The sequence below is a fragment of the Uloborus diversus genome, chromosome 6 (genome assembly GCF_026930045.1).
Source record: "Uloborus diversus isolate 005 chromosome 6, Udiv.v.3.1, whole genome shotgun sequence".
Lineage (NCBI taxonomy): Eukaryota > Metazoa > Arthropoda > Arachnida > Araneae > Uloboridae > Uloborus > Uloborus diversus.
The window spans coordinates 65,881,405-66,025,583 of NC_072736.1; the positions used below are offsets into that span (position 1 = coordinate 65,881,405).

At 32.4% G+C, this 144,179-nt stretch overlaps 2 protein-coding genes across 7 annotated transcripts; one reads left to right on the forward strand and one right to left on the reverse strand.

The window, feature by feature from the left end:
* The first annotated feature begins 22,247 nt into the window (after positions 1-22,247).
* LOC129224387 (retinaldehyde-binding protein 1-like) lies at positions 22,248-73,991 on the forward strand. 6 transcript variants are annotated; one of them, XM_054858831.1, is made up of 7 exons: positions 22,280-22,322; positions 25,131-25,236; positions 50,914-51,125; positions 54,707-54,943; positions 63,499-63,695; positions 66,775-66,885; positions 73,694-73,991. In XM_054858831.1, the coding sequence occupies exons 3-7, from the start codon at positions 50,966-50,968 to the stop codon at positions 73,892-73,894; spliced, it is 906 nt and encodes a 301-aa protein (XP_054714806.1). In that variant the 5' UTR covers positions 22,280-22,322; positions 25,131-25,236; positions 50,914-50,965; the 3' UTR covers positions 73,895-73,991. The 6 variants fall into 6 exon arrangements, with proteins under 6 accessions (XP_054714808.1, XP_054714806.1, XP_054714807.1 ...); XM_054858833.1 differs by lacking the exon at positions 25,131-25,236 and having other exon boundaries at positions 22,248-22,322; XM_054858832.1 differs by lacking the exons at positions 22,280-22,322; positions 25,131-25,236 and adding an exon at positions 39,218-39,353.
* Positions 73,992-87,646: 13,655 nt separating this feature from the next.
* On the reverse strand, positions 87,647-134,964 carry LOC129224488 (sorting nexin-17-like). The gene is made up of 12 exons (XM_054858947.1): positions 134,804-134,964; positions 127,802-127,994; positions 119,593-119,768; positions 113,050-113,137; positions 111,905-111,989; positions 101,997-102,159; positions 101,111-101,251; positions 100,825-100,887; positions 98,616-98,732; positions 93,612-93,815; positions 89,671-89,727; positions 87,647-88,801 (listed from the first exon to the last, which is right to left on the reverse strand). The coding sequence occupies exons 1-12, from the start codon at positions 134,861-134,863 to the stop codon at positions 88,700-88,702; spliced, it is 1,449 nt and encodes a 482-aa protein (XP_054714922.1). The 5' UTR covers positions 134,864-134,964; the 3' UTR covers positions 87,647-88,699.
* Positions 134,965-144,179: the final 9,215 nt, after the last annotated feature.

The window sequence follows — 144,179 nt, forward strand, 5'->3', positions numbered from 1 at the left end:
TATTGTATTTTCTTAAATGGCCTATATAATATATTATACTGAAAAAACGTATTTTAAGTATAAAAAAAAAACTATTTTAATTTGATAACTTAGAAATATTTGGACATGAATGAGTAGTTCATACTTGATTGACAGCTTAAGTAGTTAATTTATAGACTATCTATACACACAAATTTTCAATACACACAAACATGTGCTTTGTACATTAACATATGATCTAAATTGCCTTAAACATATGCAAAAACATTATATATACAAAATTTAAATTTTAAAAAGTGCGTTTCTTATTTCTTGTTTGAGTGTAGTTTTGAAAAAATGAACTCACCTAGTAGTCCTATAGCTGTAATAGTGACTCAAGTATATGGCGTTTTGGAATGCTTTACCAAGGCACATTCATAATTTGATACTTTGAAAATGTACTAGGAGCAAAACAATGACAGGGGTTCTAAATTTAGTGATTAACACAAGCTATGTAATAACTTTTGACAATAATGGTCACATTTTCTTTTAATAGTCTTTTTAGTAACACACTATTCTTCATACCTATTGCTAGGGGTCAATAATTTTACAGTCATAATATTTAAATACGGTGGCAAAAAGCAGTGATTAAATGTTTCATTGGGAATTTATTTGCAGAGTTAAACCTTTAAGCTGTCAATCATGTATGAACTACTCATTTATGTCCAAATCTTTCTAAGTTAACAAATTAAAATAATTGTTTTTATACTTAAAATATCTTTTTCCAGTATAATATACAGCCTGAGTAAAAACTTTAAGGCCAGTAAAACAAAATTGAGAATACGGGAAAAGGAATTTAAAAGGATTTTAATATTGTTGAGCTAGTAATCATTAATGTTCATTTGAAAGAAATAACGCAATACTTAAGTTTTTTAAAGTATGCTTTTACCAGAAAAGTAGTAGTATATTCAAAGTTAGTATTTCAGCATGAGTAACAACTTTAAGGCCACCAGTATTTCTTGAATACTAAATGTAGATATACTGGAACAAATATCACAGCAGTTAATGAGATTGAGGAAACCCTTCAACTTGTAGTTTTTTCAGTAATTTCTTCGAAGTTTAGGTGCTCTTTGTAAAGATGTCGATAGGTAAGAAGTTAACTGATCGTGAAAGAGGGCAGATTGAAGCTTTTTCTCCAACGGGGATGAGTAGCCGTACTATTGCGAAAAAAATGGGAAGATCAAAGACTGTGGTCAATAATTAATTGAGATTGAAAGACAATTAAGGGGAAAAAATCCTGGTGGACGACCTAGAGCTTTGTCCTCTTGTGATGAAAGAAGTGTTTGCAAACTTACATCAACTGGGAAGTACTCAACCAGGAAACTTATTCAGGCGAGAGGCTTAAATGTTTGTCAAAAAACGATATATAACACATTTAGAAGGTGTGAAAGTTTTGTTTACGTGGCGAAATTGGCTAAGCCACATTTACTGAATAAGCACAAAATAGAGCGTTTGAACTTCAGCCAAAAAGTCATGACCTGGGATAATCAATGGATACAATTATTTTTTTCTGATGAAAAGAAGTGGAACTTGGATGGACCAGACGGATGGAAGTACGATTGGCATGATTTACGAAGGGGAAAAGAAATATTCTCCAAGCGCCAATTGGGTGGAGGCTCTGTCATGACTTGGGGGGTGCTTTTCTTACAATGATATGGGCTCAATTGCGTTTGTTTCGGATAAAATGAATTCACAAGCATATTAAAATGTCCTCCAAGGTAAACTTTTACCAAATGCTTAATTTATTGCTGGAGAAAATTGGAAGTATCAGCAAGACAATGCACCTACCCATTCGAGTAACAGTACACACAATTGGTTAAAAGTCAACAATGTTGAAACATTGAAATGGCCAGCTAAGTCTCCAGATCTGAACCCAATCGAGTACTTATTTGGCGACTTGCAAAAAGAGTTTATACAATTGGGAGACCTTTTACTTCATCAATAGAGCTGAAATCTACTATCGAAGATGAATGATATAAAACAGATCCTGAACTTTGTCAAAAACTAGTTTCATTTATGCAAGCAAGAATATTTGAAGTAATTCGAAGAAATGGCTTCTGCACAAGATTCTAAATGCTTGTATTTCTTTCTTCCTATGCGTTTTCCTATGTTGGCCTTAAAGATTTTACTCAGCTCCTTCAGGCTCAAATAGTGATCTGTAGTATTTTCTGTCGATAAAATAATTACAAATGATTGTTTTGTCGTTTTCTGCTTGTATTTAAGGCTAATAATTATCACTCAAATTATGTTTTGATCCTCAGTTAAAGACATGTCCAATTTCTCAAAGAAATTTACTGGCCTTAAAGTTTTTACTCAGACTGTATTACACTAGCTTTCACCCGCGGCTTCGCTCACGTTGATGTAGTTTTTTTCAATCAATTCAAGTTAATGGTCACCACAGGGAGAGGTCAGTTACCAAAAAATGGTTTCTCCCCAGTTTCCCCAACATTTAAAATGCCTTCCCCCTTTTAATATATCAAAAGATATTATAAAAACTGAAAATAGGGGGGGGGATAAATGAAATGTTGGCGAAACTGGGAAGATACCCAAAAAGTCACACAGCATAAATCAGGAAAACGTTCAGGAGTTGTAAAGAAGTTAGTTATGTTAATTCTCAAAAATTCCAATTTGAGTGAGGTCAACAATTCTTAAATAAATCCTCCTTAAATGGTGTCCAGCGCTACACCTGCAATCTTAATTATTGTATAGCTTCTTACCGGAGAAATCGTCTCCAAAATAGTCAGTCACTACAAATCCAGATTCTAATAATGTCCCTTTAGAGTGAGAACATCAAACTTTTAAAATCCCCCACATGAAGGAAATCAACTGTTTCTTAACAACGTAAACAGTCATGATTAAAATACCAAAAAAGTTCAGAGTAAAAATACCATTAAAATCAGAGTAAGCACAACAGTTTTTTTTTTTTTTTTTTAAGTTCCCATTTAAATGCGGACAATAGTACAAAACAATAGTACAAAAAACTTCTCATCTCTACATAGTATAAAATGAAGTCGCCAAAATGCGTCTGTGTGTTTGAACTCGCAAAACTCGAAAAAACTACCCGGCCGATTGCGCTTAAATTTTCACAGTTTGTTCCTTTAAGTATTGAGAAGGTTTGCAGACGAGTTCTAAAAAAAAAATCCATGACTAGTTCTTTTTTTATTCCAATTTACGTCAATTTTTCACATAAATTCTCAAATATGGGGGTGAAAAATTACTTGCACATATTAATATTACATATCGTTAGAAAAAGTAGAATTTTCCGCGTTCTACGCAATTTGTTTCAATGTTCTAACTTTATTGCGGCGGGAGTTATTTGTGTTTTTAGCTCGAATTTTTTTAGGCTTAGCTGAAATTTAGGCACTACTTTCATTAAATAAATCAATAAAAAGTGAAGGAATTGTCCCAAAGCTTTCTTTTTGACGCCAATGGAAAAAGTGACCTTTTTTACTCCAGATCTAACTCGACCTATGGTCGAAAAAATAAGTTTTTATCTTGAAAGGAAAAAAAGTTACAAGCCTTTTTAAATCAAGTTTAAGAAATCTCGATTCCATTCAAATTGTGAACCATTTTCTTTCACATTTTAATACCTTAAACTTATTTTATTTTGTGTTTCCATGGTTACGCATTTTAAATCCATCGTTCTGGATTTAATTTCTTAAAAGTATTTTATTATGTATCTGTCGTCATTGTTTGGAAGGAAAATCATGATGTTTATTTTATTTATTTTTTACGTCTGATTGTTGAATATATACGTCACTTGACACAATTTTTATTTTCAAGGTAGACCGGGCAAAGCCGGGCAACGCAGCTAGTTTCATATAAATTAAAAAAAAAAAAAATGCCTCAAAGTTGCGTAAAACTGGAAAATAATCAGCCAAATCCATGTATTATTTGCTTATCGTGTGCAAAAAATCTCACTTTAAAATTTAACTTGAGAAAAGCCTTGAACAGTCAGACGAAAAGCAAAAATAGTCAACAATACAACAATTGTCGCTATCGGCAGAGAGTTGAGATGATACCCTAAATACTATATTGTGTTGAGGAAAACCTTCGAACAAGGAACTAAAAAGCTCATAAGTTGTTTTTTATTCAACTTAGAAATTTGGAACAGGTGCCATCTTCAGCAGAAAAATCAAAGCTTTCGATGGACATATAATGTAAATGTGTGCAAGTATTTTTTCATCCCCATATTAGAGAATTTATACCAAAATTGTGTTATATTGCCCCCCTAAGGGGGTTTTGCCCCCCATAACGGGACGAAATCTACCCTATGTGTTATTCTGATGCATAAGCTATATTATTGTAAAGTTTGATCAAAATCCAGTCAGTAGTTTTTGTTTGAAAGAGTAACAAACATCCATACATCCATACAGACAAACTTTTGCATATATAATAGTAGTAAGATATTGTTAGCTCAACTGCGCTTTACGCTTTGGAAAATGGAGAAGATACAGAGGGATGCTATTATTCTGCTTCTTGGTTCAATATTAACTTCTTGTATGCTGTTGGACTCGTTATTGAATTGATATAACTAGAGATATGGATAAGTAATCTGACAATAGGACGCATTGATTGCTGAATAAATTCATAGGAGTAAATTCTATTAACTAATTATTGTAAAGTTTCATCAAAATCCATTCAGTAGTTTTTGCGTGAAAGAGTAACAAACACCCATACATCCATACAGACAAACTTCCGCATACATAATAGTAGTAAGATAGAGCACATTATACGTAATTTAAGAAAGTGCAATGAAGTTTTCACACTTTTTATTTCTGTTTTAGTGCGTGAATTAACTAGCAAAATTGCTCAATTTCAAAGACCTGTATCTTTTTTAAAAACCAAATACACAAAACAATATATATAGCATGTATAGTACTTGAATGGAATATTCAATTGGCCTAGAAATTTGATTTTTAATTCCATCCCCTATTGGTTTACAGGGGTCTAAAAATGTCATTTTTCTCAATTTTCTGATCTTTGAGGAGCTGCAATTTATAAAGGGTAAACAAACACACAATTACAGCTATATTTTCTCATTAGTGTGACTTCAGTGATTAGTTTTTGCCATATTTCAATTTGTGTTTTTATCCCCTAAGTGACTTATGAGCCTTTGAAATGAGTAAAAATTTTACATTTGACCTTGAACTTTGGCCTGCTGCCATTATTTTAATTATTAAGTTACAGCTACATAACTCAGTGTGTGAGACTATTATCTAATTTACTTCAACATCAAAATGTAAAATGTTCTGCAATGGTTGTAATTCAATTAGATTTTGGCCAAAATGCAAAGGTCTAACAGTCCCATTTTTGACTACGAAAATGACTTTTGATGACCTCTAAAAAAATCAACGGTTAAGGTTAGAGAAAAAATAAAAGTGATTTTAAACATCATTCATATGCATCTTTTTGGGATATGAGTTTCAAAAAAATTAAAAATGGTCGAGCGCACTCATCCGTTGAATTCCCCAGACTTATTGCTGATTATAAGCAAAATTTCTTAGTGTAGTTGAATTTCAAAAATATTCTTTAAAAATCAACCAAGAAAATTTTTAGAACTGCAACATTAAATTCAACTTCAAAAGTGAAATAAACCAAGTGAAGAGATTTTTAAAATGGTGTTTATTTTGAGTTGAATCTGACAACATGACTATGGATTTGCATTGAAAACGTCAGTTTGGAGTGGTATGTCCCTCCTAATAAAAATTATGAAAAATTTATTATGTGAGCACACTCGCGGACACGGGGGAAAAAAAACGCGTACACATATAGATAAAATGTCGATCAAAAGTCTTTTGGTGATTCTGACCCATATAGAACAAGATGAGAAATCAAAAAGTATTACAAAAGTAAAAAATTAACGCAAAACACACAGTAAGTTGTTCTGAAGCAGCCATTTTCACGATGTTGAGTTCGATATTCATAAATTTCTGGTTCCCTTCGAACAACATTTTGTACTGTTTTTTTCTAAACATTAGTACTTATTATGTCCAGTTTCATGACATTTCTGGCATTTGTTGACATTTTTGTCACATAGTGCACATACGTGACAGACTCTCAAGAGTAACATTTAATACTAGATAATTTATTTCTATGACTAGTATATGATTGGATATCAAAATAAGATGATAAATATATTTCATTCTTTTATTTAGCTGGCGCAAATTGTTTTATTTATGTAGTTGAGTTATTTCTTCGAATCCGTTTTCAATTCTCGCTGTTTCATATGTTTCTATTTCTCAATCAAATGATAAAATTCTGCCATGCTTTGGTGCGTGAATCATCTATAAAATGCTCACGGATATGTGTTCGAAAAAAAAAGGTCTTGCAGGTTAAAACGGGACACCCTGTACATAACGATTTTATTTAAGTCGATGCATACGCTACTGCGAAAGCCCGAAATCTGGTAAATGTCGACAGTAATCGGTGAATATCAATATCGACATACCATAGATATCGGCCAAAGACCGAATATTTCCAAAGAATTATCGGTGAAAGCCGATATTCTAAAATTTTGGTCCTCTACGGCAGCGGTTCCCAACCTTTTTTGCCTTGTAAACCCCTTCAAAATCTGTCCGAGTTTAGCGAACCCCTTGTGCACCAAGTACTAAATGACAAGCCCCAAATACAGTAAAATTTGGGAGATTTTTTTTTTTAGAAACACAAAATAACAATTGCAAAATACAAACATTGCAAGTAGAAACATTGCCACAAGCTAAAATGATAGTTAGAAAGATATTACAAAACAAATTTAATGGATCAAACTTAGTGATAATTCTTCGAGTTTCTGGCCATTTTGAAAAAAAAAATTCTTAATGGAATGGTTGTGGAACAAAGAATATTGAAGTTTGGCTCAAATGTCTTGTCTGACAGTTTCACTGTTTGTTAGATTAGGTTCAACATTAAAAAAGTTAAATTGTCTTTTTCTGTCACAACAGTACATCAATTCGTAACGCTAAATAAGTCAATGAAAAAATGATCTTTAAAAATATCTTTTAGAGAAAATGTCTCAGATTAATTATTAATGATGTTTTTTCTTCCAGTACAATCTAGTTGTTTGATAAGAACACACTGTGTACATTAATCATTTGAGTGCTGAAGAATTTTCTTTTCCTTATTCTAAACTGTGGAATAAAGTGCGTAGTTATTTTTTATTTTATTTTATTTTTTGAAAAATAATAGAATCGTCTGCAATTAACTCTTAATTATTACATAAACGGTAAATTTTACCAACAAAAATATTTTTAAGGTCATGTATTACAAGAGAATTTTTCTGCGCGAATTTCATGAGTTCCTTTTTTACAGAGCGCGAACAAATTATCATAACGTGGGCGAGTAAATTACCAAATTTTCACAACGTGTAACCGTAACATGGACGAGCATATGAACATAGCAAATTGGCGAGAAATTCATCATCCATTATTTGTAGATATACAAGCGAACCAAAAGACCTTTCAATTTTCTACCGCGGGCAAAACCGCGCGGGTATCACTAGTAGAAAATAAAGTAAAGATGTTTCAAACGCTCTCATACGCTCCATACAATGCTTGGGCCGTGTTTGCCTGATTGGTAAGGCATTGGACTTGGGTCCGGAGGGTCTCGGGTTCGATTCTCACTGGTCGAAGATCCACCGTCGTCATTAATGGTGACTGGGCGACGTTAAATATGCTCGTGGTCACAATGTCCTCCAAGTGAAACGATACCTCTGGGGGTGCCAGACCAGAAAGTTATTCGGCTCCTGGCCTGGTTCTAAATTCTCGAACTGTCCGTAGATGGCATCACTATCTATTGTGTTATCTTCTGGGGGCAAGGCACCTGGCACGCAGTCCTTCATAGTTTGAGGGTCAGAGGTCTCTTTGATAGTTAATAGTTGATATAATGTTTCCATCAAGTTCAATCGAATTTTCCAATCAAACGGGGAAAACTGAAGCATTCACATGCTTTCATCAAAATGTATTGCGTTCAAACGTAGAATTTTTTCGGTATGGGCTCAATTCCATCATGGGGTAGAAGCCCATGTCTTGTAATGACGCATTTAATTATTTAAATTTACAAAATGGAATGTCAGAAAGTGTTCTAACATTTGTATCCAAAACGTATTGAATGTGCAAGAGATAAACGAATAAATGATGAACAAGAAACGCCTCAACTTCAAACTTCATCTCAAACAAACAAGTTACATTTCCGCCATTACAATATTACTTTCGCGAACCCTTTTTGTACCTCTCTCGATCTCCCAGGGATTCGCGAACCACCGGTTGGGAAACGCTGCTCTACGGTAACATGTACAATAGTGCATCTGTATGAACTATCTCGCCCGTTGATGCTTTACAATTTCAAATAGATACAAATGTGACGACCAGCAACATGCTCTGGGCCCAACTGGGCTGGTCCTAATTAGTTTATTAATCCCCAATGAAGATCAATGGCCTTCTTAAAGCTATGCACTCCCTTACTTATTACGGTCTCTTCCAGTAAGTTGTTCAAAGTGCCAAGACCCTAATAAAATAGTAATATTTCCTAATATCCAGATTAGCCTGAGATTTGAGTAGCTTAAAGCAGTGACCCCTCCTTCTGCTTTCTGTGCAAAAATTTGACCCATTAACATCTTGCATTTTGATAAATTTAAACAACTGAATTATGTCCCCTCTGACTCTCCTTTGCTCCAGGCTATACATATTAAGATTACTAAGTCTAGTATAATACTTTAAATTTGAAAGTCCCCTTACTAGTCTAGTAACCCTTCTTTGAACCTGTTCCAAAACAGAAAGACCTTTCCTGAGATAAGGAGACCAAAACTGAACAGTACTTCAGAGAATTTACTCATATGAATTTATTCAGCAACAATGCGTCATATGTTCAGATTATTTATCCATATCTCTAGTCATATCAATGCAGTAACGAGTCCAACAGCATACAAGAAGTTAATATTGAACCAAGAATCAGAATAATAGCATTCCTCTGTATCTTCCCTATTTTGCAAAGCGTAAAGCGCAGTTGAGCTAACAATATTAGTAATATTTATGAAAGGCGTAGGAGTTGAAACGCATGTTGAAGATCAGGAATAAGAACAAACGAAAAGTAGATAGAAGAAGAGTTGATTAAAATTGCAACAAAATATGAAAAAAAAGAAGCCTTTTCGCCAACAAATATTTTTGTTTTTGACATATCATTAATATGGGCACATTTTGAAAGTTTAAGTGAAGAAATTCGTCAAAAGTTTGATTTTATTATTAAGAACAAAATTGGTATTTTTTCATCATTGGTAATTTTTTTTTTCCATGGGAAATATCTTATTTAATTCACAATGATAACTTTAAAGCAATGAGAAAAAAAGAAAAAAAAAAGGAAAAAAGTATGAGATAATATGAAAGAAAAAACTTGTGGTAATTGTGTCAAAAAGTTTCACGTTATTTCGTGGAAAAGAAAATTCAAAATGGTAGACAATCTTCTTGTTGTTAATGAAGAAAATTTTCCATTAAACGTTCACTGATGATGGTGAAATCGCTAAATTCTTTCTCCAGCGAAACCCCGATTTTATAATATCTATATTTTACGAACAGAACATTATTATACATACCAACCATTTTAAATGATTTTAACACATTCAGTTGTGAGTCCGAAAAATAGTTCGTAATAGTGGAGTCCGTAATCTAAACGGATCTAGAAGTAACATTTCTGTTTTCATAGATTTACTTTCAATAGCACGGATTAACTTTAAAAAAAAAAAACCACACAAACAAAACAAAAAAAAAAAAAAAAAAAATTCGCTTATCTTAAAACATTATTATTTTTATTTTACTTCCCATGAAATGCGCAAAAAGCGGGAAATTCATAAATAGAAAACTTCAGGTTACAATTCACGTTATTAATACGGAAAAACTGGGACCAGATAAAAAACGTGAAATGTGGGGAAAACGTAGATTCGGGGGACGTAAAATCGGGTTTCACTGTATTTCCGTTTGATCTAAAGGCATCGAGATTCATCTAACTAATTCATTTTAAAAACCCACCTTTCAGGATTTCGGCGTGGAACAAGCAACTCAATATTTATCAGATTTTCATCCCTGTTTACAACTTCTTAGGTTAAACAATGAAATTCGTCCATTTAATCTGTCTAGCAATTCGCTGAAAAGGTCTCTGAATCTATTTTAAAAGATCTCAGTACTTTCCCTCTGTTGTTCTGACAACCCACTATTTTCAATTTCATCCAACTCACGAAATCCGACACGTGATTGAAATGTCAAAAGGCTTCCTTTTTCCCTAAATAAATAATGACTTTTTAAGTTTACTCACACATGGACACACACATCCGACAACTGTTAGTTCCAATTTAAAAACTATAAACATCTTCACATCTTCCTTGATTGTCGCTGAAAAAAAAAAATAAAAATAAATAAATAGATATTCTCTTGACCTTATTGACTGCTTTTCGTACCAAGAAACTAATAATCTTAGAAAGAAATTTCAAATTGGTGAAAACCACAAAGAAATAACAGATTAATTTTACTTCTAAGACAACAATTTCAGATAAGTACGTTAACTTTTTGTTCATTTCTTTCACGTTAAGAAATAAAAGGTCAGAAACAAATAAAACTTCAAAAGGTTGAGGGCTTAAACGCTTGTAAAAAAAGGAAATAACAACATTTAATTGCAAAAATTGCAGATTACTGCAGACACATGTTTCAGCGTTACAAGGAATGTCTTTTTCATAGCAAAAGAATTGAGCTTATGGATGAAACCTTTTCACTTACAAGCTCAATTCTTTTGCATTGAAAAAGGCGTTCCTTGTAACAACAAAGCAGGTCAACTCTCACTTAAACGATTATTTGAAATACATGTAATGTGAAGTTAAAATCTCAAAAAGTTATTTTTTCGTTTAATGAATTTCACATATACCATCACTGGAAACGTTTATTTACTTTAGGATAAAGACCTATCACAAATGCTTCTAACCTGCCCTATTTTGTGTTATTATTCTACATCTTGTTTGTAAAAACTTGATATTTTACAACTCGTATCTTTATTTATCATTTACACCTTCAGAAGTGTACTTTCTCAATGTTCTACACATCAGAATTGTTGCTAAAAACGTAACTGTAAAAAAGTATTCGGCATTTAAAAATATTATTATTATTCCAGGACTGTATATAAGGGGTGGGTTTTTAAGGTTTTAAACACCCTCCAACATTTTTCAAAATTATTCCAGAAGCAACTTTTTCATCATGCTTTTTTTCGCTGAGAAAAATATTACTACTTCTTTTCGTCGTCCGATGTTACAAATTGTCTGCTGTTTGCATTTGTTCAAGGCTTAAAGCAAGCAGATTTTACATTATAAATGTTTTTTTTTTTTTGTAAGTAAAATCACGTTTTTTTTTCCTTTTTTTTTGGTTCGGAAAAACCCATATATAGATGGAACTTGAATAGTAAAAATTTGTCTAAATACAAAATTTTCTGATTACTAATTCCCATCATTTAGAATTGATAAGAAATCAAATAACCATACCGGTATACTATGTAAATGCAATCCTAATGATAAGTTTACGAGTGCAAATTGGTTATAATAACTACACTTTTGATACCGTATCCTAATTACCATTTCCTTTTTTACTCATATGCCTCCTATTACCTAATCTAGAAAATTACAGTCATAATATGACGAATGCCAATTTCTTCTCCATTTCTATTTCATTTCTGTTTGCAGAAACAAGAAACTCAACGAGTAGGGTCCTATCGCAATTCGAATTGCAAAAAACCTAACTTGAATTCAATACGTCAAAATTCAACCTGATGAGGTTGATACTGGATTTTTTTTTCTATGATACCTACCGAACACTGTTAAAACTACAGGTTGCATTTGGCACTTTTCGAGGGTGAAAAGCTTGTTCACCAGCGGCACTCTTTACGGTGCCGAAATTGCACCCTTAACACGGGCGAAAAACTGGCACCCTTCACCCAGCGTGCACCGCGGTGAAAAACGGAACCCTATGGCAGAACATTGGCACCCTCTGTTTTCTGTTGCTGAGCACCCCCCCCCCCCTCGGTTTTGTGTGCATTTCCGTAAACAATTGTATACATTATTATTTATTGTTTTGAGTTATAAAAAGCTAAGTCTTGGTACATTTTCCACATTGAATAGTTCTGAAAATGATTAAAACTTGTACTTTAAGGCATTTGATCACATTTCAACTTTCGAACATAGTTTAGAAGTGTTCATGACTTAAATTTGTCTGCCGTGCACTAATTTTCGTACATCCACTTGGATTGCTCAGTAATTTTAATATGTTATTGACATTTACTGTAGCACGATCGTACCGAAAATGAAGAACGTAGGTACTATTTGTAAATCATTTACACGAACAATAAATATTCAATTATGTTGCAATCATGGAAAAATAAAACCTTTCATCACGTTCGAAATTTTAATCAAAGAGCACCATATTAGTACGTACGTATATATGATTCGACATTTGAATATCCGTAAAGAATATAAAAGAACAAAAGTCTTTCGATAAATTAAAAGCCAAAACAAATTCTAACTAGTTATTCATTCTTACTATTACTAGAGTGACGAAAAAAGTTCAGTCATTCGCTTTAAGCAATAACGCCGAGGAAAGCTAGTCAACTTAGACACGAGATAATAAATAAAAAAAAAAAAATCGAGACGGAGAAGAAATTTTTTTCTCAATCCGCTTTCCTTTTTTTTCGTACTTTTATGTTTTTGCTATTTGCATCATCGTAATTAGAGTTTCCGTTCACTTGCTGAGTGCATCACATTGCTAACAATGAATCTCTTAGTTAAAAATCCACAAGATTGTTGATAATACAAGCAAGTAAAACCACATAGTCAAAATTAATAGTTGAAATAACTTTTCAAATATCATCTAATTTAAGCGTTTTGATTATTAAATGTTACTTATCCGGTGCTGACAGCTATTTTTAGGTAAAATTTATGCATGATAGGAATAGCAAATGTATATAACGGCTAACTGAAGAATCAACGTACCTTTGAAACAATTTTAAATATGTTCGAAAGCCTTAAAAGCTACACTATGATCAAATGCATGTACTTACGCGAAACTTTGAAGAGTAAATCGCAGAAACTTATAAGTTTTAATCCAATTTCGTACTTCATTCAATGGGAAAGTGCATGTGCGTAGTTATTCTTGCGTCCGCCATTGATTGTGGTTGAATGATGTCAGAGCGGAGAGCGCATGCGCCAGCGCTTCACCCATACATTTAGGAGGTCCGTTTTCACATTTATTAGCGTCATTCACCTTAATCACACTTCCTAGCCTCTACTGCACCCTGAGGCCCGGTGTTTTCACCCCAGGGAGCCAAATAGTTAGTCAAAGGCACCCGTAGTTTTGACAGTGAATGCAATTTTGTTTTCTAATTTGCTTCAGACAATGTATTTTAAGCTACTTATAAAGTTTCTGATTGTAAAAATGTGTTTTTAAGTTGTTTCATGGTTCCATCGTCTTTCGTCTACACACACACACAAAAGAGTTTGAACGTAGCACTTTCACCCTAAAAAGTTTCTTAAGATTTTATATTTATAGTAGACTTAGGAGTGTCCCGCCCCCTCCCCAATAGCAAGAACGCAACCCCCCTAAAAAGTGAAAAATACCCCTCAAAACAACTCTCCCTAAAAATTTCAAAGGCACAGTCCCCTGAGTACACTTAAAGAGCAACAAGATGAGTATTCAACATGTGAATACAAGTCACGTGTAAATATTTCTGCCAAAACGTCAGATCCGTCATTGCGACGGCTGCCTAAGGGTTAATCTGAAAGTCCAATACACTCACTACCTGTGACATCTTTGAGTGAAAGGTCAACTGATTTTCAAAGAGAAATTACCTTAGTAGGCAAATCAGCGGTAGGTCCTACACTAAAAAAATATATATACTTGTCGGTCCGCCCATTGACGTCACCACCACAGGCCAAAGAACTTCCAAAATAGTAAATGAGCTGATCAGTGACCACTCCGCACGAGATGATCATCCAAGCATCCCTTTGCTTTCACCGTCACTGTTCATCAACTTTGTTTTTAAAATGAAAGAGATTTTGAGCTGAGACAAACGGATAAATGTTTGAAGACAATTATGCTGCTACCAAACAGGATGTCTTACCCTGAGTTAGATTTTGAGTAATTGGAAAAGGCAGCAATATATTCTTTTATACTCATACATACTGTCGATTATGTTTGATCGCATAATGAATAAAACCAGGGGCGGATATTGACTGATATTTTAGGGGGGGGAGCATACTCAAGAACATACGACTTTGGGTACGAACATTTTCTGGAGGTGCTTGAGTGGCGATAATAGGCAAAAAATCCAGGGGTGCCCACCTAGGGGGGTGTCATGGCCCAGACTGTGCCCATTGAAATTTTTAGGAGGGGGCTGTTTTGAAGGGGTATTTTTTTCATTTGGGGAGCTCTTGAGTTGGGGGGAGCTTTGCTACATTTAGGGGTGCGCACTAGTTCTTAGGGGGCTGGGCACCCCTGATAAATCAGTCAGGAAAAAGGTGCCCAATAGGAAATTAACTTTATCAACTAATTTCACGGGATGTAAAAAAAAAAGAATTATTGCAAATGGGTACTTTAAAAAATAATTTAAACGGTAAGAAAAAATCACCTACATTTTATTAAAGCATTTTACATAACTCCTTCCAAGACCCCTCCATACTACCAAGAATTTTCTTAATTCAGCGCTCAGTGGTAGTTTTTCAGAATTTCTGGGGAAAGTTTTTTTTTTTAATGATTAAAAAGAAATGTATAATCATATTAAGAATTCGTCCCCCCCCCCTGCTTGTGAGCTTCCCGTGGGACGTAGGTTGCAGACTTCTGCCTTAGAACTACTGATATCTTCAAATAATATTTAGACACTGACAATTGTTTGATCTCTGAATTTGACAAATACGTTTTTTTTTTCTTTTCTTTTTTTGTCTTCATTTCAATTATAATATTCCACGCCTCCATTTATATTTCTGCAACTTCATGAAATAGACCTTCTGCTGTATTAAGTTTTAAATATTTTTTAAGGTTTAATAAGATTATTTTATTCACGTACTTAATGCTGCTCTGAATTTTATTATTTCTGCTTCTTTGTCACACACATCCCTTGCTGCACGTACACACTTTACTTTCACTTTAATGCCCTTGAATCGTACTTATTTTTTTTAAATTTCATTTTACATTCAGTACTTTAGTATACACATTCCGAAGCAGATTTTTTATTGATGCTTCGGGATATTATTCAAATATTTTGCAACTTCGTGGTTTTTCCATGATATTGAAGGTTTATGACCTATGCAAGGTACAGAAAAAAAAAGTTTAGTGCTTTCGCTGAATACCAAGTGTCGCGTGACCCGAGAAGTAATTGACTTTTTCTTCGAGAGCTTTGCATTAAAACCGCGATCCATAGTCTTGCCACCGCTTCAAGAAACGGTAAAACAAACACAAATAAATTGTTTGTGTCTATATATACGGATGGCAAGAAATAAGCAAATACGTATTAAACATATAGAGTCCATAAACTAATTACAGGGCGTAAGGAGTTAACCGTATAGTAAACACTAAATTTTTTTACCACCCTTGTAAGTTGACCGCTTTTGTTATTTACAGAATTAGACCTTTATCGCACATATTTACCTCAATTGAGGCAGTAAGAAGCAAAGGGATGTAAGTAGAATTTATAAAGTCTTGAGAAAAACGCATTTGAAGATAAGGTCCTAGGTAGGCTTTCATAAAAATTTTTTTCTAAATCATGGTACATAGCAGCACCAACTAGGGCTACTAGTATAATCTGTTGCCCCAAGACAGAGGAGAGTTTCACCTAACCATTTGTACTGGTTATCTCCAAAGTTTTGATTTTGTAATGGGGTCGTTTCCAAAATTTTGAAAGTATTTTTTTTTTCTGAAAGAGCATGCTTAGAAACATAGGATTTGACCATTTTTTTTAAATAATTTGTTTAAGTTTAATATTTTTTAAAAATTACTTAAATCGGTGCGCTTTCATTGTTTACATTTCTTGCAGATGAAATCACAAATGATGAAATGCCATTCTGTGTTGCCATTCACAGAGCAAAATATTTAATTCGCATCTTTACTCACGTGTATTGGCAACGACATGGTTGATAGCAAGCGTAGAGCGCAATTTTAATTCGCTTCTTGATTTTCATAACGTGGAAACGCGGTACAAAGATGCGCCAAAGAGCATCATTTGTGACGTCATCAAAACCACGCCTTGTTTGAAAAATCGGACATTTTCAAAAATTAATTAAGACATAACTGTTGGGAAAAGGAAAGAATTTTCTGGGTCCATGCTATTTTTTTGCTCATTCTATCAATTTCAGTGACTAAAAGTGCAACTTTTGACTGAACGAAACAACCCCATTGCTAACCACTTGTCTAAGTTAATTACTTAAGTGCTACACCGCAAGCGGTTCACTTACAAATGTTACTCTGTATGAGTAAGCTCAGATGCGTGCTCGGAAATTTTGGGGCCTCCTTACAAATGACTTTTATGGGCCCCTTCCATGTTGTTTACCCTTGCGTCCTACATAGATTTCAACCATCTTTTTGAAAATCTTGGGCCCCCTTCAGATTTGGGCAGGGACCAACAATTGTCCCTTCTGCCCCCCTCCCCTGTGCTCACCCCTCAGGTCAGTTACTTGTGAAGAATTCAGTAGCTGATCAAATTTCATGCACACCAGTTGCAGTTTGTTTTTTCAACATTTGACAGAGGAGAAACATTGGATACTCGATTCGACATCAAGTGGATTGGAAAGCAAGGTCTTATTTGTCATCCTCTAAGAAGCCCTTATTTGACTAAAGGAATTTTTTTTTCTGGTTATACGTCAAAAATAATGATTGTGATGAGAAAATTCAAGACATAAATCATCTCAGGCAAATTATAATTACTTGTGTGGCAAAAAAAACACTCCAAACATGCTGACCTGGACTTTGTAAGGAACGGATTACCATTTAGGTTTGTGCCGAGCTGCAAACGGTTATCACAATTTAGTTCTACATGATATTTAAAATCCTGATAACTTATCCTCCAATTACATATGTATAACAGTAACCTAATTTCATGGTTGTTTGAAAAAAAAAAAAAATGCTTCAGAACTCCGTAGTGTTTTTTTTTTTTTTTTTTTCAACTTGCAGTTTTCCTGCTATTTTTGTTTTGAAAAATGCAGAGAGATTCTATGCTTTAAAATCTCAAAGCATGAGAAATTGGTTAACTAAATGAATTTTTGAATTCCATATTTTTTCATTTGAAGTACCGTTAATTGTTTGAGAAATTATTAAGCACTGCTAACTTTAATGTACTGTGCATAAAAAACGGCTTTTGCAGAGGCTATAGTTTTAATTTTAGCTTTCGTTCTATGGGAATTTCGCTAAAAACCACCAGTATCGCTAGACTGAACCTTACACTCGAATGCGCTTTTAAAATCTACCTTATACAGTATCATCAATTCATAAACTCAAAGTACAGTAGAACCATGTTTATCCGGTTCCCGTTTATCTGGATCTCCGGATAAAATTTGTAGAGTAAGAAAAAATTATATTTACTTAAAGGTTTTAAATTGTGATTGCAAGAACAGAACTACGAATGCGCAAATATTCGGTGCTTGTTTTGATTAAACTTAAAACTCTTGTATAGAATTTACAAGAATGTATATTATACCAACTAAACAAACAATATGGCATGCTTTGGAGCGTCACACAGTGGGGCGAAAGCGCCAAAAAGCGTTTAAAAGTGTTTTTTAACCTCTCTCGCTTGTTTGTTTACACAGTCATGTCATAATGGATTTTTCTCGATTTGCTTGGGTTCAGGATTCAAAGATCGCAGCTTTGAGCAGCTAATTCTTTTTCAGGGTCTTTCTACAGACCATTTATGACAAATTAATATTAATTTCTAAGAGGACATTTTTTTTGTAGAGTGTTTTGAAAAAATAAACTTGTAATTCCGAAGTTTTTGGTGCTGATCAAAACCGATTTTTGGTTTCAGAATTCGATTACTCATTTTTTTTCGTCCTATTACTATCGTTGGACATGAGAGAAATTAAATATACCCGCCTTTAATAGGAAAAAAAATTATAGACTGCTTAAAAGCAATGTTTGTTAATTCCCGTTCTCATGGTTCTCCAACTTTCTAAAGGCTCCCTTCAGCTTTGTAGTGGACGGAGGGCTCTAAAATTCCAGTTCTGATAGGCTAAGAGGTAGGCCTGTGCAAATTTATTAATCCTCAATTGGTTTAGGGAAAAAACCCCATTTATAAGCACTTTTTGGTGTTTTCGCACCACTGTGCGTCAGTTTGACACCACTGCAGTTGAATTATAAATGATAAAGTATTTGTGAGAAAAGGTACTAATTTTCAGGGCCGTAACCAGAGTTTTTTTTCGGGGAGGGTTTTACCAAGCACAATTGCTGAGAACTCTTGATTGTGAACAAAAAGCATCATTTAGAATAGTTTTGAAAAATTTCGGAGGGGGTTTGAACCCTATAAACCTCCCCCTTGTATGCGGCCCTGCTAGTTTTGTTACAAAGCGTTGCCTTTTTCTGTAATGAAAGATAAGGTTGCTTATTTAAGATTGTGTTTTGCTTATTACCCGGATAGTGAAAATTTTCGATTATCCGGATTGCCTTTGGTCCCAGTCAATCCGGAAAAATGAGTTTGTGCTGTAGATGCTGAATTGATTACACAGATGTTGAGAATTTGTCATTATGCATTAGATTTTTAGTACGAAGTTCGAAATATGGTAAGTTGTATAAGTGCACGAGCCTAAGTCCACCCTTATTATTTATTATTATTTTCAATTATATGATCTTATAACTCTCGCTCTTGTCAATCTAGATCATGGACAACCTATCTCTTCTGCCCCCAAAAATAAATCAAAATATTTTTTTTTCGAATATCTTACAATTGTGTCTGTCTCGCACAATCACATGTTATTTTATCAAAAAACACGTTTTCCTCCTTCATTGAAGGCTAATAAAATGTGCCGCAAAAGCAAAGAGAACAAGAATAGCTTACCAAACAAAAAACACTGATAAGATCATAATGTCAAACCCTTATAAAAATCGTAGAAATATGAAAAACTGAAATAGGCTAAAACTCTCTGCTTAATGTCTGGAGATAAGATAACAATTCATTTAAGATATTGATCAATAGTCCCGTAGGCAGGTAAATGGCAGAATCTGAAGAAATGAATTTTCGAGATATTTGAAGAAACGTGTGTCAGATTCATTACTAACAATAGGGAAAAGTTGGAATCTGAAGTTTTCTTGGAGCTTTTTATTCAGAGGAAATCAAATAAGCAAGCTTGTACAATAAAGTTAACGTACACCAGATGAAAAAAATGCAAGAAATTAAAAGTGAAAAAAGTGTAGTAACTACTCTTTACCTGCCCACGGCATTTTAGCAATTGAGCCCTGGTAGCTGTTGTTATAGCATAATTTAGAAAACTTTTGAAATGAAAGAATCTGAACTTTGAGTTTTACTCGAAACTCAAAAAAAAAAAAGTGCAATGGGGTGTCAATTCAGTCAAAAGTACTACTTTTAGTCATTGAAATGGATAGAATGAGCAAAAAAAATTACATGGACACAGAAAATACTTTGATTTTCCCAACAGTTTTTTTAAAATTAATTTTTTAAAATGTCCGATTTTTCAAACAAGGTGTGGTCTTTATGAGGTCACAAGTGATGCAATTTGGCTCATCTTTCTAATTCGTTTCCACGTTATGATAATCAAGCAACGAATTAAAATTGCGTTCCACGCTTGCTATCAACCATATCGTTGCCAATACACGGGAGTAAAGATGCGAATTAAATATTTTGTTCTGTGAATGGCAACATTGAATGGCATTTCATCATTTGTGATGTCACACGACAGAAGTGTAAACAATGAAAGCGCAACGATTTAAGTAATTTTTTAAAAATATTAAACTCAAATAAATAATTTAAAAAATGGTCAGATCCTGTGTTTTGAAGCATGCTCTTTCAGAAAAAAAAAAACTTTTAAAATTTTGGAAACTACCCCATTACATCACTTTGCTTCTCACTGCCTCATTTAAAGCTTGACATCCTTTTATTTTTCCGCACTTTTTAATTTTTTAAAGAAATAATACCCACATAGAGTTTAAACTTATATAGCGATTTTCTATAAACTCAAAAAAATAAATAAATAAATAAATAAATAAATAAATAAATAAATAAATAAAAATAAAAAAAAATAAAAATAAAAAATTAACTTGAATTCTGAAATTTTGAATTCAAATTATGTTTTTCCCAATCACGAGTTGCGAGAGGGCCCTACTCATTGGAGGCTATTGATTCTAGAAACAGCGCCTGTCCCCCCAAGCCTACCCCTTCTCCTGAGCGGTTACGTGTGTATAGTTGTGTGTGTGTGTGCAGGCGTGTGTGTATGTGTAGGAGCGCTTGCGTGCATGTGTAGGCTTGTGTGTGTGCGTAGACCTGTGTGTATGCACGTTGGCGTGTGTGTATGTGTGTAAAGACCTGTGTGTGTATGTGTGTGTGTGTGCGCGCGTATGTGTAGGACATGGACGCTCCCGAACAGGAAAAACGGATTCCAGGAGAAATGTGCTCGGAGCCGCGCCTGCAGAGGCCGGTGGGAGAGTGGTGCTGGCGTCCCTGGTCCAAGCTGAAAAAGGCACGGACGCCAAAAATGGTCAAATGAGAACAATAAGCAAGCGTGATTGCTCAAAAAAAAACACAGATCCATTTTCACCGATTTCCTTCTAACAACTTCACTGCCTCAATCATAAAATAATAATAATAAGGTAAAAAATTCATAAAATTTGAATTCTAACTTTGAAATATTGTGATGTCACTCTGTTTTTCCTATGCAAATGGTAACTGGAAAGACAACTTCATGAAGATTTGTTTTAATGCTGAAATAAAGGATAGAAATCTTTATTGTAGTTGTGTATATTGATTTTATACCAAGTTAAAACAGAAAATGTTTGTCTATATGTTTTGGTTCTCTTGAAATTGTAAATGCATTTTCAATGCCTTTTGTTGCAATGCATTGGAAATGTATTGCATCAAATGGCACAATTATTAATTTAAAATGAATGAAAATAAAGCCAATCATTCCAAAAGAAAAAGCTGTCAATAGGCCGCAACATGAAAATGTTCCAGCATCAAAATTTACCATTATTAAGCTAAAAACAATGATAAATTTAACTAATTTGTTTTTGATTGATATTTAATGTTTTCTAATGGTTTTAAACTTTGGAATATTTAATTTCCAACAAGTGTTTCCTTAAAATATTATTTATCGCCTTCTTGATGATTTATGAGTTGATTTTTTTTTCAGCAGCAAAAAAAAAAAAAAAAAAAAAAAAAAAAAATGAATTATTAAAACGTGTTTTTTTTTTTTTTTTTTTTTTTTTTTTTTTTTTTTTTCATGTTAGACTTTATTCTCTTGTTAACCTCCTCCTGACTTACATTTTTTTCAATAACTTTGGAAGTTTTTGTACTATTGTCAAAACCTTTGTGTCAAAATGTGCAGAACAAAACACTGCATCACATTTCTATTATTATTATTATTATTATTATTATTATTGCTATTATTATTATTATTATTATTATTATTATTATTATTATTATTGCTATTATTATTATTATTATTATTATTATTATTATTATTATTATTATTATTGCTATTATTATTATTATTATTATTATTATTATTATTATTATTATTATTATTATTATTATTATTATTATTATTATTATTATTATTATTATTATTATTATTATTTTGAAAAAAAAATTGAAGTTGGCTCCTTAGACTCCTTAAATCTTTAAAGGGAAACTAAAGCCTCCTGTAATTTGCCTTTCTCACAACAGGGTCCAGCCAAACGGTAAATATCATTAGGTAGAGGGTAGAACACCATCAAACTCATAACATCCGACGCCGATGGTCGTTTAATGGTTTTCCAGAACGAAATCATAAACCGGTTGAACGTAATATTTTTCTTCTCGTCTTTCGTTCCTCCATCATCGAAACCCCTCTTCATAAGGGGTGGGAAAGGGTATAGAAAACAAAATCAAAATTGGCGTGCGGTTAGAGAGTTTTCTAGAGTTCAACAATCACGTTGATCGGATTGACAAGGCACGTGAAAAATATACTCAGCGGTTTGGTTTTTCAAGGGCAAGGCAGTGGGATCTTTTTCTGGTCAGTGGAGGATTCTAAACACACGAAAGGAAGCATCCGGTGGAGAGACTGAACTTCTTTCTTCAGGGCTGCACATCAGTAGTAGGTGAGTAGAAAAACCAATTTGTTTTCTGCAGGAATATAAATATACATTTTTGTGTTTTGAAGCTGCCGAAGTCCTGCATTAACAGTAGAACAATGCTGTTATATTATTTGTTTTGATTTATTTATTCCTTACTTGTTCACGTATTGATTAATTTATTTATTTTTTAATTTCGAAGCTACATTTTTATTCAAAAAAAAATTTGAGAAAAACTGCAGTTAAAAGATTTTTTAGCATTATTTTGAGTGAAGCAGAAATATAGCATTTTATATTATTTTAAAGAAAAAAATCTTTCTTTATATTTTGGGAAAAACAAACTCACAATGAAAAAAAAAAAAAAAAAAAACTGCAAAACTCCTTTTATTTCATTTTTATTTTGCTTCTACATTTATTTTTGTTCGTCGTTTGTTTATTTTTTTAATGAGTTTATTTGTGTCTTTGTTAAATTTATTTATTTATTTTTATTCATTCTACTTTTTTTTTAATTTCATTTGTGTATTATAGAAACGGAATTTTAAGATAATGGTTGCCGGCCACCTTGTCTAGTGGTCAGAGCAGTTTAACTGCGATCGGGAGGTCTTGAGTTCGAATCTCGGGTACGGATATACTTTCTCTCTGCTGTCCTTATCCTTTCTTTGAGTGAATGTGTTGTTGTGCTGTGAATGGTTGCCCACACTATTAACGGGTCCCTGTGGCATGTGTGTACTGTGGAAATCGGACTTTCCACCAAATTACAGTACAGTGTTAAAAGTGAAGCAGCGCACCTCAAATTGCCATCCTGGCAGGCACACAATTTTTTGAACCTATTTTGAAAACATAAACAATTTTTTTTTTAATCATCCAGCATTCATTTAAATTTTGAAGCCTTGAATTCAAATTATGTTTTCAGCAATCACGAATTGCAATAGGACCCTACTCGTTGATTTCCTGTTTCTACAAATGGAATGAAATGGAAATGGCTAAGAAAATTGCACCTGTCATGTTATGACTGTTGATTTTCTAGAATAGGTAATACGAGGTGTATCCATAAATAAAGAAACGGTGATTCGGATGCTGTAATAAAGATAAAGGTTCTATGGCCGACCTCCACCAATGCAACTTATCAAAAATACTATTTACAGCGTGTAACGTTATGTATTTCTATTTCTTATCAATCTTAAATGATGTAAATTAGTAATCTGGAAATTTTGTATTAGGATGAAGTTTTACTTTTTAAGTTCATTAATATCGGTGTTTTTTCCTTAAAAAAAGCGTAATTATACACAAAAAAAAACCTTTTTCCAAAGGTAAAGTCTGCTTGAGTCAGGCCCTGTAAAAAATATGAACACTATCAAACCACAGACGATTTGTAACTATGACGACAAAAATTTCACTCTCCTAACAAATATCAAAAACAACCGTCGTCATGGTAACCTGAAAAATTTGAGCAACATCAACTTTTGTCAGGTGAGGAAAATAAGCAATTCGCTCAACAAAAATTCACCTTATGTGTGTTTGAGAAATTATTCTTTAACATTCTGCGGATATATTTTTTTCTGTAGGAAGTAACAATTTGGGTTCAGTAAAGGGTTCACATAAATAAAGATTATAGTAGATACCAGGTGGAAGAAAGACCCAACGTTTCAATAAAATTGTCCTACTAATGTGATACAAATTATCTCTCCCTCCTGCATAAAACATCTAGAGCAGAAAACGGTTTATTAATGAGGGAGAATCCGTGACTGAAACTCAAATGAGGCAAGATTTCTCTCAAGGCTAGACGAATCTTTTCTTGAGGCATTAATTTCAGTCACTCTCGAATCTTCTCTCATGCATAATAAAAGTTATCTAAGAATCCGGAACATGTATACGAACTTTCGACTGTTTTCTTTGTGTCAAATAATTATATAGGAAAAATGATTGATCTTAGTTTTGATGCAAAAACCAAACATTATAACAAAAACTAGCTTAAAAAACAAAAATTTCTTACGTTATTGAAAAAAAAAATTAGTTTTTACACGTAACCGACACGAGAAAAATCGATACTGCATTTCACCATATATAATTAAAACCTGAGCGTATGTATCTATGTATGTACCTATGTATCTATTTAGTCATCTATGTATCTAAGTCCAAGTTTCTTCTCCTAAACGACAGTGAACTAACTGACCATCGAACTAGGTATCGATGGATTCGTAATCTTTCTGTCTTTATATTTGGCTATTTAACAAAATCCTTCGATAATAATTAGCGGAGATATCTGTTAAAAACTATTAATTGCGACACTTAAATTTCAACACGAAATCCCTATTTGAAGGCTTTCCTCCATTCAAATTATTATTCAGTGCTTCATCTCAAATTTCCGCAACAATGCTTTTATTAAAATCTATAGCGTGAAGAAAATCATTGAGATAAAAGATCTGTTGTCATTTATTTCTCGAATATGAACAAGTAAAATTCTTGTTTTTGTTTTAAAGGCTTTTCCTATAATCGGGGGATTTAAAATGTTTACTTTTTGGTTATTTCTCCGCAATCTGCCGCAAAATTTTACTGATTTTTTTTTGTTCAAGTCTGATTGTTGAACACGTGTCACTTGACATAACTTTTATTTTTGAGGTGGACCGTGCAAAGTCGGGCGACGTAGCTAGTTGTTTTCATAAATTTTGCTCTTATTCAGTTGAATACTCAAATGTAAGTGGCAAAATAGGTCATGTCTTTAAATAAATATTTTTGGGCCTTTTATGCATTGTTTGGTGCAAAATTTTTTGATTAAATTCACTTTTCCATGAATGTGTAAAAATGATTCATTCGAGATTTTTATTTTTCTTGTAGCATTTTAATAGCTTTTAAAAGCATAAATGACGTGAGAAAATAAGCGTAGATAAGTTGATCGACACTTCTTATCATTACTGGCCAACTGCCGTAGATAATTTTGCTGGTATGTATTTATTTATTAGTTTCATTATATTATCATTTTTAAAAGTATTAATCCCTTTATCATTAACTATTATTTATTATTATTGTTGCCGTTGCCGTTATTGATTTTGTTATTCACATTTAAGTGTAGATTTCATGATTTTTTAAAACAATTTTCTACGGTAAATAACTTAAGAAAAAATAATTCTTCATGCTGTATGTAGAGGTTGTTCAATTTTAAGAAACATATAACGTGTTTCGCTGAGTTTTGTAACTCGTGAATTCGTGAAATTTCAGGAAAACTGTGCCTTTGATGAAATTGCAAAACAGTTATCATTTATCAGCTTAAAAGTTCCATTTTTTCTACCATTTGGAACAAACAAGATATTTTTGGATGCATTTTAATGTTTCTAATGATTGTTCTTTAAAACAAAATCTGATGCAGACCCTGCATCCTACTATTTGTTAAAATTTAAAAAATTATAAAATAAACATAATTGCTTTAAAATTTCACTTCAGTAGTCTTTTAGATATCTCTTGAAAACAGTGAAGATTATAATTTTCTATTATTGAAACTTTAGAGAAGGATAAGAAAAAGATACATAGCCATTTATCATTATGCGTATAAAGGGTACCAATTCCATTAAATGTATAGCGTTTTGGACAGATTCTTTCTCTTATAAAAGTCTGATGACCATAGGGAACGGCACTTTCAAATAGGAATCAGATGTTTTTTGTTAGCGTATCAAATCGAAAAACATTGAAAAACTACCAGGACGTGTATAAAGAAAAGAAAACAAATATTTCCCCCAGTTTGTTGCGAACCAATTCAGAAAAGTCTTTTTCAGGGATTCATTTTTCAAAAATCGTCAATTTTAACGTTGATTCAATGGGTATTTCAGTAAATATCGCCAACAGCTCCAAACTAACAACAGATTCGAAATATCATTTATGTTGCCAAATTTGGCGATTCTTCCTTACTGTACAAAACTTAAAAAGTTAGCGAAATATGACGTTGAGCTTTACGGGTACTTTATGGCAAGAGACAAAAACCTATTGTAACGGAGACCTTAAAAAAATCAAAAAGTCGAAATTAAATACTTTTTATTAAACTTGATGATAACATTTTTTAATACTTAAGAACTTCTGCAGTGTATAACTGTATAATTGAGAAATTCTTCCTCTCAAAAGCACCATAATGTCTTGGCATAGTTTGACAGGTACATATTTATATTTCAAATCAAATTTTTCCACTTCCTTCAATTAAGCTGTCTAACGCCGATGGGGAAAGAACTCTTCTGCTGCTAAAATGCGATTGCCTGCTGACACATTTTTCATAGTATGATGCTACTTTACAAGACAAAAGGTCAACATTAATTATCAGTATCATCTTTTAGAATGTAACTGAGTTCCAAGTTTCTATCGTAGAATCATCAAGTCATTTCAGCTTGTATACTTTTACTTTCATTGAAATGTCAATGTCTTAATAGGAAACTTCTTCGTTAAATCAGGTCTCATCATTGAAATTTTCCTTTAATTTTTCTTCCGTATCTTTATTCGCAGAAAAGAAAGTTAAAACAGTGTACCTGTAGTTTTTTAATTTCCGTAATAGGATACGGACCTAAATCTTCAAAGCACCCGTCATATTAAGGATTTTAAGTCTCAAATGTAAAATCATTTTTACTTTGTAAGACAATAGCTCATTGGTGCCCACCTAGGGACGGTCAAGGCGCAGACTGCGCCATTGAAATTTTTAGGGGGGGGGGGGCGTGTGTTGAGGGCTATTTTTCACTTTGGGGCGGGGGCTCCTGCTTTAGAGCGGTCTTCACGGTTTTAGGGGGGTGCGACCTTGCACTTAGGGGGGCACCCCTGAATATCTTATGTTTATATGCTTATTTCTCTTTTCAATGTCAATAATTCATTGCGAATTTCAATTTTCTGATTCGCATTATTCCTCTTTTATGGTCTTCCTTTAAAAAAATATGTAAATAAATAATTAAGAAGACGAAAAAGAAGAAAAATACAGGACTTTAACAAAAACACACGCTTGTAATAAATAAATAAACTTTTATGTATTTTTTCTGAGCATGTTTCTTTACGATTGCCATGACTAGTGTTTTTTCTCACTTCTTCAAAAAAAAAAAAAAAATCCGATTATTCGTCTTTTAACGATTACAAAAGAACTGTTGAGCCTATAGACTTCCTTTTGCGTTTAAAGAAAAGCTAATTAAATATATTCTATTAGCATTATGATTAATTTTCTTGTAAAATAGTATATTGTGTCGATATTTGGCCGGAGGAGAGATCAAAGGATAAAATTTTTCTTTTTCGAAACAATGGCCAAATTTTTAAGGACGATATCTCAAAAAGTATTAGCTGTACAGTATGTCAATTTTAACTTGAATTGTTGAAAATTTAATTTACTTCAAAATCGCAAAACAGGTAGCATCAAAAATGCATAGCTTAGGGGTTATAAGTTGAGAACTAAAAAACATCCAAAAAGTTTGTTGTGTTTCATGCGAGCACAGGTTCTCCGAAACTGCAAACTTGGATTCCCACTACTCTAACTGTACCAACATTTTCTAACTGTATATACATTAGAAAATACGAACTACTTCGCGTTTTGCTATTTTAATATCTAATTTAACTGGTTAATAAGTTATTTAGATTTAAGTATCTTAATATACGAAGTTTTTGAAAGAATGTAAGATGACCTTTTATATAAACAAGAAGACCCTGAAAACGTTGTTACCGGAGCTACGACAGAATTGTGAGCAAGAACAAAACAGCTCGTTACGGCATCCAGTGCCAAGGACGGATACAAGGGAAAGGCGATGGGGGCGATCGCCTCTCCCTTGAAGGACCTTGCAACGGTATTTTTTCCGAATTGAGGCCTTAAGACAAAAGTGTAGGTATCTAGGATATGACGATAAGGAAAAAAATTGGGTTCGAATCTAACTCCCGGAAACTTTTTGACTTTGAAGTTTTAAAAAGTTAACTTTAGACGGTCTTTGGTGATATTAGTAGAAAGAGTTTGGACGGAATGGGTTCAGTGACCTTCATCCGGTAATTTTTAAAATTGAAGTTCCAATAAGATCAATTTTAGACGACTTTCGATGATGTTAGAGGGAAAAGGTTTTGAAACATCCCTCCGGAAATATTCCGAAATTAAATTTCTAAAATGCAACTTTAGAATGCCTCTATCAACGGGGAAAAAAAAAGAAATATGTTCGGGGATCGCCTTTGCTAAATGTCTATATTTCTAAATTTAAATGATGTGGCAATCCTTTTATACCTACGCTGAAAAGGTATAAATCAGATACTCTTAAAGTAAGAGGTAAGGTGAAAAAAAAATCGCCCCCACCTTGAAAAGTTTTTGGATCCGTCCTTGTACCAGTGCTGTAACAAGTTCTAGGTATTTTGCTTATAAATTAGGTGTAACATTTAAAAAATGAACACTGCAAAAAGATATATTCAGTAAATTAACAGCCCATTAGCCAGGGCTAAAGCAAAAATACGTGAAATACACCGCTAGCTCAGTCATTTCCAGCCGAGGACTGATTTCCAGCCGATTTCCAGCTGATTTCCAGCCGAGGTAATTTACTGAATATACCTTGCCTCGCGTTCAATCTTCGAGTTGAACCGAACCATTGCTTCGGTCACTCGTCTGGTCTGCTAATTCTATATTAGCTACCAGTTTGTTTCGCACTCTTGGCTTCCTTAAGAGGTTTTCCATCTCCAGCTCAGTCACTTTCCTATGCCGGGCTGATGAGTGCTAATAAGCACGAAACTGCAGTCCTCGGCTGGAAATGACTGAGCTGGCGGTGTATTTCACGTACTGCAAAAAGAGTATGAACTGACTTTCCCGGCATCAGTATAATCTTCTGTGATTCAATTATGATTCTACACATTTGAGAACAAAGGTTATCTTTCCAAAAGTCCCTATCAAAGATTTCATCTATCACTGCAAATGGAAAAGGAAACTATTGTCTCATTTTTGTACGAGTTAATAACCTTCAGAATACGAACCTTTATCCCTGAATCCATTTCGAAAGGAAATTGGAACAAAATGGCGTCAACCAGCTTTATGAGATGAGTCAGAAATGAACTCAGCACTCAAATGTCCGTATTAAAGGAAGAAATTATACTTTTCTTTTTCTTCCTTTAATACGAAGACCATTGTGCTCTTTATGCTTGTATTCAAACAAAAGTTGTGTGTTTGAGAAAGCTATTAGTGTCAATTTTCAGAAAAACATAAATATGTAAGACACAGATAAAATGTTGTTTGGATTTCCGGCCAATTGTACAAGCTTTGAAGTAAAAACGCTAGATTTTTGCCAATGTTAAGAAAGTCCGGGACATATTTTGAAAAAAAAATAATAAAATAAAATAAATAAAATAAACAGTTTAGAGTTCTGAAATTTTTTGTACTGATTCACCATCTATTTAAAAGCAAAATCATAACATAAATATTTAAAACAAATATATTTAAATTTGAATCGCTAAAACTCAAAATATTCTTGATCAATTTTCAAAATTGTTTCAATTAAATATGCACAAATATGTAAGCTTTAATTTTATTCGGCGATTTAGTTTTATGAATTCAATAAAATTCGAAAATATTTGAAGAAAAATTTCGAAAAATTCAAAGATACTTTTTTTTTTAAATCGTATTTTTTGCAATAAAAGTTTTTTTTTTTTTCAAATTTTCCAAATTCAAATTAAATTGTTTGAAAAAGACATATTCCAAATTTCAGTAGTTTATCTTTATCAGTTCTTGACTCATGAGAGTTAGAATACAATAAATCGGGAAAACTTGCATCATGGAGAAAAAACGCGTTTAAAGTAAGTTAAGTATAATATTAATTAAATGCATGCAACAAAAATAATTATTTCTTTCGTTCTAATTAAGATAGAAACAAGATTCAAACGTCCTTTTAAACAGAAAAAAACGGAGCAATTTTTCAAATAATAAAAAAACATTGCAAATTTCACAATTTTTGTGTCTTGGATCCCTTTAAAATAAATATATACTTAACTAATACTGATGTATAACATAATGTATGAACTATTATAATACTTTCACTAATACAACCATTCGGACAAAGCTATTTTTTGCAGTTTTCTTCCTAATTGGGGAATCAGGGACAAAGTGAAACAGTATGGAAAAGTGGAATAATAAACTATTGTCACAGTTCGAGGGCCACCCATCGAACAATTATTTTAATTTCTTGAACAAAATTTTTTATTAGAACCAAAAAAGAAATAGCTCTAAAGATTAAGGAAAATAATAATGTAACTCATTTTTAAAATTTGATATACGTATTGTAGTTATATTTTGTGGTTTATCAAAAATATTTTTTATTATTAGAAAATGATAAAGGTTATGCAATTAACATTTAAGTTTTAATTGAGATCTACTGATGTCCATTGCAGTACTTATGTAGTTAATGTTAGGCAAGTTTTGATCTTAAATGTTCAATACAATTTGTCAAGTGCACGCGGGACAAAGTGAAAAAGTTCATTTCGTTTACTTTATTCATTCATTTATTAAATCACTAACTCATTTATTCAATTATCAATTTATTTACATTCCCTCATTCATTTATTCATTTACATATTCATACATTCACTAATTTTCTGATTCATTTGATATTTTATTTGCTTATTTATTGCTCATCTATTTATTTGTTTGTTTATCATGTCATCATTTACTCATTTATTGGTTAACTAATTTATTTACTTGAGGAAAGCACATTTTAACTTTTAATTTAAAAGCACTTCAGTAGAGAATTATTTTGTTTTCTTTTTGACCCATGAAAAAAGAAAAAGTAAAAAATTTCTACGTTTTATTTATGAGTTTATTTATTTATTGAAAGTATTTACTACCGAAAAGGAAAAATATTTCAATACAAATTTTATCATAGAATGCATTGCTGTTTCGATATGTACTGATTTTTTTTTTTTTTTTTTGAAAAAATCCAATTTATTCAGTTTGAAAAAAAAGGAAAGGTGTCTCATTTCACTTTGACCCGTATTCCCCCACTTTATCAAAGATCTACTTAAACATACAAACACTAGCGACATCTGCACGGCTTTGCCCGTAGTAGAAAATCAAAAGGTCATTTGGTTCGCCTGTATATTTAAACTAAAATGGAAGATGAATTTCTCGCCAATTTGCTAAGTTAATTTGCTCGTCTACGTTATGGTAATTTGCTCTTTCACGTTGTGTTAATTTACTCGTCCATGTTGTGATAATTTGCTCTGTAAAATGTTCTTAAAATTGGAATATTAAAAGAAAAAAAATTGAATTTTCAAAAAATCGCTTCAAGGTACTCACTCCTATGCAAAGAACTAATTCTGTGCCAAATTTCATGAAAATCGATCGAACGGTCTAGGCACTATGCGCGTAACAGACCTCCAGACAAAGAGAGACACAGATATCCAAAGACGACTTACAGCTTTATTATTAGTAAAGATCACAAAAAAGACAGAAAGTAATTCAAATATGAATCTCTAACAATCCGCAAGACGTTGAAATAAAGAGCAGGATTGCGAAATTTTGCAATTACGTCTAATGCAAATTTCAAAATTAATGAAACTGGCATATTTTAATATTTCCGTTTGAATGAATCGGTCTGCATTTTACAAGTCCTTTGTTCTCTCTCTCTCTGATCCCGTATTCAAATTCTAGATCTACGCATTGTTTATATCGTTTGAAGTGTGTGAGAATCTTGAGTTTTCTTTGTTTAAAGCCATTAAATGTTACGAAGACAATGCTATGGAAAACAAAATTGATGTCACGTAGAGATTTATTACAGCATATCACATTTCTGACGATATAAGAATGTTGTCGTTCTACTATGCTTGACGCTCTTCTCTACACTGTAACAAATTTCGGAAACGTTTCTAGATATATCGGAAACGTTTCCGAAATAGTAGGAATCCTTAATCTAATAGCGAACTCCTCAATATTCAGAAAGCTTTTTGTTATTTCAAGATGTCTAGAAGCGGAAGTGATGACGCAACGCTTCGAAACCTATTTCATCCTTCCAACATAGGCGCCAATGAGTCGGAAATAACGAGAACTTCTTTTTTTTCTTATCTATGGTTGCTATTGTCAGCAACTGTTTAGCATTGGATTGCTTGTTATTTCATGTCTAGAGAGCAGTAAAATGTGTCGAAACTAATTTTACGCCTTTGCATTTTGGACTGCCCTTGATTTTTTAGACGATGTACGCAGCTATTAAGTTAGTTAATAACCATTTGCTTCTTTACAATTTCCAATGCGACCATAATTAGATATATATTGTGTGTTCAAGCGTGAATAGTTTCAACACCCGTGTTTATACTTAATGAAACGAAACCCTTTGGATTACTTATTCAGTTGTAATGGAGGTACTTAGATTTTCTTCCGCTCATGTTCACTAGTAAGTATTAATGAATATTTTAAAACATGTTGTTATATACATTTATATTTTTGTTGATTTGCATTTGATGAGGCTCCAATTGTAACTGTTTTCGGGTTTATCGCATTAATTTAAAGTTATCCTACATATCTATGTGCGCGGTGTACTATTTGTTGTAACTAACTGAAACTGATTAATTACGCAAAAGAAGTAAGATTTATATTTGAGAAGCAATCACAGAAAAGTTATTTCGAAATACTTGGATGTACATGCATTTTGGTTCAAAAAGAAAAAAAAATCAATTGTTTAATTCATTAGAAATATGGTAATGCAAATATTTTTTAGTATTGTAATATGCTTCACAAAAAATGTGCCGGTATAATTTATTTTTTTTATTATAATTTATTCATTCATTTAAAAATATTTATACCATTAGAAAATGACCATGTTATCTATTAGTAAGAACATAGTTATGAAATTAATTCATCTGCTTATTCATTTTGTTAAATGTGGTTAACAATAAAAAAATTCCTTGACATTAGTTCCGAAAATAACATTTCCTTCGTGGATATACTAGTTTAATGTAGGACAGTCAGGAGGAATGAGTCAGTGGCAAAAATGGAACAGCTGCATTTACATGCTGAAATAAAAAGTAATATTATTTCATGTCATCGTTTTAAAAGTGATCAGTTTTTAAATACTATGTTACTAATATGCAATGCACATATGGTGAGAAGACGAGGGTCGTTCACCACGCAGACTGTGCCATTGACATTTTCAAGGGGTTGCTTTTTTTAAGGTGGGGGGCGCTTTATATCATTTTATGGGTGCACCATCACTCTTACGGTGTGGGGGGGGGAACTCTCGTATATATGAAATGGAATAATCATGTAATAGAGTTCAATGTTTTAATAAATAAAATATATAATGCATTTTGCGCACACTCTAAATCAGTAACCTATTTTGATTAAGTATCTATATTTGTGATAAACTGGAAAAGGGCAAGAACAGAGGAATAAACCCGAATGGTTCCAGCAGGGGGACTTTGGTGTCATATTTAAATTCATCAATTTCTCTGTTGGTACTTTTCGGTACACTTTGTTCGTCAAAGAAATTGACTTGACGTGAACGAATTTCGGAACGCAAAGTGTAGGTAAGTTCTGTCAAATTTTATCCGAAAATAAAAGCTATCAAGTTTGATACAAGATATGTTTTTAAGTTCTGCATTAAAAATACAATATGTTGATAATTTTGTCTTGAAAAAATTGAGAGAAAAACTAAAGTTTAATATTGTTTAACAAACAATCCCACTTTTGAGAAAGTACTCCCCTTCCCTCCCCCGATGATTTTGTGATTATGAATGAAACTACTATATTATTTCATAAATTTTCAAAAATTTATAACTGTGCATATGTTATGCTGTTAACCGTGCTATTTGTCATTAGAAATTCAGAAAAAAAATCCACGAATGATTCTAAAATTGCTTGTTTCATTGCTCTTAGATATGAAAGAATTGAAACTGATATGGCATGCAATACTATTAAAAAAGAATTATTTTTTAGAAAAAATCACGGAAAAAGGATTCCGAAATTCTCAGAAACGTTTTTGAAAATTGTTTGGAGAATTCCGAAATACTCGGAAACGTTTTCGAAACTTTCATGAACCACAGCTGCACAGAATACTCAGAAACATTTCTAGAAATTACGGAAAGAGGATTACGAAATACTCAGAAACGTTTCTGAAAATTACAGAAAGAGGATTCCAAAATACTCAGAAACATTTCTGGAGATTATAGAAAGAGGATTCCGAAATACTCAGACACGTTTCTGGACATTACAGAAAGAGGATTCCGAAATACTCAGACACGTTTCCGGACATGATAGAAAGAGAATTCCGAAATACTCAGAAACGTTTTTGAAAATTTCATGAACCGCAGCTGCACGATATACTCAGAAACGTTTCCGAATTTTTTTTACAGTGTAAGAAGCCGTGATAAGTATGAATAAATATTTTTTAGTTGATTTATTACACTTTTTGCTGTTTCATTCCTTTATGTGGTGAATTTATGGTCAATCTATTTGCAGAAGTGAAACGGTTTTAGGCATATTAAGTGAAATCCCGTTACAACGAACTTCAAGGGACCGTAAATTTTGTTCGTTTTAACGGGATTTTCATTGTTATGGAATTCAAGCAATGTTATGGAAATTGAATCTAAACTGAAAATTTCTTTCGTTGAAACGGATATTTCATTGTATTGGTGGTCGTTGTAACTTGATTTCACTGTACAGTGAAATACCGTTATAACGAACTTCAAGGGACAGCAAATTTTGTTCATTGTAACGGGAATTTCATTGTTATGGATTTCAAGTAATATTATGGAAATTAAATCGGAATTGAAAATTTATTTCGCTGAAACGGATATTTTGTTGTATTGGCATTCGTTGTAATGAGGTTTTACTGTATTTACTTTACTGTATTTCAGTTTTCATTTTTAAGTTTCATTAGTAAAGTTTCAATTTCCGTATTTGCAACTCCAACAAACTATAGGGGCACTGCAGCCACCGCCTAATGGCGGATGAAAAAGGTAAAACAAACGCACGCCGTAGCGTAGAAAATGCAAATAAGCCTAGTAATTTTTGTTTGTATGCATGACTTTTTTGTTTTATTCTTTTTAAATCAATTTTCAAAGTCTTGTGGATATTCTGGCACATGTAAAAAGAAATGAGAATTCAAGAAGCATTACTAAACATTAGATAATAATACAAATTTCGTAGTTCGTAGTTGTAAGCAGCCATTTCCACGATGTTGAATTCGAAATTTATCAATTCTTGATGAAACTACATTTTTATTGTAGCCATATGAACACTTTTAATATTTCATGTAAATAAACCTTTGTTTATCAGTGTTATCAAAAGAGGAAGATGGAAGTTCTTTGTTTTGTTTGGCTAGCGCTAATTGTTTTACATTCGGTTTTGTATGTTTCTAATTTCTGAATTATGATTTAATTCTGTTATGCATCATCAATAAAATTCTCACGGATACATGGCGGTAGTTTTCTTTTTAATTGATCTTCTATTACTTCTTTAAACTTATCGAATTCTGTTATTTTCCTACCATTTTAATCCACACATGATAAAAAATAAAAATGGTTTACAACTGACACGTAAAATCTCGCCAAGTGTTCTTTGCTTGCACAATACTAAACTATAACCCTAATTTATAATCGCACTATTTTGGCGATGAAAATTCTCAGCGTTAAACATTTTTCATTGCGTTCTACGATAATATATTCAGGAAAATATTTTGCATACTATCCTTCTTTTGAGCTTAAGATTAAAAATCCAGAGTTTTCTTGTGTTTAGAATTTCACGCCATTTACTAGTCAACTCACATTTTAGAGGGAAATAATAAAGACTAACATTATTTTAAGAAGCTCGAGAATATCATTAAGGGACAATCCAAGACACATCGAATGCGTTAAATACTCATAACAAACTGCCTATGTTTACGTCAACAGACACACATGGAACGTAATGTTTTAGTTTTTTCGGCAGCTTTGTAAATCACGGCAAGGTAGCGTATTCGAGAGCTGGAGTTGCGAATTTTCTGTAAAAATAACGACGATCACAAAGATGCAAACAAAGTTAGAATTCATACCTAAGGCTGAAATGGAGCAAAAGAAAATTTAAGAAAAATTAAAATTTCTACTAAACCCTTGGTATTTTAGAGCGGATAAAGTGTTTCCAATTGTTTCTTTATGAGTTGCACGTTCTGAAAGTGAGCGAACTTAGTCAGATTTTTAAATTCCAAAGAGTTGTATGCAATGTTTAATGTTATTTTTGGTAATGTACTTTTTTTTTTTTTTTTGGTGACAGTGGCAAACCCAAACTAAAATATTTTAGTGTCCGACGAGCGAGTGAAGCGATCTTTTTGCGAAGTGATTTGATGGAAATTGCGTAAGTAGTTCTAGTAACTGATGAATGGGAACGAGCAGGGAGCCCTCAGTTACTGTATGAGAATTTAGGAACAGTATGGAGCTGAGTTCACAAATAATATTACGCTTTGAAGGGGAGGGGGTGAAAATGTAACATTTTGTGACAAGGGGGAGGTAGGGGAAACAGAAGTGTGATATCATACATTTTTTCTTTCTAAGAATATAATTATGAAAAACAGCGTGACATTTGACATAAGGAGGGGGAGTGGGTAAAGTGAAATGTTCTATACTTTTGTGGTAAAAAAGGAAGCGATGGGGCAAAAATATTGAAAAAAGTGTGACATCATTTGTGTGTGTGGTTAGCCCCTATAGAAAAATCTATTTTCAGTGTTAAAATGTTCCCAATGTAAAGTATATCTTTGGCCAAGCGCAATTTTTTTTCCCATTCCATGACTTTTTTTTTTTTTTTTTGAGTTAATAAAATAATTAGAGGACTTTGTGCTCTTAAATAAGAGTTGACAAGTTAAGGACAAGATGACAAGCTAATAATAAGCTCTATAAAGTTGCTATGGCGACATTTTTGCGTCAACCTTTACTTAAGAATGCAATATGTAGACGTTCAATACTTTGAACTCAAGATGAAACCTTCGATAGTGTAACTGATTGAGGAGTAAGACAGAAAAGGAAGGTCAATGCCTCTGAGATATTAAAAGTCGAGATATCAAGTTGCTGCAGCCGAATACGTCGCCCATTCAGCACTTCACTTTAGAGTGCATTTGTTGTTTAGGCCTAAAAATCAAAACATAAGAGTCAATGACCAGAAAAGATATCCAAATGAAAAGTATTTATAAGTCTTTTGAAGAACTTTAACCGTTTTGTGCAAGAACGGCGGAGGGGGGGGGGTGCATGTAGATACCCAAACTGCTGTTGGTGCTGGGGTAAAAAGTACTAATACAAACATAATATCAGGCCCGACATTTCGAATTTTTTCTGGGGCGGGGGGTGGGCAAAGGGTGTGTACTCAATGTAAATTATACTAAAAAAAAAAAAACACGCCCACTTACATGTTAAATGATGTTCCTAAGCTGGGGGGGGGGAGTTGATTCCCCTAAATTACGGGACAGCATAATATCTTAGTCGAAGAAGTCCTTTTTGGAAAGTTCTTCAAATTTTCAAACATTAAATGCTAGAAAAAAGTAGTTATGTGCAACAAAGGACTAGGTTGTAAAACTTCCATTTTTAATATATATTATTCACATTTGTTCTATTTAATTTCTTTGATGCATAATAAACATAATTAAAGATTTAAAAAAATCACGTTAGTCATTGTTAGCTAGTTTTAAAAATTCTTTATGCAAACCAAATTTTTAGAATAAACTTTCGAAATTTATGTCAAAGATATCTAAACTTCGGTGCATAATGCATGAGTAAGTTTATACAGGACGCGATCTCAACATTTGAAATGAAAGATCACATTAACTTTTTTTCTTTTTCATATAATTTATATTCTTTCGTCAAAATGTCACATGTAAATGAATTTGTAATCCTTACAGGTTTTCTGAAGTTTCTTTTTTTTTTTAAATTGTTTACTTATATACGTTTGCAAAGAATCAACGTTCCAAACATACTGACTTCACATGCATTCCATGTAAAAAAAAAATACATTTAAATAAAATAAAGTTTTACCTCATCGCTTCCTAAACCGCATTTTAAAAAATATTGTTTTACAGGGGAGAGCATTCGGAACACGTTACAGAGAAGAGCAGTAACAGACTGTTTACCTTTTGCTCTCGGGCAGAATTTTGTCCAAATGTAGAATCAGCAACATGACACTTTTTTTGCCATTACTGTTCAATTTACTGTTTCATTAGCACATTGTTCATTTTGAGTTTGTGTGTTGGTAGGAATAACTCAAAATAAAATGATATGCAAATCGAACAGTAAATTAAATAGTTATGGCAAAAAAAGTGTCATGTTGAAAACTCTACATTTGGACAAAAAACTGAAAAGTGGCCTTCTCGTCAAAAAAAAAAAATGTTATTGTTATTTAAACCACGCAATTTAGCTTACACTTGCCGACTCCAAAGACACCCCGAACTTAAATTTTTGGGAGTGCTGAAATTTTCTATTTTCCGAGTGGAAATCCAACTTTCGCCGAATGATGATAATTTTAGCCGAATGGTGATGATATTGCCGAATCTTCAAACAAAATTTGCCGAATAATGAAAATTTTGGGAGGACACAGTGACCTCCAATAGGAGCGCACGTGACTGAACCTCTTAGTTTTTTGTGCCCCAAGTAGTTTTGCGTCCAGGATCCCGCATCTATAACTCAGTCCCTATTTGAATGTATTAACAAAATAATGCTATGTCTTTTCATGTTTTCAAGCCAAAAAAGAAGAAATAGTATGTAATATTGTACGCTAATACTTTATCAATTCAATAAATAGATAAATCGATCATACCAGAATGATAACAAATACATAATACTGATAAAAGGTCGAGTATTTCGTTTCATGCATTTTTGTTAATATTTTGATATCACTAAAGGATAAATAAAAGCAAAAACCGAAGAGCATTGAAAGAGGACTCTACAATGGATCTCGATAACTGATTACGTTTTCACAGTACGGTTTCTTACATCCGTTTCTGACCTTGGAAGAATTTATAAATGTGTCGGTTTCTGTAATTAGAAACGCTTACTAGAAATCGGAGGAACCAGTCTTGGGAGTCCCTACTCTCAAGACGTTTTTCATGAATTTGTTTCTCACATAACAAATTGGATTGCTCAATTTCGGTAAAGACATTTTTTTCTTTCAAGTTTTTGCAATTCCTTTGTAAGCTATATGTGAATGAAAATCAACAACGTTTTATCGCACAAAACTAGCAGATTAGTGCATACACGTGTTTCGAGGTTCGTTGAACTTCTTTTTCAGTGCAAAATAGGGAACTTTTGGATGTAAAGACATCTAGTAAATACATCCAAATGTTCACTATTTTGTATTGAAAAAGCGGTTCCCCCAAAACACGTGCATGCAGTAATTTATTAATTTTGGGCGCTAAAACGTTGTTAATTTCTTATTATTTCCCTGCGCAAAGTTTATTTCTTGTTTGTTTAACTGTTAAAATTCAATTATATAAATGATATAATGTCAATCAACCAGTTTTGCATGCCTCTCCGAGTGTCCAAATTTCAATATCATGTTTCTTTTAAACTCTTCAATTATTTTCATCCATCTTTGAAGTAGTTGTTAGGGGCTACATCCCATCTGAAATTGTTCTCCTTCTTACAGGAGATAGGGTTTTGTCTTCAACATAACATTCGTCCTCATGTCCTTGTTTTCGCCTCATCCTTCTTAACGATATTTGTTTTTTATGATACACAAAATTACTCTTCACTTTATTCCTTTAGTTTCTTCTTCAAAATATCAATCTTCGTTCATGTGTTTATTTCTGCTAAGCTTTTCAAACTCTAAATTTTATCTCTTTTGCTCCTTATTGCTTTGCAACTAGTTTTCTTTTTAACAATCGTTTAGCGCAGTGTAGTCTATTGAGGCTCTTGCGCCAAAAAAAAAAAAAAAAAGAAAAAGAAACAATCGAACCCACCAACACAGAAATGATAACTTCATGCGTAGAACTAGAAAACAATAAATTAAAGATGTCCACCTTCTTTACCAGTGAACGAGGCAGTTGTTGAACCTCAGACGTAAACTAACACTCGTTCAACTTAGTTCACTTAACGTCTGGTTATTGAATATCCCAAAAAACGTGAAAAAAAAAAAGACATCATGGCCGAGCTAATCTTATATTAGTTATCAAACAGGAAAATTTTTACTTTGTAAAAAATTAATGTTACAGATTATGAATCTACTTCTTATCAGTAACTATTAACGTTTTGTGTTTAACTATTTCCATTAAACTTAATCTCATTTACGTAACGTTTTTTTTTTCTTGAGGATTCCGATGATATTCTATTGATAAAAACTTTTTAATCACTAGATTATCCAAAGAAAAAGTATTTATCGTTATCTTCTACACACTTGTTTAGTCAAATATTGTTACATCAATTTGTACGTTTTGTACTCTCGAACCGATGCACAAATGAATAAAATCCGATGTTGAAGACACACGGGCGAGTTTGAGTTTTTGCCATTCATGGAAATTTAACGCTTCCTGCATCATTGTTTTAAATTTTTTTATTCCTCTTACAGTGTTTTATTCTAATACTTAAGTATCAAAAATTATAAACATAGCAATGAAAACTTTACTACTTTGAACTATTTGAAGCATTCAGATAATCCAGAGTGGTATGAATTTTTCACCAAAATGATTTTCTCAATTAATTTTGCTGTAACGAAACACATATTGAAGTTCAAACTTCCATAAAACATTTTTTTCTTCAATTTTCAAAGCCTTTATAGATATTTACTTTCACATTATACAACTCACTTATAAGGAAATAATTCAGCTATTATTTTAGTGCAAAATTTAAAAATATTTCTTAATCTAGCCTTGCTGGCGATGGATCTGTATGAATCTTATATTGTTCTGGAATTTTAATTACGCTATGATGCAAGAAGTCGAAACGTTTTCCGGAAAAACAAAAGCAATGTTGATATTCATATATGCTCATATTGGAAAATGTCTTATATCTCTAAATATTTTCTTTTCATAATCAAAAAATTTTAAAATGTTTTTCATAAAGCTGTTTATTAATCTATTAAAAAAAAAAGTACATAGTTAGACAATCATATTCCCCAAGAAATATTAACTTTAAAGTACAAAATTGGCAATCTGAAAAAAAAATCAAGCATTTATTAACTAACGGCTTTGATTAAGGACACAAGTCCTGATTCACAGTTTGCATTAAAAATATCGAGAAAAGTGATGATTCGAATAAAGAGTTAAGTTCGAACTTACTCAATACATAAAATAAAAAAATAGAGCAGAGAATAAAAAATACGAAATAATTAAAAATAGCGAGAAAAAAGTGGGAAAATCTTGCTACCGATTCCGCAAACTTGACTAAATTCTCCTTATGAAGCGTACAAGATTTTATCATTTTTTAAAGAAACTATTTGGCAGTTTCTTTAAGAAATGATACAAAGTAAATGCAAAAGAGAAGTTTCAATCGAATGTTAGTTCGCAGATATATTTCTTTGTTTCTATTGTCACACCGTCTAATCAAGTGAACTTTACCTTGATTCTTTATCGTAGCCGTGGAGTTCAGAAAATTTTAAATGTTATCAACATCTTTTATTTTGAACATTTTTTTTCCTATTCTTGACGTCAACCGGATTTCTAATGTTAAAAAAAATGCGACTGTTAAAAACGTTTCTGATTGGAAAGAGCTATCTGAAGATTAAGTATCAGGCATCACAATAACGTTGAATTTTTAAGCTTAATGCACTTTGTGTACCTAATTTGTTACGTTCGGACTTGTAGTCTAAAAGTACGTAAAAACTTTTTTTACGATTTTACCTCTTCATGTATTTACCTTAAATCTCTAGCACTTCTCAAATGATTATACGAAGATAATTGAGCAGAAATAATTGAACAAAAGATATTGAAGTTTCATATATTTTTAATGATCACTAGCAGCTTTCTTGTTATGTAAATTGCCTAATTCAATCAGCGAAAAATTAAATTTTTAATCGTTCGAATTTTATTTCGAAGAAAAAGGTCAAAAGCATTGTTTAGAAAAAAAGTAATTGTTGTTATGCAAAATTTTTGCTCTGATTTTCTTATTCCTGTTTTTTAATATTCTTACTATTGTTTATAATACCGTTAGCTACTCAAAGTTGCCAAAAATATACGCTTTGTATTTCATAATTTCAAATAAAAGAAGAGGCTAGTAAATTCATAAAATTCATCCTAATTGCTTTTAAAAAAACTTTTAATTTATTGGTTTTACTTATTTTTATTATTATTTTTTTAATTTTCTTTATGTATTTACTTATTTTCTTGTTAGTTCTTTTTCTTTCCAATAACACTTTACATGATATGTAAAAGAATGATTTTAACAAATACATGATTTTTAATAGTTTTCTCAATACCTTAAAAGGTTCTTTCTGTTCTAAACAATAATCTTTTGTTCAGAAAAAAATTTTTTAGGGTCATTCCACATCAAATCATCTAGGGTTTACCAAAAATGGCACCCACCATCTCGGGTTTTATTCAAATTTGCTGTACTTGTAGACTTTTTAATGATGATTATGAAAATATAAATTATATTGAAAATGGCGAAGAGGGGTTGAAAAGTTATGAGCCTTTAAATATAACCCTCTATGGTTTTACTGCCGACATTTTGAATGACATAAAGAAAAATATAAATGGCTGTAAAGCTCTTGAAAATTTTGCCACAGAGCTTTAATTATTTTTATTTTGTTCAGAATGACGTAAGCTTAAGTTTTATGAGAGTTTAACTCATATACTTCTACTTTAGGAGGACTTACTTCTATTTTTTTGACTCGAAAGTGGAGTAACTTTGACAGAAATTTACTCACAATAAGTCCTCTTCATTGTCAGCCAAATTTTATACACAGGTACCTCTAAGTACGTAGAAACATCACGTAAAAAAATCTCGGTAGGCTATTCAGAGGCAATCATTAAGAACAAAATTCTTTGTTTTCAGTCAAAACAATGAAATTTAATCCAAAATAATGTTTATTATACTGATTTGAATGAAGAAATAAAAAGATAATGAAACAATAAACGAATAACTAAATGAGTAAATCAATTAATATGAAGAAAAATAAATGAGCGAGTAAACGAATGAATCAACAAGAAAATTAGTGAACGAATGAATAAATACGTGAATTACTAAGTGAAGGAATGTAAATGTTAATTAATAAATGAAAACGTAAGTGATTCATATTGAATAAATGAATGAGTAAATGAAACAAACTATTTCACTTTGTCCCGTATGCACTTGACAAATTGTACAATTTATTTAAAATACAAATAAGCTTAATATTAACTAAATTAATACTGCATTGAATATTAGAGGATTTCAATTAATAGTTAAAATGTTAATAACAATAACTTTAGCATTTTATAAAAAAAAATTGTTTTGACTTACAACAAAATGTTACAAGATAAGTATCATTTTTTAAAAATTGCCTGTGTTAGCAAACGCTTTAATGATCAGCGGTATTTTTTTCTTGATTGGAATAGACAACATACGGAACAACAAAGTTAAAAGGATACCAGATAGGTTAAACTAAAAGCAGAGAAAATATTCCACCATTTCACTTTGCTCCATGTGTGTTCCCCTACTTATGTTTATTTCATACTTCTTAGTACGAACCAAGCTTATAAAAATAGTCTTTTGAATTTAAAAATAATAATAATAATAATATTTTGTTTTAAAGTTTCTTCTTTTTAAAAAAATATTGGAGGTGAAACTTTTTGAAATTTAGAGTATATTTATTTGTTATCTATCCTTATTTACAAAAATAAAATTAAAAAAAAACAAACAGCAATGACTTTCGTTTTAATAAAGATATATGTATTGCGCAAAAAGAAAGAAAAGATAATCTTTACCATTATCTGTTTTAAATATTGGAAGTTTTTATGCTCGAATGTAAAAGAAATTTTGAACAAGTACGGTTTTAAAAAAAAAGAAGCTTTTTAAAACGCTTTTAAACTGATCACTTGAATCAAAGAAAGCTCGAAAATCTGCATTATTTTAAAATTTTAAGTACCAAAATCTAAGTATATGCATGCTTAAGTTTAGCCTTGAAATTAATAAGTTAAATTTTTTAACAAAACTAACTTTAGACTTATTTTTTTCCTTGTTTTTTGCAGCATTATAATTACTATTATTTTTCATTGCTTTTGGCAACCGGAAGTAAAATGCAGGCATTATGACAGAGAACGTAAATTGAGAAATATCCTTATAAATGGGCAATTTCATTGTGACGGTGTGACATTCAGACACTGTTTTTGCTAGTTAAGGAGGTCCGGGACACAAAAATCGTCAAATTTTGCAATTTTTTTTATAATTTGAAAAATTGCTCCGTTTCTTTCTGCTTAAGAAGACGTTTGAATCTTGTTTCTACCTTAAATAGAACGAAAGATATAGTTATTTTTGTTGCATGCATCTAACTAATGTGTACATAACTTTAAAACTTTAAACGCGTTTTTCTCCATGATGCAATTTTTCCTGATTTCTTGCATTCAAACTCTTATAAGTCAGGAACCGATAGAGATAAAGTAAGGAAACTTGGAGCATATCCTTTTCAAGCAGTTTACTTTAATTTTTATTCGGCGAATTTGAAAAAAACGTTTACTGAAAAAATTATGATTTTTTTTTAAAAAAAGTATCTTTGAATTTTTCGAAATTTTTCTTCAAATATTTTTTATTTTTTTATTGAATCAATATTTTTAAAATCGCCGAATAAAAATTAAAGCTTAGATATTTGTGCATACTTTTTTGAAAAAAAAATTGAAAATTGACCAACAAGATTTTGAGTTATAGCAGTTTAAAGCAACCCCATTTTTTTGAAAAAAACTAATTAAATTTAAATAAAAAAATATTTTTTTTCATATTTATGTTATGATTTTGCTTATTAAATAAATGATGAATCAGTGCAAAAAATTTCAAAACTCTAAAGTACATAATAAAAAAATTTTCAAAATGTGTCCCAGACCCCCTTAAACCAACAATTTGAGCACTGAACCAGTTAAGAAATACAAAGAAAGTATTTTAATCATGTTTAACTATGCATTTGCTTAAATAATTGTGTTGAAGCAAAACTGTAGCACTTTTCAATTCTTTAAAGAAATTTTTAAAATCTTGTGACGGGTGTGACGTTTGCGAGACAGGAGTTTTCACCTGCACTTATATTTCTAGAAATTCCTGCAAATATTTTAATGTTTCATGACTTTAGCATTTTTTTTCTATTAAAAGACATTCAAATGAAACTGTATACATGATATTTATAATAAGTTTATTTATTTTTTACTTAACAGGATTTTTTTGGTGTTGTGACTGGTGTGACAAAATTTGTGACGGATGTGACACTGTGCGAATCCGCGACTTGGATGACCAAATTCTAAAAGAATAGTGATCAGTACAGATGACAAACTTGACAATAGTGAATATAAATTACATTTCATAGGAAAAAAAGCTAGCACTAGGTGTACATTAGGGTGGTTTAAAAATACATGTAAAAAAAAAAAGTTTTTCTTAGATAACAGGACGCCCCTCAATATTTTTAGACATGTGGATAGTAATATACTGGAAGAATTTTAGCTTCCTATTTCAATTGGAAGAGGGTTCTCAACCCCTCTCCCCCAAACTTCATAAGTATGGGGAGGGGAGCTAAAAAAATACATCGAACTGAAAAAACAATGCTACTAATTACAATATACACTAATAATATGCACATATAGTGCAACAAAATAATTATTCACAAAAAAAAAAAAAAAAAAAACAGCTGGGGAAATTAAATGTTTATAAATTTGTGGCTAATGTTAAATTAAGGGGTCATTGAGCACCCTCTTAAAACTTGAGTGGGAAGCTAAAACTTTTACAGCATAATACTATTAGTAAGTCTAAAAAAATAGGGGGTGTCCTGGACTTTAGCTGAAAAAAAGGTTTTTTTGAACTACCGTAGTGAACATTTATTTAGTTTACCACTTCTTCAATGGCCGCTAACGATATTAGATCAAGTGTAGCTTTTTTTTTTGGTAATTACAAACAATTTCTTTTTTAAACTATCACCTTTCATGGGGAAAAATCAACAGGGTCATCCATTAGCTTGCATACCTTTATTTATATTTATTTATTTATTTTTACAGTTAATATGTAGAACAGTAATATAAATGTAGTGCTTTGTAGTACGACATTGCCTTGGGTGGTTAGTGAAAAGAAAAATGAAAGCTATTCAGGTGTTAATATAATCTGACTGGGAGTAAGATATAGCATTTGAGTTGCAATGATAGATATATTTTACTTTAAACTTTGCAGTCTATACAACTTAAACATTATCAGAGTCGCTTTCCCAAAAGTTGTCGCTTCTCTGAACTTCATTTCTTCATTAATTCTAACTTGCGGACGATATTCACTCAGACTTCTGTTTGCTTCAATATAAAAATCAATTTTAGTCATCTTCACTGCACAATTAAATAAATGAAAAGACTTAGCTCACTTTGACAATGTTGACTGCTTTCAGCCCCAGGAAATACAACTACTGTCTTGTTCAATACAAAATAATAAAAAAAATTTAATCTCATGTCAATTGAAAATCTCCTGTCTTGGAAAAAAGCACTAGTTTGATTGTTATACATCATTTTTGATTGAGCTCTAAAGCAATCAGAACATTTTTTCACTTTTCAATGGTTAAGACAATTCCGTTTTCAGATCAGTTATGCTAGTATTTTAAACGGGGCATATTTTTGTCATGATACAGTAACTTACTTCCATAAGGGAGCAAATTGTATTTTCTTTTAATCATGCACAACTTGTAAATGTAATAATTGGTTAATGGGACTTTATATTGCATCCTGAGAACCAGTGCCACAATTTTGGGCAAAGTTTACTTGTTGTATAATTCCAGTGTCTCCTATATTACTTTTTATCTCAAAAAAAAAAAAAAAAAAAAAAAAAATAACTGAGGCATTTTCACATAACAGAATAGTTATGGAAATGTGCAACTGATTATTTACTTCCTGTAAAGCTATTTTACTCATTTGAAATGTTTCAAGAATTAAACAAAGTAACTCACTTTCTAACGAAAAAATTATTGTACAAATGATTAAAATCTGTCATGTTATAAGATTTTCATATAATTTTTTCAAACTACAATGCTAATTTGTTAAGAAATAAAATGGTTTGATCTTCCATTTCATTTAGAAACTTTTTAAAACCTTTTTTTAATGCTATAGCACATGTAACAATGATTTTGTCAATCCCGTCACAAACGTTTGTCACATCCGTCACATCAAATTTTCTCAGAGAATAAATATTTAATAAAATTTAAACATTGTACTCCTATTCAGACCTGAAAACATCCGAACTTTGGAAAGTTTCATGTTTTCCATGGAAAACATGCATTTGCTATGGTAACTTAAGCATCTTTTTTGTGAATGGGGGTGTGACAGCGAGACCTTATAACTTTATGTATACTAAAAATCCTGTTGAATGTTTCGTTATGAAAAATTGAGGATTCAAAAGGATAGACAAATGTCTCAAATAGTAATATTCACGCACAAGTAAAAAATTCTCCTGCTTTAAATAGTAATCTTGGACGAATGAAAATACAATGTTTATCCTACACACAAGTTTGCTATATTACGTTAACTTTAGGCTCAAAAAAATAACGAAAAGGTTACTTTTATGAAAATTTTCTTTATAATTTCACAAACCTCATGTTATTAGCTTTAATTTGACGTATTACTTGTAACAATAAAACAATTTTTAAATTTCAACCCTCATGTCCACTTTTTTGTGGCATTGTCCTTATATAATAGCCAAAATCACTGATTGAGTAACGCTCTATCCTCACCCAACAATGAAACTCGCGCCATAGCATGAGTGACAGCATTATTTCATTGTTAAAGCACCAAAAATTCAGTAAAATATTTATTATTTAATAATATTTTTTGGCAATGTTTGACATGCAGAGAAATGCTTTATTTTGACTAGGCTGAACTGGCGCGGTAACTTAACTGGTTTACTGGTAAGACTAATTTTAGGAGAATGAAGAATCGAAAAAGTGGTCAACAATTGGGCTGTTTCCGAAATTTTAAAAGTATTTTTTTCTGAAAGAGCTTGTTTAAAAGCATAGGTTATAACCATTTTTTAAATAATTTGAATAAGTTTAGTATTTTTTTAAAAAATATTTTAATTGGTGCGCAAATTCAATTTCATTTTTTACGCTTCTGCTCATGACATCACAAGTGATGAAATGTCATTCAATGATGCCATTAGCGCAGAGTGCAATATTTTGGCATTAGGTAAAGATACTTTTTGTCGTTAAATAAAGACAAAAGTACCTTAGCGCAATGATAGTAATGAATTTCATGTTTGCTTCAGTAAAGCCTTCATTCCAAATTCTCATTTTGATTGCTATTAATATTACTATTTAATGACAGTCTTTTTTGTTTAACAATGCTTCAACATTCAGCGCGCCAAAGTTCATCACTTCTGACGTCATGAACACCACGCCTTATTTCCAAAATCGGACATTTAAAAAAATCAAATAAAAAATTACTATTGGGAAAACAAAAAAGTACTATATACTTTCTAATAAATATTTAACTTTCTAGTAAAAGTACTAAACTCTGGCTCCATGTTGTTTGTTTTGTTTATTCTATCAATTTCAGTGATTAAAAGTAGTACTTTTGACTGAAGGAAAAAACCCCATTCACACTATCCACTGGAGTTTAGGGTTAATCCACCGGAGTTAGGGTTGAAAATTCAACTATCAAAATATCAACAAACAGGCAATTGCTTCGTTCAAATGTTGAAGCAATTTTGGCTCGTTATCCCTTGACGGGTGACTTTCTAGTTCTTTAATAACAATAAAAATAATAAAAGAAACCACAGCGTAAGAATTTAGGTATCTTGCAAAATTAATATGTACAAACATCAGAATAATTAGTTAGGATTATCAATAAGTAAATGCATTTACTATTTGGAGTTACAGACACTCCGAAAACATTAAATTTAAACCTAAAACTATTATTGTGTTACAAAATATATAGTAACATGAAATATTAAATGTGTTTGAACTTACCTGATCTGATGTATTCAGGGGTGTCCACCTGGGGGGGGGGGGGTGTCATGGCGCAGACTGCGCCATTGAAATTTTAAGTGGGGTGTTTTGAGGGGTATTTTTCTCATTTTTCGGGGATTTCTTGCTTTTGGGGGGTTCTACGCGATATTTAGGGAGTCCGCCCTTGATCTTAGGGGGAGCATCCCTGAATGTATTTTCAATTCGATGAGAGCAACCATCGATGAGTGTTGCATAAGTTGTGTTTAGAGAAAGTAATTGAAAATATTATTTTCTTTCAGTATATTTCATTAAAGGATCAATATCTCTTTGAGTTATTTTGTTGCTACAGAATTTTAGAATAGTGACCACAGATTATATCTATTGTATAGGAATCAACAGTAATTTATAATTTTTTGTTCCTTATTTAGAATAATTTCTAAAACCAGAATTTTCTAGATTTCGAAACATATTTTACCCCCACAGCGTACACCAAAACATTCGACTTATCACCATTCGTCCTATGCTCTTATTTTGATATCAGCTGTACAAAGAGTAAGTAAAAGCTGTCATAATCTGACGCAAAGTAGGAAGGTGACAATGCAGATGAATTGTTGCATCACTTTCTTCGACGTAAGAGTTCTGTAATCCTATCCAATTTCTTCAGTAGAGGTCTAACACACACCACTAACATGAGCTTTCCGTCCTAAACTGTAAGTAAAAGCAGCCTTTCTTCGCAATACAAAAAATTATATTATCAGTCAAACTGTGGAATGGATGTGACTGGGCAGAAATTAGTTTTCCAGAAAATAATTTAAATATGACTACTTAACACTCAGTCATATCTCTTCCCCCATTATCCCTATTAAATCTTCCAATGGGGTTTATCAGTCTCGGTATTCATTAAAGTTTACCACCAGGACGAAAGTCCGGTTCTAGTTATACTAGACATACGAAATAGCCATTTTCCGCCTATTTTCCCAGAAGTCACAGAAAAAAAAAAAGAAATCATAAAAGAAGGATTTTAATGCTTCCCAAAAATATCGCTATTTTATTTTATTTTTTTATTATTTACTTATTTTTTTTAAGTAGTTTTATTTTTTTTTTTACTAATAATAAAGCTCAAAGTCTCTGTCTGGATGTCTGTAGGATGTCTGGTTCTCTGTGACGCGCATAGCGCCTAGACCGTTCGGCCGATTTTCATGAAATTTGGCACAAAGTTAGTTTGTAGCATGAAGGTGTGCACCTCGAAGCGATTTTTCGAAAATTCGATTTTGTTCTTCTTCTATTTCAATTTTAAGAACATTTTCTGGAGCAAAATTATCATAAGATGAACGAGTAAATTACGAAATTATCATGACGTGGAATGGGAGAGCGAATGAACATAGCTAATTGGCGAGAAATTCGTTATCCATTATTTGTAAATATACAGGCGAACCGAATGACCTTTTAGTTTTCAACTACGGGCAAAGCCGTGCAGGTTCCACTAGTAGAAAATAAAATATAACGCTACGTAAATGACAAATTTTAGAATTCTAACGACAAATTTATCCGATAGAAATTTAAATTTAAAATCTTGTTTTTCTATCCCACTGACAGACAAAATGTGATTCACAATATTTTGCTATTTTACAGATCTCATTCATTGGCTGGGGGGAAAATCGGAGTTAACCACTCTTAAAAGAAGATGGATACAGCAAAAACCATTGTTGTGGGAAACAAATCATATCGTCCCCTGCTTGATGAACATTTGATACCTGAAGACATACGCAAGGCTCGAGAAGAGTTAAATGAAACGGAAAATAGTAGAGTTGCTGTCTTAAAAGCATTTAAAGAAAAACTGTCCCGTAAGTATTTTTTACATCATACATCCTTTAAGATATCCAGTCAATATACATTAGTTAGTTGATTTAAATATTGACTGGATGTCTTTAAATACATCCAGTCAATATTTAAATCAACTGACATATCGGCTGGTATGAGAAGCATTAAATAGTTTTTATCGTCGAATTGAACGATTCAATCTTCAATTATTACTTATAATCAGATTAATTTGGCACGAACCAGATGTCGATGAAATATTTCTGTACATCAGAGCCAGAAGGACGTAAACCCAAAAATTGCGATTTTCCGTTTATTAGTATATTGTATGTAGAAGTCTATTCCACATCGCACTATGTGAACGTAATACTTAAAAAAAAATCCTTTTCAATTTTTCCAGGGTTAAAAGAGTGCGCTTCCCAACCTTTGCCTGCGCCAGAAAAAAGTTTTTCCCCTCTCCTGTAAAATTATCATAATGTGACTTATGTCCTTCTGGCTCTGAGGTACAGATTCTACCTTTCTAGTAAATAAAAGTACGTACCTTATTTTCTGCTCAATCATTTTTATAAGTCTTGAAAGAAACTATTAATACATGAATTACCATTGATACAAATATAGTTGAAGCATTCTGGAATAATGTTGTAAAATTAGATATAAAACAATAATAATAATAAATTCTTCTAAAAAGCTTGCGTTCCTTAATTTACTATTTTTCCTTTCACTAGGAAGACGAGACTATGATAAAGAACAATAGAAAAAAGTATTTTTCAGCAAGAATAGTCTGCTTATCTTTCGTTGCCAATTGCAACTTAATAAGTTTTTAATTCCCGTATAAAAAAGGTCTTCGGCCACGGTTGCTGAAAGCGCTAAAAATAAGATCCACCGACTTGCATCTGTTCAATGGGGTTGTTTCCTTCAGTCAAAAGTAGTACTTTTAGTCGCTGAAATTGATAGAATAAGAAAAAAAAAAAACATGGACGGACCCAGAAAATTCTTTCATTTTCCCAACAGTTATTTTTTAATTATTTTTTTTAAATGTCCGATTTTTCAAACAAGACGTGATCTTGATGACGTCACAAATGATGCTCCTTGGCGCATTTTGTACCACGTTTCCACGTTATGATAATCAAGAAGCGAATTAAAATTGCGCTTTACGCTTGCTATCAACCAGATCGTTGCCAATGCACGTGAGTACAGATGCGAATTAAATATTTTGCTCTGTGAATGGCAACACAGAATGGTATTTCATCATTTGTGATGTCATTGGCAAGAAATGTAAACAATAAAAGCGCTACGATTTAAGTATTTTTTTAAAAATATTAAACTTAAAAAAATTATTTAAAAAATGTTTTTAATGTTTAAAAAATGATCCTATGTTTTTAAGCATGTACTTTCAGAAAAAAATACTTTTAAAATTTTGGAAACGACCCCATTCGCAACTCCAGCGCTCGAATGCACTAGCTTGCGGTGATTAATAAAATTAAAGAAAAGGGTAAAACATTGCGTTCCACGTGTGTTTGTTGAGGTAAACATAGGCAGTTTGTTACGAGTATTTATTAACACATTCAATGTGTCTTAGATTGTTTTCAGCAACAGAAATTGTTTTGTCCCTAAATGATATTCTCGAGCTTCTCTAAATAATGTTAGTTTCCATTATTTCCCCCTAAAAAGTGAATTGACTGTCGTAAATAGCGAAAGTGTAAACAGAAGAAAACTCTGGATTAACGAACTTCGTATTGGCATGAAGTAACAACGAATATGCTCGTCTGTTCGAAGCTTTTTTTTTTTGGAAGGGGATAACATTTTACCAAGTGACTTTTTTTTTATTATTTTGTGTGAATTTGTATGCGTATGATTTTTTTTTTAACTTAAAGCTCGATTTGATAACATTAGCTGAAGAATTATAGGCTTTCATCTGCGCGTTATTTAAAAATAATTAACTTAACTAATCTTATTTCAATGCAGCATTTTGTTGGAAATCAGACATGGGCTGCTGGAACAGAATGTAAAAAATATTCTTGAAAATAAAATGAAAACTGTTTAACATAGAGATAACGTTTAGAATTAAAACTAGCAAACACAAAAGCTGAAGCTTTTAACCGCTAAAATAGTGCTCCAACTTTACTTTATTGCTCACATTATCAGCTTTAGTATTGTGCAAGGAAAAAACCCTTTGCGAGATTTCGCTTACCATTTTTTTCATGAGTGGATAAAAACTAGGAAGATGGAAGATTACAGAATTCGAAAAGTTTAAAGAAATAATGGAAGATCAATTAAAAAGAAACTACCCTCATTTATCCGTGAGAATTTTATTGATGATTTGCATAGCATGACAGAATTAAATCATTTAATCGAGAAATTAAAATCTTATGGAATAGAAAAATTAAAATTTACCGATTCGGCAACTTGAGAAATAACTCAGCTACAAATGTAAAACAATTAGAGCTTGCCAAACAAAACAAAGATAAATCATCTTCCTCTTTTGATAATAAATCGTATTATCATGTAATTAAATTATCTAGAATTAAATGCTGTTCTTGTCACTCTTATGACCACAATGGAAATGTAGTTCCACCAAGAATTGATAAATATTGAATTCAACATAGTAGAAATGGCTGCTTCAGAAATACGAACTACGAGATTTGCATTAATTTCTACGTTTAGTAATGCCTCTTGATTTCTCATTTCTTTCTACGTGGGCCAGAATATCTTAAAAGAATAATTTAAAAAGAATAAAACAATAAAATTATTCTACAAACAAAAATTACTAGACTTATTACCATTTTATACGCTACAGCATGCGTTTGTTTTACTTTTTTTCATCCGCCATTAGACGGTGCAGCAGTGCTCCCTATAGTTTATTGGAGTTGCGAATGAGTGCCCTTTCCGCGCAAAATTGCAATGTTTTACCTTTAAAAATAAAATGTTTATTCTTCTTTGTCAGAAATAAAGTTTAATCTACTGAGGGAACAATATGGTACTTTAACATAAATCTGGAATTAAATAGAAAAGTTATTTATTTTTGAGATCAAAAATATTTGTTAACGCGCCTTTTCGTCAGACGTTAAAAATCAAGATCGAATGAAAAGATTTAAGAATTACTTACTATTTGGTTTCCTTTTCATAAAATCCAATTTCAGCATCACGTTGTGAGAATTTACTTGAGCCAAAAGACTTAACAATATACTATACGTGCAAATCGAATGTGGTGGAATTACTTTTACTTTCATCATGGTTAAAGCATGTTAAAGTTTTATATAAAGAATTTTAGAACACATGTTTGTTTCTTCACTTGATAATGTCATAATAATATTTTATCAGTTAATTTTTAGACCTTGAAGTCCAATAAATTCAATAATTCTTATGTGTTACAGATTAATTTTCGTAATTTTTTTCTGTAAAAGTGTTCCCTATTACTCTCTGAGAGGCAAATTTATGCCTCTTAAATAGAGAATTCTTTTGTTCCGATGCGTCCTTCAAAATAATACTCGTCGTCATGGTAATCTGGAAAATTCGACCAACACCAACTTTGGTCAAGTGAGGGTAACAAGTAATTCGTAATTGCTGAAAACCAACTTTATCATTAACACCGTATTTCTTTCTGTAGAAGAGAAAGAGTATGTGCCCCGAACAGACGATATCTATGTCTTGAGGTTCCTTCGCACCAGAAAATTCGACTGTGAACGATCGCAGAAGTTGATGAAGGAGCACTACAAGTTTCGTGCTAAGCATCCGGCCGTCTTCCCAGCCCCATCGACCATCGAGAAAGCTTTGAGAGCCAATATCTTCAACTATCTCCCTCACCGAGATCATCTTGGACGAGCCATTTTTGTTGTTAAAATGGGTAAGGTAGCGTCAATGAAATTCTTTACTAACTGCTCGAAAATAATTTATCCGCAACAACAATGTAAAGTTATTTTTTACTCTCAAAATGTAATGTAAGAATAATGGAACCTAACAGAAATTAATCTTGATTTTTCTCAAAATGGTATATTATAGTTTCCAAAATTTAACGATACAGAATAGTCAGATTTACCTAAATCATTCATCATTATTTTTCTCATGATTAGGTAAGCAAGCTTTTCGCAAAAAGAAAAGAGAAAGAGAGAGAGAGAGAGAGACTGAAATTCTTGAAAATTTTGCAAAGTGTATTGTATCTGCAATCAAAGTCATGGTTTTCATAACAAAGTGAGAGTGTGTGCTGGCCAGATTGGTACGGCGCTGGGCTCGTTACAAGAGAGTTCTGGGTTCGATACCAACCGGTCGAAGATCCTCCGTGCTCACTGATGATGAGTAGGCACTTTAATATTTCGTGGTCATATAGTCCTCCACGTGAATGAATACCTTAAGAGGTGCTGAGCCAGAAGTTGTTAGGCTTCTGGCTTAGATCTAACTTCGAAGCGTTGATAGATGGTGCTTTCATCTATCGTGTGCTATCTGAGCCAATTCGGACTTCGTCGAAAACGGTGCTCGTTAAACCGGAAGCAGTCCCTCACTACCTTAAAAACTAGACTAGCAATTACTACTCGGGCTCAGTTTACCGAGCGGTATTAGCAACAACAAGATAACAAGGCGAAAAAAAGGCGGTTGGGAGGAATTTTTATTTACTTTTTAATTGTATGCAACATTGAGGTTTTTTATTCATGTGTATATAATTCTTATACGAAATATTGTTCACAGCTATTTTTTTTCCTCTCATTTTTGTTTCGTCGTTCATTCTCGTAGAATACAATTGTTTGTATCCATACTATTTATTAGGAAACAAATCTCATAACTTCGAACGCAACTAAACATATCAAGTTGCTTCGAACGGTTGTCATCTGCTCATGCATGTCATCTCTACGCAATATGTCTATTTTGAGGCTCAGTGAAAACAATACTCTTCACTTTTCATTTTGATTAGGAAAAGCGAGACTGATAAGTGAGGCTTATCCTTAAACGTTTCAGAATTTAAAAATGGTGAACAAGTCAAAGCACAAGGTCGTATTATGACAACAATATCGTGATGAATCAGCCCGTTTTTGAAGTGAAACTTTTTATGCGAGGATTTTGAAATTCTGGTCAGCAATCTTTTTGTGTGACGGAAGTGGCGTAGTTGTTTTTTAACTGTTGTCAAAGGCAATAAAAAAAATAGTAATTATAAAGGTAAAATGCTTCCGCTTTTTACTTGTTGCCAAAAACAATGAAAAATAATTGTAAAGTTAAAGTCAGTTTGTTGATAAATTCAAAAAATTAATTTCAGAGCTTAATTATGTTTCTGAATTTTAGCATTTTAAACTTTTCAAAAAATGTTTTCGAAGATTTTTTTTGATTCCAGTTAAGTCATCGTTTAAAAGCGTAATCTACATTGCTTAAGTTCAGCCTCGAAATTAGTTTGTCAACAAAATTTATTTCATAATAACCATTATTTTTCACTGTTTTTGGCAACAATTAAAAAGCGGATTTCAAGTACCTATTGTTTAGTTTTCTTGTAGCTTATAATCTATTTTCTTCATTAAAACATATAATTTCGTCGAGAACATGAATAAGCCGTGCGCAGAAAGAACAAGAGCGTGGAGCGAGAAAAAACGTGAAATAAACTGACAGTTCAGAGTGCAAAATAAAAAGATAAAAGTTTCACTTCTATCGGGTGTCTTTACGATACACAAGTATTTTTTTTCCTCGTTTGATTGAAACATAGAAGACAAAAAAGAAAAAGAAAGCTGTGTGTGGAAGAGTCTGGACCATCTTTCCAAGCAAGAAAGAACGAGAATTGCGTTTTCAGCAAATTTCATTAATCTCTCGAAATAGTAAAATTTTATGCATTAATCGAAGCTAACTAGCAGTAATTAATAAGAAGATAAGAATCGTGAAGAAAAATGTCGTCGTTTCCGTGGTGCTTTCAATGTATTTCGGGCAGATGCTATTCGTTACTCCAACAAACTAGGGGCACCGCAACCACCGGCTAATTGCGGAGGAAAAAGGTAAAACAAACGCATGCCGTAGCGTAGAAAATGCTAATAAGCCTAGTAGTTTTTGTTTGTATGCATGATTTTTTTGCTATATTCTTTTTAAATTAATTTTTAAAGTCTTGAGGATATTCGGGTTCACGTAGAAAGAAATGAGAATTCAATATGCTTTACTAAACGTCAGAAATTAATGCAAATTACGTAGTTCGTAGTTCTAAGCAGCCATTTCCACGATGTTGAATTCGGTATTAATCAATTCTTGATGGAACTACATTTTCAGTGTGGCCATAAAACTGACAAGAATAACAATTAATGCTAGATAATTTAATTACATATGACATTGCGAACTATTATCAAAAGAAGATGATACTTCTTTGCCTTGCTTGGCTAGAGCTAATTGTTTTGCATATGTAGTTGAGTTATTTTTCTCAAATTGCCGGATCGGTTAATTTAAAATTTTCTGTTTCGTATGTTTTTAATTTCTGAATTATGATTTAACTAGATGCGTTGCCCGGCTTTGCCCGGTCTACTATGAAAATAAAAATTGTGTCAAGTGACTTATGCTCAACAATCAGGCTTATATAAAAGGAAAAAAAAACATCATGCTAAACTTCCCTTCTAAACAATGATGACAATGTTAAAAAATTTTAAGAAATTAAAATGGAAAAGATGGATTTAAAAATCGTAACCATGGAAACGCGAAAATTAAATGGTTAACGACTTGAATGGGAAATGGGATTTTTTGAATTTGATTTAAAAAGTCTTGTAACTTTTTTTCCTTTGGAGTTAGCAGCCTACTTTTTCTACCAGAAGTCCATGTAGATCGGGAGTAAAAAATGTCGCATTTTCCAATGGTATATCAAAAAGAAAACTGTGGGAAAATTGCCTCACTTTCTATTGATTTATTTAATGAAGAAAGTAGTGCCTAAATTTCAGCTAAATGTAAAAAAAAATCGAGTTAAAAACGCAAATACCTCCCGCCGTATTTAATTTAGAGCATTGAAATTGCGTAGCACAAATTGAGCAGAACCCGGAAAATTCTACCCTTTCTAACGATATGCAATATTAATATATGTGCAAGTAATTTTTCACCAACATATTCGAGAATTTATGTGAAAATGGGGCCTAAATTGGAATAAAAAAAGAACTACTCGTCGAATGTTTTTCGAATTGGTCTGCAACCCTTTCTGGGGCTTTAAAAAAAAAGAAAAGAAAAGAAAAAAAAAGAAAGAAAGAAAGAAGAAGAAAAAAAACTGCGAAAATTTCAGCGAAATCGGTCGGGTAGTTCTCGAGTTTTTCGCGTTTAAACAAACAGTCGCTTTCTGAGACTTCATTTTATTCATTTTATACTATGTAGAGATTCTGTCATGCTGTGCAGATCATCAACAAAATTCTCACGGATATATGGGGATAGTTTTCTTTTTAATTGATATACCATTATTTCTTTTAGCTTATCGAATTCTGTAATCTTTATACCATTTTATTCCACTCATTATAAAAAATAAAAATGGTTTAACTGACATGCGAAATCTCGCCAAGGGTTCTTTGCTCGCACAATACTAAAACTATAACCCTAAACAAATTTTTGGTGAAACTCTTCTGCTGAGAATAAAAGCAATAAAGTCGGCACACTATTTTGGCGATGAAAATTCTCGACTTTTGTTTTTACTTCGAATTTCTTTCTCGGTTTAACATTTTTCATTTCGTTACGATAATATATGCAAGAAAATATTTTGCATACTGTCCATTCCAACTAAATGTTGCAGTAAAATAAGGTTAGTTAAATTAATTATTTTAAACTGGGCGGAGATGAAAGCTCGAATTCTTCTGCTAATGTTATTAAATCCTTCTTTCGAGCTTAAGAAAAAAAACCTATATTCTTACAAATTCTCACAAAACAATAAAAAATATTACCTGGTATAACGTTAACCTCTTTCAAAAAAAAAAAAAAAAAAAAGCTTCAAACAGATGAGCATATTTGTTTTTAATTTCATGCAAATGCGAAATTTGTTAATCCAAAGTTTTCTTGTGTTTACGATTTCGCCATTTACGACAATCAACTCACGCTTTAGAGGAAAATAATGAAAACTAACATTATTTTGAAAAGCTCGAGAATACCATTACGGGAGAAAACAATTTCTGTTGCTGAAAGCAATCTAAGACACATCGAAAGCGTCAATAAATACTCATAACAAACTGCCTAAGTGTTACCAACAGCACGTGGAACGCAATGTTTTACCTTTTTCTTTAATTTTATAAATCACCGCAAGGTAGCGTATTCGAGCGCTGGAGTTGCGAATTAATATCAGGTCTAGAATTAGGGGTTACAGTGTTTCATCATTTTTTAAATAAACGGAAAGAACTCTAAATTTTATTTTATTAAGAAAGCGAAAGTTAAAAATAGAATTAATTTAAAAATAACTAAAACAGTAGAGAATCTCTACATTCACAATAACAATAAACTATAGGGGGCACTGCAGCCCTGTCTAATGGCGGTTGAAAAGAGTAAAACAAACAAATTCCGTAACTTGTTTCGAAGCTTAGTGAATGGCAGTAATTTTTCATCGTGTTTGTGGAAAGTTTTCTTTTCTATTCTTCTGAAATTACATTACACCATAAACTGTCTGAAGCCTGTAATTTACCCAAAAGAAAACACGTGAACAGTGTTGCCAGATTGGGGGAAATTTCCCCATTTTGGGGAAATCTGGTGCTCTCTGGAGAAATTTTGGGGAAATGGGTTTTGAGGGGAATTATTTGGGGAAATTTTTTTTTTTTTTTTGGGAAAAAGTGGGGGGGGGGGGGGGAATTCGTATTTAAATTCGCGTCCTGACATCTGGTAGTTACATTGTTTGTATCAAATAGCGTTGGTTTAGCTTTCCTCAACATTATGGAATTCACATTTCACATTATGTGGAATATTATGCTACGGAATTCGCATTAGTAGTTCTGCATGAGTAACTAGTTGATACGTGTAACAGGCAAAACTAAGTGTGTTGAAGAATGTTCTTAGGTGAATATATACAAAAATCATAGTTAAAATGTACATACAGAAGCAGAGTAGTAAATGCGAGTGGGAAAAAAATATTTAGTTATTTCTTATCTCTCGGTCAGGCGCTTGTATTTATGACTAGTGGCACCCGCACGGCTTTGCCCGTAGTAGAAAATAAAAAAAAATATTTTGGTTCCCTTGTATATTTACAAATAATGTATGATGAATTTCTTGCCAATTGGCTTGCACATGTTACGGTTCCACATTATGATTACTTGGTAATTTAGTAATCCATCTGATGATAATTTTTCTCGGGAAAATGATCTTAAAATGGAATAGAAAAAGAACAAAATTGAATTTGGAAAAATCGCTTAAAGGTGCACACCCCCATGCTACAAACTAATTCTTTGCCAAATTTCATGAAAATCAGTTGAATGGTCTAGGTGCTATGCGCGTCATAGAGATCCTGACAGAGAGAGAGACATCCGGACAGAGAAACTTTCAGCTTTATTAATAGTAAAGATAATAAAAGATAAAGAAGACAAAAAATGAGCGAAAATGGGAAGAAAAAAAAGTTGGGGGAATTTTGTAAGAAAATTTGGCTATTTGGGGGAAAAAAAATTCCAAGAGACAAAAATATCAGAGGAAGTCGATTCATTTTATGAAAATACTAGTGATACCCGCACGGCTTTGCCCGTAATAGAAAAATCAAAAGGTCTTTTGGTTCGCCTGTATATTTACAAATAATGTATGGTGAATTTTCTCGCCAGTTGGCTTGTACCCATCTTACGGTTCCACGTTATGATAACTTCGTATCTCGCCAATTGGCTTGTGTCCATGTTACGGTTCCACGTTATGATAATTTCGTAATTGACTCGTCCATCTTATGATATTTTTTTTATTAAAATTGGAATAGAAAAAGAACCACATTGAATTTTCGAAAAATCGCTTCGAGGTGCACACCCCTATGCTACATTTTGTCCGGAAAGGGTTTGCAGACCAGTTCGGAAAAAATTCGATGAATAGTTCTTTTTTTATTTCAATTTAGTCCCAATTTTCACATAAATTCCTGAATATGGGGGTGAGAAATTACGTGCACGTATTAATATTATACATCGTTTAGAATTTTCCGCGTTCTACGCAATTTGTTTCAATGGTCTAACTTAATTACGGCGGGAGTTATTTACGTTTTTAGCTCGAATTTGTTTAGGCTTAGTTGAAATTTCGGCACTACTTTCTTCATTAAATCCATCAACAAAAAGTGAAAGAATTGTCCCACAATTTTCTTTTTTCAACACCATTGGAAAGAGCTGCTTTTTTAACTCAAGATCTAACTCGATCTTAGGTCGAAAGTTTAACCCTCTATCTCCATTATAAAAAAAAAGTTACTAGCGAATTAAATGAAGTTCAAAAATCTGTTCTCTGTTCAAGTTTTTAACCATTTTATTTTGCGTTTCCACGGTAACGCTTTTTGAATCCATTGTTTATTAAAATCTTTCTTATTTTCAATTCTTAAGCTTATATTATTTTGTGTTTCCATGGTTATGCTTTTTAAATCCATCTTTCTCATTTTATTTTAACTTCTTAAAAGTATTTTAATATCTGTCGTCATTGTTTGGAGGGGAAATATTGCATGACGGTTTTTTTCTTTTATTTATGCCTGATTGTTGAATATACGTTACTTGACACAATTTTTATTTTCAAAGTAGACCGGGCAAAGCCGGGCAATGCAGCTGGTATAATCTAAAACCATTTATATAATACATAACACATTTCTTTTTCTGCATACACTACTGCACATCAATTTTATGTCACTCATTCATGTTTTTTATTTTAATATTCAGAACATACAAGTTACGGTACTTCTATGTAATATTCATGTAGCTGTTGTATGTAAACCTTGTTCTATTCATTTCTGAATCAAGTATTGGTCATAAAAAGTGTTTTTGGCACATTCCCCAAAACGAAAGTTTTAAAGTAAGTGTACTGTGTTCGACCATTGCATCATATTTTTAAAAATACATATGAGGCAGTGAGAAGCAAAGGGATGTAAGTGCCAAAATTAAAAACTAGGAGGTAACCAGTAAAAATGGTAGGTGAACCTCTCCTCTGTTTTGGTGCAAGAGATAGCCAAATGAGCCCCTGGTAGGTGTTGCTATACAGCATGAAATAGAAAAAAGATTTCAATAAAAGCCTACCTAGGACCGGAACTTATAACGCGTTTTACTCAAAACTTGAAAATACCCACTTACATCCCTTTGCTTCTTACTGCCTCATATAAATGACAGATTAAGTTTTTCAATTATATTTTAATTGAATGTTCCCAAGCATAGGTTTAACACTAAACCTGTCAGCAACCTAGTTAAAAGCAACACTACGTAAGAAAACTTTTAGGTAGGAATTACCTTTTATTTCGAATAAGAGGGTTATTTTAGTTTCCGGATGGGTCCTCAATAAGTGTTATCAATTGAAAGGCGTTCTGCAATTGTTGCTTTACGAACACAGAGCTTGAGGAGTATCGCTCACCTGCAGAAAGTTTCCTTTGGTGGTGTAGAGGAGCGTGTCTTCTACTGCATAAATCCAACCGCCAAATTTATCCGGATTACAACAAATTAAGCATATACACTGTTAAAAGTTCAGGAAATTTGTATAGGAAATATTACTATAAAATGGAGCGTTAACAACCATCATACGCTCATTAATATTTCACACGTTTTGATTAAAATTTTTGCTTCAATTAACTTCAAGTTTCTTCGAAAATTTCATTTTTCTTCCACTTTTCCTGTTTTTGTCAAGCACTGTACTTTAAGTTCACTGGCACGTTGCAAAAACGAATCCAGCTACTCTATTATTTATCGCTTGTTAGTTAATCAGTAAATCTTTTGATACAGTTCTTTGCATATCAGAGCACCGGCAGGGTGAATAGTTAATTAGTGTACGTCGCATAATTTGATCGAAATGAATGAAGCATGATTGCTAAATCATTTGGCAGTTATTACGTAACTGCTTTCAATCAGCAGTGTACCTTCTACAAAAAGGACTAGTCTGATGTACTAGTATGAGTAAGTACTAGTACCAATCTGTCCACATGACAGCAACCCAGCAGAGACCCCGTGGAAGGTCAGGGAAGGTCACTCTGTAACCTTCCAAAAATTTCTCTATTTGACAAATTTGTCTGAGGATTTGGCAAAATTCGGAATTTTATTCGGCAAAATTATCATAATTCGGCGAAATTTGGAGTTCCATTTGACAAAATCATATCATCATTTGGCAAAATTTGGAATTCCATTTGGCAAAAACATCATCATTCGGCGAAATTTGGGGCTCCATTCTGAAAAATTTGGAGTTAATTTGGGAAATTGAGAATTTCAGCCCTCCCACAAATTTGAGTTCGGAGCAACCCTGCAGCAACCACCGTAATTATTTGAATGATGTCAAGATTTTTTTTTATATTTTCAACAGCTCTATGGGATCCAGACGAAATACCATATCACGAGTTCGTTGCCGTCGGAAACATTTTGAGTGAATATGTTCTGGATAATCCGGTGACACAAATTAACGGATATGTAGGTCTCTGGGATTTCGCAGGTTTCTCTCTCAAGCAGTTCATTCCTTTCTGCTCGCCGAAACACATCTGGCTTCTCAGTAGTCTCATGCAGGTAAGAATATTTTATGATTTTAAACTCAGTTGTTTATACTGCTTTCTTGACCAATCTGAAATCTCGCCAAATCCACATGGACTACCGAGTAAATGGACTCTAACTTAAAAACTCTCAAAGGATTGCATTTGCATCCCTTTGGGGTGTAAATGCTCCTATCCTCACATAAATAATAGCCGATGATCGAGTAACCCGTGTGTTTCAAAAATGGAACTCGCGCCACGGCATGATAATTTGATAATATGTTTTGGTAATGTTTAACATGCAGGGAAAGGCTTTATTGTGACAAGGCTGAACTCGATCCGGTAACTTAACTGTTTTACTCGTAAGACTGTGTCATTTCATGGGAATGAAGAAACGAACAAAGGTTCAACAATGAAAGCTACCTACTAGAGTTTCGAGTTATTCCACTGGAGTTAAGGTTACAATTTCAAATATCAAAGTGTCACCAAACAGACAATTGCTTCATTCAAATGTAGAAGAGCAGAAGCAATTTTCACCCGTCATATCTTGTTGGGCGACTTTCTAGCATATAATAAAGCGATTAAACAATTAATTATTAATATTAATAATTCTTATTAATATTAATAACTATTAGTATAATATTGCTATTTATGTCTTTTGAATAGCGTAAATAACAATGTTAAAACAATGTAATATGTGTTTCCTTTAATTAAACTGAATTTTTTTCTGACTGATGTCAGAAAAAAAATTAAACACAATATATGTGATATGATTCAAATTACATTCATTTGCCTTGCAACTAATGAATGTAGGTGAATTGTGAATTATATCGCCTTGATAATCTTCCTTTTAAATAAAGAAACCTCCGCAAACTCAAGCTGATCTATCCTGTACCCGTTTTTGATTGGTGCTGCAAAAGAAAAAAAAAACTCAGTCAATACTGGGGTTTCGGGACAGAATTTCTGAAGATTCCCTAAAATATGTGACAAAAAATGTGCCGAGCATTAAAGCTGTAACTATGCAGATAAATGAATAGAATAAATAACAATTTTTATCTATTAAAAAAATATTTAAGTTACTAATTATTAATTTAAAAAATAACAAGAATTAAATATCTGAATATTTAATTTTTTTTCTCGTTGATTTCAGGAAACAATTAAATATTCAGATATTTGATTTTTGTTTCCTGACACCAACTACAAATTTAAATTAGTGTTGAAATTTTAACACACAGAAAAGGAAAAAAAAACTTCTTCAAAAAGCATATTTTCAGCTTTCGTTCAAGTTAACTACAGGTATAATATCTGTTTCTAATGCAATAACAAACCAGTATGTTGTGGCCATCACTAAACTTTCTTCTATATCTTTCTTATAATTCTAATCCTTCCCAATGCATGACGTGGAAGTAATATTCCCAACAAAAACAAAATTATTACAAACATTTATTTGTTAACAAACACAAGATGACAACAGTTAACAAGTTTAAATCATCGCGATTTTCTGGTCATTTTCCAACAATTTAAATCACGCGAAAGACGCAGACGACAGTTTATTCGTAACTCCAATAAACTATAGCAGGCGCTGCAGCCACTGTTTAATGGCGGATGAAAAGGGTAAAACAAATGCCGTAACTTATAGCATGCTTTGGTGCTTAGTGAATGGCAGTATTTTTTCATCGTGTTTGTGGGAAGCTTTCTTTTCTATTTTTCTGAAATTAAATTACACCATAAACTGTCTGAAGCCTGCAATTCACCCCAAAGAAAACACGTGAAATGGAATGTTTTACCTTTTTCTTTAGTATTATTAATCACCGCAAGGTTGCGTGTTCGAGTTCTGAAGCTGCGAATTACGATTTATCTTTCTTATTGCTGTAATTATAAAGCCATTTTTATTCACACAAAAAAAAAAATCTGCTCCCAATGGAGCGGTTGGCGCCAAAATTGAACCAACGCCTGTTTATATATAACTGTTAACATATGAATTCGCATTTTTTCCAAATTTCATCCAGAACGTAGCATTACTTCTTGAGATACGGCACTCACAATGGAAAAAAAAAGAATATTCGATTGCGCCACCCCCTTTTCAGCTGTTAAGGCCAAAATTTAATCAGTCGAGCATCGAGTCTACAAGCTTCTGGAGTGCATTTATATCCAGAGAATGCCATGCATTGGCTAGCTTTTATATCTTGTAAATTAAATGAAGAGGAGAGCGCTGTCAGATGCGTCTTTCCACTATATAACACACATGTTCTATGCGGTTAAGATCCGGACTATGCGGTGGCCAGGGAATAAGTTGGAAGTGAGACTGATAATCAGTGAACCAATTTTCAACACTTCAGGTACGAAGTATAGTTCCATTATTGTCCAAGAAATATCCGTCGCCATCAGGATAAAAATGCAACATTGCAGGGTGCACTTGATCTGCCAGTACATCAAGGTATCGAGTGGCTGTTTGTTTAACCTCGAGGAACACCACGACACACTTCCATGCCAACAGAACTTGCTCCATATCATGATGATACTACAAAAGACCCTTGCACAGTGCGAGTAAGACAAGAAGTTTCTCCCAAAGGTTTCTAATTCATAGGCCAGTGAGTGTATATGACTTAGGCAAGTTAGTTGAACAAAATACAAAACCAAGTATTTCACATTAACTAGAATATTAAAAATATTTTGTCCGGACGATTTAAAGTAGTCGTGAGATTTTTTTTAACATAGCAAGACACATGATTTTCGATCGGTCAAATGAAATAGCATACGCAGTGGGGAGATGGTTGGCCAACGGTGGCTTAACGGTAGAAACCGGTAATGGTGGATTGGCAACGAACGATGAGCCAACGATGGCCCTACAGTTTCGCCAACAGTGAATATCTTCGATGGGCCATCGTTGGAAAATTGTTAGGCACTGTAGCAGATCGCTGGCCCTTCGTTGGCAAATGGTTGGTTGGGTAAGGGTTGCTAAAGCGGACATTGCCTACCGTTGGCCAACCATAAGCTCCACCGTTGACCAACCATCTCCCAACCGATTGTGCTACTACGGAAACGTTTGATTGTTTTTTGCATACATTGTATGATGTTCTACATGTTTTCAAAATGTCTTACAATGTGTTTTACAGGACCGTTTCCCAGGACGCTTCAAAATTGCCTATTGTGTTAACTGCCATAATTTGGTAAATACTGCTTGGAATTTATTCAAACCGATCTTAAAAGAGAAATTTCGAAACAGGGTAAGTAGCTTTGTTAACTTTCTGATGCTGAATACATTTTTTAAATGAAAGACCTCTCATTTTTCTATTTTTCTGACACGGAGTGATAATAAGATAGTATGAACATAAAATTAAAATTCCAACTGCAAATTTAAACTTCAGTCTTCAAAAAAGGCACAAATATTAGTTTTCATATTAGTCAGTTTGAATTACAGGAGAAAAACTGCTACATTTTCTTTCACTAAAAATGATGATATTAGCATGGGCTCCCATATGCAAAATTGTAGGGGGGAGGCTCAGATATTTCCCCCATGGTTTAGCAGGATATTTTCTCCATGGAAACCGATTTCAGTACAGATTAGTTATTAAAATTTGACATTTTAATAAGCTTTTTAATAACTTATTCGTTAATGGATGTAAAAGAAATGTTTTTACATTTTACACATCGTTAAAAGCCAACATATAATACAAAAACAAAGTGGGATTTAAAAATAACCGAATTTTTAGTGATAGAATAAAAGAAGCGAGGTAATATGCTAACATTAACTCAAATTAAAATAAATATAACTCAGTACAACGTTTTGAACGGTCAACCAATCTATCCATAGACTTTTTGAACTTGGTTTTGGGAATGTTCTTCAGCATCTGTGTCATGGCTGCTTGAATAGCAAAAACATGAACGTAAAAAGCTCCATTCATAGCAGTCTTCAATTTCGGGAACAGAAAATAGATTTGTGTCTTCGATTACCTTCCGTATTTGTTTGATCTACTACTATATGATTTTTTTTTTTTTGCCTTGATTGGCCATCCCGCCCACAGGATTTAAACCCAATGGAAACTAATCGGGGTTTCTTGCGCCCTGTTTACACGCAGCAATTTGTTCAGGAATGCATAGGAAAATACCAAAAAAGAAAATCTATCTTGACTTGCTGCAATTATTATATACATCGACTGACATAAGGTATTGAAAAAAAAAAAATTGAATTTGTTAAAAATTGATTCAAACCCGGATCTGAATACCCACATTGCGGGGGGGGGGGGTACGTCCTTAAAAGGGCCCAAGAAATTGAAAAGAATTATTGAAAAAACTTGCACTAAGACACATTGACGTTGCAAATATCCACTGCCAGCCTTTGTTGCAGGGGGCCCAAAATTTATAGATCCGGGCCTGTATTGACTTAATGTTTTCATTTACAACTCCTCCATCTTGTATTTATTTCAAAGATGGAGTGCCATCAGATTTTAAAGCTTCATTTAATACTTTGATTATATTTTACATATCGTCACCTCAGAGAAACAGTAAGATATCTAATCTAAGGAATAACAGTAAGATATCCTACCGTTGCTTTGAGGCGACAATATGTTCAAAACCAAGAACATATTGTCGGTTCTTGGAATTTAAAAACCAAAGACCAAGTTTTTGGTCATTGGTTTTTAAATTCAATTTTGAGAAAGAAGGACCTTAAATCGATCGTGTTTAATTAAGTTTTATACTTTGTTTTAATTAAAATACTTTGTGACCATATCCTTTTTTCCAGGGCCTTAGTACGATAATCACACAAATAAGGTAAAAATCACTCAGAAGTAATTTTCAAAAATGCAATTCCCAACAAATTGAATTACAATTTGTTGGCAGACACCATATTGCAATTTTTAGTTAGATTAAAATGATGAATTCAAATTTTGTAAATGATAAATTCCCATTTTTAACCGACTTCAAAAAGAGGAGGTTATGATTTCGTCTTGCGGCTTTTTATGCATGTTTTCGTATTACTCCAAGAATAATGGACCGATTTGAAAAATTCTTTTTTTTTTTTGTTTGTTTGTTTGGAAGGGTATACTTTCCAGATGGTCCCATGTTAATTTTGTCTGGATCTGATGAGGGGTCCCGGAGAAATCTAAGAAACTTTGAATTTCATACGTTGTGGAAACGTAGACCAGCTTTCGTCAGCTGCGAGATACGTCACAGTTCACGTGGTTTTGGCGTAATCCATCGGTTCCCAACCTTTTTAGGTCTGCGGCCCATTAACTTTGTGAGACAAATTTTGAGGTCCACTAAGTATTAAATATGCAAGTAATATTTGTCAAAAAATAGACATCTAAAACATGCATGATGTATATAGGTGTTATTGTACGACGGAAATAAGTGTATGCTACAGCTGTAATTTGGGTATGTTTTACGTCAAAATATCCCTCTATAAGAAATCTGAACCGAATCACAATCTTGTCAACACTTCACCTCTTGACAATCGCCGAACTTTGCATAGAGTTCTTTGCGTTAGCTTCCTGTTTCATCGGATAAAACAAGTGTTATAGGGTTTTTGAATATTTACTGAACAGTTAACAATTTTTACAACATCTTCAAGTTGAACCCGTCTTTGCGATTTTAACAAAAATAGTTCATAAGAAACCTTTGTGAATTCAGTTTGCTCTGGTTTGAAGATTCTTCCAAATTATTCCCATTTTGGGAAACGAATTCTTTTCTTGATTTGAAACAAATACTATGTTCCTACAGACTCCGGATTTCATTGGATATCGTTTCGAGACAAAAATCACATGCACACTCAATGAATCTCATCCTCAACCTCAGAATCAGAAAAAGTTAACTCTCATTTAAACAACCAGGGTTATGTTTACAAAATTGTTTTTACTTTCCTTGCTATTTTTCAACAAGTTAGACTGAACATCGAGCTAACTTGTTGAAGCTTACTCAACAAGTTAGCTTCAACTAGTTAACTTCAAAAAGTTAATTTGTCATACTAACTGACTCACAACGTTTGGATCATAGTTGAAAGTCTTTTTATCAATTCGTAGCTTCGTATTTTGCCTTTTGACTCTAGTCTTACACATTAACTACGTTCTATACAGAAATTTTGAGTGACGCCCCATCCTAGTAGTGAACTGTCCCGAAAAACTGATACTAGACTCGAAGTTTTATATTGCTGTCTACCAACGTCCACGACCTTATTCCACGTTGCCCGCGGCCCACTTATGGGCCGCGACCCATGGGTTGGGAAACGCTGCGGTGCATTTTTTCGACGGAGGAATCTTGTCTTCAACAATATTCAATTCTCACGCATCGGGATGTTTGATTTTCACGGTGCCGCCTGTTAATTTTAATTATAATCTTATTAATGTATTTATTACTTATTAAATTTTGCTACGAAAATAGTTGAATTAGTTAATTTAATATAAAAAAAATTTTGCTAATGAATAACTTCATTTACTCATTAAAGTTATTATTATTATTATTATTTAATATTTCAGTTTTGAAATATATTTAGTGTTCAATTCAAGGGGAATTGAAGACAAAAATCCCTCTCCCTCCCACCCCCTCTGACGATTAAATTTATGTTCCTTAATAAATATATCGTAACTGGTGTCCCATTTCTGAAGTTTGACAAGTATTCTAGATTTAATATTTCATGATGCCATGAGTTTAATTTATAGTTATGGCAATACTAATTAACAGACTTCGTTTGAATTTGTCTGTGTACTAGCTCTCCGATTACTAGAAGACGCCTGGACCGATTAGGAAAATTCTTTTTCTGTTTGAAACAAGTTTGAAACGTATACTTCTACTGGTCGTCTAATGGTCTTCAAGCCCGAGTGAGGGATCCTGGAGAAATTGAGGACGCTTCAAATTTCATACTCGCGCTTTGTTGTTTGTAAATTCATAGCGTCTCACTTAGTGAAAAGAATTTTATGGTTTTTTTGTTTAATGGATAGAAGTGATCTAACTTAGGTCCCAAACCTTTGTTTCACCATATTTGTTCTTTAAAAAAAAGTAATGGGCAAAAAACAATAAAATTCAGTTAATTTCAATATTAAACAATTAAAAACGATCAAATATAAAATCCCTTGTTAAAGAAAGTGCCCCATAAAACAAAGGTACTTTCTTTACTCAGTGTTGAAGAAAGTGCCATAAAGCATTAATATTAATAAGGGGTGCCCCCCTAAAGGCAGGGGATAGGGGTGTTTTTCCTTTTTAGGGAGCTCTTGCTTTGGGGGAGTATGCCCCCCCCCCTAAATATTTCCCCCGCATTAATCATTAGTAATCATATCGCAAGTTTTGAATAAAGACTCCTCTGGAGCAAACAGGAAATTCATTTAGTATCATTATTGCTATAGTAGTATTTTGATCTTCATATATCACAGTGTTCTGTTTCTAGTGGTGTGGTGTTGATCTACAACGGGGCCAAGTAAAGATAAATGTGACTTTTTTCACGAGTTTCGTGACACGTATTATTGTGAAACATAAATTAGTTCGGAAAATCATTGACATTTAAATGGTTCTAATTAAATTAGCGCACAAATAAATCCTGGAGAGGAAACAAAGATCAGTTTTTAGTGCCAATCGTATAAAATGTTATGTGCATTAAGATTTTTTCTTTTTTTAACCGACTTCAAAAAAAGACGTTCTCCATCAGTCTGAATCTTTTTATGCATGTTCCCCGTAAATTCAAACACGCAAAGACAAATTTAAAGAATTCTTTTTTTTTTCTCGCTTGAAAAGGTATATACTTCTCAGGTGATCCCATGGTCATCAGGTCAGTATCTGAAGAAGGGATTCTTGAAAAATCAAGAAAACTCTACAAATTCTAAGGGCAAAGTTAAAGCAATTTTTGTTGTTTTTTAGTAACTCGTGAATTTTTTTTGGAAAGCATACTTTAATACAAGTAAACTGATGATGAAGACAATTTCCTTTGCAAATAATTGCGCATTTGAAAAAGCCTACAGTCTTCGGAAGTCTCTGAGACGCTGTGCTCTATTTTGCTCATCTTAGCTGTTTGCAATGCTCGACGCTTACGAATTCGAGATGTACGTAAGGAGTGTACCACATACTTTACCCTACGTACTTATTTTATACTACAGGACCCGACAGAAGTTGTTCGATCCAAACTTTGTAAATTGAAAAATTTAAATAAATTATCAAGTGTTTGAACCGCTTTTTGAAAAAAATAAGTAAACAGAAAATGTTTTAAGTTGCTTGGTATATTTATTACAACTTTATTTATCTAGTGCCCACTGAGCAGATGTTTTATCAACTATTTTTTTCTCGCGTACTTGAAAGATCTTCATAGATTGTATGGTTTGTTCCTTCAGCCATACTCAAAGGATAAAAATTATCCTCAGATATTAAGTATAAAAAAATAACTACCCATCTAGAAAAAATGGGAAATCCCACTGCAACGTCCCCCATATGAAAAAGAATAGAACAATTGAATGGATATCGTTTTTAAAAAAAGATAAATATAAAAGCAGTACCCTGAATAAGCGAAAATCACTCCCCCCCCCCTCCCGATGAAAAATAAACACGTTCTTCAACTAAAATGACTAAAAACTCTTTAAAAACCAAAAACAATATTTTGCAATTTAAAATATTTCATCAAATGAACAAAAAAAAAAAAAAAAAAAAAAACAATAAATTACATTAATAGTAAACAAATAATCATGCAACTTAATTGTTATAGCCAATATCGCCAAGCCACCACGTTCCAGTAATCCAGCCAACCAGTGAGCGAAGCGAACTCCGACCGATTAGCGGTCCCATCTTTTGAACGAAAATTTCATGTATTTGCCTAATTTATTCTTTAAACCAAAGATAAAAATCTTCCACTGCACTGATCTTGTGTGTCAGAACTACTCTGTTGTAATTCATCTGGAAGAATATAAAGTTTGTTTCGTCTTCAAATTCTACCATTTTTTCTTTTAATAATGTACTGATGAGTTTGATAATCCTTAAAGTATTCTTGCCATTGGTGCCAAAACTCAAGATGGATTTGAACCGAGAAACAAATGTTGTTATGTACGGTACTACCCGATCATTTAGTTAGGAAAACCTAAAGCACCAATCCGGTCACATGGTTTAACTAGGACGAAAAATATGCGTTATGCGTGAACGTAGGAAAAGAAACCCGATTTCTTCCAGTACTTAACTTTAAAATAGTAGGGGAACATGGGGCAAAGTGAAATGGTGAAATATTTACTCTGCTTTAGCTCTATCTGGTATTGTTTTAACTATGTCGTACCATAAGTAGTCTATTCCAGTCAGAAAAAAAAAATACTGGTGAAGATTAAAGCATTTGGTAATACAAGCATCTTTAAAAAATTGATACTCATATTGTAATATTTTGTTGTAAGTCAAAAATTACTTTTGTGACCATAAAATTATAAAGTACTTGTTATTAACATTTTAAATATTGAAACCTCCTAATATTCAATGCAGCAAAAATTTAGTTAATTTTAAGTTTTTTTTTAAAATAAATTGTGCAATTAGTAAAGTACATGCGGGGCAAAGTGAAATAGTTTGTTTAATTTCGTCACTTAATCATTTAATGTAAATCACTTATGTTTTCATTTATTAATTAATTCATTTGCATTCACTCATTTAGTAACTCACTAATTTAGTCATTCATTTCAACTGGCAACCCGCCAAATCCTTAAGTTAAATACTAATTTAACAAAACGTGCAAGTCTTTAAAACTGAACCTGCTCAGTTATGTTAGGTAGTAGTTTATAGGAGGCCCCCGACTTCAAATGGTTATTAAAAATTAAGAGATCGTACATAATTAGTTAGGATTAAAATAATTCAGCGTACAGTATTTAAAATGAGTGCTTACTTTATAATTGGGTGTTTAGTTTAGTTGATTTTTGTACTGGAATTGTAAAATAAATTTGATTTATACATTTAAGTAGGAAATCGTACGTAAGCATGACCAATTATTTTTTACTTTTTAGTTCCTCTTTGTTTTTTGAAGTTGGTTCTTTTTTTATTTGAAAATAATCTCTACTTGTCCTTGCATTTACGTTAAAATTCCATTAACAGGTAAAGATTCTAGGTGGAGACATGAAAGTTTTGCACCAATTCTTTGATCCAGCCATCTTGCCTGTCGAATTTGGTGGAGTTCAACCTCCTTCCGACTGTGAAGAGATCGTTGAGAAAGTGTTGAAGAAAGAACAGTATTTCAACTACAACCGAAAATTTGGATACCAACCCAAAGACAAAAGCCATAGTCAGAAAGCATGATGCTTCAGAAAAAAGCAGGAAAAATTGTTGGAGTGTTATTTCTTGCGAAAGTACATCAAAAAAGCATGACATTTGCACTGGTTGCAAAAAAAGAAAACATTACTTTTATATTTATTTTCATACTTTACATAACAAAATGTCATATTTTACAGGGATCTTCATATATGTTATGCGTTGTGTAATTACATTTACATGTTATGTGTAAGAATTTTTAAGTTCGACTTATTTTAATCTGTATGTATATTCACAGAATGTCTTTCAATAAAAATGTTTTTAAAACTCTTCCAATAAGTACTGCAATGATTAACGTCATCATCAGCATGGAACAAAAAAATAGACGCGATTCTTGAAGATGGTTGGCATTTAATATGTTACAATATCAGTTTTAGGAAAGTAAAATTAGTTGACCTAAATACAGTCGGACCTCCATATATCGAAGTAGCAAATTGCCGGGAAAAAATTCGATATATAGAAATTTCGATATATAGAAACAATCTTATTTTATCATAAAAGTATCCTAAAACATTAAAATTAAAGCTCATTTTCGTGTATGAAACCCAATTTATAATTTATACGAGCATCAAGAATTGAAAAATTAACAGAAATTACACTTTTGTGTCTTCACACATCTTCATTTTTCGTCAATTCAACTTGATCCGCAATATTAGGGTATTTTCGTTTTGACAATGTGTTAGGGAGAAAAAGAAAAAAACCACAATCTACTTAACCTGAATGATTTTTACTGAAGTTAAAAGACTAAAAATGATAATCAACAGACAAAAGGGACAACTTGAAACTGATTTTACAGTGTAATAAGATTTGAAATGAACTTGACGGAATTTAAGAACTCCAGAACGGAACAGCGACCTATCTACACACCTCTCAGCCCCAGATTCCATATGAGTTTCATAGCAACCTTTAGTGAACATAATTTTTCTCCTAACCTTCAGTTTTCATGAGACAAACAGTCTAAAGTGGGAAAAAAAAATCTACGAATGTCTCGAGAAGAATTTCGATATATAGAGGTTTTTTCGATATATAGAAACAATTTTTCTATGTAATGAACATGGAAACGCGCTGGAATTTCGATATATAGAAAATTTCGATATGTGGAAGTTCGATATATAGAGGTCCGACAGTATATGATGTACAGCGACATTGCAAAAGTTTTGGTTTAGCATACAAAGTTAGTATCATATGTAGTTAGTACACTATAAGCCTCTAAGTAATTTTTGCAAAGCAATATTTAAAGTATATTACAGGAGGGAAAATATTCTTACCAAATAGAACATAACTAACCAAAATAATAAGAGCTTGATTATAAAAGCATAGCGAAAGATTTGACAATGATGCTAGATTCAAATTGTTTTGGCCAAGTCATTGATAAGAACACATAGCAGTACTGCTGAAAATACACTGCTCTAAAAAATAGGGAAACAAGTATAAAAAGTGAAGAAACTGTTGCAAGGTAAATCTTGCAAAGGCATCAAATCTTTGTCCTTATTCTAATAATAAAGCTGAAAGTCTCTCTGTCTGGATCTCTGTGATGTGCATAGCGCCTAGACCGTTTGGCTGATTTTCATGAAATTTAGCACAGAATTAGTTTGTAGCATGGGAGTGTGCACCTTCCGAAAATTGAATTTTGTTCTTTTTCTACTCCGATTCGAAGAACATTTCCCTGAGCAAAATTATCATAAGATGAACGAGTAAATTACCAAGTTATCGTAACATGGAACCATAACATGGGCAAGCCAATTGGCGAGAAATTCATCATACATTATTTGCAAATATACAGGCAAACCAAAAAACCTTTTAATTTTCTACTACGGGCAAAGTCCTGGAGGTGCCACTAGTGGAGAATAAACATGTAGGAAAATGCAATACTGCAAAAAACATTTGTGTGAGGAACTGAAATTCCTCGCAACAGAAAAAAGGGCACACGAAATTCAGCTCCAGGACAACAATGGTTACATGTAAATGATATAATACGTATTGTTTGGCACTGACATAGGATGTTTAATACGTCTCCCCGAACTATTAAGATTGTCGCTGGAAAATCACGATTTCTACTCTTTTCCTTTTTCTGCTTTTTGACGTCAGAAATATTGCTTTTCATATGAAGCTTTATTTTTATGTTTTCGGTCAGGCTTTAAAACAGGAGGCTTTATTAGACATTAGGTTTCAAAATAATTATTTGCACAATTTTGTTCAAAACCATGCATTCCCCTAACATTATTGAGCAGTTTAAGAATAAATTTTCAAATGTGTATACATTTCACCACTGCTTCAGTAGACACTATATTAATAAATCTCAAACTTATAGGAAATATACTATATACAAATCATAATAAAGATACACTTAAGAACATCAACTTTATGAACTAAAAGAGGGTTTTCTTTTTGAATAACTAGAACATGAATTCAATTTACACTTAAACCAAGCAGAGAATTTTCCAAACATGAAGTTGCTTTGAAATCCCTAAAATCTGTTCTGAAATGAAATAGATTAAGAGAAATCATTTATGTTTTTAAACATGTAACAACAGCCAAATGACACACCTGATATGCAGCTTGTTCATTCTGCTATAATTTTTAAATCTAAAAATTATTCAAAGAAAATAATAGTTTAAAAAACTAAAAAAAACACGCTTTCGTAGCAAAATGAACTAAAAAGTGAAAAATAATCTTCGGATGATAGTAGTTGACCAATCACTTAATTTTAATATAATACAAAAAAGCGTGGGGTGCTGTCTATTTACATTTTTGTGCTTAGACAACAAATGGAAGAAATTCAAGACAACTGATAAGAAGCTCCCCACACTTTTTTGTATTACATTAAAATTAAGTGATTGGTCAACTAGTACTATCATCCAAAGATTATTTTTCACTTTTTAGTTAATTTTGCTACGAAAGCGTGTTTTTTTAATAAACTGGAAGAAATAAATTTGTTTGAAATAAATTTATTTGAATTTCTTCCAAATAAAATGGAAGAAATTCAAGACAACTGATAAGAAGCTCCCCACACTTTTTTGTATTACATTAAAATTAAGTGATTGGTCAACTAGTACTATCATCCAAAGATTATTTTTCACTTTTTAGTTAATTTTGCTACGAAAGCGTGTTTTTTTAGTTTTTTAAACTATTATTTTATTTTTATGTTTTTAGTCTTATGTTGAAGAATTATCAAGTAAAATTGCAATTACTTCTTTTCGTAAAAGTTGAATTGACGAAATTATTTATAAAACGAGTGCGATGTAATATCCAGGGGTGATTGTGACTCCATGAAAAGAATACCTGAACTTTTTTTCCCCCCAAGAAGAAAAAGTGTTTTGAAGGGCATATATATACACATTACGTGTATGCACACATTATTTATATGCATAATTATTTGTTGGGGCTAAAACTTGAAGTTTTAATTGGACTTAATACGTCCATGTGCATGGAAGGAATGAAATTCTTTTAATTTTTCTCATTTCTTAAAATTTTTCAAAGAATGTTTTATTTCTTTCCACTGTATCTGAATCCTTAATAATGATTAATTACATTCATTTACAAAAAGTGCATAAAGATTTCAGAATTAAATAAGTTTGGGGCAAAAGGGGCAGCATGCATTATGATCACTGTGCAATAGAGCTAGGCGATATGCGAATTTTAATACCACGATATATCACTCTCCAAATATCGATATTTTCGATACACATAGGTCGTTAAATTTCAACATTTTATGGGGGGGGGGGACTGCAAAGACTATTACATAAGCATCTGCAACCGAGAAAAGCCATAGACCATCTTGGTGAATAGCTCAAGCAAGGATTTTCATGTGTTTGTGTCGGGGGGGGGGGATTATGAGGCAGATTATACCACAGAAACTTTTGGAGAAATTAATTTAGAAGAATTTAAGTCTTTTTATTAGTGGGTGGCAATTCTTGAGGGAAAAGGGGGCTTGGTAAAATTGAGGGGTGCCATCGCAGTCGGGGGGGGGGGGAATGGGCACCCCTAATTACATCATCTGCATATTAAGATATGCAACAGAGAAACACTATTAGTCATCTTGAAAAGAAAATATTAAGGAGGAAAATATCAAGTAAACCTCCTTCCTCATCTTGTCTAGCCTTTATTCTGTCTCCCACCCCAGCTGTTCTTCGATAATTACCATAGAGCTTGCAAAACATGACGGTAGCTTACGCTTTATATCAAACGAAACGTCTTCAATTTGGACTTTCGGCATTTCATTAAACATCAACCAAAATTTTACAAAAGTGAGTTTTTCTGAAAATATAGGAGTTCCGGTATTTTCGAAGATGAAGATACCGGAAATCAAGATGAAAATACCGGAAATCCGGTAAAATACCGGAACACAATCACCCCTGGTAATATCTTAAAGTTAAGACAAGGGCACCCCAATGGGAAGCTACTGTGAGTCATTCGATGTATGTTTGCAGAAATCATATTTAATTACTTTCAAAATTTGAGATGCATTTGTATAAAAGTTTTGTTCAACAATGGTCTGATCAGCAATGAATTTCCAATTGAAGGCTCACCTAATTTTGGCATGAAATTAGTTGAAAACAATTATATTTCATGTTCTAATTACCTTGGAACATTGGAACAAATTTTGTCTGAAGCAGAAAAATTAAAGGAGTTTATAGATATTTTTAAATAATTTTTGCGAGCATTTTTTAATGTATTTTTTTACATTTTTTCTTTTTACATTGTTGGATTTATGCCAAAATATTGATCAAAATTGGAGGAAACTAACAATTAAAAGAGTTAATTAATTTGATTATAGAATATTGCATTGTCATCGGGTCTGAGATTGAGTGCCAAATTTCAAAAGAAAATTTGAGCTGCAAGATTCCGTTACAAGATACATACATACATACAGGTGAAGCTAATAAAAGCAGGTTAAAAAATACACGTAGTCTCCTAAAGCTAGAGGGGGGGGGGGGGGATTTTACCAAAAACATATTTTTCAAAAGTTGAGTCGAGTTGTTTTTTTAGTGACCCATGGCAGCTGAAAATAACACTTTTATATATATATATATATATATATAATATGTGTGTGTGTGTATATGTATTTTTTTTTAATTTAAAGGGTAAGTCTTATAGAAAGGCTAAAAGAAAGAAAAAAAATGGCAAAGCAAGGAGATGGAAGAAGGAGCCCGGGATGATATTGTCACCTCAGAGCAACAGTAAGATATCTGTTCCCAGAAGTAACACTAAGATATCTTACTGTTGCTCTAAGGCAACGATATGCAAAAATGCAATAGTTTATTTTACGTTCACTGTATATGCTTCAAGCTCTGAAAAGAACGAAGCTCCTAAAAGGAAACAAACATGGAAACCAAGACATTCTTTTTATTAAAAAAGAAAGAAATCTCTTGTACAAGTATTTAACAAAGATGCATACAAAAGTAATCATGAATCCTTGCTTCAGTAAGTAGACAAGGCCATACATGGACATTCTAATTTAATAAACAAAAGCAATAGAGCGTTTAGAATTGGAAAACATATGCTAAATAACTTTCTCTTATTTAAGATTGTCAATCCAATTTTCAAAAAAAAAAAAAATCAGCGAAAACATACGAACACTATTTTGTGCAAGAAAAATTCATATTCATTTCTTAATGTCAATTAATGCAATTACAACTTCAAAACATTATCATAATTGATAAAGGTTTAGTGAACAATTCTACACTATAAAGTATTGAATATGAATGTAAAAGTAAATATCACTTATTCTCAATTGTTTTCTACAAATAAATTTCATTTAACTTTGTAACACTTATTCTTAAAGGAAATGAAAATTACTGACAGCTAGTTAACTATGAAGTAAAAAATGAGTTTACTTTTGTACATAAAAAATAAGTTACAAAAATAACGTTAGTAAAATATAAACTGTAAATTTATTGCAGGAACATGATTTAGGGCTGTAAGGAACCCTTTTATCAATACATAAAATTGTAAGCTTCAAATTATTTTGTTATTCAAGCACTTTTTATCATCTTTGTTTCTAAAAGAAAAATTCATTCCAAACAGTTTATTTATAACGATGTAAAAGTTTCTCATCACTGTCCTAACAAAGTTTTTCCGAATTGGGGGAAAAAGCAAAATCAAATAAAATATCATAGATCAGAAAAAATGGATAAATTGGTAGAATAGAAATAAAAATGGATCAGAAAGCATTCTTGGGATACACATTATTGGTGCATGTCTTTAGATAAAAGTTACCCTGTGCGCTTCATTTCATTCCGCAACAGATAAAACTGTCCACATTAAGGACAAAAAGCTTTACAAAAAGGCAAGTAAGTGACGTAAAATTGTTCTGCTTGTTATAAATATGGATGGCACAGATAAACAATAACATTTCTCCATAAGAAAATCACAGAAAAAATGATGATTTTAAATTTGTTGAAGTAATGCTTACGCTCCGTCTAATGTAACAAAATGAGAGAAGAGTAAGGGTGACACAAATATTTTTTATGAGTGGCAAGTTATTTTTGATGACAAAATAAAATAAAAAATAAATATAAAAAAAAACAGTGAAACAGTTTGGTGCTAGTTAATACCTGCCTGGCTGAAACCAATAGAGTTAATATATATTTAATCTCCTCTCTCAATACATAACAGTACGACTCATTTATCAAGTCATTACAGCAAATTTTTAAAAGTGTGCAGACAGTTAATTACGTTCTTAGAAGACTCCTTATGAATATTAAAAAAAGTTCTGATATGAAAATTGAAATGAGTACGGATACTGACTTCGCTCATAGAGAAATAGAATTCATAGAGAATGGAATGATGCAACTGAAATCCCTGCAGGAAATCTGGATTCTTGGCACAGGGATAAAAACAGCCCAAAGTCGAAAAATTATGTGGCTTAAAATTTGGATATATGTATGTTATTTTTTGTACTTATAAGCTTGCATTTATTTAAGGTCTTAAGAGATATTCCAATTCTATTTACTACTTTCAATTTGCCACAGCCCACAAATCAGGTAAAATTACTTTATTTTCTATTGCGAGGTCTAATGTTCCCCCATAAATTTTTTGGCGGCTTTTTTTGCAAGTAACTATTCCTTTTTCAATTGTAGTTCTTTCCTTTTTTCTCTTTTACAGCATAATTTTACTGTTGTACTTTTTTATATAATTTGGCAGAGTTCTAACATTTTTTCAAAGATCTCTCGTAGCACATGTTATACGACGATACTGGTGAGTTATGAGATCACAATATTTAATGATGTCTAATCCGGCACCAGGAGTGATATTGGAACGAAATGACGTAAACAATATCGTGTTGTTATTGTTTTGCCAATATCTTTCTATATCCTTAATGCAGCATTGTGATGATATCGTTTAGCCGACAGTTCTGCATTTCCCTATATTGCTTCACATCGTCTCGCCAATGACGTGACCGATATATGGTATCTTTGAAGTTGGTTTTCAAATCGCTTTCAAAACCTAAAAACCTCGAAAATAAAGAAAAAACACAAAAAGGGGACAATTGCGAATCCACCGAAGATTTTCACACCTGATGGCATCAACAATCAAACATTCAGAGGAAAACGATACAATTTTTCAAGTATATAGGAGGAAATAGTGAAAAATAAATTACATAGCGGAAAATATTTCAAAATTTGTAACCAAAAAAAAAAAAAAAAAATCTTGGGTTACAACAAAATAAACCACTAAAATTGTAATAAGCTGTAAATTAAACACCCTTAGCCACAGCTTTGGCAAAACTTAGCTAAAGCTTTGACTAAGCTCCAGTTAAGAGGCGTTACCTCACAGCTTATTAGCCTGGCATTTAACTTCACTCTACGTGGATTAGCCACATTATGTTTCAGGACCACTTGCTAAATTTAAATTTAGCTACCAGTATGAAGGTTACCTCAGCTATTATGCAAGATTTACTTCTTCCAGCTGTGATTGATGATTCCATACTGAAAAGAGTGAAACTGAAGTCTCTGGATGCTGTAAATAGCTGTTTGGTATTTACTTGGGACTAAAGTTGTTTTTCAGTTCTAATAGTGTCTCCAGTGGCACACACAGAAATTTTGCAAGGGGAGGGTTCAGAGTTGAAAGTCCCATTTTCATATCATACCTCAATATGCCACCAAACACATTTACTTGATTTTATTGATTCTCAAGAACAAAAAACAGTAAAAAATAAATTATGAACTTAATAATTAGCACTAATTAATAAAATATCCTTAATTTAATTACCAGAAAGCAAAAGAGTTTATGCATTTACTTTTGTCATTATTCAAAAATGTAAACAGTAAAGCAAATTTAAGTATAAGAAGCACCAATCCTGAAAACCAAGAAAATTCTCATTTTAATCTGTAATTACAAAACTAAAAACATGTTTATTACACTGTATTCATTTACAAGCACCAGTCTGCCTCTATAGACTTACAAAATATCGTAGGATAAAATCTAGTTTTCTAGTTAAGTTTTCGATTTTACTTGTAACTTCTTCAGAGTGTGATGGTGACATTGCTTGAATTCAGCAGTGCAAGAACAAATTAAACGTTCATTATACATAGTACTCCTTAAGTATGTTTTTAGTCTTCTCAAAGTCGATAAAGATCTCTTGCTTGTGCAATTTGTTATAGGAAAAGTGCACAATTAAAAAAAAACCTTTTAACAAGGGAATTTAACTTTTTCACTAATTAGAACTGAATATTGTTTCTACGTTTGAAAATATTTTAAGTATGAAATACATCGAGTCAGAATCCCCCCCCCCCCAAAAAAAAAAAACAAGAAATATTGGATTGGCCCGGACCCCTCCCCTGTGTGCGCCACTTAGTGTCTCCATTTGTTCTTAGTGCCTTGCCATTTGTGTCTTACTATGCATTATTAATTACTTTTATAACAAAATTTTCAATAGGTCTCTTTGATTTTTCTATAAATGGCATGACAGTGATTTATATTTAGTATATAAATGCCCTGATTGTTTATATTTTAGCGAAACTTTTTTCTTAAAAAAATTCTCAAAAATGTAAATAATTAGGATATTCCTTTATGAATGCACCAACTGCTGCAGTTGGTACTAAAAATGATTCAAAGAAACTAAGCTGAACAAATTTGTACTGAGCTGTGGGACAGCAAAAACCACTAAGAGTAAAATGAAATGATGCAAAACAACTTTACTGCTATAAATGCAATCACTATTGCTTCTCAGACTGAACTACAGGAATAATTAAAGAAAGCAAAGTGATTACATTTATAAGACATAAAGAATTGAAGGGATGAACTAGGGAGCAAAAAACTTATTTTTCCCCAGTTGTGCAAAATTCTCTGCATTTGGCTGCATAGGCAAATTTATGGGGGTGCACCGCACCCCCAAAATTTTTGGTTGAGTTAAAAAAAATAATTTAGTACATTTCAATAAGAAATGCAGTTGAGGAAAAAAAATTCATAGCTGCTATAATAGTAAATTTACTTGAATCCAGTGTATCACCACACGTCGCTAATGCAAGAAAAACATAACTGTGCTCATATTAAGAATTAAAGTAATTTTATCCATTTGAAAAAAAAAAAAAAGAACCTAATAAACAATTTCATGCAAATAAAGAAATTTCTCAAACAATTTATTGTGCAGTGCTGTGTTATTGTACAGAATAATTGTATGTTGTGTAATTGGGTATTTATTTGTATATCAATACCAATTCTTCTATTTTAAAACAACTTGGCAAATAAAGTCCAAAAAAAAAAAAAGACTATTGCAACAAACTTTATCAATAAAATCTACTACAAAATCAACTAAAAACCAACATTTTTAAGGAAAATTTTCAAAAATTTTTGAAGTTGGACTCCCAGACATTTTGCTGCAGTGGTGCATGCAGGGGGGAGAAGGCACAAGACTGGTGACCCTCCCCACAAAATGCTGAGTTGATGTTTTTTAAAAAAATATTCTTTATTATTGAAGAAAAGAAAAGATCTCATTTTGGAAAAATGCAGTTATTTTTTAAGAAAAAAAAAAGAATGTTGAGAAAAAATCTCAATTTTTTTTTCAAAAAGAAATATTGACCTTAAAATTTTTCAACAGCTTCAGATTATTGGCGGCGAATTGTGTGCCTCACCCTCCCCCCACCTCCCACAATCCTCTTTCTTTCATATCGCCCCCCCCCCCCTTTTTTTCATTTTTTATATTTTGTTTTCATTTTTTCTACTAGTCCTCAAAATTTTTCTTCTCCGAAGTCCTCTCTCCAGCCAAAGTTATTACAGAGTATCTCAAATTTCATTTCTTGGGCCTCACTTTCGCAATATTTCAAAGGGAGATCCTCTAATCACCTAAAAACATTGAAAATCGTTTAAAATTGCGTTTTTGAAGCTTCAGTTTTGAAACACTGCAATGTCCCTAACGTTACCAAATATGGTCTTACACTCATGTGTATAAGACTTTAATTTTGGAAAATATTCAAACAAGTGCTTCTGACTCCCTTTCTCTAATATCATCAAAGATTGTTAACATTTTGGTTTTGAAAACTACTATTTTGCAATATTTAAGTGGGAGAATTCTTTTTTTTTTTTTAATACCATGGAGCATTACATAAGAACTTCATTTTTAGGACTTCAATTTCGAAAATTTTCCAGGGGAGAGCTCCAGAACTCCCCGTCCGGTAACAGCATCAAAAATTGTTCACCTTAGCGTTTTTGAAACTTCAATTATGAACTAGTATGTTGTGGCCATCACGAAACTTTCTTCTATATTTTTTTTTTTCTGATCCCGCCCCTTGCTTGACGAGGAAGCAATATTCCCAACAAAAACAAACTGACGCATGCAAAAACTTGACGACTATCCCAATGTCTGAATTATTGCAAAAGCAAAGCAAAGAGCGAAAATTGAAAGTTATTTTAAAAGCCTTGCTTGAATGAATTACAAATATTTTATTTGTTAACAAACATAAGATGGCAACAGTTAAAAATTTTAAATCATTGAGATAATATTTCCTATCATTTCCATACAATTAAAATCACGAGAAATACGCAGACGACAATCTATTACGATATATCTTTCTTATTGTTGCATTAATAAAAATATTTTTATTCGCAAAAAAAAAAAAAAAAAAAAATCATCACCTCTTGGAGCGATCGGCGTCAAAATAGAACCAAAGCCTGTTTACATATGGATTCACATATATTCCAAATTTCAACCAGAACGTAGCATTACTTCTTGAGATAGGGCACTCAAAATGGAAAAAAAGAACGGGTGATTGCGCTACCCCCCTTTTAGCTGTTGACACAAAAATAAAATCAGTTCTTATACCCACTAAGGGCTACTTGCCGATAAATTTTTCTTTCATTCCGTTCATTATTTCTTGAGATACAGCAGTCACAATTGACGACAAAAAAACGTTCTACAGCTCAACCCCCGTTTGAGTTATTGACACCAAAATTGAATCAGCACCTGTTCCTGTTAATACCAACATATGGACCAAATTTTGTTTGATTCCGCCAGTAACTTCCTGAGGAATAGCAAGCACGCGTAACTTGAAAAACGTCCCATTGCTCCACCCCCCTTGGAGGAATTCGCGCCAAAAACTAATGGGCACAAGTTCACATAGGGGCACATATGTGTACAAAATTTCGTTCGATTTCATGCGGTAGTTTTTGTTGTAGAGCGGCCACAAAAAACTGGTCACACACAGACGTGACACACATACATACACACACACATACATACATACACACACACATACACACAGACAGACAGACATTTTCCAAAAATGGTCGAAATGGACTCAGCACACCTCAAAACGTTCGAATCCGTCAAAATTCGAAATTCGAAAATTTGCACGAATCCAATACTTTCTTCTATATATTAGATATAGAAGAAAGTAAAAATGAAAGAGGCAGTGTGGGGGGGGGGGGGGTACCATAAACTGGGGCCATTTGAGCCTCCAGGGGCTACTTGAAACCATGAGAAAGAAGTGTTTAAAATCCGTCCTGGTCCTATAAAATTCAATGTTATGATTTTAAAAACCTTCTGCATGACAGGTAGCAGTACAAGGCAGAGGCTGTATCATGAAACAAACTTTCTAGTATTCTTGTCTTTTTCGGATTGAGGTATTGATTGTAAGTTGTCTAAACAGTTAATTTTTGTGTCTGCAAACTTTCACATGTAAGTTCATAGAAACATCTGCTATCATCAAGGTAAAGATAGTGTTATGTTTGCATTCTATTTCTTAATAAAATAACAGTGTTTTAAGGTTATAGCTATATAATTAACACAGGAACTAATATAAGTTAGTAAAAGTGCACTGGTTACCTTAAAATGGGGCTACTTGAGCCCAGCGTTCAAGTAGCTCCAGACTACATTTCATCACTAAATTATGTTAAGTAAGGTTTGTAATCTTTTAAAATAAAGAGGATAGCTATTATTTATACCCAATAACTTGCAGATCTGGGGATAAAAAGGGTTTGAAAGTAAAAGAGAACCTTTTGAAGTAGGAAATATGCGAATTATTAAGAGGAAAAATTACAATTGTGTCCAGATTCAATTAATTCCAGAAAAATGTTTTAAGAGAGTGGCATCAGCTCATTTTGACTTAAGTATATCAACTCCAAAAAGGAAATTAAAAGATCGTTCACAAACAAGCCTGGGTGTCCTGTAGTATTTGTAGCGAGGAAGAGCAGGTATTAAATAATATCAGAGAAAATAAATCCACCCAAGCCATTAAAGAGAGGAGTTTTCATTCTTTCTAATGTTTGAATAATGAGCATTTCAATTGGTTTTAGCTGCAGTTAGATTGTATTTCTATTTGAGAAATTAAGTTTGCCTAAAAATATGTTTTTATGAATGAGCGTTGATTTTATATTAATAATATATAAATTTTATATAAATAATTTGCAATTTATATAGCCTATCTTCATACCAGCATTATGAAATTCACCCACAAACATCTCTTTTGCCACGAATATACTCCAATATGCAATACATGCAATGTCGATTAGACAGTGTTGCATATCCTCTCCGTTTGTCCAAATTTCATTCATGTTCGTTTTAAATTTTTCAATCAGCTTCATACATCTTTGAAGGAACTGTTAGGGGACATTTTTGTCTTTAATTAAGTGCTCGTCCTTATATCCTTGTTTTTGTCCTGTCATTGTTTTGTTTACATTTTTTCTATTTCGAAAAATTGTTTCTGCGATATTTCAATTGGCTCGTCACTCAAAATTCAAAACTTCGTTTACGTTTCTATTTTGACTAATTTTTCAAAATTCTAGAAGTTTTATGTCCTTTGCTCCTTAACAAAACTCACTTTTTTGACTCTTCTTTCTACATTTTAACAACTTTCTGGAGCAGTGTTGCATATCAAGACACTTGTGCCAAAAATCCCAATCAAACCAACGAACCATAAGCTCACTTATTTTGCATTGAAAAAGGTGTTCCTTGTAACCCAGAAACACGTGTCTGCAGTAATCTGCAATTTTTGAAAAAATCCCGCATTTCACAAAGGTATTTATTCAACTTTATGCTAAAACTTGTTTAATTCTTCTAATCCGCAAATTCCAGCTTCTCAGAAAACTAGTTTTTTCCAACTAAAGAAGAATTCATTAATCGCACTAAAATAGACACTCAACACGAAACATTATCCAATTTTAGCATTAATGATGTTTCCTCCTATCATGTTTCACATTTGGATTCATCCACTGATCAATCAATAATATGATTAAAACAAGACGATACGATTAAAATTATTATTTATTATTTGTCTTAGAACTGATACTTGGTATAAAAAACAAGCAGATGTGTACATCATATGACTTCCTTTTACTCCAATTTAATGATAATAGTGCTTTGGAGTAAGCAAAGAAACACTTTAAATATTTTCACCCCAAGTTTGTTGCGAACCAAAGCAAAAAAGAAAAAATGTTTTACACAGATAAATTTTCCCAACATTGGCCATTTTAATGTGATTCAATGGTTTGCTCTCTAAATATGGCAAAATTGAAACCAGATTATTTAAAAAAAGAAAAAAAAACAGTCAAATTTGTCGTCAAGTTGGCGACCTTGTGTAAAAGACACCCTTTGGGACATCTAAATGCAACCAAAAAGTGAGAGGCACAAGACCCCACTAGGAGTCTATGTACCAAATTTCAACTTTCTAGGACATACCTTTTTCCAGATATGCAAGATACATATGCACATACAGAGGTCACGAGAAAACTCATTGTAATTAATTCAGGTATTGTCAAAATGGTTATTTCGGGAGGGTGTCTATATGTTCTTAGGAATGTGTCCACGTGGGGTCGGGTTGAAAAAAAAACTCAATATTCATTCGGGGCGAGCAAAATGGAAATTAAGGCCAATTTTTGAGAGAAAATTTTTTGGCGAATACAATACTTCCTTTATTATGTAAACGGAAGTAAAAAACAAAGTGTGCCATTTTCAACACAATTGTGCATTCAAAACGCTCTATTGCATTAATAACAATCATAAACATGAATTTAAAATGAAAACAAGTTATTTAAATACAACTTTCATTCTCTCGTATCATGCATCATCACATAAAAATCATTGCCTCTAAAAGGATTTTGTCAGGGAGTTTAAACAAGCCAAGAAAAGCCTGGCTTTTTACTTTGACCCTTCTGATTAAAAACAAATGATATATATATTTGTTTAATTTCAAATATTCGTTTATATTATTAAAAAGGAAATGTTAAAAGATTCTTTAGATCACTTGCTGTCTCAAACTATGAGAGAGTCACATTGTATCCAACACTGAAAAATATTTTTCTGGAAGATTTCAGCTGTCACTCTGTGCTTATGCAATGCCGAAGCTCAAAAAATATTCATAGATCATCATCACCAATGCCTTCAAAAGCATCATTTTCAACAAGAGGCTTGGGGGGACATGGACCATTCTTCGAACCATGCTTCGATGAAAATTTCCCCTGAAAGAGAAAAAATACATAAATTGAATAAACCCATTATGTTATGCTGGAGCAACATTTCAGCCATTAATAAATGGTTTAATGAAATTTTATTTCAGAATTTTCACAAGACATTGAATCATTATTTATTAATTTGTTATTAGTATTACTATAAAATCACCCGTCAAATGATGTGATAGATGCAAATTGCTTCTTTATTAGAAATATTTCTTATAAAATTTGATGTGTTCAAATATATACAAGAGAAAAAAACGGAATTCATCAGATGTTTCAAGGTAGAAAATGTTTTTTTAAATTGACATATGTTTCAACCATGACATACAACCTGTTTCAAGTAATAGTGAATGATTTCAATCGTACAAACAAGAAAAAAAGGGAACAGAAAATAAAAAATATATTTCATTCAAATAACTTAATACAGTAACACCTCATTATATGGCATTTGTCTGGAGACACAAAAAAAAAAAAAAAAGCGCAATATATCTGAAAACGCGTTATAACGGAGGTTATAAAAAATATTGAATCAGTTGACTTACAAATCAGTTTAACAATTGTCCTTCTGAAATTAAAAAATAACAAAAATACTGCTATTGTTTTAAGTGGAATACAAATCAAAAGCTCAGGCTTAAACTGCAACGAATGAAGTGCAAAGAAAACACATCAATTTTAATCATAGATGAAAAATAGAAAAAATACTTTTTTCTGAGGAATAAAACTTTTTTTTCTGCAATGTCAAATGTAATGCAACATGTTTTTTAAAGGTAAGTTTTTGACAAAGGAAAAATGCGATATATCTGAGTAAACAATATAACAGGGCGCAAAGTAATGAGCGGTTACTTTAATCAAATTTGTAAGCAAGAATAACATACTGCAATTCTCCGCACTTGGTCTTTTGATCTTCCTATCAAATTACTAGAATCTTCTCTCTAAAAAAAGTTTATAACATGAGTCATGTTTATAACAAACAACAATACATTTCTTCATTCATAAAAAGTTACTGAAAAGTATTTTGTCGCCTCAGAGCAACAGTAAGATATCTAATCCCAGAAATAATATTAAAATATTTTACTGTTGCTCTGAGGCAACAATTTGTAGAAGGTTGAATGAGTTAATCATTACAAGTAAAATTTTATAGTGAAATTTTAAAAATGATTTGATTAATCACAAGAAGCTGAGGAGAAAATGAATGCATCTAAAAGTAAGGGAAAATTTGGAGTATGTAAGTTTCAAAACCAAAATTGAAAATTCTATTAAGATATTACCAGAGTTTTATTAAATGTATTTTATTACATTTTTGTAATTGTGTTTTTGTGGGGCATGAGAATGACATATTTAAAATGTTAGGAGCATAATGTACACTTAAGTAAAAAATATATTCAAATTATAAGACTGATTTATGATCAATGAACCGCATTAACCTATAACCGATACAGTGTAGTGTTAAATCAATAAATTAAAATTACTTTTTACATTATAAAAAGAATTTAGATATGACTAACTAAGAAAACAGAGGTAGATAATTACATGAAAGTAATACAAATATTTATCTATGGCTTAATTTTACATCTCTCTCATTTAACATATTTCATTGCTGAAGTTATAGTGAAATAATTAAATGTTTCAATCATCTTGGACAAAACTTTTAAAATTATGATTGAGTACAAAGAATTTTACTTTAATCTGTTAATTAAAAAAAAATTAAATAAAATTGCTTGCACACCCTAATTTTTAAAAATAAAAAACACAATAAATATTACAGTTGACCCTTATTTTATGCAGGTTTATTTTACGCGGATGAGTTTCGGTTTAACGCGACTGCGACAGTGCAAACAGATAAAATTTTCCCCTCTTTCAAAATCCAAACTCTTAAAGATTGCAGATTACGTGTAATCAACTGCATTTTGGCGTGCTAATAATCGAGCTTGGGCCACTGGAGACATTTTTTGGAATTGGTTCCTGAGCTATTTCAAGAAGTAAAGTTATTAAACTCACAGAAGGGAAGTTTCCTGTCCTTCACTCCTGGAAGAAGAGCTTTTAGGAGTGACAAAGGAGGACAAAACCAACGAGGACACCGACATCGGTGACGTACAACCAAAAACAGTCACATTGAAAATTTTGAGCCATTCCTAGACAATAGAAATGATCTTTCTGGTTCGTTAGTGAAGGAAGATTCTATCATGGAAATGACGCAAGTGATCATGGATGAATTAATGCTCTTCAAAGAATTACAGAGAAAAACTCTTAATGACTGCCAAACAACTATCATTGCCAGCTCCTCTTTATAAACATGACACGAAATTAATTTATGTTTTCTTTATACATGTTGTACACAAAAGTCAATATAAGTACGCATTAAACTTATTATACAATTTGTTGTCACTAAAATGAAGTATTTTGTTATCTATGGAACCAAACCCTTATTGTAACACTAGTATTAGGTCTCAGTTTACGCGATTTCGATTTACGCGGCATTTCCGTGGAACGTAACATGAGGGTCTACTGTATAAAGAAACCCACACTTTTATCATCCAAGGTCTTTGAGCCAGCCATATGTTTCAATAAAAGCTATGAAGAAAATTGGCACTCCAACTCACAAATCACTATTAAAAGGTGAATAATTAGGCCATTTTTGAAAACATTTTCACATACACCTACTGTAAAATTATCAATAAGTTTATCCGAGTATAGTAAGTTATCAAAATTTGTTTATATTTGCATTTTACTGGTTTTCTGCAAGCCATGTAAAAAACAGGGCATGTATCTTGAAAATGATGTTTAACTTCCCACAAATATAAAAAAAGTGCACATTATCAAAATGCCACGAGTGGCGTTGCCATTTTTTAAAACAAATCTTAAAAACAAAATTTTTTAATTTGGGCCATTTGGATGACCGGCAGTCCTTGTGACAGAGTTTACACTCATGTTTGACATGATGATTTCACATTGTTTTGATACTTTTTATTATAAACTAGAAAGCCGCCCATCAAGGTATGACGGGTGAAAATTGCTTCTAAATTTGAACGAAGCCATTGCCTGTTTGGTGATATTTTGACAGTTCAAATTGTAACCCTTACTCTAGTGGATTAACCCTAAACTCCAATAGGTAGAGTTCATTCTTAACCTTTTTTTTGTATGTTCATTCTCCTTAAATGACACAGTCTTACCAGTAAAACAGTCAAGGCGCCAGATTGAGTTCAGCCTTCTCACAATAAAGCCCTTCCCTGCATGTCAAACATTACCGAAACATATCATCAAATTATCATGCTGTGGCGCAGGTTTCATTGTTGAAATACCTGGGTTACTCAAGCATCAGCTATTATTTATATGAGGATTTTCATAAGACATACACAGTGTTAGAAAAGTGACCAACTGCTTTCTTTTTTTTCTGTTAAAACTTGAAGGAAATGAATGCGGCATGCATGCTAGAACCAACCTTGAACTTTCCTGTGCATGTGTGTATTTTTTTTTGTCTGTTAATAGCATTAGTCGCTGGCAGAGTTTGAGTTAGTGAGTAGGATTCTTGTTGACTGCTGAATGTGAATGTTAACATTCAGCAGTCTGTGGCACATTATTTGAAAATATGATGGTACTTAACAATGAGGCATTAAGTGCTATTTAAGGAAGGGGAGGGTAGGGTTTTGCAGTTTCAAAAAAGTGATTTTTTCTTTTTTGTTTCGTCTTGTAGCTAAACATTTCAAAAATATATTCCCAAAATTTCAAGCCGTTTTGAGCAACATTCTCAAAGTTATAAAGAATTCAGTCTCTGCTCCTTTAAACTGTAGCTTCGACAGCTGCCGAAGAATGCAGTTGTTCTGACAGCTGCTGACGCTCAGAATGTCAGTGCTGCTTACTTGAGGTTAGTTATATATACTATAAATAAATAATGAAAAAAGAAAAAGCCTAGGAAATCGAAGCTGCTACCAGGATTGTTTTTTATGGAGCTGGAATTGATTCCTTTTAGCTTCTAAAACATTTTTCTCAAAACCACTTTTTCAAAGTCGGTGCTCTCTCTATTTCAAAACCAATCGACTGATCCATTTCAAATTTTGTACACAATTTTCTACATATAATTCCCCTCATCCCCCCATGTTAAGTATCAGTTTTTTTTTAAATGTGTTTTTTACTAACAAAATAGCAGAATTTTTCGTGAAAAATAGCACTTTGTAACTTCCAATGGATGCCAAAAAAGTAAAACAAAAAACATATGAGAATGTAGGGGGGGGGGATTAATTAATACCTTGAAATATAAAGAAATATATTTCAGACGTCAGCTAAGATACAGTGAACACTGCAAATCATCTTTCTCCAAAGGTGCTCTGGGAAAAGCTCTGTCACCGGCTTGTCGGTGAATACTTTTTGATCAAAAATTTATAGAATATTTTCTTAAACCATACATAATAGGGCACAAAAGGTTTTATGAAATTTAATAAAACCATTTTCTAAAAAAATATATAAAAAAAATTCGTAAAAAAAGTGAATTTTTTGATACCCTACCTCTCCCATTAAAGCTTCAAATTAAATGTCCCAACCTTAAATTCTGAATTTACCATCTTAAATGAGTTAATACTTAGACTAGGTAACAGAAGTGAAATAAATCATATTTTGGTTCCAGCATAATGCCAATGAATAAAACAGGAAACAGTCCGCGTATCTCACTTTTTGATAGCAATGAAACTTGAGTAATACCACAAAACACACAAACGGACAAAGTTAACACACATGTGAATGTCAATGAATCAGCCAACTACCCTTTCAACTGTAAATAGGAAATAAAAATATGTAATCTACCACAAAGATATTGACAGCTTACCACAGTAGAATTTACGATGCCATCAGTAGATACTGATCGGCCAACAGAAGACGAAATCTGATGACTACTGCCATCTCGTTTCATGTAGTTCCAAGACCCACGTCGGCCTGTTCTTTCATTTTTTTGAACTATCTTGTTGCCACCCTGTCGCTTTAGAAGCAATTCATCAACCATACCTTGAAGACATACGCTTATTAAAATGGCCTGAAAAAAATTTAAAAACATTTTTTGAAAAATACAATTTTTTAAGGGAAAATTATTATTGCACTATTTTTGCTCATGCATTCCTAATCGTAGTATTGAGAATGGCTAATACACAGAATTGGAGAAGCTTTGGTTTGTATGCCGCCATGAACACTCACTAGCGATATTTGCGAGACATACATTTGTGCTGCAAATAAACTGATTTATAATGATAAATGCTTTAAAAATATATAATTTCTTTTTTAACAACTTTTTAATCTTTCTTAAAAAAATTCATTTTTCTTATGATACCAAGTAAAACGCCCCCCCCCCTCCCCCAAAAAACGACTTTTGCTGTAACAAGGATTTGTAATGTACCTTTTCACAAAACAATTATTCATTACATTCAAAAAAAATTCGGGTGTTCTTGATTTTTTCTCTTGAAGTACGGGTTTATTTTGTAAAAAATGCAAGCACCATGTAATAAATCTCAAGTTTTTGTTAAAAAAAAAGAAGATTCATTTGCAATTGCAGCAAGTAAATATTTGAAAACTAACGTTTTTCATTTCATTTTTTATTCCCTACTCACGGAAACTGTTTTTAAAAATATATTCTTGGAAATAACGATGGAAAGCAATACAGGGTGGCGACAGGAACTGTAAAAAAGAGTACCCTGACTTTTCCCTGATTTCCCTGATTAAGTTCACCAAATTTGCCTGATTTAAGTTACCAATGATAATGGTTTTCTTTCTTTGCTCTACTTGAAATCAGGGTTGGCTTTTTGCCGGCAGAAACTGGTTTTTGCCCTGCCAGTGGCAGAAACTGGTTATAACCGGTTATAACCGGTAAAAACCGGCAGAAACTGGTAGAAACTGGCAAAAACTAGAAAACGTTTTTAATAGCTCTAGTAATTACTTAATGACAGGCAATTAAGTAAAATGAAAAATATAACTTCATTTCGTCATTGCAAAAACTTAATATAATAGTTATTTAATAATTAGTGTAAAAATATGTTAAATAACAAAACTGACATTTCCAAAGCAAAGTAAAATTTATCATAGTTGAAATTGCTATGCGTTAGAAATTTTATCCTTGTAATGTTGTAAGTAACAAATTTTTCAGTTTGTTGTTTATAATTATTTTGTTTGCATTTAATTTAAAGTGTAATATATATATATATATATATCAAATATTTAAATAAATACAGATTTGTTTTATTTCATTAAACTCTAAAATTCAAGAACTTCTCCTTTTACACTTAATATAACTGAACAAAGCTATTCTAAAAGAGCTTAATCAAGCAGTTACTGATAATCATTTACTCGCCTATATGCTCCATCCAATTTATTTGGGAGTAAATTTATCATGTAATCAAGAAGAAAGTGCCCGCACTTTACTCACAAATATTAACCCTGATTATGTACCTTATACCATTGCTTTACAAAACAAATCGGCCCCTTTTCCCAAAACCTATTTTTCCAATCACGTGGTAACAACTACTCCAAATACCGCATGGTGGTGCAGTTTGAAAAAATGTGCTATAGATGAAAGTTATGTGAATCTTGCTTGTTCTTTGAGGATAATGCCAGCTAGTTCTGCTGGGATTGAAAGAATCTTCTCAGATTTCTCCTTTGTGCACTACAAATTGAGAAATTGGTTAGGTTTAGAAACAGCGTCAAAACTTTTATTTTGTTAGAGGCTGCTGCAGTGGGGAAACAATGTAAAATTTGATTTGGAATGGTGGTAGTGTTGTAAATAAATTGTATTTGGGTTAATATTTAATTATTTTTCTTATACATTTTCTATTGTATATCAGGAGTTGCACTTATGTCATTTTTTGAGTTTCTGCCAGTTTCTGCCATAAATGTGGCAGAAAGGCGTTTTTGCCATTCCGGTTTTAACCGGTTTCTACCAGTGGTTTTTACCGCCTCGGCAGAAACCTGCCAACCCTGCTTGAAATGCATTGTATGTTTGTATAAAATGCAGTATTTTAAATGTTTTAAGTTGTGTAAAGTTGTTGAACTAAAGATATATTTTTAAAAAAATGTTACTTTTTTAATAAAATGGTTAAAAAAAGCATATCAAGTTAATTTTTTGGTGGAACCCCCCCCCCCCTGCAAAACACTATATTAAATTTTTTACATGGAAAGATTATAGAAAATTTAAAAAAACTTCCACAAACCACTTGGCATAAGAATTTTAAGAAACTATTAAAATCACTCTTAAAAACATATGTGTATTTATGATAGAACTAAAAAGTAATTGAAATTATTTTGAATTAAGTTTTCAAACAGTCTAATAATTGTTGCAAAAATAACAAGTAATAGTGAAAGAATAGAAGTAATGTAGTTGTTTTTATATAACTAATTGACATATTTATGCAAAACAGATGAAACCATTTGACATCCATTCATAGGGAGCTTTTCTCTAATCAAGAACATAGGTTTTAATGAATGAATGCAGCATTTTAACAATAAAAAAATAAAGATATTTACTTAAGTGAACAAGTTAACTCTATTTCAAATTATTTCAGTATGTAACGAAAGAGAATCTTAGATTGCTTTTATAACAAACAACTTTGAAATGCAAGAAAAAAAAAAGCAATTACTTCATTTCAAAATATTTAAAAGAAGAATACAACTTGGTTATAAAGTAAAAGAATCACTTAAGTCTGAAGAAAAGAAAACCTTTATAATTTGAGGTGACAACAAAAAGTATAATGGCAAAAAACAAAGTTTTTTTAATTGAAAGTTCAATTTTAGCAATTAAATTAAAAACGCGAAGAAATAATAACTTTTAAGCTTTTATAGTATTAATTCAAAAACCAAAGATTTCTTAGTGAAATTGTGATTACAGTATGCTAATTACTTCGAGACAATGGAAATAAAGGCAAAGGAGCTAAGGCATTAATGAAGGTTTCCTCTTTGCCTGTATGATTGTTTATTTTACGTAGCATTGAAAGCGTAAAAGGAAATTTCAAGCTGGGTAAACTAAACAACCTAACAGACACTGAAGCAATCTTAGGAATTTCATCCTGTGGTTAATAAGATTCAATACTTTGACGTTGAGGAAAAAAGTGCACAAATATGCGGCAGTGTATAATCGCACCTCATTAATTTTATTTATTTATTTATTTTTTATTTATTTATTTATCTATTTATTTATTTATTTTGAACAGATAATTGGCGGAAAATTCGTAGGGTACTTAATTTTGTAATGCAAAAAAAAAAAAAAAAAATCTTCATAAAATCAATTTTCCCCGATTTTTGATTATTTTTTCAAAATTCCCTGATCTCCCTGATTTTCCTGATCTGTCGCTACCCTGCAATAAATGATAACTGACTAGATGGAAATACTTTGAGCACAATCAGGAGATGTTCATTTAAGAGTCATAATGACAAGCAGATGTTTTTCTCCGGGCGATACTAATGGGAAGAAGCAAGTTCTGGGGTTTGCAGTCTAAGGGGAAAAAGCCAAATTTAACCTTGAAAACTCAAGTTGTCGCCAAGACAGAAGTTGAGTTACGGTGGTTTGATTTTCCTTTCGTAACCAAATACTTACAAGTTAAATATATTTAACACATAATAGCTTCAACTATATGTCTTGACCACACACATTCTCTATTTTGTCAAATCATTTCTCAATTTACAGCCTTTTATGAGAACTACTTCTCAACGAGGAGTAGCACATCTCCTGCCTTTTCTTCTAGTGCTAAGTTAGATTAAAACAGACTATAGAACACAATTTTCAGAAATTATAAACTTTTAAAACTATGGTTGTATGCAAAATAACAATGAACAATTAATGTCTAATATAGTATGAACTTCATATACATTCGGATGTGGGTGTAATTACGCCTCTATACAATATACACAATGTAGTGTTATGTAAGGATCTACTTTATTATTTTACTACTTTATTAAGTTATGTAGATGTGCCCATCTTTCATATTTGGTTCTTTTCCTTCAACAACGCCATAATTCAAAATAAATAAATAATAATAGTTAAAATCTTCAAATCAATACAACACAATAGTTGCAATCATCATTGAAATCATCTCTATAATATCATAAGCACAATCTTAAGTTTTAATTATGACATTGTTACAGCAAATATGAGTATGTGGCATGAATGAGGCTGTAATCATAATCAAAATTGTAATCCGCATACGATAACATAGTCGATTACATTTTTATCGACTGGAATCATCACTGTAATTGTAATTACTATTTAGCAGAGGATTATAATCATAATCATAATCAATTACAATTTCTCATAATCGACTCCAAGCCTGATGGATATTATTGAACAGTTGCATATTGGGGCTTTTAGATAAGGTAAGTGCATTTTTTTCAAATTTGTTTGACACCCTGATATTACAAAGAACCCAGATTTAACGTATAGCAATTTTGGTCCTGATGAATTAACATTAAATCGGGATCCGACTGTAGTTGCTCATAGCTTAACTTTAGCTTCAGCTAAGGGGCAGTAATTCTAACCTTTAAATCAATAAATTATTTATTTATCATTGCACAAAGTAAAGAATAGTTGACTAAAAAAAGGAAAAGACTCATCAAGATAAAGAGATTCTAAGCAACTTAATTTCTCGAGGAAATGAGCGGGCAATCAACCAGAGACTATACCCACTATCATCTGAAATTTTTAAATTTTACTCTGTTCAGAAAAAAAATAATTTCTTTGGCTCTATCAATTCATTGAATAAATTTAGACTCAAAAATTGGGGGAAGATAATTGTTGGAAAACAGAGAATAAGTAATACACTTTTGCCTGCATGCTAAATAAGAAAAGAAACAAACATACTTGGTCACTGTTGATGCAAATCCATTTCAAGTGGTCTTTACTCATTAAATATTCAAATGACAGCTCTAATTTTAGCTTTACAGGAGATGCATGACTATTCTCTGTGGAATCAGAAAGCTAGAAAAATAAATACAGAAGCTGATACAGAGCATAAATATATATTTAAAAGACATAATAATAATGAAAGTGAAGAATATTGAAAAGACCACACCAAAAGCCCATAGATGCGAAACCCAGCAAAACTAAAAAGCCAAGTAAATATAAAAGTGAGGGGGGGGGGCGGAGAAAAATAATTGATTGTTCTAAAGTTATTCTTTGAATTATATTCCGTTCTCACCTTATTAGTGCACTCTCAAATCAAACAGTGTTCAGATCTAATGACGGTTGGAAGTTGTCAAAAGTTATACAAAAATTGACAAACAAAAATTGTTTGACATGAATCAAATGTAGCACTTGAATACATAAAACCAATGGGAAGTGCTCTTTTCAGTCACTCTATACAAACTACACTCTAAACATTTTCCCCTGTAGTTAGAATGTTATTTGTTGCCACTGCTTACAAGAAATAACATTTGTAAAAAGAAAAAAAAATTATAATTCACTGGTTTGAAAATGTTTCAGAACATGATGCTCTTGTAACAGACTCATTATGCATCACAAAGCAGAAATTTAATTGCTCAAATGGGCAAAAAATATTTTGTTGTAACAAATAGTTGTCTCCAGTGTTAAAGGAAACGGAAAATATTGTATTAGAAAAAAAATCAGTGAACAAAACCCTGGCTTCCCTGGTCCGCTTTTGAAATTGAATCTTTTTAAATACAATTGTTAATTATCTTCTATTATGTTGTAGAGAGGGGGGTGCGGGTGCTCTGCGGCGGAATTTTTTAGAATTATAATTGTAAAAATACAGTCTCAGACGACGGAGATCAATTCCCGGAAAATTTTTGAAACTAAAATTTTAAAACACAATTGTGGGCCATATTTGGTAACGTTAAGAGGATTGGCAATCTTTTCAACTGAAGTACAAACGTAATTTTGGTTGACTTTCAATGATGTTAGGGTGAGGAGCTTTTGGAAGCTCTTCTCTGAAATATTTTTGAAGTCCAAGCCCTGAAAACTAAATTGAAGAAATTATCGCTGATGATGTAATTTGCGGGCACACCCCCAGAAAGTTTTCCGAAGTTGAATACCTAAAACTGAAAGTTTGATGATCTTTGGTGGTATGGGGGGGGGGAGGGGTTCGGGACAACTTGAATTCTTCTCAATTGAAGTCAGAAAAAAACAAATTTTAGACAACTTTTTTATAGCATGAGAAACTTTGAAAATTTTGCTTCCTTCGCTAGCCTTGTTCTAAATTTGAGACTATAACCTAAATTTCAAAGCCTTGGGGCTCTCCTTTGAACCCTTACCAATAAACTAATGCATAATTCTAGATAAGGAGACAAAAAACTGAACAGCATACTTTAAATGAGGTCTTAAAAAACTTATGTACTAAGAAATTCCTTAGAGTTTTGCGAAATAGACGTATTGATAAACCCAACAGTTTGTTGGCTTTATTACTTGCCACACTGCACTGCTGACAAAATTTTAAGTCCTGACTGATTAAGACATCCAGATCAAAAATTTATTTTTCGCTAAAGATAAATCCTTGTAACTAATAGCTTGCAGGCTTATTTTCATGAGAAGCACTTGGCATTTTTCAACCTTGAACAACATACCCCACTTAACTGCCTACTTGTAAATATAATTTAAATCCTCTTGCAGCTTTTTCCATTTTTTTCTTTGTTATCAACAAAACCTATAAATTTGATATTGTCTCCAAAAATATTATAGTTCCCAAAAAGCACTTTTACTAAAATCATCAACAAAAATCATAAACAACAATGGCTCTGAAACTGAACCTTGTGGAATCTCACTTAAAACATCAGTTCATTGAAGATAATTACCCATTGCAACTACTCTTTGTTTCTCCCATTAAGTCAATTTCTAACCCATATACTCAATTTGAAGTTTTTCATCCAATTTCAATGCAAACCACAAAAAAATTAATAAATGATCATATTCAGTTTCCATATGCAACACCTTTGATTCAAAATGTGTTTATTTCAGTAAAATTGGTGATAAGCTTATGATAAATTTGAAAACATATAAAGAAAAAAGAGACAGGAAAAGATAAAATATACTCTGAATAATAGAAATCAATACTTACAGATGTAGTAATTCTCCAACATTTAATTCTTGTAACTCTAAAAAAGGCTTTATTTTCAGAAGCCTAAGTAGTAAAGCGAAACAAAAGATTACTTAAAATGATACTATCAAAATAAACGCTTAATTTTATTAACAAAAGTAATTTATTATTTTTTAAGGTACAAAGTCATATTGAAAAAATATTAACATATTTTATTTTATAGCAATCATTCATCGGTTTTAATTTTAATAGCATCAAAATTGATATGAAACTAGAACATATGTCAAAAAATGAAAACTAAACTTACAGGATCAGAATCAAAATGAAATATTATTTCACGACCTCCAGCACTCACAGTGACATTTGTATTTGGTTGAGGATAGTCACATATACATCGACGAAATTGAATATGGCCATAAAATTTCAAAGTTCTAACAAGTTGAAGATACTAAAAATAAAATGTAATAACTATTAGAAGAGCAATTAATGCATTTTCAAGAGCATATAAAAATATAAAAAACTAACTATATATATATATATATATATATATATATATAAAATTATTTAACATAATTCTATTATATACTACTGTATAAGAATAGTCTGTCTTTGTGACCAGTTTTTACATGCCAGTTCATTTTCATTGTTTGCAATTCTTGATAATTGTTTGATTTATATTGGAGCAATCACATTAAATTTTTCTTTTTAATTTAATGTACCTTTACTACGGTGAATATTTTTTGAAGACTTTACTAATAGTCAAGCTTTTACTGCATCAGATATAAGCAAAATCAGCAGATTTTCACTTTATCCATTTCATTGCATTTTGTCTGATTTCATTTAACCTCTCAGACTTTTTACAAAAAGAGTGAATATAACAGCAACCGACATTCTGCCTCTGCATCTCCTATTAATAGGAAAAAAAGCATGAAGATAGAAATAATTTAATACTAATATTCTTACAAATTAAAGGGGTGTAGAGTAGCAGGCCTGCACGTGCTGCATTCCGAGTAATGCTAAATCTGCTACAGCGATCGCGGAGGAGATCTGCCAAGACTTTCTTCCCCTGCCAAACAAATTGACTCAGCAATATAGGGAGGTTTGACGTTGAAGGGCCAAAAAGTCTCTGACAGGCGTTGGACAAACTAAATTCAGTACAAATAACTTTGAAAATATAGATATTAAGAGCTTACTTCTTTTTTGGACCCACGAGCTTGCAAAGCTACTAACTTTCTACGAGATTCATTATCAGTATGTGTCCATCCTCTTTCCACATCACTAACAGCCTGGACATATAATAAATTTAAACATATCCTATCTTCAAGTAGTTCTTCATCGTAAGATGGATCCCAATAGCTAAGAAGTAATAAATCATTACTATATATTGTAATTTTTTAAGCATAAAAATGTACATACTTCATTAGATTTTAAAAAAAAACTAATAGTCTAGTCATATTATAGAAAAAAAAGGGGCTAAATCGCAAAGCACAATGTAGTTCTGATTTTTTTCTGATGTTGTTTGTGTCAGTTAGGGTACTGTAAATCTAAGTTTGCAATTTTCAAAAATCTGTGCTCGCTGCATAATTCGCAAGAAACTGCGAAATTTTTGAACTTTTTTTAGTTTTTCCTTTCTAATTCCTAAACTATCAACTTTTTTGTACCAAATGTGAATAATTTTTTGCGAAAAATGAGAAAAATATGCTTTGATCACATTTTACATAAAATATCGAAATAAATTCCTACCCCACAAGAAAAAACTTGATATACTGTTGCAGTAAATTTAATTGGCTTTCATTCAAGCTAAAAATGAAGTCTGTAGTTTCAATAGTTATTTTACAATCACAAAACAAACAAATTATTGGAAAATTCGATTTTTGAAGAAATGAAACAAAGCAATTCTCAAGAGAATATGAAAGATCCTATTATAAAAAAAGGAGCAAAGAATGATATAATAAGACTCAAATATGTGTTGATATAAGTTATCTGTGCTGGGAAAAATTGGGTTATGAAGAAAAAAAAATCGTCCAATAGTTGCGAGCCCTATGTAGGTAATGCAAACATTCCTTCTCCTACATATCTATACACTTCACAGTGATGAATTTTCGGCCGCATTTCGTTTTTCAACTGGAAAGTTACCTACTGAGTTTTATTTTGAATTGAGAATATTTTTGATATCAGACGATTTTGCACTGACTTTCGATTATCCGAAGACGGACGAGCAGAGAAACAAAGAAAATTAAATGAAAATGAGAGTTTACTCATTCTTTTTGCAAAAGAGAATGAAACTGTCCAGGTTCATCAATCATCATATGAAACTTAAAGCTGCAGCGAGAAACCTAGAATGAAAAGGGCCTTCTTGTACACTGTCTGCATTATTACTGAAAGACTGCACTAATTGAAAAATCCTTCAAGTTGAATGGAAAATAGGTATATACTTGGAAACATTAACCAAAAAGCTTCCATTTTTTCACTTAGCAGCTCTAGTTTTCAACGCAAAAAATGCTAGCTCATAAATACAAGTAAACTAAATAACTCTGAAAAAGGGAATGGATTCAAAAGATTTTTTATGTACTCGGAAAGAAATGTCACGGTTTTTGCGAATCAATAAATTTTCACTTAGTTTGTGAACATACTTGTGTAATGAACAGATTCTAATGAAACTAATGAAGAGCCTGAAAGAACTAATCCAAAATTTGTAACATAACAATTCAACTGTGTGCTTCTTTGGTGAGTTTAACGAATTGCGTTCATGTTAAACTTTATTGTAGAACTGGAATGGCTCTGGGACATTTGTCTCTGTGTTCGGTTGCACCAGAACGACTGGGTGCTAGAGCAATATGGTCATAGTTGGCTTCTCAACATGAGAGTGCCCCAGAAGAAAGTTATCCAAAGCATGTAATCAGCGACACCTCAAGAAATAGTTGCTCCCTATTTTTGGACTTAAAGGCATTGAAAAAATAAATAAATAAGAGAAACAGATTGAAACATTATCCGAACTGCCTTCGAAAAAAGTTCATCTCAACAGTCCATGATCGTTGATGGAGAAGGATGTGGATCTACTTGCTCTTTTTTGCTGTTTTTGTCTCTAACATTCAAAATATTTCCTTTGAGCAAATTACCAAAGTCCAAATAATTTATATTCGGCTTCAGAACTTTTTTTCTCACCAAAGTAAAATGGAATAGCTCTTGGATCCATACTGTATCTTCACCCAGTTAGTGGATTTTATACCACATTTTCCCATGTCTGGTTAAGAAAAACAAAACTGTGTGGTATTTTTCAAACAAACCGCTGTTGAATTGACCTGGCTACCATAACTTTTCGCCCAGTAGTGAGTCCCGAAGTTCTAGCCAAATCTGTAGAGATGGAGCTCGATGCTCTGTACAAAAATGAGGTATCCACCGATACCCTGGGACAGTATTCAATTCCACCATCATATAATGCAAATGTGAACCATCTTTGTTTGTCTTAATAAAAAGAGTAACTTCATTCTACTCGAATCGCAGGTACCAACAAGTAAACAAATGGTTGGCAGAGGAGAAGAATGCCTCAGAGTGGAATTGATCAAAGACCAACTTAAATTTTAAGATTGGTTCTTCACTAATTACAACAATAAGGGAACCAGCCTCATTCGTTCTTTTAAGTTTTCTCTCATGTTAGTGAAAAAAGAGACGTATGGGAGCATGCTCGTTGCAAAGCCGGCCTTAGCTTCACAGCTTGGTGCAATCTATCATTTGAAAAAAATCCCACATTATCTTTGCAAATCTAATGAATAAAAATGGGAAACAAATAATAAAATGAAATAAAATTAACCTATTTCTACCTCCTTTTTTTCAGTTTGGGAGTATGATTATACCAGGGTTGGCCGAATTGGACCCAATTGGGTTGGACCCAATGGGTTTTTTTGAAAAAACCCATTTAAAAAAACCCATTATTTAGCCCACTTTTGGGTTTTTTAAATTTTCTGAGAAGTTTTTAAAAAAATTAATTAATTTAAATACTTTTACAATTTAAACTTCTTTTTTATTTGTTCTTCACCACAGACAATGAACATAAAAAATGAATTCTGAACTTTAATAGTATTTCGTAGCTCTTAACGGCATGAAAAAAAATACTTCAAAGATTTTAAATAAATATATTTAACTTTTTTCTTTAACTGGTCAATAAATAAATCAAATTATCTTGACAAAGTCCTGTCACGTCTGATTTTCTCAATATTTGTAGATTGTACAGAGGAAATTAATCTAGTTAAAAGGCTTTCATGTGAATTATTTTCTGCTAACCAACACGTCACAAATCTCGAATAAACACAAGGTATATTTTTTAGAAATAAACAGATTTTACAAACGGTCGACAGAAAACAGAACAGGTACAGTATTTTCATTATCTTACGAAAAAGTTCAATATTCCTTACTCTGTACACAGAAATAGAACAACGAGCAACATAAAATTCAAAGAAATGTCTTGATTAAGCTGGAATTCAGTAAAAAGGGATTTTAACTACTTGAGGTTCTACAGTAGTTTTGCATAACAAAATGAAATACAATAAAGTAAAATGCAAAAAAAAAAAAATTAAAAACGAACAATAGATTTTATCACTCAAGAAGTAACTTTGAATTAACTGTTGGTAATAATGAAAATTAAAAAATCTAAAACTTCACCATTCTTGGGTTTTTTCGTCTTGTATACTTTTCTTCAGAAAACGCTGAATTTAAACTAGTTTTCCATCTTTTTTTACTCGAAGACAATTTTTGCACTTTGTCCATATACTTATGCTACAATATGCTACAAGTACCCCACATTTTCCCTAAAAAAAGACAAAAAAACCCACATTTCTTTTAAAAAACCCAACTTTAGTTGGGTTTTTTTGGGTTTTATTTAAAAAAACCCAAAAAACCCTGGGTCCATGGGCTTTTTTAAAAAAACCCGGGTTTTTGCCAACCCTGGATTATACCCATCAAGGAAACCCTAAAAACCACAACATTAAGTGTAATTAATTTTAAAAACATGTTTTAATGATAAAACTAAAATGTACAGTTTCACCTTTTTGAAATCATTCTGCTTTCTTTCTTTTGCCCAGATGTCCCTTATTCTAAAGGGAGGTATTTTGTTTTGAAAGTCTTTTGTTCAAAAATAAAATGTTCATAATAAAAAAAATTCTATATTCAAAATAAAACTTGGTAGGTAAGTTTCAAGTCGTAAAACGAAATACGGCAGAAAATTTGTTAATGTGAAAGGTATAGATACGTAGGGAAAGGAATGTTTGCGTTACCTGCATAGGGCAGTCAACTATTGGCCTATTCTTTTTCTTTATAACCACCATGTTTTGTCAACACACATAATTTATATAAACACACATTAGAATCTTATTATATCATTCTTTGCCCCTTTGTTTAAAATAGGATCTTCCAAATTGTCTTGAGAAGTGTTTTTTCTCATTTCATCAAAAATCGAATTTTCCGATTATTTGTTTGTTCTGCGATTGTAAAAGAACTATTGAATCTACAGAATTTGTTTTCGGCTTAAATGAAAGTCAGTTAAATTTACTGCAACAGTATATCCAGTTTTTTTCTTGTGGAGTAGAAATTTATTTCGATATTTCACTTGAAATGTGATCAAAGCGTAATTTCTTCATTTTTTGCGAAAAATGGTCAATTTTCAAAGTACAAGATCTTCTAAACTGTTGGTTGTACAGAGCACTACTTTAGCTTAAACTGTTCCAAATTTAATGTACTTTAAAACTGGTATTCCCATTTAGTATCACAAGTTGCATAGTTTAGGAGCTCAGGGTTCATACTCACTTCGGATAAAAAAATTCCATGACTTTTCCAAGACTTTTTCCTGACTTCATAAAAATTTTCATGACCTTGTTACACGAAGAGAATAGTACTATTAAATGTCAAACTCTCCAATTTTCGGAAATAGGCATTTAGCAAAATTTTTGCGTGAATGCCACTTCCTCACTGAAGTGCTTACTTGTGCTTGTGATTGAAAAAATGTCAGTGCACAATATAGAAACTAATTATAAACTGTTCTTGTTTGTCATTAACATATAAATTTAAGTGAAGCAAAAACATAGAGAATGCAATATACTGATGCTTAAATGTCTAATAAATAGGGCAGAATAGTAATGAACAGGACAAGGTTTGCATGAGACAAAGTTTTGAATAATAAATTTACTTTATAAAAATATTGCCCTTAGGTGTCAACAGGGCATCTAACCATCCATTTAACTTGACAATATTTTCGTTCTTTAAAGCAAAGCTACGTTTTTCAGCAAATTTATTTATTTAAACCAGATATTTCAGCTGGACACATGGAATCAGTTTTGCGAGCCCTTTGTTGGGCACCACTGTTTTAGAGTATTAGAATTCCCCTATTTCAATGTTCTATCCCCTGACAAAAGTATTGATTTTCTAAAGCCTTCAACAAATTAAGATAAGCTCTGATAAATTTAATAATGATATTTTTTTTTTAAATGAGTGGTTGAAATAAACTCAGATGCAATTTAATTACTTTTTGAGTGGGAGAGGCAAAAATCAAGAACATGTAATTCCACCACTATAGCATATAAAATATAAGAAGTGCTGAAAATAATGATGAATTCAAAATTTGTGATGTCCCAGTAGTAAAATCACAGAATTAAAAAAGGTGGGAGGCTGTAACAGAAGTGGATACAACAGGATTCCAAAACTCAGATTCATTTTGGGGATCATTCAATTTTCCAGTATAAATATCTTTTACAAGCAATACTTTTAAATCACTCAAGGTTTTTAATGCTCTTTTAGTTACTGTTACTTTCTTGCTACTCAACAAATTTTTCCATGACTTTAAATAAATTTTCATGACTTTCAATAAAAATATTAATTTTCCATGACTTTTCCAGGTTTGAAATCTGTTCATTTTTTTCCATGACTCTCCAGGATTTCCATGACCCGTGCAAACCCTGGAGTTAGAAAGGAAAAACTAACAAAAGTCTGAAAATTTCGCAGTTTTTTGCGAATTATGCAGCGAGCAAAGGTTTTTGAAAACTGCAAACTTAGATTTATACTACTCTAAGTGACATAAACAACATATTAAAAAATCGCAGTTTGCGATTTTAATGTCTAATATGACTGGAATATAATACTCCTTTATCAAATTTTGAATATTCTTGAACATAAAATTGTAGCAAAATAAAATATACAGAAGCTCCTCGTTATATCGCTCATTCGAATACATCACTCTTTTCTTCTGTCTCCCGAAATATTAAAGCCTAAAAAAAACCTTGTTTTAAGTTGGAAACCATTTATGAAAAAATATGTTATTACTCAGAAGAGGTCTCTTTCTTATTTGTTTTGTCAATGAACAAAACGAAGATGCCTCCATTCTTCTGAATTTGCTTGAAAAGCAGCGGCTATCCCTATCATCCAAATGTACATACCCGCAGAACACTTCAGTTTAAAAAGATGGTCTGTAAACTATTTTTTCTTTTGTATTGATACTAAGACCTTTACAATGTTTAAAGAGACAGCAGGCGTCATACTGGCCTAAGTGGAAGAAAACATATGCCCTTGACTGCCTTCTAGTACAGAAAAGACTTGTGCTTGGTTGCACAAATCTGATCTGGACGGTCGGAAGAGTTTTCTGGAAGCAATGTGGTTATTTTTACTTTTCGCATCCTTTCAACAGCAAATCGATGAGATTAGAAAGTCTATAGACTTTCTAATCCTATCGATTAGAAAGTCTATGCCCAATGGGGGTGTTGGAATGCTCACTCTTATCTCGCGGTAACTAAGAAAAGTCATCTTCCAATTCGCCATTAGATGTTTGTACCTTTTTGGCGCTGAAATTAATTTAAATTTCAATCTTGTTCAAATTTTAGTACGTATAATAGTGAACTATATCGAAACCATTTGAAAATAATGTAAAAAAGAACTAATGCTAATTTACCGGCATATTGGATAGATAACTATTTTTAATGACCTTGGTTATATCATGCTTTTTCTTTGTTCCCGAAATGCATGATATAACGAGGGGTTACTGTACTTGCAAGTGCCTCAATTTCATTATCAAAAATCCAAAATGAAAACATTTCTGTTGTTGGTGCTATTTTTTTTCCTTTCTTTTTTTTTTTTTTTTTTTGCATGTTTTTAAAGCATTATTAACTATATGGCAGATTAAAAAAAAAAGCACACTGTAAGTGTAGGTACAATTTTAAAGCAGCCACATCTAATTGACAATTTAGAGCATGATATATCAGTGGAGAGAAGTTTCGAGTTTAAATGAGGAACTGAAGCAAAAGTTTTACTGAAAACAAACTTTAACTACTAAGCATTTATAAAATACAAAATAACTTGAACTTTTTAACTGATAAAATGCAATAGTACCTTTTTATGTTTCAAACACAATTTGAACTTTTTATGCTGAGGCATAAGCAACAAACATATACTTTTATAACTTTGTTATTTTAACAAAAATTTCGTGGAAGCTTAGATAACTCCCTTTTCAGTGGCTCTCACAAATGTTAAGGCATTACTACATTGTAAAACTGCAATAAGCAAGACAGCATCTCATTAGATAAGCATTAGATAACTAACATAAATGTCATTCCATTGTAAAAGTCATACCTATAACTCTCTATTTTAAAAATATTATTGTTTTTGAAAAATGGTATTGTATTTAGTTATATCTTTCAGTATAAAAGTGAAGCAACTTACTTTTTTAAATATTTGATGACAACTAGTGGCCTGAATACCTTTTGTAATAGAGGCTAAATTTACAATGGACTCGGTTCTTCAAAAATTGATAACAAGGAGATAAGTCACTTTTACAATGAGTCGTACTAATGTTATGAAGTATGAGAAAAACAAGGGAGAAAAGGAACATTCTCAGATTTTAATTCAAATAATGTAAAAGGTTTTTTTTTCCACTATGCAAGGGTAGAAACTTGGATTACAATTGTTAAAGCAAAATTATCTTACTAATATTATATATGCCAAAGTTTGTCTGTATGGATGTATGGATGTTTGTTACTCTTTCACGCAAAAACTACCAAACGGATTTTGATGAAACTTTACAATAATATAGCTTATGCATCAGAATAACACATAGGGTAGTTTTCGTCCCGTTATGGGGGGCAAAACCCCCTTAGGGGGGGGGCAATAAAACACAATTTTTGTATAAATTCTCTAATATTGGGATGAAAAAATACTTGCACATATTTACATTATATGTCCATTGAAAGCTCTGATTTTTCTGCTGAAGATGGCACCTGTTCGAAATTTCTAAGTAAAATAAAAAACGAGTTATGAGCTTTTTAGATCCATGTTCGAAGGCTTTCCTCAACTCAATACAGTATTTAGTGTATCATCTCAACTCCCTGTCGATAGCGACAATTGTTGTATTGTTGACTTTCTTTGCTTTTCGTGATTGTTCAAGGCTTTTCTCAAGTCAAATCTTGAAGTAAGATTTTTGCACAAGATTGGCAAATAATACATGATTTGGCTGATGATTTTCCATTTAAACGGAACTTTAACGTAATTAATGGTTTCATTATTATTTATGCTGATTGAACACTTACTCATCCAAACAACCAGCAGATCGCCAAAATTTTTGCAGAAAGATTTCCGTAGCTGATGCACTTGGCAGTTTTTTCAACGTTGCTGTTTTTGAAGCCGAAGACTACGTCATAATGTTCCTCAGCTTTCACCATGTAAACAAAATATCGCCAATCAAAGAATTTTCAAAAGACTTTTTTTACTGTGTTAAATAATCCAGCAACTAAATTAGGCAAATCCATAAACAGCACAAAAACTTCCATTAATTTTCCTTTTTGCACAATTTCAAACAATCACCAAATTTTATTACTTATTTTGGTAACATTTCGGATGAAACTGTTTAGCGCCATTTTATGGTGACCAAAAATATCTCAGCATCTGGCGACGATATCTCTGTAACGAAAATTAATATCATATCGTTTTACAAAGTAAGGAAAGAATGGGGGAGCATCATCGAAGGTACCCCGAAACGACTTTCGCAAATTCGGTAAAATCGCACCAAGAGCCACAATGATTGAAATTTCTCGAAATAACTAAAGCAAGTATAAGAGGATTACGAGAGCAGCTACTTTTTTTTAATCACTTTGTACTTCATTAGCCATACAGAGAAGGTTTTAGACTCCATGTTAAAAAAAAAGTATCAACAGATTAATCTTTTTAAACATGAGAAGATTAATTTCATGTTTTTTAAATTTGTATATGCTTAAATATAGTGCTTTCATTTCTAAATCAATACTACTTTGTTCTTTATACTTATTGCTATTTTAGTTTTATGGGTAAGGAAGAAACTCGATTTTTAATCACGTCAAAAAGATGTGTTTTAAATTCTTTCACTTAAAACAGAAAACAAAAGCAAGTAACGATTTTTTCTAATAATTATTACTGACCCAGGCAACGCCGGGTATTTTTGCTAGTAATTCATAATTATACCACTCAAAATACCATTGTGTAGATACTTTGAGAAAAGTCTGCTGGTGGCGTTATGGTTAGGCGCTGGCCTTCTATGCCGGTTGACCCAGGTTCTGACCTGGAGTAGCCAGTCGGTGGATTTTCAAGATGCAGAAAATCATCAGAGTCCACGTCGTATGATTATGCGGAATGTAAAAGATCCCTTTTTGTATTTGTTTGGCTTAGAATTCCCTAGGCAAAATTAAATTCCTAGTGAAAATTTTGCATCAAAGGTGCCTCCATCTAGTGGAAACTGGGCGTCCAAATTACCCGTGCCATTGACATCTGCGCCTTAATGGTGGCACACGAACGACTGGATCGCAATAGATCTGCTAAAGGCTAAATAGCCTAAAAACGTAGCCTCCATTAGACAAAAAAGATATTTTGAGAAAATGCTATGAATTCTAAAAACAGTTACCAAGACTGATAACTATCTTTTTCAAAATCATTTCCACTTTTTTCACATTATATTAAAAGAAGCAAACTTTTAGCATTTAAATAAGCCTTTTATAGTAGAGCTTAAATTGCAACCAATTTTCCTTCATTTTTTGCATTTAATATTGTTAAACACATAAAATAATTTTTCAAAAAAATAAGCAAAATAATTTGTATTTACCTTTTACGTACCACTAAATAATAATTGGAACCCGAGGACTTCAGAGACAAGTATGCAGACTCAAAATCTTGAAGCTTTCTCTCAACTGTGAATTAATCAATACAAATGTCAACTTTTAAGTCATACAACTTTTAACTGCATTTTTATATGTCTTATTTACTTGTTTAAAAAATGTATTATCTTTACAAATTACATATAAAATTTACCAATTCAAAACCCAGAAGAAAAAATATTATACATGATCAGAAATATGCTGCTGAAACATATTTTCAAAGATTCATTGCCAACTAGATTCAATATTATTTAATCATTTATACATACAAGTAGACCATTCTCCAATATAAATTTAAAACTCTACAGTGCTGACCAAATTATTAGACTAAGACTGTTTTAAAAGCAAATTCTTTATTGATTACATAACTATAGACACATTAACAAACAGTGAAATAATTATCTAATATTTAGTATGCATTCCCTTGTTCTTGATGAGCATTTTAAATCTTTTTAACGTACTTTTCACAAGGTTTACACCTTTTCTTAACTTTTTAAAAGAGGAGGTAAAAAATTGTTTATACTCACTATTATATATACTCACATACACATACTCACAAATTACCTAAAACTAACTTTAAATATAACAAAACACACTAGTAAAAAGAACTAGTGAACTGTTTAAGCTGATTGATGTTATGTTCCTGGTAGGTAGATAAACAAAGAACATAAACAAAGCAGACAGTGCTGCCACCTGCAAACATTAAATTATGCTAAAATAACGTAATAAACAGTATACAGTATGTACTGTACTTTACCAGTAAAATAAGTAGTATTTTAGTACAAATAGTGTACAAAAAACAAAAAAAAAAAAAAAAAACTCTTTAGTCAAATAATTTGGCCAGCACTATAGGTTTAAAACTCGAAACAGGATTCAAAAATATTTTGTTTAAACCAAACTTTATAGTTTTTAAAACAAATTAGCATTTGACACTTTAATGCAATTAGTTCTAGAAATTGCAAAGAAAGTAAACTATTTGACACTTAAATTGAATTTGAAACAATAGAAAAGAAAGTTAAAAAGCAGAAGCTCCACTTTTTAAATCAATTAATACAGAATATTATTAATTGCAAAAACAATAAAATCAACATACCTGAAATTTCATTGTTGCATTTACTAACAAGATATAGACAAAAGTAGGAAATATACTTTTCTTCAAGTTTTAAAATTTTGCTTACAGCCTAAAACAAAATTATCATAAATGAATTTCAAACATAACACCAACAAAATCTACTTCTATAATATTACATTATTGAGGTTATTACAAGACAGCATAAATTTATGGTAATACATCAACATTTTTCCAAAGTTTCAGAAGAAAACATACACCTATATCAGAATTTTTTCCACAGCAAAACATAGTCATTCATTAAAAAAAAATTTAATTTGAATACATGAAGGTTATACTCTAATTTCAAATGATGCTACAAACTCAATAACTTCATAGAAAACTTCAAGGATTGTTAATGTGAAAGCTTAACCCAAGGACGGATTTAGAATTCTTTTGGGGAGGAGAGGAGCTGCCACATAATTTTTATAAAAAAAAACTAAAATTTAGAGATTTAACCAAGGAGGTCCCAGAGCCTATTTCTTTTGTTTTACGTTGAAAGAGGTATTCAAAAATTACGTTATAGAACTTCAATTTTGTAATAATTTTGGGGAAATGTCTTCCTTTCCCCTAACATCATTGAAGGTCATCTAAAATCGTGTTTTTTAGAAAATTCACTGGAAACAAGCCACTGAACCCTTTCTTTCCTTTAACACTAGCTGAGATGTCTACAATCACGTCTTAAGACTTCAACTTTGCACTATGTCCTTGGGAAAGGCCTCCGAAATTTCCTTCTTTGGGAGCTTAAATTCTGAAAAGTTTCCGGGAGGAAGACTCAAGGTCCATTCTAAACTTCATCAGAGATGGCCCTCACTTGCGTTTTATGACTTTAACTTGAAAAAATTGCCCGGGCAGCCTGCATGGATATCACTCCTATCCGGGGTGACAGATAGGGGTGGGGGGGGGAGGGGCAGCACGGATATTACCCCTATCACCAGAGATCACCCCTGTCGCCCCTCTTTTGTATGCGTCCTTGACTAAACCCCAATTTTTTTTTTAAAACTATGGCTAGGAAACGCATTGAATGAAAACAATGCACTTAAAAATATCTAAATTACGCAATCCTAACAATATAAGAAATTCTTTGCAAAACAGACATTTTGTCCTGCAAACAACAGCTTTATATTTGACTAACAGCATGGCCTGGCTTTGCCCAGTCTACCTTGAAAATAAAAATTGTGTCAAGTGATGTATATTCAACAATTAGTCTTAAATAAAATGCAGATTTATTAATGATGTGCGGACTATATGTTGTCGCGGATTATTTGTGTGTGTGTTTTCCCTCTCAAAACTAACACATTGAACCTCAATATTTATAGCAGAGACCGTTACCCCACCTGTGTGCCGTTTCTTTTATATAGCTTGAATGTTCTTACGTGATTCAGGCTATGTAAAATAAAAAACGTACAGTAAAGGATGAAGCCTTCATTTGCACTAGAATTTATTTTGTAGATTATTTTTATATAGTTTTGAATGTACCTTAAAAGTTATTACTTCATCACGTTTTTAATTTAGTTGCTAAAATGAATTTAATTTTATTGATTTAAGAAAAAAAAATAAAAAATTAAAATATTAAAAAAATAAAAAATAAATAAAAAAATTTCAAAAACCAGGAGGGGGGGTGAGTGTACCCATGATCTGGCCCCCTCACTTTTTCAAGGCACAAGCCGCCACTGTTTTCCAACCATAGGTCGAGATAGATCTGGAGCAAAAAATGCCACTTTCTCCAATGGTGTTAAGAAAACTGTGGGACAATTCCTTCACTTTTTATTGATATATTTAAGGAAGAAAGTAACGCCTAAATTTCAGCTAAGCCTAAACAAATTTAAGCTAAAAACGCAAATAACCGTCGCCGTAATTAAGTTAGAGCATTGAAACAAATTGCGTAGTATGCAGAAAATTCTATCCCTTCCAACGATATGAATATTAATGATATGTGCAAGTAATTTTTCGCCCTATCATATTCGGGAATTTATGTGAAAACTGGGCCTAAATTAGAATAAAAAAGAACTAATCATCAAATTTTTTCGAACTGGTCTGCAAATCTTTTCTGGACATAAAGAAACAAACTGAAAATTTCAGCGAAATTGACCAGGTGGTTCTCAAGTTTTGCGCGTTCAAACACATAGAGGCTTTTTGGAGACTTGATTTTATGCTATGTAGATATTGAAAAATAATTTAAAATGTGATCAAATACTTTTCACTTAAGAAATTACACTTGTGTGTTCTCCTCCCACTAAGGAAGAAGGGTCTTAGGGTGAGTTGAATATTTTACCTACCTACATCCCCTTGTTTATTTTGTACTGATGCAGGATCAAGTTTAAATTTGTGATAGAACAATCAACAATGTTTAACAATGGTTCAATGGAAAACTTGCTAAGTATTGCAAATCTGACACTGGATTTAGAATCTTCATCAGTTATTTGAAAATTGAATAAGAGTCAGAAGATGTTTCTTAGGTATGAGAAATAACAAAGGCGTAGCCAGACCCGACTTTTGGGGGGGGGGTTACTTCTTTTATATATATATATATATATATATATATATATATATATATATATATATATATATATATATATATATATATATATATATATATAAATGTAAATTTTTTTAGTATTAAAAAAATAAGAGGGAGTGTGAATCTTACATACTTTGGAATGGGGTGCCCCAATTTCGATACTTGTGTCAAACAAAACAAAAGCAAAGATTTTTTTTTTTTAATGTTAAGGAAAATTCAACTTTTTTTTCTTTTCCCTCCATTTAATTTTAAGTGAAATTTTCTAGCAACGTCTTGTCAAAACGAGTCTATCAAAATCAGGGGGAAATCAAATATTTGATGAGGGTGTTCCGTTCATTTCAGTGTGACTGCTTAATTTAGAGGCTAACGCACATCTACAAAAGCTGGCATCCCTGAAAACTAATAGATACTTCCATTTCCGCCTGTAAACTAGATGTTTATTTTTCAATCTCATCGGTGGTCAGACTATAAAGAGTAATATTTTTCTAACTTGGTTTGTACTAAAAGTATGAAATAAAATAAAAAAAGACTTCTTGAATTATAACCCGCAAAAAATGAAATTGCTTTTCATATTGTTATATTTATATGTTGCTTTTTATGTATTTACATTTATGCTAATTCTAAAGCAGTTAATAAAATTTGAATAAAAAAAGTTAGGGAAGAAATATAGGCGGTAGAAATTTATTCGCTCAAAAGCGTACCATCTGTTCTCCTCTCAAGTCTTTATTTTTAATTTTATTAGCTGCTTTAGGATTTACATAAATATCTATTTGAGAGAGCAACAGCAATTTTCTTTTTTATTTTCTACTTTTTAATGCGAACCAAGCTAATAGAAATAATCTAGATTCATTTCGCTTTTAAACATTTTATTCATGTAATGCTATGCAGTTTTTCTTTTGAATTAAAATAAAATTACCTTCAGAAGGGTCCGATGGGACTAATGCTGCTTTGCAGACTGTACTTCGTTTTCTTCAGACGATGTTAACTTTCTATTTTTAGAGCAATCTTTTTCGTCGTTTTAATTTTTTTCTTTGGGTTTAAAAAAGCTTGTTATCGGTTTTGCTCGCTTCATTATGCAACAACTTTCACTTAGAATGTACTATTTTAAACAGACTACGTTTCCAAAAGAATATGCAGTAAATACTGGCTGAAAAATCAATGCGATTGCAATTGGTTCTGGTTAGCAAAGGTCGTTTTGACTATGACCTATGACACACACGAGACCAGACCAACAAAAACCTTTATCGTCTTGAATTCCGGTTATGCTATCATTTTCGGATTCGAAGCTCAATGATCTTTAAAGCAGCAAACAAAAGCATTTTCTTCAACTCAGAAACAGAGGAATTGTCTTCAATAGCTGAGGAGGCAGTGGAAAAAAGGGAGAAATGCGTTCCACGAATAGGCTTTCCAGGAAGATTAATCAAAGGACAGTCGTTTCGCGCACTTTCTTGGAAGAAGAGTAAAGGGGTGAAATTCATAGGCTTGACATGTAAGATGAACATTTCAAGTTCATGGTTAAAGGTCATTCAAGTTAAAAGCCATTTCACTTTGTTATCTGGATTAGTACTGTTCTTTGGTTGCTCTCTTTCTTAAAATTGTGATTCCTTAGAAAACCGAAATGATAGGAGTGAAAAGAAAGTTAGATTTGCAGCAATTGCTAACCTCAAGAGGATAAATAATGAATCAAAAAAAAAAAAAAAAAAAAAAAAATTCAGGGACCAAAAAGCAATAAAAGACTTTTTCTTGAAAAAGATATGCTTAAAGTTTCTTTTACTAGTTTCTTGTACTGTCACAATGATTCCTTAAACTCGCAATAAAGCACTTAATAATGTAATAATAGAATAAATACCTAACAAAACTAATAAAGAAGAATTCTAATCAAGAGCCCATATTGTCTTTAGTATGGATTTCAAATTTTCAGCATCATATTTCAAATTTCTATAAAAAGTTCATTAAAGCCTCCGTATCTCAAAACCTCTTTATCTCAATTTTTTTCTTTAATGTGAAATTTGAAACATACAGATTCGACTGTATGCAATATTCCCACTGCGCGGGTCATAAAATTAAACATATTTAACAATTTGCAGAATCTACAACAAAGAAAGGCTGCATATACATGGATTTAACAAATCAATCTCATCTCTAAAGCAAAGTGTCAAATTTCACTCAAATGTCGCAGCAGAAGGAGGCAGGCGACTTTATGTTTGAGGGTCACACATGAAGCAGATTTTCAATGGCATTGGGGGGGGGGGGGGAGTGAAGTGAATTTTTGACCTTTGTTACTCAGAAAAGAGTCGTTTTGATTTTTTTTCTTTTTCTTTCTCTTCTCTCATTTTTTTCTCTTTTTTCTTTTGAGACTAACATTTTGGGGTGGAGCAGGGGCGTAGCTAAGGGGGGGTTTTGGGGACAAAACCCCCCCCCGAAAAGTTAGTCTCAAAAAAAAAAAAGAGAAAAAGAAGAGAGGAGAAAGAAAAAAAAAGAAGAAAAGGGAAAAATTCCAAGCGATTATACATATATATATATATATATATATATATATATATATATATATATATATATATATATATATATATATATATGTATATATATGTATATATATGTATATATATATATATATATGTGTGTGTGTGTGTGTATATATATATATATATATATATATATATATATATATATATATATATATATATATATATATATATATATATATATATAAATATATATATATAAGAAGTAACCCCCCCCCCCCGAAAGTCGGGTCTAGCTACGCCACTGGGGTGGAGGGTTGTCCCCAAACCCCCCCCCCTTAGTTACGCCCGTGAGAAATAATGTATGATTTTGTTTAATACTTAAAGACAAGAAACTCATTTGGATAAAACTGCAGTGTAATAATCATCATATATATAATAGCCAATGATCGAGTAGCCCGCAAGTTTGAACAATGAAACTTGTGCCATGGCATGATAATTTGATAATATATTTTGGTAATGTTTAACATGCAGGGAAAGGCTTTACTGTGACAAGGTTGAACTCGATCCGGTCACTTAATTGTTTTACTGGTAAGACTGTTATTTCAAGGGAATGAAAAAACAAAAAAATGGTCAGCAATGAATGCTACCTAGTGGAGTTTTAGGGTTTATCCACTGGAGTTAGGGTTACATTTTGATAGTTGGAATAACTATCAAAATATCACTAAACAGGCAATGCCTTCATTCAAACGTAGAAGAGTAAAAGTATTTTCACCGGTCATACCTCGACGGGCAACTTGCTAGTTTTATAATAACAGTGACATCTTAAATTCTAAACATTGCAGGTATTGAATAACATATAAAATATTATTGTAACTATTGAGAATTATTATGTTCATTATAGCAAATGTAAAGCATTAAAATAAAAGAAGGAAAAAAACATGTTTTCTAATAGCAATTATTCATGAAGTTATAAAGAGGATATTACAAAGAAAAGGTTTTGAAATGAAAAACAAACTTATGATACTTTATCACACATACACGCACACACAGGGGCAGTTTTTTGAAATTATTGTTGGGGCACAAACAAGACTGGGCTTGGGGAATATTCTATACCCTAAACAAGAAGGGCATGTCAGCAGAAATTTTTGAAAAAAATTGTGTTTATGAAAATCTTTTTTTTAGGCAATCTGGAAACCCTTTTTTGTACTATAGCAAATATATTTTTTAATATAATGGTAGATTACTGTTTAGCATTATGCTTTGTAGGTTTTGTTTTTGTACTTACACAATATTTTACATAAGAAACGAAATTTTATGTAAAAAAAATTAAATGGTAAGCAAGAAGTTATGAAATTATTTAGGCATTTTTCAGTAGTTTTAGAAATTGTTAATAATAATTTTATGTTGTGTAATGAATTATTGGGGGGGTTAGTTCTCAAAAAACCTCAATATTGGTGGGGTCACCTACCCCACCAATACTTATGAAGTCGGCCCCAATGCACACACACAAAACATGGAAAGCTAGAAAGACACACATACTTCCATTAGAGTAGAAGTACGAGCAAGGGATGATATCCTGACGTTAATTTTCTGCCAATTCATCAAGTGAACATCCAGAGATACATTTTCTTCTTTAGCATTCTGTGTTTCTTGTTGAGCAGACAGTAAAAACCCAGTAAAAACATCACTCGTTGAAACACGTGTGTCTTGGCTAACTGTAAAAATTCAGAAAGCTTACACTTGCAGGAAAGTGGTATTACAATATTACAAAATGCAAAATAAATTAACACAGGATGTTATAAGGCTAGATTGTTAATTGACAGATCAAATAAATTATTACTTTTTAAAAAATCATATGAAAAATCAATAGTTTGTTAAATTATTTCTTAAGAAAATACATCACATGCTAATATGACCCAAGGTTTACATTTAAATACTACAGTTAATATTTTACTCTCAGATTAATTTTAAGTATGTTTACCTTTGATAAAACAATAAAAGTTTGTAAACATTGAATTGAAACATTAATTTCAAAAGGCTGTCAAATGCCAAGCTCTAAGGATTAAAAAAAGCATTTTTACCATCAGATTCAAGTTTTTCGGCAATTATTTAAAAACTTAAATCTTTCTTCTGAATCTTTTAAACTGAAAGGAATACATATTTAGTTTTTTTTTTTTTTTTCAGGTGAAAAAAAATTCAAAATTGAACAATTTAATATGATGATATAATTTCTTTCCTGAAATAAAAATACTTGGAGCTGGACTGGTTTCCAAAATAAACGATTCAATTGGGTTGCTTCCCATTGTCAATAATATATTTTTTCTGAAAGAGCATGGTCAAAAACATGGGGTAAGTTTTTTCTTTTTTTCTTAATTTTGACTTATTTTCTCTCTTGCTGCTGATGTTTACAAATGAGCAATTGCTAGGGTTACCAGAATAAAGTTTCAGGACACTGCCAAACTTTGCTAAATGAATATTTTATTTTAACTAACAATTCTCATTCCACTAATGAATTGCTCGCAATGAGAAAAATCTTTAAAGGACAATATCTTGCCAGAAAAGACAACCACGTGCTCTGATTCAAGATGGCTTTCATCCCTTGTGAGGTCACAGGATGAATTATTTTGGTCTAAAAACCAGAAATTGGAAAAAAATGATTTTAAAATTAAATGTTGGAAAAATAAAAGTATTTTCTGGGGCCATGTTATTATCTATATATATAATTCTCTTACGTGCCGGCAAATGAAGGGGTGAATTTCTAAACCTCTGTTGGCAACACTTCGCCGATAAATCATGTAAACAAACTTCTACGTTGTTTTGAAATCTTGAATCACAGAATACTCAACGAACTTTTTTTTTTTTTGAGATGAGTTTGAGTCGGGCTGTGGCCCATTTCAACCTTAATCAGCAAAGAAAAGCTCAAAGAAGGCAGGAAACCGTTCTTGAATCCAATTTAAGACGAGCCAATCGTACTGAAGCAGAGAATAGACGACGCTCAAAGCGCCTACGCGTTCAAAACAACATTGCCGATGAACATGATTGTGGAGCAATGTGTGATAAGAGTGTAAATATGTAAATATATAAGAGTGTAAATAATGTAAATACATCCCTCGGGGGAGCCTGTAACCCCTAGAGGGCGCGTCCCCAGGTGGCGGATAGGGGAATGCCTTCATTGGTTTTCCAATGGGTGGTAGAAGGGAAATAAAATACCTTCCGCGGACCAACAGGTAGAAGTGCAATCTCTCCAAAGCAATGACAGACACTTTTGTATCTATAATGGTAAAGTTGTGCACATTGCCAAGGCAGTCATCTTACATACAGCAAAGTTAAACTGTCGAAAATCTGGCTAAAGCAGACAAATTAACATTATGAACGTAATTTTCATATTGGTTAAATGGATGGTGACCTAAATGCAATTACCAACTTTAATTTTTACGGAAAATTTTAGCTAGGCTAATGTATTGGCATACAGCGAGCGAGCGAAGCGATCCACAGGGAACTGCGTAAGCAGTTCCGGGGGTTGGCGAGCGATAGCGAGCAGGGGGCGATAGCCCCCTAGTTATTATTATTATTATTATTACTTTTTTTTTTTTTGCTTATTCTACCAATTTCAGTGACTAAAAGTAGTACATTTGACTGAAAGAAACATCCACATTATCTTAGTAATAGTATGATGAACATTGTATACTTTTTTAAAGCATTTAAGTTTTCTATGTGGACTAAAAGTGAAAATAAGCAAAGTAATACAAATATAGCATTATGGTATAATACAGCATCAGCCGGTGTACTGGAATTGTTGAGGTTAACAACATTCTGGAAAATTCAAATTTTACGGCATTTCAGATAATTTGAGGTTGATTTTTCTAAAAAGTTATTCCATGTCAAGGGACTTGGGGGATCATCTCCGATTTGGATGAAATTTTATACATGTGCAGAGATACCTTTGAAACAAACCTATGCAAATTAAGGGATGTTAAGCTTTCCCCAGCAAACATAACTGTCAAAATATAGCCCCTTGAACAGGGCATCTTCACAAGCACTTTGAAAATCTAAATGAGGATAATACTGTTCTGTATTACTATACAGAAGGTATATATAATCTTGAGTAATACATGTATAATACAATACTGAGGATAATAGCTTGCAAAAAGGATGCAAAAGGGCCCCAGAATCACTTTGAGTAAGTAATCTTCAATGACTGACTTTTTCAAAAAATGAATGCAGGGAAAAGGGGTGCCAAAACAAAGATTTTGTAAGTTAAGTTGGAAATTACTTTTAAATTTGTCTATATTTAAGACGTAAACATGTATTTAATTATTATATTATTTTGCTGTTTATTGAGTCATATTTTGAAAAAAATTTAACCACAAACATTGTTTTTTCAAATATCTAGCTATTAATAATTATTTTCAGTCAAGTGCAATCAGTTTCCTAAAGAACATTTCCCCACAAAATCAAATATGTACCATGATTAATAAAATATTACATGTTGGAACCAACAGTACTTGTTTAAGTGGGGCAGACAATATATATGGGTCCTTCTCCAGAAAACGTAACTTTTGAACGCAAATATTTTTAAATTTCGAAAGCTTGCTTTCTTTTTTTTTCATTCTTACATGAAAGTGTTACCTACTAGAAGTAACCATAAACAATGGCCCAGCTAAGTTCCAATTATTTTACTTTTAAATAAAAAAAATTAAATTGTTCACGGAAATTTAAAAAAAAAAAAAGAACGTTTAATATTTAAAAATTGAGGCCAAAGTATCAAAGTAGTAATTTTGTTAATTGTGCAAACAATCAGCTATTTTAATGATTAGTGGGAATATAATATTAAGCTCTCTTAATAAAAGTATGGCTTAATTAGTAATTTTCAAATGTATGTTAAAAAATAATATTTAGTAAATTTTAGAATATACAATTTATAATTTTGGTTGAAGGCCTATTATTGATGTATTTCCCTTCCATCATTCATTTTCACCCCAGAAATAATGACATTGATAAGGTCTGTCGCGGAGGTGAGGAATTTTCCTTTAATATAGGCTTCATAGATACATTTTTCAGGGAAAATTTTTCTTTCTTCGTTGCTACAATCTGCACATGTTAGGCATATGAAAACATGTTCACTTCTTTTTTTACATTAATTTACATCCTGAAATTCAAATTCCCGGAGGTAAGGAGTCAGAATAAAAACACTAAGTTTTTAAAGCAAAATCTATCTTCTTGTTTTTTGAAAAAAATCTCACAACTTCAACTATGGCTGAAAATAAACAAGGGGGCTCTCTTGTATTATGGAAAATAAAATTTGATGTCTTTACTGCAACGTGTTAAAGAGGAATGGCATTTTGTGTTTAGGTAACGGAGGTGAGGATTTATTGTGTGACATGATTCCTTGTCCTACTAAAACTAAATAAAACACAATATTAACCGAGCTGATGTGTGCATCACACGACTTCCTTTTACTCCAATTTAATGCCATTTCCCCATTACTGGCAATTTTTATGTGATTCAATAGTTTACTCTCTAAATATCACAAACAGTGGCCAAACTGAAACAGATTTAAAAATCGCGAAATTTATCGCCAAATTGGCAACAAAACTTGGCGACCAAAAGACTGGCGATATATCGCCAAGTGTCCGCCAAATAATAACACCACTTGAGTTTACATCGAAATTAACAATAATTTCCTCTCAAAAAAGGGCAAAAGACCCCTTTAGAAACACCGGAATCAGGGGCGGCAAATAGGGGGGTCAAGAGGGGGCGGTCGCACCCCCAAATTTTATGAGCAGAATGATAGAAAATGGGTGAATTCAATTTATGTAAATCGGAAATCAATGTTCATTTTAAAAAATCTCGCTGGTTCTCAGTAACTATTTGATGAAACTCGACGCATTCCCAGACTAGAAAAAGTGTTTTTTGTTATTTAGATGATGACTTAAATTCATGAAGTATTTTCCGGCCTTTTCAGAACATAGAAAACTGATAGAGAACCATGGTTAATTTTAACTAAAGAAGACATTTCCTCATTTTGGCTAAATATTTCATACTTGTGTGCCCAGTGTAACGATGGTATGTCCAATATGAGAGGCTCGTGCTAAGTGGTGTGGCTGTATGGTTTTACAAGAACATTCCTTGATATTTTACAATCACTTTTACGCTCATTTTTTAAGTGTATATTTATTTGATGAGTGTTTATCGCTTTATTCTGCTAGAAACACGTTTCAGCTGCTCAATGCATTACAGTGAAACCTGTGTAAGTTGACCACTTGCGGTGCACTACTTTAGTGGTCAGCTTAAATAGGTGGTCAACTTACAGAGGTTGAATTACATGATATAGATATAATTCTGTGCCTGAAAATAGCGGTCAACTTAGGCTGGTGGTCAACTTACAAAGGTAGTCAACTTTACAGGTTTTACTGTATAAGCTTTCATAGAGACTTCTTAAAAATGCATGTGATTATTGAATTTAAAAAAAACATATCAACAAATACCTTTTATGGGGCTCTAAAAATATGCGATATCGGCATGACAGAAGATGGTCTTCAAGAGTTAAAACCATAAAATTATTTCTCTATATAACTTCAAGGCAGTGATTTGACGACTGTAAGAATTATTGCAAAACGATTCTTTCAATGGTGAAAAAGCTCATGCCCTTTACCATGTACGACTTCGTTTGAATTTTTATTAAATTTGTATTGAGGAAAGTTTTTGAAAAATGCTTTACTCTATCAAAATATCTTCAATCCGCTACCCTTAGTTTTCGGAATATTCAAACCACAGTTCAGTCTACAATTGATCTGTGCAGCATACTACAATAGTTCAATCTACAGTTGAAACTGAAACTAGATTTTATATAGATGCATATTTCAATCAATTGTGAAACCTTTCAAAAAAATTCTTCCTCCGAGCCAATTTTAAAAAAGCGCAAAAAAAAAAAAGTGACGAAAACCCACATGATGTAAAGTCAAACATTGTTTTTTTAATATTTTGTATGAAGTAATCAACTCAGTTTCGAACGAAATTAACACAAGATTTGATAATTATTTTTCTGTATGGTTGGCTCTATATTATCTGGATTGGATGTTGAAATCGAAAAATAAAATGTTTCAGTTATGAAAAATTTTTAGCATGAGACAAGAAAAATTATATGCAATATACCGACAGACCGGTTATCACATCCAGAGACTGCAGTTTCGTCCTTGTTATGGACTCATCAGTCTGGAATCAGTCTTGCATAATATAGACGAATGCGCGAACGGTGTTCGCAGAAAATTTTTGGCTCTGCAGAAATTTTTTTTCAAACTGCTAACGTTGATATAAAAAAGAAAAAAAAAAAACAATTTTTTTTAAAGGGATTTTTTAAGAAAATCCTAGAGTTTCTTTCTGTTAAAGCCTTTCTCCAAAAGAGCCTTTTAAAGCACATGTGTAAAAAAAAATGGTTTTGGTAGTTTTCTTTAGTTGGTGAGAAATAAAAAACTACAGTCGAACCTCCATAAATCGAACTTCCACATATCGAAATTTTCTATAGATCGAAATCCCAGCAAATTTCTATGTTCATTACATAGAAAAATTGTTTCTATATATCGAAAAAATCTCTATATATCGAAAAACATTTCGAGACATTCGTAGATTTGTTTTTCCACTTTAGATTGTTTGTCTCATTGAAAAATGAAGGTTACGGGAGAAAATTATGTTTACTAAAGGTTGCTAAGAAATCATGGTTTGAGGGGTGTGTAGATAGATCTTTGTTCCGTTCTGGAATTCTTAAATTCCCTCAAGTTTATTTCAAATCTTAGTTGTAACCAGTAACACTGTAAAATCAGTTTCAAGTTATCCTTTTTGTCTGTTGATCATCTTTCTTAGTCTTTTTAGTTTCAGTAAAATCATTCAAGTTAAGTAGATTGATTTTTTACTTTTCTCTCGATTACATTGTCAAAACGAAAATCCTCTCATGTTGCGAATCAAGTGGAACTGCCGAAGAATGAAGATGTATGAAAGCACAAAAATGTAATTTCTGTTAATTTTCCAGTTATTAACTTGTTTAATCTGATGCTCGTATAAATCAGAAATTGGGTTTCATGCACGAAAATTAGCTTTAATTTTAATGTTTTAAGAGATTTTTATGATAAAATAAGATCATTTCTATGTATCGAAATTTCTATATATCGAATTTTTTTCCGGAAATTTGCTATTTCTATATATGAAGGTCCGACTGTATATGTTATTGCAAAAAATAAATAAATGATTTAAAGCCTTTTTTTATTGTCTCTTTTATATTTGAATATAAAATAAATTTAATTTTTTATTCAAGGGTGAGTTAGGCAAAATAATAATTTGCAGAAAATTTTCCAGTTAGGATTTGTGTTCGCAGAAAGCTTTTCATTTTATCTAAGTCTGTCTGGAATAGTGAATAACAGAGCTAGATGCAGATGACATCTCATTGAAGTTGAGAACGCCGACGAGACTAGATTATTCAATGATGAAAACTTAAGCCCCTCACAATTTTTGAAGTTCCCTGGGTGATTTTGAAGAGCATGATATAAAAAGTGTTTTCATACATAACTTTGTTACTTCAATTATTTTTTAACTATTCTAATCAGCTCAGCTAGTAGAGAAAGATTTTTTTGTCTCAGGAGGTTAGAGAATTATTTTTGAAACACAATGGGCGGAAAAAAAAAATTCTATTTAGTTGTACTGGCAAAACAGCATGACACTAGGCACTGACAGATTAGTACTAACACGATTTCCTGCTCTTCCGAATTCCAAAAATCATGCATTAAAACTTTTCCAAGAGGGATAAAAACTTTAGTATCAAGATGTTTTGTATGATAACTTATTAGAAAATGAATCAAAATTTTAAGTTTCCAAACACAAATTTTTATTCATAGTAAACCGATTTTATGACCACTCCCTGTTAGCTAATGTGTGTTTTGCACCGCACTGTAGTAATACATATTTAAGAAACTCGACCCCCCAAATGAAATGCTTAAATGCCGCCCCTGACCGGAATGCAACCAAAAGGAAGGTGCACAACTAGACCCCACTAGGAGTCTACATACCAAATTTCAACTTTCTAGGACTTACTGTTCTTGAGGTATGCGACATACATACGCACATCCGCGCATACATACCTACATACAGACGTCACGAGAAAATTTGTTGCAATTAATTCGGAAATTGTCATTATTGATATTTCGCGTGTTTATACGTTCTTAGGCACTTATTCACGTGTGGGCGAGTCGGAAAAAAAAACTCAGTATTCATTCGGGGGTGAGTAAAATGAAAATTAAGGTCGATTTTTGAATTAAAATTTTTTTGTGAATACAATACTTCCCTTTTTGTAAAAGGAAGTAAAAATTAAATATACTTAAACAATTAGTGTTTGAGGCACTTGTAAAAGGAATGATAAATAAATAAGTACATACTTTTAATTAAACAAGTTATTAGGAAACAAACAGTCACACAAGGTGTGTAACATACCACAGAGGTGAGAATTCACATGTTGTGAACCAAAAATATACTAAAATAAAAATCATTATTAAAAAATAGTAGGCAGGTTTAAATAGATATATTTTTGATGAAATTAAAAAGCATTGTTAAATGAAATTTCCTTAAAATGTCTTCTGTAAAAGGCATCTGACAGAAAAGTTACCCTTTTTGAAGAATGACCCATATATAAAACATTGTATTATACAGCATTAAACACATTTTAAAGGAATTCCATTTATCATTATCAGCGCAGGCTCTTTACCTAATTGAATAAATTTTTCCAGTTGTGCTCGCCTCTCTTCAGTTTGTGATGGTGTAAGAGGCAGTAACTTTTTCGGAGGGAATGGTGGAAGGCAATTTGGTCCAAATTCTCTCCTTAGTTGATCAAACAAATTATAAAGTTGGCGATACCTCACTGTGCAATGAAAGGCACCATTCACATGCATGTTATATGCCTGAAATGAAAGCGAATAATGTGCTCACATAGCAGTATTTTCTCATTGAAAACACACACACATGATATAAATACCAGGGATTAATTCAGGGTTTTTCCTCTTTTTTTTTAAGGTTTACATTTTGTGAAGAAAGGCATTTTTGTGAGCTTTTTTTCTTTTTGTGAAAAAATAACTCTTTTGAGGGGGCATTTTTTATATATTTTTGTGAAAAATGTCCTGTTATATCATATTCTGCATGTTTAGCTATCAAGTGTAATCTGAAATCTCTTAGGCCTAAAGGACGACACTGTGTATGACTTGGAAGTGGAGGTTTTTTTCCTGGTGTTTTGCTTTCATTCAAATTGAGCTTAAAATTGGTTTTAAAGAAATGTTTTTATGAATGAAATTTTGTGAAAGGTCTAATTTTAAGATATAAAATTTTGTGAAGTGGTTGCTTTTACAATATAAAATTCCGTAAAGAGGCTGCAAAGCAAACACAATTTGAGCCTGAATCAATCCCTGAATTATAAAATAAGAAACTTGTAGTACTTATTGAGATTCACAATATTTTTGTTGCTCTCTTAGTAAGCAATTAGCAATAATTTAACAGAGAAAACATTTTTATACCATAAATATTCAATTCATGATGTAAAAATCTGAAACGAGATTTTTTTTACAACTAACCTCTGCAACAATAAAACTATTCAGTAAAAAAATAAATGATGGTTACTAAGCATTTTATGATAAAATTAATTCACTAAATGAATTGCTAGATCAAAGGTTCTCAACTTTTTGGTGTCAGCACGCCCCTTTTGCAATGTTTTATGCTTCTAATGAGTTCCTGAAAGTAAGGAATGGTTTATTTTTCATTAATTTATGTGCAGATTACGATGAAAACCAATGTTTAATACTGGAAAATCAATAACTCAACACCCCAAGGGAATACCAAAAATTTGTTGAGTAATATATCATTTGAATATCTCATAAGGAATAAATCCATTATTTTATGAAAAAAGAGTACCTTGTCAGTCACAGTTAGGTCTATTTAAGATAAAAAGCCGAGTTGGCAAGGTTTTGAACATTACGGTAAAAACCACAGTAAATACCATGATTTCTACCATCCTGTCAAAAAAAATCCTGTGTCCAAAACTACATCTTTAGAGAAACTGTATTTTGTGAGAAAATATCGAAAACATAACAAAATGTGTCAAAGTGAAGTTTTACATTGAATATTTATGTGAACATTCCAGTATAAATCAAGGCCGTAGCCAGCAGAGGGGGGGGGGGGTCAGAACCCTCCCCCCCCCCCGGAAATTTTAAAAATCTTACATGCTATAAAAAAGTTGCAAAAAAAATTCGGACTTCAACTTGGGAAAAAAACCAAGATATCCCCCCGGGGGAGCGCCCCCCCCCCCCCCGAAAACTATTTAAGAACGGCTCCAAACCTATCCTCACCAACACTACCAAAGATCTTCTAAAATCAGCGTTTTCAAAGCTACTTCAAATTTTTTTGAGAGGATTGTCTCTTCGCCCCGCCCCCCTCCCTGTCTTGTCAGCATTATTAAAGATTATCTTAAATTTAGTTTTCAGGGCTTGAATTTCAAAAAGTTTTCAGAGGAGAGCTTCGAAAACTCCTCTCCTTACCATCATTGAATGTCAACCAAAGATATGTTTTTAGAGCTTCAATTGGGGAAGATTGCCGGTTCCTTTAACTTTATCAAAGATGGTCTACAATTGTATGTTGAAGATTTCAATTTCAAAAAATTCCAGGGGATTGGCCCCGAATCTTTTTTTTCTCTAACATGACCAAAGATCGTCTAAAACTGCATTTTACAAGCACGATTTTGAAAAATTTCAGGGGAGAACCCCCAAACCTCCCTTTATGTCTTAATAGGTTATAATCAACAGTTGCAATTTAAAATATTCACTTTCGAAAAAGGACTGGACCTCTAAACCTCTCCCTCCCCCCTTTTTACATTACCAAAAATTGTCTAAAATACATTTTGAAAATTACAAACTAAGAAAATTTCCGGGGTTGAGCTCTTCAATCTCTCTTCTCTTTAACATCACCAAAAATCTTCTAAAACTGAGTTTTTAGATCTATAATATAAAAAAAAATTACGTGGTAAGCTTTCGAACTGCCCTTTCATTTTAATAATTAGATATATAATGAGGGTGCACCCTTAAACCTCTTCTCCCTCTAACATTACCAAAGATTGTCAAAAAATGCATTTTCAGGACTACAAATCTTTAAACCTTCTTCTCTTCTGGTGGAGAAGCCCGGTATTGAAGACACATGTGATGTAAAAAAGGAGGGCTTCAATCTTATGCACCTCCCATTCATTTTTTGACCTCCTAATGGCCCTGAGAGTCGGATCATCCCGCAACAGCAACTTCTAAGGGCAGCAAGTTTAAGTGTTGCTGTAAAAACACTTACTGGTGATCTAAAGGAGGGCTTTGACCCCTTTGACAAGATTAAAGAGAGTCCAAACTTGCATTTTTAGAGCCTTAATTTTGGATAATCTTGGGGTCAGAGTCCCTATATCCCTGCCATCCTCCCTAGGATCACTAAAGGTAAATTTAAATTGCATTTTCAGAATTTAGATTGTGAAAATTTATGGGAGGACAGCAACCGATTACCTTCGCCTTATGCTGTTGTACCAAACATAATGAAAATCATATTTCTTAGACTTCGATTGCAAACAATTCTCCCTGGGGGAACATCTTTGTCTCACTAACGTTGCCAAAAAGAACTTTTAGAATGTGTTTTACAGAGGGAAAACTCCTAAGTTTCTATCTTCCCATGAACTCATCCGAAGAAAATTTGAAATGGTTTTTTTAAAGTCTTATTGTCAAAACTTTGAGAACCTCGCAGACCCTTCTCTTCTCCTCCAGTGTCACCAAGCGTAGGTCTTATAACTTCAAAAATGTTCAGAATTAGATCAACCACCTCCTCTCCCGACACGTTAACGTGTATCCCAAAATCACGTTTTTAAAACTTCAATAACAAAGTTTTCCGGGGACAGTCCCTAATGCATTTTAAAGGCATCAAAAATTTCCAGGGGAGTCTTTGCAAAACCAAACCTTTTCCAAAGTGTTACTGCCAAATATAGCCTGAAATTGCGTTTTAAAAAAAATGTCTCCTCGAAAGTGCCTCTAAAATGAAATACCGAACACATTCTTAGTTTGGCATTTCAAAATAACAAAAATACTCCTACGTCTGCTCCTTCCTTACAAGCACTGATTTGGGCGTTTCGAACCTTCAATGCTCATGAAAGTGATTGGTGGTACATATTTCTATTTCATGTTCCAACTTGAGGGTCAATTAAAGGTTCTCATGTCATTGGTATCTTTCGCAATTGCAATATTTATGACACAACACCAACAAAACTAATACATTACTGAATTTTGATTAAATGATATTATAATAAATTTAAACTTCTGAGGAATAAATTGAGTTAAACATTTTGAGAAAGTAACTTTAACTCTCGGCAATTCAGTAAAACTACTGCTCAAAAGAAAAAAAATTTAAACAACCAATAATTCCCCCCCCCCCCCTTCCCTCTCATCCCCATTGCCATGTCTATCAATGCCCAATAATGCTTCAAAAATCATAGCAACTCGTGAATTTTTTTGTCTTTTTGTCAAAAATTTGAGACGCCCCCCCCCCCCCCCCGAAACAAAATTCTGGCTATGGCCTTGGTATAAATATATGTGTAACTGTTTTATATAGCTGATTCTAATCTAGTTACATAAAAGTTGAATCAGGGTTTAAGCTGAGTTTAAAACTTCTTTAGCAAAAAAGCTAAAGTCAGAAAAAAAAGTTTAGCAAAATGCTAAAACATCGACATTTAATGAAGCCCAAAAATTCATTTATTAGGAGGTCAGATTGCAAATAAAGACTCAGTACTGGCTGTTGAACTTAATAGTAATTGAAACATTTTCTGAACAAAGAATTGTAATATGATTAAGTTGAGTATCGCTGTTCTTGTTTAATAATCTCTCGGATCATGCTTCATGCATAGTTTTGTTTTTTTAAATTCTTTATTTCTGTACTTTTTTATTTGAGCAAAAAAGCAAAAACGCCTTGTTTTATTTTCACAATTTGAATAGGTTTTTCGCATTTTGCGAAAAATGCGACCGTAGCGGAAACCCTGAGTTGAATTCTTCATTAAAAATTTTAATTTCTTTCCTTTTTTTTTTGCATAATATTAACCACTTTTTTTCACATTTATACATGTATGAAAATGAAAGTGCTCAAAATATAGTGCAATAATTATCTAAAGTGCAATAAGTGACAATTTTTTAACTGAAGGGGAAAAATATACATATTTTGGAGTCAGCTTTGTGAAGATTTTCTTCTCTTGACTATGGTGCCATTTCATGATCTAAAACATTGCCAAGCTACTATAGTTTAGTTCCTTGTAGTTACAGAATGTATTGCATTAAAAATATGAATTAAAAAAAAGAAATTGCACAAGTTTTAAAATATAAGTGCATACATTTAATTATCAATGTATTGTTCTTTAATCTATGATTAAAAAAGAATTTTTGTTAAAACGTCATGAAAACTTATATGCAAAAACCATTTAAAAAATTAAGCTTTTTTCATTATTATTATTTTTTTTTTTTTGGCGCCACCTAAATATTGCATATTGAATTTAAAAAAATTTGAGTTATGAATGGAACTGAAATTAGTTGTCTTGGTAGTGGTGTGAATTTCCTTTTATAACTCTATCAATTGTTACATGAGGAAGTTTTTATGTAAAAGAGTTTTTGTTGGTATTTTTTTTAATAAAATATTTTTTGAATGAACATTTCAGAAAAAAATATGTCAAATACTTATTAATTAAAGCTTAATTATAGTTATCTTTCTACATCATGAATATTGCAGTAAATATGAATTGATTAGATTTTAGATTTTAGCGTTAACATACTTTTGGACAGTTTAAAACACTTTTAGAGACAGTTTTGAACTGTAAAAACCATCTGTCCTGTCCTAAACCAGCTTTGTATGCCAGCATTGCCAGTTTTTGGAAATTCCGATGGGCTTTGAAGCCATTCCTTAATGTTTACAAAGAGCTCTTTAAATTGCATTTTTAGGACCTCAAATTCAAAAAATTTCCGGGGACTTTTGCCCGAACCTCTTCTGTTACCAAAACTTCAACAAAGATGGTCTACAACTGAGCATTTTTAAGGTATTTAGTACATTTCCATTTTTGAAAAATTAGTGAGCATTCCGTTCCCACCCCCCCCCCCCCCCCCCCCCCATTCCTTCCCTCTCGTTAAAAATAGTCTAAAATTTCATTTTTAGGTCTTCAACTTCAAGAAATTTCAAAGGAAGTCTACAAGCTATATGAAAATTCATAAAAGTCCCTGAATTTCACCCCTTTCAAACATTACCAGTGTTCGTGTGAACTGCAATTTTAGAACTATATAATTTTGAACATTTTTTGGGGAGGAGCGCTTTTGCAAAATGTTACTTTAAAACTATAGATTTATATGGTCATTTCTCTTTCCCCGCTTAACGCAATTCTCTAAATTTGATAGCGCGATGCTAGTAATGACAATCCCCCCCCCCCTCCAAGCAAAAGAAAAAAAAATGAGTGGCTTCAAAAGTTTTAAAAGTGTCAAAATTTTTGCTCAACACTATTATAGTGATTCGCTTTATTTTTTTAAAACTTAACCAGCTTTCTTTAATATTATTTAAGAAGAAAAACTATTAAATACGATTATGTTTCTCCACTGTACACTGACTCATGGTCTGAGGCCTAGGATTACTATGAAGCAGATGTAACAGTATTGAAGGTGCAATTGAGATTACGGAAATGTAAATGAGGGTTGAGGCAATCAACAGATTTTTTTTTTAATGGTTGGAGGCGGCCCACAAATATCAGTATTTTCCCCCAGGGCCCGGTTGAGCTCTCGGCAGCCGTGTATATTAACAGACAAAAGCAGAATAAATATTCTCTATCAACACTGAAACAGTAGTGTTGAAGAATAAGTTAAAAATCTCTACAAGCTATGTTAATAAAAACATGTGGTACAGAAAAAATGTACTCAAGATCATGACCTTCATATTAGTTTCTGGTCAATCACTCAGGTTCCTTCTATTTTTATCAAGCTTTAAAACTAAATGCATAAATATAAGTTTTGTTGAATTTGTAATCATACTACTGAGGTGGGTCCCATTACTGCTAGAACCCCATCGAAGTGGTACCCATTAACATTCCCAATGTGGGTCCCATGATTAAAACTGTTACCTATAAATAAACAAATTAAAACATTTTTCAACAAAGAACAGTTTGACAATCACAGCTAAATTGTCTTCTATGTTCCCAAATAAAACTGAATGTAGGTACACAACATATTATTGAAGTGCCTAAATGTTACTGTTTTTAACAATAATTCTTAAAAATAATTTGTTAGAAAAAATTCACTTTTGAAATTTACTTTTGCTCTATACCTAATCCTAGCCATTAAACATTTAATTGGCTGAAAAAGAGTAAATTAATTAAGAACATGTCGTCTTCTTAAACCATTACGTTAAAATTTAATATTAAGATAATTTAAATCGTCGATAATTAAACTTGAGATAGAATCTCATGTAATCTTTAAGGAAGTAAATAAATAAAATTTAAGGGAAAATTCTTTAAAAAAAAAAAAAAATTCACATGGAACTATGAAGTTACATTTCTTTTCTACTCATATCAGAATTTTAATTCAAAACTACAAATGCTGATCTTCATCAAAAAATAGAATGTAAAGATCGCTAACATAAATAATCATTTGATAGACATCATTACAACTGTCAGAAAAAAATTACGTACAATATATGACGACCCATTATCATCTTTAACTTCAAGCGTATCCGGAATGGAAAAATGCATGGTGTATTTTTATTAAAAGAATAACAGCCATAAAAGGCGAAAAGGGACGGGAAATTTTTAATCCATTAGTTCACCATAAAATTGCCCTCAGCTCACTTTCATCACCAAAACAACTGGGCAAGCACTAAACTTGCAGTTACAGTTAACTTAAGTTTATTATTAAGGTCATTTAACACGGAAAATTTTTGGTTGTTTCTGGCTTTCTCCGATAGAAATGAGGTCGTCCTGCTGATTAGAATGCAAGATAAGTGTGCTTCAAACATCTGCTTTATCAACCCCTTCTCGGAACCAGAAAAGCCTATCATCTCATTTCTTTAGCCTTTCTCAGAGATTTTACTAAATTAAAACATTAATTGATCAATTACAATCCTAAAAGCGTAATTGCTGAATATTTTTGATGACATTAGAGGAATGAATGAGATTTGATGCAAGCTACTCCCTGGATTTTCTTTCTCTCTTTTATTTTTTAAATTAAAGTCCTGAATACGCAAAATGTAAGCCGTCATTAATGACGTTAGGGGAAGAGATGGGATTCGGGACTACTTCGGAAAATGTTTCGAAATTGCTGTTCTAATTTAAAACTGCAATTTGAGACAAACATTAGTGATAATAGGCATTAGAAGGAAGGTCTGGACTTTCTCCTGGGTGAAGCTAAAAATGCATTTACCAGGCCACCTTGGTGTTCGGGAAATAGGAAAAATCTCCCCTTCCCCAAAAATCTTTTGAAGACACTATTTAATGACACGGCGTAAGGACTAGAATTCAGGAATAATTCCTTGGAAATTTTTAAGCTGAGGCCTTAAATTTGTAATTGCATGACATAAAGTTCAAAGAATTCTCACACTGAATTTTTCGAGATTGTATTGCTAAAAATGAAATTTCAGGCGATCTTCGGTATGTTATACGGTGCAGGGGTGGATACAAAGGGAGAGGAAGGTTCGTGGGGGTCATGACCCCCCTCCCCCCAACTCTCTCCCACCTCCTAAATCATTGACTGATGAGTATTATCCATCCACATATTGTGTTCAAAGAAATTATGAATAAAATGTAGACGATTGCACTAATCTTTTCAATTCATTAAACATTTTAAAAAGTAAATAACTTAAGTTGCTTGTGAATTTAATTAGCAACTTTTTGCCCTATTAGGTGCTTTATTCCTTGCTGATTTGGTGCTTTTCAGTTGCTCTCGAGCAATTTCAGAAGTATTTTTCATACAAAAAAATCGCTGTTTTGTCTTGGGAGGGGGGGGAGCATTCCTATGCATGAGCATGACCCCTTAAAATGGTAGTCTCTATCCGCATCTCAGATTGAGGGTTTTGCGGTGCTCTGCACCGTAATTTTTTCGAAACGGATGTTTAAAAACGCAATGAGACACCAGGATGAAATCTGGTCCATGCCAATTCTCTGACTAATTTCTCTTTTCTAAAAAGTATTTTAAATAAAAATATTGTGGGAAACCCACCCAGTTTTTCTTTTTCATAAATATTTGACTGTTTTTGGTTTTTATGATTTTTTTCCCCTTGTAACTCTTTTGTTTGTTTGAAAGAGAATGATTTTCTGTCCCAGTAGTCCAGTCAATGAGCAGTGCCGGATTAAGTCAGCGCGGGGCCTGTAACTAATGTGTTCAATCATATCATTTTTACATGATATAGTAAACAATAGTGCACTTCATCATGGAGACGGGGGTGAAATTATAACACGCATGAGTACATAAATATGAATATAATTTCAAAGCTTTATGAGGGTTATGACCCCTTTATATTGTCCCTCGTCTTCCCGTCACTTCAAGTTTTTAACTTTTAATACCAAAAACGCAATTTTTGAACGATATAAAGGGTTGTGGGTCGGGGGGGGGTTACCTCCTGTAAATTTCGATATTTCAATTCTAAAAAATCATTTCTGACGACCCCTTATGACATTAGGAAAAGAGAAGGTTCGGAGACCCTTATTCGGAGATTTTTTGAAACTGAAGTCGAAAAAACGCGATTGCATCCCTTCTTACATAAAATTAAAAGGAAAAATTTGAGATCACATTGACTCTCATCAGGCATTTTTGTTTTTAATATTGAAGTCTTAAATAAAACTGTAGATTATCTTTAATGTGTTTGAAATTATAGACCTGTGAGTCTAACTTCGGTGGTTTGCAAAATTTTTGAAACATTGATAAAAATTAAGATAGTAAATTTTCTAGAGACTAATAATCTATTGACTAGTTTTCAGTACGGTTTCAGGAAAGGTAAATCTTGTGCAACTAATTTATTACATTTCTATGACAAAGTTACCATGGCTTTGGACAATAAGAAGCCTGTAGATGTTGTTTACATTGATTTTCAAAAAGCTTTCGATAAGGTACCGCATGTTGCTCTTCTTAGCAAATTAGCTGATATAGGAATAGGAGGGAAAACTTTCGTTTGGGTAAAAAACTGGCTGACCGGAAGGAAACAAAGGGTAGTTGTAAGGGGAAATTATTCTAATTGGAGTGAAGTTTTAAGCGGGGTTCCTTAAGGATCAGTGTTAGGGCCTGTTTTGTTCATTGTTTTTATGAACGATACACAAAAATATTTCTGGGAACATGAATTGTTTTGCTGATGATGTCAAAGTTATGGGGACTGTAGAAAATGAAGGCCAAGCAAAACAGCTGCAAGAGGATCTAGATCATATTACGGAGTGGGCTGATAAATGGGGTATGGCTGTTAATGTTGGGAAATGTCAAGTGCTACATTTAGGGCATGGAAATAAGTTTACAAGTTATTATTTGCAAGGTTCAGTCATTAGTCAGGCAGACAAAGTTACTGATCTGGGGTCTTAATAAGTCAGGATTTAAAGTTTAGCCAACAGTGCAGCATTGTTTGTAACAAGGCCAATAAGATGCTTGGGTTTATCAGTAGATCTATTTCAAACAAATCAAAAGAAGTTCTTCTGCCCTTATATAGAAGTTTGGTAAGACTTTACTTGGAGTATGCTGTTCAGTTTTGGTCTCCTTATCTTAAGAAAGACATTAATGTATTGGAAAGGGTTCAATGGCGAGCTACAAGGCTGATAAATGGACTTTCTCACTGCTTAGAAGGCTAAAAATGTACAATCTTGAGCAAAGAAGAGACCGAGGGGACATGATTCAGTTGTTTAAATTTATTAAAATGAAAGATGTTACGGGACTGAAGTTTAGCACTGAAAACAGGACAAGGGGTCATTGTTTTAAGCTATTTAAATCTCAGGCTAACATGGATGTTAGGAAAAATTATTATTTTAGCAGGGTAGTGGAACCTTGGAACAGTTTACCGGAAGAGGTGGTAATGAGCAAGGGAGTAGATAGTTTTAAGAGGGCCATTGATCTTCACTGGGGATTGTGAATTGACTAGGACCAGTCTAGCTGGGCCCAGAGTCTGTTGCTGGTCGTCACTTTTGTATTTGTATTTATTTGTATTTGTTGTAGAGTGCGGGAAGAGAGGTGTTCAAGTAGGTCCCATTGGAGAAATTTCGAATTTATTATCTATTATTAATTCAAACATACTATTTTGAGCCCCAAAATCCCCCCCCCCCCCAGAGGATGGACGAAAGCCATCCTCTGGAGATTTCTAGAAATTGAGGTGTTGCAAACGTGATTGTAGGCCATCCATCGCTGGTTAATTTTAGTATGGATTGGGGTTCGGGGCACTCTTTAAAGCATCCCGTAAAATTTTCGAAGTTGAAGCCTTAAAAGTACATTTTAGACCATCGTTAACAATGCTGGAGGGGGAGAGGTACACTAGAATAAATTTTTTTTGAAATTATAGTTCAAAATACGCACTTGTAAGCCACCATTAGATGGCGTTATAGGACGGAATCGGGCTCGGTATTTCCCCCATTGACATTTTTCGAAACTGAAGTTCCAAAAAGCAGTTTTAGTGGGTTTTGGATTATGTTAAATAATTTTCTCCCTGAATTTTTCTGAATTTCAAATTTGAATAAAAATGTTTTCGGCTACCTTTGGTAAAAAAAAGAAAAAGGTTTTTGCTCATGTTGCTTACAGTGTCGCGTGCGGCAATTTTTCAGGGTGACAAATTGACATGAAGACCAAAAAGAGTTTAAGGATGATTAATTACCTTTTCAGGACTCCAATTTCGAAAGAGTTAAGAAGATAGTCACTTTCAAGTAATTTCTAGATGGTAACCCTTTCCCCCTCTCCAGAGGCGTAGCGTGACCAAACATTTGGGGGGGGGGGCGAGTACCAGGGATTTACCCAAGAAAGGTGTTGCCCCCCGCCCACCCCCCAGTTTTTCAGAAATCGAGCCCCCAATTTCATGATTTAAAAATAAATTAATTAATTTAAAAAAAAAACAGAAAAAAAACCTGAACGATCTTAAGAAAATGGAATAGAAATAATAAGTGAATAAATAGAATAAAGGTTTCCAAAAAGGTTTTTTTTTTCTGCGAAATTTTGAAAGCAAATGCAATCTTTGAATATTATTTAAGAACATCCAAGGTTCTGCATTATGATTTACCTAACTGAAGGCCGCTAAAACGAATGTTTCGAACATTTTTTTCAACCAAGTTTCAGTCAAATAAAAAATTAACTGGTGAATAAACATAACTTCAGAGGGGCCACTGACAATTACATTTCTATCTTTTTTTCTTTTGCCTCTTTTTTTTTCTTTTGTAAAAATATTGTGGAAATTGCAGTTAAATGGTGAAATATATATATATATATATATATATATATATATATATATATACAGCCAAAATACGTTTTATCACTACTCACACCAGTAGTACTCAAATATAAAAAGCGAAAAAAAAAAAAACAAGAATTTTACAGCGATATTCAGGAGGCATGACATTTTAAACAAAAGAAAGTGAAAATTTATAGCTGGAAAGAACCATATCAAATTTAAATCTAGATTTTTTTATTTTATTTTGACGCGGGCCGCAAAACGCTTATTTATCAAACAAATAAAAATATATAAGGCTGGAAATTGAAAATTTCATTATGGAAAAACCAAAGCAATAAAATAATTTTGGAAACGAAAAACTGATGGGGTGTTTCTCAGAACATTTTGATCAATAATTAAGTCAAATAAAAAAGATGGAAACATTGTCAAAAAAAAAAAAAAAAAAAAAGAGGAGGGGGAGATCTCGAACTCTATCCCTTCAACTTACGCTATCAAACGTAGCTTAGAAGTATAATTTTGAAACTTTTAGACCGGGATCTGAAGGGGGTTGAGCATACATGGAAAGGCTGACGCAATATTATTTCTGATTATTGTTACAGGCACGATGGTGATTATGAAACCACATGTCGTCGCCCCCCTGGGTGGTCGACAACCCCGGAGGAGGGGGGAAAGCAGTGGGGGAGCCGTTTCCTAAAACACTCATAACTCGCGAACTATTTGAGATAAAACACTGAAAAAAGTGGCAATCGACGCAACAAAACAAGGGCTTCATAAAAGCTATATATGATTATGGACCTATCTTTGTTGGTTTCTGAGTAAAATTCCATTTTTCGCAAACAAGCAAAATTTTTGAATAAAATGCGCAAAACAAACTTTTTTTGACCAAAATAAATTCCAAATCAAAATTGTTTGATTTTTTTTTTCAAATGAAGTCCAAAATATCATTATTCAGCTTGTTAAAATCATGTAAGTACTGTTAACGCGTTGAAAACAAAATGACAGTAGCAAGTTCGAACACGATTTGCATTATAGTTCAGGATCTGAAGGGGTATTTTGAGCATGCATGGAAGACCTGACGCAAAATTATTTCTGATTAATGTCACAGGCACTATAGTGATTATGAAACCACATGTCTTTGCCCCCCTGGATGGACGAGATCCCCGGGGGAGGGGGGAAAGCAGTGGGGGGAGCCGTTTGCTAAAACACTCATAACTCGCGAACTATTTGAAATGAAACACTGAAAAAAGTGGCAATCGACGCAACAAAACAAGGGCTTCATAAAAGCTAAATATGACTATGATCATATCTTTGTTAATTTCTGAGTAAAATTCTTATTTTTCGCAAACAAGCAAAAAATTTGAAAAAAATACGCATTTTTTTTTTCAAATTATCAAAATTATTTAACTGTTTAAGGAATCAATAAAATCTGAAATATCATTATACAGTTTGTTTAAAATTACTTAAATATTATCAAAGCGTTGAAAAGTGAAATAAAAGCAAGCTCAAAAAGCATTTGAGGTAATTCACAAAAGGGAAAAAAAAAAAAAAAAAAAAACAAGTTTGCGCTATGTACCTTGAAGACTCGACATAAACCAAAGTAAATTTTGTGGCTCTCCTGTTTTGGCGGTTTTATTTCGTAATATTATCAAAACAATGTCCCAGTTAAGTAATTACTTAATTACTTAACCTTTAACGCATTATAGCTGCTTAGTATAGGTCACAATGGGACTTTTTTAAAAATTAAAACATGCAAGTTTGCAAGTACGAAGTAATTACGGAAAGGATAAATGATCAGGATAACCCTTTTGCAGATTTTACACCTGAGTCATGAAATATAGTGAGCGAGGCTATTGCCACATAAGCAGCATCAAAATTTTAGTGGAACGTTAAAGAAAATGTGAATAGTCTCTTATCTAGAGAAGTCCTGCAATGGCAATGTCTTCAATAGCAACTGCAAAACAGCAAAAGAAAACCAAAAAACATTTAACCTGGGAAACGTTAACTCAAAAGTGATGTTAGTACATCTAAAAATCATTCCCATACAATAAGCCCAATGCTAGGTTAGGGGCATTCCAAGGTATTTTTGACATTTATGTAGAGTCCGTAACGTGACCTTTTTTGCCATAACTTGTTAATTTACTATTTGATTAGCATATTATTTTATTTTGATCTTTTCCTACCAACACACCAGCTAATATTAAAATAATTTGCAAATCAAACGGTAAATTAAAAAGTTATGCCAAAAAAAGGTCACGTTACGGACTCTACATAATGTCAAAAATACCGTGGAATGCCCCGTTAGGTTCATCAGAATGGTTCACTGAAGCAAAGCGCGAGGTCCGATTTCGTGAATGTAATTGAAAATGATACTATAGCAAAACTCTGGAAGAAGCACCCTATTTTAAGAACAAAGTTCAAGTTATCGATGGAATGAATGACTCTGGTTCATATTGTCCCAAACACTACTTTCAAATGTAGCAAAGATTTTGCAGGTCTCTAAATAAAAAATAATAAAATTTTCTCTCCAATAGTCAAACTACACGCGTGGACCTTAAACACGATCGGTACATCTCACTGTCATTTTCATAACTTGAAAACCAGAAGTTCCAGAAAGTACATTACAATAATTTCTTGTCATTTCCATCAGAAAGAAATATAATATCAGCTCTTTACCATGCTCCTGCAATTCTTTCCAGCATGTGCTAAGAAGTATTGCTCAACTGTACTATTGAATCAATTCCCCTGTACCTTAGCAGTGTCTTTAGATGTAACCAAGTTTGGGTTTCACTTGAATGAAAATAAAACAATAAAGCCCCACACCTTATGATGCAGCCAGTGTTACCAGAGAGTTTAATCCACCCTGCGCAGGCAAGAACTGTAAATAATCTTGTAATTGTTTTATTAATAATTCATCTTGCTGTAAATACTGTGCTTTTAAGACTAAAGCAAAAACCCGTAAACTACAAAATGCTCGGAAGAAAACGATTCAATAGAACAATTACAAGTCAACAAAAAAGAGTATGATCCAGCTTTCAGAATTTCTGATGTATTAATGCTTTATGTATGCATATTGATATTCTACAATTATTTTTTAATACGCATTATTTTACTAATTTTATTTAATTAGTTTTTTTAGAACTCTAGTGTATAATTTTATATTTATATTCGTTTTCATAAAAGCTCAAGCTTCTCATTTTTTATATTTATTTAGTACATATTATTTCTTGTATCATTTTTCTTTGTTGAGTAAATTATAAAAAGCAATATCCGCAAAACAGTACCCGCAATATTCTTTTGTGCAAATTGAAAACACAAATTAATAGAAATAAATTAAAATTATATTTGAACTGAAACTACTCTGGGCCTGGTTCCCTAGTTCCTCTCAAATTTAAAGCAGTATATAACAAAATTAAAGCCATAGTTAAATACTTTGCAATTAGAATAAGTTTGTAAACTGAAGAATAAATAGTTCGTCATAAGGATAATAAGGCTATTTTTTTTCTCCTTAGCATACTGCCGTTTTATCCAATGCGCTAACTTAGGCAAGTTCTTGCATTTTCTATTTCGCTTTTTAACGCTCACGTTGGTAATAATTAAGTAGTTTTAAATAAAATGAATAATGAAATTTCAGGTTTTATTAATTCCCTAAACGGTTAAATAATTTTTTTTTTAAACTTATCTTTGAAAAAAAGCTTTTCGTATTTTATTCAAAATTTTTGCATGGCTGCTAAAAATGGAATTTTAATTAAAAACCAACAAAGATAAGACCATAAACATGTTTAGGTTTTTCAAGCCCTTGTTCTGTTGCATCTTTTGCCACTTTTTTCAGCGTTTTATCTCAAATAGTTCGCGAGTTATGAGTGTTATAGAAAACGGCTCCCCCACTGCTTTCCCCCCCTCCCCCGGGGTTGTCGACCACCCAGGGGGGCGACGACATGTGGTTTCATAATCACCATCGTGCCTGTAACAATAATCAGAAATAATATTGCGTCAGCCTTTCCATGTATGCTCAACCCCCTTCAGATCCTGGACTATTTGACTTCGAAAAAGCTCCGAACCCCATATCTTCTCTTATCACATCAAAGATGGTCTAGAATTACGTAAGGGCTTCGATTTCAAGAAGCATCTAGAAATGTGCCTCTGCCCAAATTCTTGAAAAACAGCCCTACCCCATCCTTAAACATCGTCTAAAATTCCCTTTCTAGGTCATAGAGTTAATTCCGAAATTCCCGAACCTTTCCTACCTCTAATATCACCAAGGACTATCTAAAATTTCGTATTTCTGACTTAAGATTCTGATAATATTTCTGGGCAGAGTCCCCGAATATACCCTGATAATATCATTGAACATCTTATATATATTTCCTCTAGCCTGTTTTTCTGTCGTTACACGAGATCTTATTTGTTCCTTTATCAAATTCCATGATTTACTCCTCATTTTAAAGCTTATCATGCATGTCCGCTAATAACGAAAAATGAATCCACGGTCTAAATATTGCCTTCCCTTTTTTATTTTTTTGTCAAAAAAAAAAAAAAAATGTCATTTTGCCTATTTTTATTGTACATTACTTTTCACAGCCCAGAGCGAAGACACATTGGCTCGGTCGGATAAAGCAGCGTGCTAATATGGGAAAAGGTTTGGGTTCCTGGGTCGAAAAATATCGTTT

What these genes read in the sequence shown, in the direction of transcription:
- LOC129224387 (XM_054858833.1), top strand. Translation starts at nt 50,966, where the DNA reads ATGGATACAGCAAAAACCATTGTTGTGGGAAACAAATCATATCGTCCC. An exon ending in ATTTAAAGAAAAACTGTCCC is followed by an intron (nt 51,126 to 54,706) that starts GTAAGTATTTTT and finishes TTCTTTCTGTAG; the next exon opens with AAGAGAAAGAGTATGTGCCC. An exon ending in AAGAGAAATTTCGAAACAGG is followed by an intron (nt 66,886 to 73,693) that starts GTAAGTAGCTTT and finishes TTCCATTAACAG; the next exon opens with GTAAAGATTCTAGGTGGAGA.
- LOC129224488 (XM_054858947.1), bottom strand. Translation starts at nt 134,863, where the DNA reads ATGCATTTTTCCATTCCGGATACGCTTGAAGTTAAAGATGATAATGGG. An exon ending in GGAAAAATTTATTCAATTAG is followed by an intron (nt 119,769 to 127,801) that starts GTAAAGAGCCTG and finishes GAATTTTTACAG; the next exon opens with TTAGCCAAGACACACGTGTT. An exon ending in TTCATTTTGATTCTGATCCT is followed by an intron (nt 100,888 to 101,110) that starts GTAAGTTTAGTT and finishes TTTACTACTTAG; the next exon opens with GCTTCTGAAAATAAAGCCTT.